The sequence below is a fragment of the Prionailurus bengalensis genome, chromosome D2 (assembly GCF_016509475.1).
Source record: "Prionailurus bengalensis isolate Pbe53 chromosome D2, Fcat_Pben_1.1_paternal_pri, whole genome shotgun sequence".
NCBI classification, from domain to species: Eukaryota; Metazoa; Chordata; class Mammalia; order Carnivora; family Felidae; genus Prionailurus; species Prionailurus bengalensis.
In genome coordinates, this window is record NC_057351.1 from 76,589,709 (window position 1) to 76,733,887 (window position 144,179).

A 144,179-nucleotide genomic window follows, 5' to 3' on the forward strand; every position below is an offset into this window, starting at 1 on the left:
CTGAGTTGTTAATGTGAGCCATTCTGACAGGTGTGAAGTGATATCTCCTTGTGGTTCTGATTTGTTTTTCCCTGATGAGTGATGTTGAGCATCTTTTCATTGTGTCTATTAGCCATCTGGATGTGGCTCTTTTCTTTGGAAAAGTGTCTATTCATGTCTTCTGCCCATTTCTTCACTGCATTATTTGTTTTTTGGGTGTTGAGTTTGGTAAGATCTTTATAGATTTTGGATACTAACCTTTTATCCAATATATCATTTGCAAATACCTTCTCCCATTCCATCGGTTGCCTTTTAGTTTTGTTGATTGTTTCCTTCAGTGTGCAGAAGCTTTTTATCTGAATGAGATCCCAATAATTCATTTTTACTTTTAATTCCCTTGCTTTTGGGGATATGTCAAGTAAGAAATTGCTGTGGCTGAGGTCAGAGAGGTTTTTTCCTGCTTTCTCCTCTAGGGTTTTGATGGTTTCCTGTCTCACATTCAGGTCCTTTATCCATTTTGAGTTTGTTTTGTGAATGGTATAAGAAAGTGGTCCAGTTTCATTCTTCTGCATGTCACAGTCCAGTTCTCCCACCATTTCCTAAAGAGACTGTCTTTTTTCCATTGGATACTCTTTCTTGCTTTGATGAGGATCAGTTAGCCATACATTGGTGGGTCCATTTTTGGGTTCTCTATCCTATTCCATTGATCTATGTGTCTGTTTTTGTGCCAATAACATACTGTCTTGATGATTACAGCTTTGTAATACAGCTCAGAGTCCCGAATTGTGATGCCTCCAACTTTGGTTTTCTTTTTCAACATTACTTTGGCTTTTGGGGGTCTTTCATTGTGCCATACAAATTTTAGGATTGTTTGTTCTAGCTCTGTGAAGAATTCTGGTGTTATTTTGATAGGGACTGCATTGAATGTGTAGATTTCTTTGAGTAGTATTGATGTTTTAACAATTTTTATTCTTCCAACCCATAGCACAGAATGGTTTTCCATTCCTTTGTGTCTTCTTCCATTTCTTTCATAAGCTTTCTATCGTGTTCAGCATATAGATCTTGTACCTCTTTGCTTATGTTTATTCCTAGGTATCTTATGGTTTTTGGTGCAAGTGTAAAAGGGATCAATTCCTTGATTTCTCTTTCTGCTGCTTCATTATTGCTATATAGAAATGTAACTGATTTCTATACATTGATTTTATATCCTGTGACTTTGCTGAATTCATGTATCGGCTCTAAAAGTTTTTGGTGTAGTCTTTCAGGTTTTCCATGTAGAGTATCATGTCATCTGCAAAGAGTGAAAGTTGGACTTCTTCCTTGCTGGTTTGGATGCCTTTTCTTTTTCTTGCTGCTTGCTGAGACTAGCACACACAAGATTTCATTTTTTTAAGTAATCTCTGTACCCAACGTGGGGCTCTAACTCACAACCCCGAGATCAAGAGTCTCATGCTCTACTGACCGAGGCAGTCAGGTTTTCACCTTACAATAAAGTTTTTGTTCAATTTTGTTTTTCCTACAAATGCCTATTATGAATATGAATAAGTTTCAGGGTTTTTTTAAATTACATTTTCTACTTAATTGTCCCTGGGACTTAAGAATGCTATGGATTTTTTTCAGAGCAGTTTTCTGTCCAACAACAATATAGAGTTGTCTTTTTTGTTCTAGTTGCTTTTCTGTACATCCACTTAAAATGTGATGTCAACAGAAATTTCATCTGTGAATAATGGCAACTTTGCTTCTGCCTTTGTAGTCCTTATACATTTTATTTCTTTTCCTTTCCTTTTCCGGTTTTCCTTACGGCACTGACCTAAAACCTTTTATGCAATGTTGAGTAGAAGCAGTGCTTGAAGCAACACAGGTGTTATTCTTACTTCAAAGGGAATATGTGAAATGCCTCACACTTTAGGTATATTGATGCCTATATTAGGCAGACTCTTTATCAGGTAATAACGTTCTCTCCTATTCCTAGATTTCTACTTTAAAAAAATGAATGTTGAACTTTTAATTTTATTCTCTCTCTTTTATTTGACATTTGAGAATTAGTGCAGTAGCTTACTTGGGTGATTGGATTCGAGTCAGCTCCTGGAACATAATGAAAGTTGGATGACCCATTCTTTTGAAGGTTGTCCTCAAATTTGTTGGTGTCAGCATCGTTTTGCACTCATAAAAAAGACTGAAGACTGCAAGGAGTGTTTGTTTTTGTGGGTTGTATATCAATATTTATCATGTTAGAAGTGAAAACTAAGAAATTTTTAAAAATGATTGATTCATTTTAAAACAACCATAAGCCCAATCCACGTTAAGATAAGTGATATAATTTTGTATGAAAAATACCATATTCTGGGGCACCTGGGTGGCTCTGTCGGTTAAGCGTCTGACTTCGGCTCAGGTCATGATCTCACGGTCTGTGAGTTCAAGCCTCACATCGGGCTCTGTGCTGACAGCTCAGAGCCTGGAGCCTGCTTTGGATTCTGTGTCTCCCTCTCTCTCTGCCCCTCTCCCGCTCATACTCTGTCTCTCTCTCAAAAATAAATAAAGAAAGGGGCGCCTGGGTGGCGCAGTCGGTTAAGCGTCCGACTTCAGCCAGGTCACGATCTCGCGGTCCATGAGTTCGAGCCCCACGTCGGGCTCTGGGCTGATGGCTCAGAGCCTGGAGCCTGTTTCCGATTCTGTGTCTCCCTCTCTCTCTGCCCCTCCCCTGTTCATGCTCTGTCTCTGTCCCAAAAATAAATAAACGTTGAAAAAAAAAATTAAAAGAAAAATAAATAAAGATTAAAAATAATTTTTTTAATGCAAAGAAAAATACCATATTCTCCAAAACAAAATTAAGTGAAGTCTGTGTATCTACTCTACTTCCTAAACTCATCCCAGAGTATTTTCAAGTATTATTAGACTATTCACCTATTCTATAGAAATTTACATACAGCACCTCCTAGCCTCTAAGGCTGAGATCAGAGACAACTTTTCTTCTTCCAGTTCTCTAATCATACTTCTACAAGGCATTGAGTACCCCAGTCGTTCCATCTATAAAATAGGTTTGTTGATCACCACAGACCAATCTAGATGATGTTTTCATTAAACCAGGGAGGCTGTCTTTTAGGACTGGGCTGTTAGTAATATGGACAGTGGCATAAGTTTCTGGGTAATGGAGGAAAAATCCACTCTGGGCAAAGTATCTGGAACCTCTAAAAATCTTATTCTGTACCTAATAGTTGCTTGAGAATAGTGTTATCGATAGACTGTAAACAAGAAAATATGCTGCTTTAATCAACTGTGGCTCACCTAAACTATGATTTATCTCTGGTCTTATGAAAGGAGAATGTTTATTTAACAAGAGCAGTTGCCATAGTTTGTCAAAATCACCTCTTTTTTTTCTTTCCTGAAATTATTTCTGTGCTCACAACATTTTTGCATCCCCCCGGTAGCGGTGTTTATGAAACGAGTTTATTTTTATTTCTCTGTTAGCTGGGTCAGTAATCAGAAAACTTGCTTTGAGGGATTATTTCAAGATCTTGTCAAAGAACACAAGGATCCTTTGGGAGGCATTTGCATAAGCTTCCTGAAACCTAACTTGTAAACAGCAGCAACAGCTGATCACGGCAGAGGCAGGGGGACCTTTCTCGTTACAGCCACTCGAATGGGTTGTCTACGGGAAGTTCAGTTCTCCCTGCTTTCACTAAGACGTGTCCTGGTGGAGACTTGTACCCAGCCACTCTGCAAAACACATGTGTCCTAAGCATGATTTAAACATGACCTTCTAGGGGCACCTGGGTGGCTCAGTCAGTTAAGCGTCCAACTTTGGCTCAGGTCATGATCTCGTGGTTCATAAGTTCAAGCCCCGCATTGGGCTCTGTGCTGACAGCTCAGAGCCTGGAGCCTGCTTCGTATTCTGTGTCTCCCTCTCTCTCTGCCCCTCCCCTGCTCACGCTGTCTCTCTCTCTCTCTCTCTCTCTCTCTCTCAAAAATAAATTAACATTAAAAAATGTTTAAAAATAAAATAAATATAACCTTCTAAACACACTATAGTCATTATCTTCAATTTGTGAGAGAATTAAAGTTGTTCCCACTCTTCGGAAGTGAGAGCAACCTGAAACCATGGCAGCCATTAGAACAGCTGGACGCTGAGCTTCCTGGGCATGATGGCTCTCTCTCAACAGCTGAGGATTTCCCGCCCTTAGAGAAGCGGGGCCTTAAGTGTACGCAACCCAGCATCTCAGCTGCCTCACCTTAGCCCTCCCTTCAGACCCTTCCTTTCCAAGAATGACTCCTCTCACCTGACTCTAGCCTCCATCTCCTGCTTTGCGGCCCACCCTGGTCCCGAAGCCCACCCCTCTGGGCTCATCACCTTTCCATTTCCATCAACACTTGGTGAAGGCTTTGTGTCGAGTTATGTGACATTCATCCAATGAACCTAGGAGCACCCAAATTTGTCTGCCACTTAGCCAACCTTTCCTTGTGGTGTCCTGAGAAATACAGGCAGCAGAAAATATGTACTGGACACTTTTTCAGCATCGTCCGCAACTAGGGTGACCAATTGTCACCAGGTTTGTCCCGGACTGAAGACGCTTCTGGGACAAGGAACTTTCAGCTTTGAAACCAGGAGAGTCTCCGACAAATTGAGGCAAATTGGCGACTGTTATCGATTCAGTTGCACCCCGCCCCCCAAAAAAATGTTGGAGCCCTAACTCTCAGTACCTGAGAAAGTGACTTTATTTGGAAACAGGGCCATTGCAACTGTAATTAATTAATAATTAGATGACATCATTCTGGAGTATGTTGAGCCCCGGATCCAATGTGACTGATGTCCTTATAAAAGGGGGAAATTTGGAGACAGGAATGCACACCAGAAGAGTACCATGTAAAGATGAAAGCAGAGACCAGGGTGATTACAGCAGAAGCCAAGGACCTAAACATCACCAGCAATCCACCAGAAGCGAGAAGAGAGTCCTGGAAGATTCTCCCTCACAGACCTCAGAAGGAACCGACACTGCCAGCATGTTGCTCGTTTACAAAAGTCTGGGCTCACAGAGAAATCATGCTAGACGGTTGCAGGCAAGGGAAGGGGTGGGTGAAATTGAAGCAGTTGGGGGACGGTGAAGCCACAGAGGGAATGAAGTCACTTAGAGCTTCACCGGGCTCATGAGGAGCTGGGGGCTTTTGAGGATTGCATGGGTAAGAGCAACCCAAGTCCTGTTCCCAGCTGGAGCACTGGGATTGGGGTTTTGGGTGGGGCTTTGGCAGAACTTCCCATGGGATTGAGTCAGGAATGAGCCTCCCCATCCCAGCAAATGTCTACATGCGATGCCTGCCGAGGAAGCTACCAATTTCAAGGGCATCCCATTGTACTCTTTGAATAAGGAATATGAGCCAAAGACCAGAGGAGCATTTGCTGAATGTTCTGGACTCTGCCATATCTTCAAGGTACAACTCAAGGTTGAACTTCAAGGTTCCTGGGTACAACTCAGAGGAAGGGAAAAGGGGCTCCTATTCCATAACCAAGACTGAATTTCCTGCCACTTTGGCTGGGGGGAACTCAGAGCCGATTAAAGTTGATTTAGAAAAATAAAAACACTGTGACATTTCTTATGTGCACAGATGTAGAGGAATATTCATATCCAACGCACATTCATGGTGCTTGTGATAGGATGTGCTTTCAATTTCTGCAAGCTGAGACCCGACTGGCTGATGTCCCAGGGCCCGTTCCTTCTCTCAGCTTCCTTGCCTCAGCTGAGTAGCGGGTCCTGTGGAGACAGACACTTCTCTCCATAAACCCCAAACAGAAGTCAGTTTAGAGGGACTCCTGCAGTGCTACAGCTGCGCTCTGAACTTGAAGGAGAGGGTAGCCTGCGATGAGGGAGAGGGGCGGTGGGTAAAAAGGAGACAAGAGTCGCCTGGGGAATGGGAGGCTAGAGGAAGAAGACTGATTTGCAAGCCCGCCCTCCAGAATCCTCTGGGGCCTCTCTAGCGCCCCTAGAGGCCACCTCAACTCCAAGGTTCTCATTTCCGCCCCAGCTATTTCTGGCCTCCACTCACAGACCAGGGTGCCCATCAGATTGGATTACAGCCCACAGCTCACTGCACTGTCACATCTGCCATCTGCAAACAGAAGGGAGTGTATTTCATTGGCGGGGGCGGGGGGGGGGAGGGAAGGAAGGACTTAGGGGCAAGGAAAAATGGAACGCGGTGAAGGAGAAAACTCTGTTACAAACTCTCCAAGGAGCCAGGATCATCCACCTTCCTCTCCTGGTTGTCTTTAATCTTTTATTTTTGGGGGAGAGCTCACGTCTTTTCATAAGACCTTACCCCCAAGTTGTAGCCTGTGCATGTTTCACTAGTATGTTCCGTCTGCCAGGCCACCCTTCTGTCGTTAGTCTCCGCACGGCCAGACGCCTTAGACCTCTCTACTGTCCGAGTATCTCCTAAAACCCATGAGCTTTAGCCAGGGATTTGATTTTGAGTTCGGAAGAGAAATCAAGAAAAACCATCCTAAGATCAAAACTAGTGATGGTGTTTTGGTGTCTCTGTTCATTTCCCCAGAGACGGGGAACTGTGGACGGGAGCCCCTCTCTCAGGCAGGGTGCCCAGCACACGAGTGAGTCGTGGTGGATTGTGAGATGGCTCACAGGCTACTACCACTACTAACTAACGTCTCTGGATGCACATCTTTCTAAGAGAATAGGGCATATCCAAGGTTATTCGTATAATGAAATTACTTTCACTCACTCACACTCTGATAAAGTCTCGTGAGTGCAAGAAAGGAGGGTAAAGTGCAGACGGCACACCCAGAAGATTTTGACCACCTTGGATTCTTCCACGGCTCAGGATGCACCTTTATTGATATCCCGTTAACAATTATGGTGGCTTGACAGGGGTGAAGTCTGGTTATACCCATGGGGGTATATTAAGAATGTGACATCACATGACTCCTGTCTTATGACAGAAACAGTCCCTGGGCTTGAATGCCTTAGAAACACAGACCCTAGATCTACCAACCTGCTTTGCTCCCCAGAGGCATCAGCTTCTCCATGTCTCGGTTGACACTTCTTAACAATGAGGGGCGACCGGGTGGCTCAGTTGGTTAAGTGTCCGACGTCTGCTCAGGTCACGATTTTACAGTTCTTGAGTTTGAGCCCCACATCGGGCTCTGTGCTGACAGCTCGGAGCCTGGAGCCTGCTTCAGATTCTGCGTCTCCCTCTCTCTCTGCCCCTCCCCCGCTTGCACCCTGTGTGTGTCTCTCTCTCAATAAATAAATAAATAAATAAATATTAAAAATTAAAAAAAAAGTAAAGAGAAAAACTGACCATGACACATGACCTCCCTCACGGGTTGCTTGCCAAGGTAAAATGAACTACAGGAGATCCTCAACTTGCCAAAGTTCCAATGATGAGCTCTTAGAAATAGCACGAAAACTAGCTGTCGAGAAAGTCTTTTCAGCTCTGCCTGATACCAACAGATGGAGCTAGCTAGGTATCATTCGCGTGGAGAACAGAGGAACCCAGGAACAGCCTTTGGGAATCTAAGGTGTCCATATGGCTCTCGCAAGAAAAACGTGCCTTGAAGTTGGAAGGGTTTGAAGTCATTGCCAAGATTTACATGGCAGGCTTTTATCTTTACCACTGCACTAGCCTCTGCCATGAGCATGTGTTTGCCAGTGAACTCAACAGCAGCGGGGTTGTTCATCCAGGTTTAGGCTTGTTCTCGTGGAATCATGTCTCCGTTTGCAGTCAGCGTCTGGTTTGTATGATAAAATATCTGGTCTCCCTACCCAGTGGGACCCTTGAGAAGCCATTCATTTCAGAGTTGGCATCCAGGGGCTGGTATTAAGACTGTACTTTGCATCCCTGGCAAATAACACACTGCATCAAGAGGGAGAAAATGGTATAATTTTTTCCCGTTTTGACTTAGAATCCAATGTTAGCTTATGTAGCACTGGGGTTCTCAGCCTCGGCACTGTTGATATTTGGGGCTGGATAATTCTTTGTTGTGGGGCTGTCCTGTGTGCCGTGAGATGTTTAGCAGCATACCTGGCCTCTACCTGATAGATGTGATAGATGCTGGTAGACCTCCTCCTCTTCCCCGCCCCCGTTTGTGACAGCCAGACATATCTCTGGACATTGTTGGATATCTTCTGGAAGGTAAAACCGACCCTCTTTGAGGAGCACCAAGGTAGTACGTCTTACAGTAAAATTTGATGTACAAATCTGAGTGGGTTCAGCCTCAGACAGTCATGGTACCTGAAATAGCACCCGAAGTCAGGAAATTTGAAACCTTTCCCTTTGGGTCTGGAAGAATATACTGGTGGTCATGAGCTCCAGATTTAGAGTCAGACTGATTTGAATGTGGCTTTGCCACATACTAACTATGTAGCCTTATAAGTTATTCAACCTTTCTGAGCTTGTGTTCTCATGTGTATGTGGGTAAAAAATATCCCTCTCTCCCAAGGCAGTTACAAAGACTAGAAGGGACATGACATGTAAAGCATTTAATGCATTTGAGGCATGCAATAAACAGCAGTAATAGGGCATCAGTGATGATGAGCGATGCTATTGTTACTAGGCCTTGGACAGAGGCATGTGATGGTTGAATAGGCGGCTGTATTTGGAAGGCACTGAAGGCAAGTCAGGTTTCTTGGGAATGGACCCTTTAAAAGAAAAATACATAGACTTTGCCTATAAATATTTGGAGGTGCCGCGTAGTTCTACTGGAAGCTTGCCTCTTTGGTACCTGATTTGATAATCAAAAAGGTACATGTTGATCATATTAAAAGATTCTTGAAACTCATGACATAGGGAGTTTCCAAATTAACACATAGCTTGACCTCTCTGGCACAACCCCATCTCTCCCCAAATCTAACCTAAGCCCCAACCGGGGACATGGGTACTGCATAGCCCATGAGCCCAGGACTAGAATGTGTGAACCCTTGGTCAGACGTGGTAGCCCATGCTCCAGCTGATGGTCCCTCTGTGTCAAAATCTTCTCCAGTGATATGCTAAGAGAACATGAGCCATTCCTGGTCCTGGAATGTTCCCTGAAACTCAGTCCTGGGCTTTGCCTCTACCCCTGACTGTGCTTATAAATCTTTACTTCGCTCTTTCTGAACGTCAACATCCTCACCTGTAAGATAGAAACAAAAATAATGCCTACTTCTTATTGACTACAAATATTGAATAAACTAATTAGTGTGCTCAGCATAGTTCCAGGACACTGTAAAAGGCCCTACACATATTTATGTCTGACCACCTTTCAGACACTCATGCAAATTAAATGAAGCCATGCTTGGTGGCTTGCCCACCACGTCCCAATAAGCTCACATACCCCCTTCCGCGCCTTCCCACTTCTGCCGTAATTTGGTCCTTCTTCCTCCGATAACCTCAGCGAGGACTTTGCTGGGGAGTGCAGGGTGCCTGCACTGAGCTTTCTAATGGTTTCCTCCATCAGCACAGGGGAGCCAGACCCTGTACTGTCTCCTTGCTGGGAACAGAAGAGGCACAGCAGACGGAGACTCACCATGGCCCCAGCCTGCATGTATGCGGGCACTGAGCACCAAGAAGTCACTTTGTGAGGGAGGTCTCAGTATTGGGAGCCCCTCTTCACTGATGGGAGATCCGACCTCACTCGGACACGAAGCAGGATGAAAAGAACATATTGTTTTAACAGCAGGGTCAACTTAGGCAGCAGGAACCACAGGACTGGCACCCAGGGCCCAGGATACTTTTTAGGGACCCATGAACAAGTTTTATTTCTCTTCAGATCAGATTTTTTTTTAATTAATAGAACCCAGCTGGAATTATATTTTTATTATACCAATGCGGTCATAAATAAAACCTTTTATATATTTCTATTTCTATATTTCTATTTCTATTTCTATTTCTATTTCTATTTCTATTTCTATTTCTATTTCTATTTCTATTTCTATTTCTATTTATGGAGGAAGTGGCCCAGGAAGATAAAGTGCACGGGGCCCACCAAAGTCATGATGTGACCCTGCCCGACAGCTATGCGGTGTGTGGGGCTTTGGAAGGGAACTGCTGTTGGGGCAAACAGGAAGATGCTCTTCGGGGAAGAACATGGGGCCCTGAGGTCAGGTGCCTGAGGAACAAAATGGGAGGTAAGCTTTTCTTCAAGAGCAGCTGAATTAGTCTCTTTGGGCTCTGTGGGGGAGGGGGAGGGGATGCCGAGGAAGAGAAGGTGGAGAGAGAGACAGGGAGAGGAGTGTGCGTAGGGAGAGTAGTCAGTGGGTGGCATGGGGCTGCCCCAAGTGAAAGGAAAACCTGAGGAGTCTCTGAGAATGGTGTCTGTGGTGAGAGCAGGGAAGGTTGTTGTTCATTTTGGAGCTGTGTGTATCTTCCCTCCCTTATCTCCCCCAACTCAGCTTCTCAGTCAAGTCGATTCTACTAGTAAATTTTGTGCAAATGGAGCTTAAGCAGAAACAAAAGTCAAAGAGGAGGCAAGTTCTATGTCGATGCAAACAGTATGCAATCTGCACACCCAGAAGCAGGAGCCTCGTCACAGGGGTGGCAACCTGGGGACCCTGAGCCCATCAGTGATTTCCCTTTTTGTGGGAAAGGCTTTGAATGGGGGGGATTCAATGACAATCTTGCATAGACCACAGGGGGTGGCAACGTCCCAGTCAGCGGGGGAGCCCACAGGTCACAGCCACTCCGTCGCCTTCCACCTCTTGGAAGGTGTCACTTCTGTTTTAAACCTGGGGCAGTCAGGGCCCCAATGCCGGCTGCAGAGTCTGGTGGGCACAGAGCATGGGGAGTGACGGCTAGTGAGTTTCTTTTCGGGACGGCAAACACTTTCTGGAATTGGTGGCAATGGTTATGCAACCTTGCAATGATCTTTGAAAACAAAAGTGAAGTAAAAAACAAAAACAAGAGTGAGAAGAATCCAGCACAGGCCTTGGGAGTGGCTGGATGCAGGGCCTCACAGATCATCTGGCCCATCTCTCTCCACCTGCAGTTCTGCTTGGCTTTGGGTGGCCCCAGCCTCCGGTCGCCTCCTGCGGCTCCCCGCTTACCTCCTCCCGGCTTTGGGGAGTGCAGAGGGAAGTTCTCCTTTCTTAACATTGCATGGAAGTTTCCAGTTGGACTGTCCGTGGTCATCCCTGAACCGTTCATTGTGGTCAGGGGCGTGGAATGTGCTGATTGGCCTAGGCCCGAGTCCCCTTGGTGGGGGGATGGGGCACAGGGAGTTAGCAAACCTTGAGCAAATCGTGGGCTCGAGAGTGGGGGGACGGGGAGGTGGCTCCCTAAGGATAAATGGAGTCCTGTGGCCAGAAGCAGGTGTGGGTATTGACTGGGCAAAAATAACAGAGGTTGAGTAACTGACTCTGTTTTTATTTTTTTTTTTAAGTCTCTGTGTCTTAGTTTCCTCATCTGTAAAAATGAGAATGATGGTAATACCTGTCTACCCAGGTGGTTGTAAGGATTAAATGAGTTAATCATTTCTATCATTTCAACTTCTACAATCAGGTTGTGTACTTCCTCAATAGACCGGGTCTTTCTTTAGTTATCAGCGATTTTTGAATGTGCTTTAGCAATACTCAGTCTGCTCTTGTTTTTCTGCATAAAATAACTATAAACAGTTGGCAAATTTCTACAGTAATTTCTGCAGTAATAATAATAACAGCCCCAGAAATCGCAGTAAGATTAGTAGGGGAGAGCTCTAATCCTGGCCAGCCTTTCTCCTAAATCTCCATTCCAGACATTCTTCGTTTTCAAGCGGCCCTACAATCAGAATCCAGAACCACACCGAAGAGAATGTTCTAGATCAGGAATCTAAGCGCCTCGACAAAGAGAATGCACAGCCTGGCCATTGCTGCAGTTCCCTGGAGAGTCACGCAGTCTGTCTGAGAAAAGTGGCCCTTCGTGATTCTCAGTGATACCAGAGCCTCTCTCCCCCACTGGGTGCTCATGCCAGAGGGACGAGGCAGAGCTCCAGGGCTGTACGTGTCACATCGCATTAGTGCTTATTTCTGGAGACAAACGGCTCCCTTAAAGACTAGGAAAGCCTTCTTATACTTGGACAACCAGCTGAAAACATAGAAATTGAATTCCACACTCACAGCACACATCCATCTTTATAATACAGTCCCAGAAAGTACTTCAAATGACTTTGTGCGAAGAGTTTCTGAGATATGATTATAAGATATGATTGCTTTGGGGGAGGGGGAAAGAGGGAGGATAATTTCATTAGCTTTGTCAGCTTTGGCACAGGGTGACGTTATGAAGGGAATTAGCAACCCTGGAGACTATTAAGGGAATAAATAAATATTTTAATATAATTTGTGAGCCACTGCAATAAGGCCCAGCATGGACAAGCCACTACTGTCATTGTGATGTGCTTATGGTTGAAAGTCAAATATCTAAAAAAATAATAATAGTCCCAGGGCGCCTGGGTGGCTCAGTCGGTTAAGCATCCGACTTTGGCTCAAGTCATGATCTCAACAGTCTGTAAGTTCGAGCCCCGCGTGGGGCTCTGTGCTGCCAGCTCAGAGCCTGGAGCCTGCTTCAGATTCTGTGTCTCCCTCTCTGTCTCTGCCCCTCCCCTGGGCATGCTCTGTCTCTGTCTCTCTCTGTGTGTCTCTCTCTGTCTGTCTCTCTGAAAAAATATGTCCTGGTTATTATCAAAGAGAAAAAAAAAATGCATATAACTTTCCAAACTATGGTTTGTGTAGGTGCTGCTGACCTCAAGGCCCAGGCAATGTGGTGGGCTTGGTTAGAGTCGTCTCAGGCCGATTCTGTGGTCTAGGGCTGATGGTAGCTTCCAGATTCCTGGGCAAGGGATGAGGAAATCTGAGTTTTTATCTCCTGGACAAGTCTGCTGTCTTTTCTGGTGGGGCAGGTAGGAAAGACAGGGGGCAATTACTCCTAATCTGTAAATATCCCCCAGAGACAAAGTAGGAATCTATCCCAGGGGTGCCAGAAAGGAGTCTGTTTTCGCCACATCGGGGCTGAGAAGATTCTCAGCCAGCTCCATCCGTTCCCACACTTTACACACAGCGGGGCCCACAGAGAGGGTCTCTAACCTGGTGTCTGCCAGCAAGCGCTATCCTTTCCCCACTGGGAGGCCTTAGGCAAGTTACCTTGTTTTACCGATCCTCACTTCCCCCATCTGTGAAATGGGGAGGCCGAGGCATGGTGTGTGTGCTCTGAAGATCCAATGACACGAGGTACCTGAAGCACGGAGAACAGTGCATGCCTCCTGACCGTTGTCCCCCGGCCCTCTCCTGCCTTCTAACATAGACGAAGGAGGGAATTCTCAATTCCTTTTCAAACAGCACCAACAATCTACCGCACACTGTTGCGGGTTTATGAGAAGCTGACAAGTATGATTCTTTTGAAGAGAACCACACTCAATGCTTCTTGCCTCTGGTTTTCTCTGTGACTTTTGAGAAGGCTCCTGGTTGGTCTGACCCCTGGTTACCCGGACAACTTCGTCCTCACAGTGACTTCCAGCTCTGTTGTTGGAAGATTCCGATCCTCTTAGGTGGCTGGGGCCCTGTAGAGTGGTGGACCTTTCAGGGATTTTTGACGGAATGCCTTCTATTTCCAGAAATGTGTCCCAGGGGTGCCTGGGCGGCTCAGTAGGTTGAATGTCCAACTCTCGGTTCCGGCTCAAGTCATGATCTCGCGGTCGCGGGATCGAGCCCCGTGTTGGGCTCGGCACTGAGCATGGAGCCCGCTTGATTCTCACTCTCCCTCGCCCTCTCCCTCTGCCCTTTCCCTGCTTGCTCTCTTTATTTCAAAATAAATAAACTTTTTTTAAAAAATGTGCCCTCCTCTACACAGCTATACAGCATTTTTTGTTATTACGCGGCCTAGCTTCCCTGGGCCCGAAGTAGCTCTAACAGGCACCTGACCAAAGTGGGTGAATCAGTGTTCTTCTCCATGAGTTGTTCTGGAATTGGGGAAGAGCAATGAGAAGCAATGAAATACAGCTCAAAATCTGTTGACAGCCATCTCGTCAGCCATTTGGCGGGAAACAGGCCACAATGAGAGAAAAAAAGCCAACACACAGAGAGAAGCAGAGAACAAAGACCCAGGGAGAGTCCAGTCTAGTCAGTACCTGACTTTCTTATTCCAATGTCGTAGATGCCCCCTGCACCCCTCTCCTTCCTACCATTTGGATATTTCCTTCCTTGGATTCTTTCAGCCAAAGAATTCTCTTGTTGTCACTTACAACTAAAAACCCTCACTTGGAGCATTTTTTTTTATTTGATCCAAATACTCTTCATGCTTATTTGGGATGGCATGGTCGTCTTTATTTTGTTTAATTATTGTAAGAACATCTAACATGAGATCTACCTTGTTAGAAAATCTTCGCGCATGCAGTACAGTATTGTTAACTACGGGCACAGTGTTGTACAGAAGACCTTTTGAACTATTCATCTTGTACAACTAAAATGTATGCCCATTGACCGGCAGCTCCCCATTTCCCCATACCGAGGCCCCAGCAACCACCATTTTATTCTTTGACTACCTTGGTTTGACTACTTTAGATACTTCGTATAAGTGGACTCATGAAGGATTTGTCCTCCTGTGGATTCCATAGTTGCAGGATACAAAAGCAACACATAAAAATTACTTCTGTTTGTCTATAGTAACAATGAACCACCTGGAAAGGAAATTAGGAAAATATTTCTGTTTAAAATAGCACCAAAAAGAATACAATACTCAGGAATAAATTTAACTGAAGACATGAAAGGTGTGTATACTGCAGACTACAAAACATTTGCTGAAAGAAATTAAAGGCACAAACAAATGGAAAGGCATCCTCTGTTCGTGGATGGGGAGAATTAATATCGTTGAAATGTCCATACCACTCAAAGTGATTTATAGACTCAGTGCAATCCATTTTAAAATCCCTATGGCTTTTTTTTTTTCAGAAATAGAAATTCTAAAATCCATATGAAATCACAAAAGACCCCAAAAAGCCAAATCTGTCTCGAGAAAGAAGAACAAAGTTGGAGGTATCACCTTTCCTGATTTCAAAGTATATTACAAATCTACAGTAAGTAAAAACAGTGGAACAGAACAAAGAGCCCAGAAATCAATCCATGCATAAATGACCAACCGATCTTTGACGAGGGTGCTAAGCATACACAACGGGGAAAAGAGTCTCTTCAATAAATAGTTTCGGGAAAACTGGATATTCTCTTGCAAAGAATGAAGCTGGAATAGTTTCTCTCTGCCAGTGGAACAGAACAAAGAGCCCAGAAATCAATCCATGCATAAATGACCAACCGATCTTTGACGAGGGTGCTAAGCATACACAACGGGGAAAAGAGTCTCTTCAATAAATAGTTTCGGGAAAACTGGATATTCTCTTGCAAAGAATGAAGCTGGACACTTATCCTACACCATACATAAAACTCAATTCAAAATTGGTTAAAGACTTGAGACAACAGGAAGGGGCTAAGATGGCAGAACAGCATGGAAGTTTTTTTGCGTCTCTCGTCCCTAAAATGCAGCCAGATCAACACCAAACCATCTTGCACACCAAAATTCATTAAAGACTTAAACATAAGGCCTGAAACCATAAAATTCCTAGAAAAAAACAGGGTATCATCTTCATGACACTGGTCTTGTCAACGATCTCACGGATATGACACCAAAGCAAAAATAGTCTCACTTGGGACTAATTGAACTAAAAAGCTTCTGCACAGCAAAGGAAACAACCAACAGAGTGGAAAGTCTACCAACAGGATGGTAGGAAATATTTGTAAACCAACTATCTGGTAAGTGTTTAGTTCCCAAAGTATGAGGAACTCCTACAACTCAGTAACAACAACAAAAAAACCCTAATAACTCAATTTTTAAAATGGGCTAAGGACTTGAACAGACATGTCTCCAAACAGGACTTGTAAATGGCCAGCAAGTACATGAAAAGATGCTCAATGTCACTAATCATCAGGGAATTGCAAATCAAAACCACAATGAGTTATCATTCTCCCACTTGTTACGATGGCTATTCTCAAAAGAAAAAAAAGACAGCAAATATTGGTGAAAATGTAGAGAATTAGAATCCTTGTACACTGTTGGGTGGCATGGTTTTTAGCATTTTATTAAACCTACTGTTATGTTACCCTTGGAATTCACTTTTGTTGCAATATGCGGTTACCCTCAGAAAAAAGTGGGAGTCCCTCAGGGGTACATACTCCTAACATCTCTGGGTGAAAAGACACCCTCTCTGTGCGGGCCTGAAAAAGAAGAATATTAGAGAGAAAGTCACCAACAGCCCAGCAGGCGGAGAGTCCCAACTGTCTGGAATTTCTCAGAATTTGCTGCTTTCAGTTATTGTCTGTAAGTGCAGAATTTATTACAAAGTGGACCTAACTTTGTAAGAAAAGAGTATGAATTTCTCCTTCAGCTAGTTTGAAAACATTTGGGCAGAGTTCAAAGTCAACAATGACTCTTGGCTCTGGAGTTCTGCATTCTAGCATGGGTGGGCAGGGTTTCCCTGGTTGCTCAGCTCTTAGATTAGATTAAGTTGAGTGTTTTGTGAAGCATCAAAGACCCAACGTTTCTCAAAAAAATGCCAAGAAGACTCTTGTTTCCCAGGCAACAGCTATTGCTGTCCTTTAGCTGGCTCCCCACAAATTAATCATGAATATAAATGAAAGTGTTTCTCAAGGTAAGTGACTACCACCCCGCTCTGCCTGTTGAGATAGCACTGGAAAAAGAAAAAAATAGAACAAGGTCTTAAAAAATATCAATGGTGCAACTCAAAGCTAAGTGTCCACAGTATAGCCGAGTGGCTATAACACTGGTCAGAAGAGGGTCTGCCAAACCCGAATACTATAGAAGCACACACTGCCTTCACAGGAGCCGGATGCTTCCAGGTAGGAGGCAGTGTGCTTTCTGCATTTCATGCCATTCTAGCAGAGAGTGTGGACTGCTCGTTGGCTCTTTTCAAAGAATGCTTTCAGGAGCTGCTTGTACCAGTATTTTATGCTATAGTTTAACTTTTGAAGTGTGTCTTCTTTCCAAGGTCAAAACATGTCAGTTTGAGTGCATTAGGCTGCAGTAACAGAAAATCAACTCAAACTGGATTAAACTAGAGATCTATTGTTTACGTGAGAGGAAATCCAAAGACGGGTGGGCTTTGGGTGGGTTGACGTAATCAGGCTCATAATATAATTGAGACCCAGGCTCTCTCTGTGATTCTGCTCTGTTGTTTATAGTCAACTGCGTCCTAAAGCTGGCTTTCCTCCTCATGATAAGGTGGCTTCTAGCAACAACCAGGCTATGTTCTCCCTGTTCATATCCACAGGACAAAGAGAGAGCAGCTTCTGGAAGCCTTTCAGAGGAGCTCCTTTCAGAGGAGCAAAGAAGAATGTTACCAGAAATTTCCAGCAAAAAAATTATATTTCATTAACCAGAAGCATATCACATGCTCCTTCCTAACTACCTCCTGGTGAGGAGGAAGGAACCCCACTTGGACCAATCAGGCACATGCCTAGACCCAAAGGTGGTAAAGGCAGTTTATCCTGACTTATTAGGATTATTTGGGAAGGGGTAGATAGCTGAATCAAGTCTGAGTGCTATTAGAAAAGAACACAGGAAAAATACATAGCTAGGCAGTCATATATTTAGCTAATGATAACCAGCCAGAAGTTCGAATAACTCATTTTCCTTTCTAGGTTGGCATTTCATTACAAATATCTTTCTTTTTCAATTCTTCAAGTCCCACCTCTCTGTCTGTTGTGGATGGAATGTTTGTGCTTCTCCAAAATTCTTATATTGAAATCTTAACCTCCAGTGTGATGGTATTAGGGGGCAGAACCTTTGGGAGGTGCTTAGGTCATGAGGGTGGAATGCTCTAGAAGACACATGGGAGAGTTTGCCCTTTCTCTCTATTACTTCTAAAGATTTTTTTTTCATACAGGTATCAGAAAGTATGCAGGATAATACAACAAGCACTCACATACCACCATTTAGAATTTTCTAAGTACTAGTTCAGATCTTTTCCTTTGATCAGAAAAATAAATGGTGATGATGGATAACACTGAGGCTTCCTTTCCCATTCCTTCTTCCCAGACCGAGTACGACTGTGAATTTGGTGAGTATAATTCCAGTCCATTGTTTGGGATCCATATACAGAGTTGGGTTTTGGTTTTTTTTAATCATTTTTTGAAGCCCACTTAAGTTTGTGTCTTGTTTCCTCAGCCAGGCTTTAAGGCCTTTGAGCAGTGGGAAAACAACATTTATTGAAAGCTTACAACATGCCCGACACCATCCTAAATACTTCACATACATCATCCCCTTTAATCTTCATGGTAGCCCTATTCTTTGGGCACTATCATTATTTCATATCTATAGATGAGGAATTAGAGGTGCAGATGGGCCCAAGGTCACGTACCTAATCAGTGACTGAGGAAGCCTATGCGCATGCTCACTGTGTGGACTGCCTCCCCTCCCTTTTACTTCCTGCCTGTTGACACAGCTGTAACAAAATACGAGAGACCAGGTGGCTTATAAACAATAGGATTTATTCCTCCAGTTCTGGGTGGGAACTCTGAGGTCAGGGTGCCAGCTTGGTGAGGTGAGTCGAAGGCCTCCTTCTGAGTTGTAGATTTCTTGCTGTGTGTTCAACATGGCAGGGAGGGGGGGGGGGGGAGCTAGCTCTCTGAGGTCTTTTTTATAAGGTACAATCCCATTGATGAAGCGTCCACCCTCATGACCAGATCACCTCCCAAGGGACCCACCTACTACTAATACCATCACATTGGGGGTTAAGTTTCCAACATATGAATGAGGGGGGCACATAAGCAAACAGACCATAGCACTGCCCCTCACCTTGAGCCCTTGCACCAGTATCCTGTCATGCTAACCTCAGGCTGTAATGTTATCCCGGCTCATCCTCTCGGCCTCAGAGGTCTTGACACACTAGGTTGATTCTTTTTTTCCTCAGATGGAGTGAACTAGAAAAGAAAATCTGAAGGGGATGCTTGTTACTTAGAGCGCCCTTTGTGGAATCTTCCTCATCAACAAGGACCACACAGTGGGGCTCCCATGCTAGGCTTTGAGGGTGAGGGGTCCTAGAGGCGCTATAGGTCCTCCTGACTCCTGGCTTCACACCAGGCTGGCCGTCATTGGGTGCTTCTATCTACGTGTCAAAATGCGCAAGGCAGAAAATGGATTAATTTTAGGTATATCCCGTGAGAGTAACATCAATTAACATGTCATTTTGATAATGTTGAAACCGTATTATAATTAATATATACAGTATGTATACTAAGTAGAACATCTAACACTTTTATGGAGCTTTCCATATGCCACATGTTCTAAGCAGGTATGAACCCATTCAGTCTTCACAACAATCTTAAGAGGAAGCTGATCCCTATTTACAGATAAGAGAACTGAAGTGCAGGGCAATTAAGAAATATATGTTTATAAAGGTACTCACGTAATGAGTTCAACAAATCATGGGTGCCCACTGGAGGCTGAAGATCGAAAGATGCATAAGGCTAGTTTCTGTCCTTACGATTTTATTCATTCATCCACCCGCAAAGAGTTATGCATTATGTCTGTCACTGATCTAGTCCTTGAATAAATTAAGAGATAGATTCCCTTACAACTGGGTGGGAAGGCACTCGATAAAGATAGGAACAATAAAAACGATGAACATGCGCTATGGTGTCAGTAGTGATGGGAGCTCTGGAGGGAACATGGCAGGTAGGGGAGTCAAACATGAAGGGCTCATCTTCTCGGTGCTGGGAGGGGCCTCTGAGGAGCAGAACTTTCTAGGTAGCTAGAGCAGACTGTCAAACCTAGGTCTTCCAGGCTCTAAAACCCACATCCTTAACTGCTCCACCATACTCCTGTTTACAGCAAAGTATAAAACATATTGCATTAAATCTTCCACATCTCATATTCTCTCCCGCCACCCCCCCCCCCCCTACACTACTGTGGAAGTGTTTAGTTATGCCCTATGCCCAGGCTTTGTTGGTCAGCGTTATGAGGGGCCATAGTGATTTACTAGGCACAGCCTTTACGTAAAAGATGCTCAGAAGTTATCTCTGAGGGACTGAGAGTTGGTGTCAGTGCAGGTAGAGGGGGGTTGAATTGTGTCGAATTTTCTGAAAGCTGACTTGAATTTTGTGGGCTGTGCTTACCATATGCTGCAAATGAGCACCATGAGGTCAGCAGTGTCCTCCAACCAGGCTGGTAGAAACAATTCTATTTTAGATTCAGAGTGTCTTAGATCATGCCGGGAAGACCTGGACCGAGAGCAAACTTGACAGGTGCCCTCCGCCTTATATTCCTAGTTGTTCTGAACTGTGCAAAGATTAGTCAAGAAATAACTGAGTGGTACACATTTGAACAACTTTGTGTGTCTGCCACTTGCCGGTTTGGGTTGAGGTTTTAGGGTAGAGATTATACACATCTCTTTGGGAAGGAAGGCTCTTTTCAAGAACTAGGGATCATGTTCATAAAACCCTAGTATAAGGGCCCCTGCCTGTGACTGCAGCTCAGCAGAAACCCCGTGTGCTTTCTCTTCTTCCTGAGCCCCAGGCTTTGCAACTTGCTACTCTGTTTTGCCCTGTGGAATCTCCGAAACCTGGGGACAGCCCACATCTCCTCCCTCTGGGAAAAAACTCTTTTCTTGGAGTCAGGCTACTTCTTAAACGTCTGTTCAGCCCTGGAAGGGATCTGAGATGTGGGGCAACCTATGGGCCTCGGACTAGGTCACTGTTGGGTCTCCAGCACAGCTCAACATCGGCCTCATCCTGCTTCTGCTCACCCCTTTACACAGGTGTTGATCTCTGATAAATATCTCGTTGGCCAAACTCTGTCACGGCGTCTGCTTTAGGAAGACCCGGTGTGCAGCAGACATCAATGAAGGCTTCCAGGAGAAGTGTCTCTTCTGGTTGAGTGCGGAAGGACTGATAGAACCAGGCAGAAGAATGAGGGAAGGAGGCAACAGCATGTGAGAGTTCATACAAGTTCAGTTCTGGTATCATCGAGGCCTCCTCTTGCTCTGTGTTGAAGGCTGTATTGCTAGCATATGGCAGAAAATGCAGTTGACTCAATCAGTTAATGAATATTGAGATGGCGTCACAGGAGTATTGGGGAGAGATATATGGGTAGACATCTACGACTGGACCCGGAATATGAGAGTATTTGTGCCTCATCAAAAGTTACCCTCTGTGACAGAGGCTCTTGGAGGTAGAGGGAGGTAATGGGGAAAGGGCCCTAAGGATGTCAGCTGACTTCCTTCCTCAGCCAGCCCAGAGCCTGCTCGTGAAGCAGAGGCTCTGTTTGGGCTCAAGAACGTGAACTTCCTCTCTCTGGTGTTGACCGTGACACCGCTGGTGCCGCCGGCACAATCTGATATCAGCAGTAACCAAACCTAAAAAGCCACTAGGGGATAACAAGCCGGCAGTAGGTTAACTGCGCCAGGTTCGTTCCATCATGGAAGAGCAGAGGTTTTCCCTCCCTGGAACAGGCCTCTTGCTGAACTTGGAGTTGCTCTCCTGGCCCAGCAGGCTTCTGCCAGGGCCAAACTCCATGTCTTACCAGATGCATTTTGGCAGCCCACGCGGCATAACTTGTGTTCAAGGAGCTCCCTTCTTGGTGAGAGAAGTGCCCTTGGGAGATACCAGTCTTAGGGGCCATTGTCCCATCTGCAACCCAGGGTTCTGCTAGTTTGGAGAAACGGGAGCTGAGTATAATGTCAGTGTGAACCACAAGAAAATGATCAGATGCGACCACTTGTTGATCAAGAAGAATGGCACTTTCATATGATTCAGTCCAGAAACTGGTGGGATTTGGATGAACCCTCCCTGTGGGTGGGCACTGTTCTACTTGGAGTTATGACAGGGAGTGGACCTACTTGCCAGGAGCCATTATTCGTAAGCATAAGTAGAGGAGGAAGTGTGCATGGGCACCCAGCATAACCGAGCAGGGTGCGTCAGTCAGAGAATGTTCTTCGTGGTGGTTGCTGTGGACCAGAGTCCACCGTGCGGAGGGAGTCTTGTGGCAGAGAGAGAGATGTCTACACCTGGTGGCACCAGCAGTGGCGTGGGGCCAGCTGGGGAGCAGTGCAGTCCTGGGCAGATTGCTGGCATGCTTTGGGGTAAGCTGCTCCTCCTTCACATTCCTAGTCAAACCTGGTTTTCCTGTTTTCTAGCGAGTGTACTAGTTTTCCGATACTCTTGGAACAGTCTCTTTTCTGGTAAGCCACGCGGTCGGTTTTGTTCCTTGCAAGTCAACATGTTAACAAATCTACGTCTTGGGCCATATGTTTTACAAATGGCTTCTAGATAATGGATTTTATCAATGTCTTGACAGTGTAAGAACTCACTTGTCGAGTAGCCCAGGTCAGCAGTGGGCTCTAAAGAAGAGGCCTCACTTCTTTGATTCATTTCTTCTTATTTATCTTTTCTGATCTAGAAAAGAAATTTACTATGGTATCAATGTGTGTTTTTCAGAACTATCCATTTAATTTAGCCTTTCAAGTTATATATACATATATATATGGTACTTAAAATTTTTTTAATATTTCCATACCTACAATTCAGTCCTATTCTTCTATTATTTGTATTTTTTCTTCACTGTTTTGTCTTCAAGATTTGCTAAAGAGTAATCCATATACTTTTTTTTCAAAAGAATATTGCTTTGATTTATTAATTATACTCTTTTTCTACTCTATTTCTCTTTTGTCTTTATTATATCCTTCTGTTTGGTGGAAAGAGTTTATGTTTCTTTCCTAATGCCCCAAATAGAATGCTTAATTTGCTCATTTCTCTCTCTCTCTCTCTCTCTCTCTCTCTCTCTGTAGCAATAAGAGGTGAATGAATCTGGATCCACTCAATAAGCATGTATTGAGAGCTGCTATGTGACGGGCAGAGAGCTAGGTAGAAAAAGGCATAATATGAATAAGACATGAATATGTGTCCCCAAGAGGTCAGGGGAAGGGAACAGGCATATTAAAAGAAACTTTTAAAATGATATGAATATTATCATTAGATGCGATTAATAGAAACTTTTGTCTCTTGTATACGTGTTTGTATTTACCAATATTTCAATGATACATTTTAAAAATTTACCAATATTTCACTCATGAACACATGCTACTTATATAATGAGAAGAACATAGGAAATACCCTTTTTTAAAAGAAAAAATACGACAGTGTGAAAATGGTGAATCTGGAGATTCCAGAAAGACCTCCCCGAGAGGAAGATACCAGATCTGATTTTTCAAGAGAGGAGGAAGAGCCAGTCAAAGAAAGACGACTCGGTGTCTCAGACAGAAGGAACAGGGTAAGCAAAGACCCAGCAGTGGGAGACAAGAGACATGACCTTGGTTGACAGTGAGGTCCACGAAGCACCTCACTGCTGTAGCCCCAGCAATGATGGACAAGTAAGATGGCCACCAGCTGGCCCCGTAGCACCAGCCCTGGCAAATGCTTTGCGAACACGTGTGACATTGAATGAGGATGCATGAGGGAGGGAAGGGGGAGAAGGGCAGTGGTCAAGGGAGAGCATTGCCCTGGAGGATAGACTTGATGGAGGTGAGCATCGGGATACAGTTTTCAGAGCATAAGGGAAATGTTTTACACTACCTGAAACACTGTTTTAGAAGAAAAGGTACTGTTCAGGGATGGAGAATTTCCCCTACAGTTTAAAATCTGATGTTGTGTTATTATCACTTCCTTGAATCATTAAATTTCATAGTAAAGCACCTACTACCTCCTGTTGTAGATTAATGAGCCCTAATGCAAATTCTACAATGGCAGTATAACCCCGACACGAACATATTACCATGTAAAGACTGTTCTTATGGGCTAACTAAAGCAGGGAAGCGATGGATTCCTCAATCATAGACACCATAAACGTCTTCGATAATGGTTGCTCTATTCACCCTCTCTGTTCGGGCTCTCAGCAGTAACTCACATCCCCCACTTCCAGAGCCCCCAGAGAGCGCTCAGCTAGGAAAGGCAAGACTTAAAATGAGAACATTTTAATATCACTGCCATTTACCACATGGCAAGTTATGGTCGGAGCTAAAACATTTTATATATATATTTTATATTTGTGATTTTATACATATACATATATATGTATAACATATCTAATCAGAAGCACGAATTTCCATTTACCAAACTGCTTCTCAATAAACCGCATTATTTAGCTCATCAAGCTTTATAGAATGCTCCTTTCTACAATTATCCAAGAATCCTAGTGGTTCTCCCTTTTAAAAATGTTTTAAGTGAAATTTCAGCCTGATCCTGCAGAGAATTGACTTTTATAACTGCTACATTCTGCCATGAGAAGATTAATGACCGTCTTCCTTCTCTACTGTCTGTTGAAACCCTTCATGCAAATGAGACAGATGTGACACATAGCGAAGTCAGATGTGACTTTCCTTGGCTGGAAACCCCTGAGCATTAACTTGGCCCTCAAGAGAGCATCCTTCAGAGGAAGGGGCCAAGTTGTCATTAATTGGCTTGTTTGGCAAGCACCCAGCTAGGTGCGTCTTGAGGCAGATGCGTGGGTCTGGTGGCCGTCCCTGGCTACCTGAACCAGTCTCCCAGCTGTGGGGCTGAATGACTGACATCTAGGTGAGGCTGTGAAGCCCAGGCTCCCTGCAGGGTCCATGTAGACAGTGAGTGCAGACTCTGGGATTCAGCTCCTACTATACCAAAGCCCTCTTGGGAACTTGAGCAGACCACTGAGAGAAGCAGGGTGAGAGGGGAGGAGGGCTGGCACCTCCCAGGGCTGGCACCTGGCTCATCACCTGAGGACTTCAAAAATGGCTCCTTTTCATTAGCTTCTGTGACTGACATCAGGCCTAGACGCAGCGATGCCGCCACCGATCTAGAACACCGTGTTGTCAAATGGAAATGAGGCAGTCAAGCAATGAAAGACATGCTTTTATCATATGAAAGGGGCATACAGTGGGCAGCGCGTTCTATTCCATTAAAAACTGTTAAATTTCTGTATTACAAAAAAAAAATCACAAAATAAAGGGCAGATTAAATTAGGAAAATATTTGCAAATGATCGTATCTGGTTACTGAGGGGAAAATATTTACAAATGATTGTATCTGGTTATTGAGTGGGAAAGAGAAGAGTAAAAATATCACCTATAGTATGATCTCAATTTTCTGAAAAATAAAACGTATGCATTTTAAAAGGAAGACATAGTCACTTACAAGAAGCCAACTACCAGTGACCATATACTTAATTTTTTTTGTCTTTATGCTTTTCTGAAACTTCCATGCTTTCTACAATAAGCATTTATTTGTTTTATGATTTAGAAATTTTTAGCAAAACAAAGATAGTTATACTCACTCCTGCGAATGATAGAATTAAAACCAACTATAAGCATAAAGATATTTACTGTAGTTTTTTATCTTCATTATTTAAAAAATTGGAAATAGGGGGCTCAGTCAGTTGAGCATCCGACTTCGGCTTAGGTCATGATCTCGCAGTTCGTGAGTTCGAGCCCCGCGTTGGGCTCTGTGCTGTCGGTGCAGAGCCTGCTTCAGATTCTCTGTCCCCCTCTCTCTCTGCCCCTCCCTCCTCTCAAAAATAAACATTTAAGAAAATGGAAATAACTTATGTATCAGGCAAGGAAGGGTAGACTAGCTAAATAAATCCACTCTACCAAATATTGTGAAATCATTCAAATGATAATGATGACTACATAAATATTATAAATATAATTTTGATAGAATGTTCAAAGGAAAAGATTGACAAGATGTATGTGTATTACACAACTATGTGAAATACATCTTCATTTGAACAACTGCGAGAAAATGTGTAAATAAAAATAAAAACATTAGCAAATGAAAGTTACAGATACATTTCTAAAAATTATATTGTTCTTCATATTTCAAAAGAGTAAAGCAAGATAGTTCTGAACAAACACTTTTGGTACAGGTCTCAGTGCTGTGAGCCCCCTTGGTTTTCTGCTGTCATCTCAGCCTCTTGATTCAGCCTGTCCACACTCAAGCTTCATTACAGGGTAGATTTGAATTATAAGTCGTTCATCTGCCCTGGGCAGAAACACAAGTATAACACTCAGAGATTCAAAGTTCACAGAAGAAAACTGGCATTTATTTTTAATTGCAACAATTAGTAGATTCTGTGAAAGACCAGACGACATCAAAAAGTCCTTAAACCTGTCAGAGCATCTCACACTCCACTTCCGCCAAAGTTCAAGCTCGTTAAGAGAAGAAATCAATAGAATCATTTTTCCCCCCAGAAATCATGGTCATATGCCAGATACAATCTTGTTAGGTTAATCTAGTTTATGAAATGCTGTTCTATGACCACATTGTTAAAGGCACTGTTTACTTGGACTAATAAAATTGATGAAGAAATCAAATAAGAAAGCCGTCTCTAGTTTATTCTTCCTTTCAAAAAACAGCCAATAACTGGATGAACACACACTGACAGAACCCAAGCGGCCTCGGAATGAGATATGCTGGCAGGTCAATTATGGAGACCAGCTGGAAAGAGATAAAGGGCCAGAATGGGCCACTGAGAGGCAAAGGGCGACATGGGTCCTCATCCTTAATAGCCAGGACAGCCATTATTACATTGGAGAATCTTATATGCAGTATTTTTATGCCCTAAAATCACCCACAGTCACAGGGCTCAGGGTGGCCGGGCCAGACCAGAGCTCTCGCCTGCCTGACTGTCTAACTGTAAAGCACTCCTGATCTGAGCATCCAACCACCCCTCCTGTGCTGACCGTGTAAGAGAAGCACATCCCTCACATGACCTACCTGGAAGAAATCCATTTCATCAGGACTGCGCTTCTCAGAAACATCCTTTAGTCAGGTAAACCTCAAATACACTGTCAGCGTGGAGCCCGGCGTGGGGCTTGAACTCAGGAACCATGAGATCATGACCTGAGCTGAAACCAAGAGTCAGAAGCTTAACCAACTGAGCCACCCAAGCTCCCCGTACGTGTAGTATGTATACATGAAAGGAGATCAGTAAGGACAGTAGCCAAATAATCAGATTGATGATCCTTCTCAACAAAGTAAGGGGTGGGCAGAAGGTGTTTAAGGAAAAATCCGAGGAAAGTTGAATAGATACTAAGTCTAGGCTATCAGCCCGGAATTCCCTCCCATTTGGCCAGTCACCCACTCCCCTTCTGACTTTGCCCACATCACTGGGTGCCTTTCTTTTCAAATGTTTTGACTGTGCTAAGTGTGCACTCCCAGGCCTCATTCCATCCCCTGGAGAATTTCACAACCATCCCTACATTTGATGTGGAGCAGCTCTGTATCCTGGAAGATGCTGGGGTTTGGAGTGAGAAGACCTGGTGGAGGTTCCCCTATGCCACTGGCCGGAAGTGTGATCTTGGGTAAGTCACTGATCCTGTTTGAGGCCAAGTTCCTTCATCTAGAACATGGGGTTGGTGATACCCACCACTAACAAAACAGGTTTAGTTTGGAATTCAAGTGCTTTTGTTTAAATAATAAAGAAATGATCAAGTTAGAATATCAATGTTCTAGGGGCACCTGGGTGGCTCTGTTGGTTAAGCATCCAACTTTGGTTCAGGTAATGATCTCATGGTTCATGAGTTTGAGCCCCACATCGAGCTTCGTGTTGACAGTGTGGAACCTGCTTGGAATTCTCTCTCTCTCTCTCTCTCGCTTTCTCTCTCGCTCTCTTGCTCTCTCTCGCTTTCTCTCTCGCTCTTGCTCTCTGCCCCTCCCCCAACTGTCTCTCAAAATAAATACACTTTGAAATACCAATGTTATAAGGAAAATAACAAGTGCAGTAAAAGTCTTGGCACATATTGGTGCCATAGTTGGTGGGGGGCTGAGCAACCAATGTCCAGAGAAGGTTTTGAGTGAGGACACAGCCTGAGAACGGCACTCAAGGGATCTAGGCCTGGAAGAGACACTAGGTAACATCATTCTGAAAGGCATTCAGGCTGTAGACCCCCCCTCATTTAGAAGCCAATCCCTGGTGGGGCGGGGGGCTGGGTGGTTCAGTGGGCTAAGTGTCTGACTCTTGATTTTGGCTCAGGTCATGATCTCACAGTTCATGGATCCAAGTCCTGCATCAGGCTCTGCACTGACAGCTCAGAGCCTGCTTGGGATTCTGTCTCCCTCTCTCTCTGCCCCTCCCCTGCTCGCTCTCTCTCTCTCTCTCTCTCTCAAAATAAGTAAATAGGTGTTAAGAAAAAATAAATAATAAAGCCAATACCTGTGACCACCAGAGGTGAGACCCAAGCAGCATTTGGTGCAGTAGGCAGGATGTGGTTTACAGGACTGCTGTCCCTACCTATGGCTCCTGGTGGGGAGCACAGGTCAGGGCTTACCTGACAGCTCAAACAGCCTATGTCTTTGGCTGTGTGACACCCTCACCTTTTAGAAAGTGTTGATTTGGCCCCTGTAGCCAACTTCAGCATGGTCTGTCCAGAGCTGTGATTTCCAAACACTGTCTGATGTATTCACTGTGGAGACCCGGTAAGGCTTTGTTTAAAGCTGGCCACTGTGGTTTTGGTGTCCTGATGACGGACAGCAAATTCAACTCCACTTTCATCCAAATTCTTATTGCTACTTCTCTTGCCAGGTGCACCTTAAAGAGGGAAGAGCTTTCTTCAAATGCAAGGTGTTACAGCTTCGATGGGCCAGTGCCGTCAATGAAAACAGGAGGCCTAGATTTATTCCCCAAACTCTGTGAGGTGCTTAGGAATCTAAGTGTTATGTTGGGCTTTTAAAATATGTTGTCTAAGGTAATGCTTTTAATCATCTAAGAACAGTTACTCCTCTCCCTGTAAATAATAAAAGAAAAGAAAAGGAAGTTTAATGAGGTCAAGCAATCTGTCCAGGGTCACAACAAAGGCCCTTATATTACTGATGATAACTGTCCATGACTCTCCCAGGAGAGGAGGGCCAGGAGAAGAAAATCCAGCATGAGAATTAAAGACTGGAAAAGGCTTAGCTAACATGGAAAGTCCTTAGCTCACTGTCTAACACGTGGTTCAAACCTCAACAAATGGGACCCGGTATTAGTAATAGAAAGGCATTAAAAAAGATCTGCGAAGGATTACATACAGGGCATGGTTTCCACAGACTTGTGCACACAGAAGTGCTAGAAGACATTTGGTCAAGTGTGAAGGTCAGGAATTGAGCAGGACTGCCAACAGTGTTCCTGAAGTTGTCCATTATCCTGCCATTTTGAGTGGAATAAGTAAAAACAAAAACACAAGTTAAAGCTGCACAAATGGTGAAATATAAAAGGAAAAAAAAAAGGAAATTAAAAACGATCCACAAATTTTCCCTTCAGTTAATTTCATTATTCCTGGAAGTGTATTGTGTTCTTATACACTTTGTTTTAGCACCGAAATTATGTTCCTTTCCCTTTCCACAATTACGCCAGAACCAGGCCACCACTATCTTTCTTAGTTTTGGAAATAAGATCTTGGCGACAGTCCTTAAACTTATTGGCAATATTTGCTCAACCAAGTGGCTCAGAGTCTATGTTGTCACCTACAGAACAGGAGAATTTTTTTCAAGTCTAATAAGAGACTGTGTCTAGTGTATATAAGAACTTTTATAACTCAGTAGTAAAAAGACAAATAACCAAATTTAAAACTGAGCAAAGGATGGGAATAGGCATTTCTCCAAAGACCATGCATAAACAGCCAATAAGCACATAAAAAGATGCTCAACAGCATTACCATTAGGGAAATACAAATCAAAACCACTTCACATCTACTAGAATGACTATAATAATTAAAAAAAAAGACAGAGATAACTAATGTTGGTAAAGATGATGAGAAATTGGAATTTTTATACTGCTGATGAGAATGTTTCCTCTTTGGGAAACAGTCATTCAGTTCCTCAAGAAGTTAAACATAGAGTTACGACATGAGTCAGCAACTCCACTCCTCAGTATACACACGGGAGAAATGAAGACACGTTCACACAAAAAAGCGTACAGGAATGTTCATAGCAGCTGGAAAGTGGAAACAACACAACTGGTCATCAACAGATGAATGGATAAATAAAAAGTGGTACATTGGAACTATGAAATGTTTTTCGACAATGCAAAGGACTAAAGTACTGACACGTGCTTCAACCTAAACAAATCCTGGAAACATGATGCCAAGAGGAAGAAGTCAGGCACAAATGGCCACGTGGTATATGATCCCATTTATATGAAATGTCCAGAAGAGACATGTTTATGGAGACATGTGGTGGCCTAGGGATGGGAAGGGGGGCAGGCAGGTTGGGGAAATATGGGGAGTGACTGTTAGTGGGTACAAGTTTCCTTTATGAGGCGATGAAAACATCCTGAAACTAATTGTGATGGTTGCAAAGCTCTGGGAACGTCGGCAAATTGTGCAAGTTAAAGAAATGAATTGTAGGGTATATGCATTCTATCTGTATAAATCTGTGTTGTTGTTGCTTAATCCGGTGCTTCCCAGGCAGCTAGAATTCGTTGCACCTGGGCTGTGGAGTGGGTTGTGGCATGGGGGGGGGGGGGGGAGCATGGTACCACCAGTAGTCAGAAGCATGAGTTTTGGAATCAGACTCACCTGGGTTCCAATGCTGGCTCTGCTTTCTGTTGGCCGTGTAACTTCAAATAACTCTGTGAGTCTTAATTTTGTCATCCATAGGACGCTGGTGATCATAATCTTGTGACTTTGAGATGATTAAGTGAGATGATACAGGTAAAAGGTAGATCATCGTATCTGACACGTTATGAGTGTCAGCAGTAAGGTATTGGCTTCAGCTTCATCGTCAACATCTCCATCCGTGCTCAGATCTATTTACCCAGTGCTCTTTTTCTTTTTCTTTTTTTCAAAAAAGTTACTTTAAAAGTTTATTTATTTATTTTGAAAGGGGGGCAGAGGGAGGAGAGAGAGCGAGAATCCCAAGCAGGCCCCTCACTGTTAGCGCGGAGCCCGATGCGGGGCTTGAACTTGCGAACCATGAGATCATGACCTGAGCCGAAGTCACAAGTTCGATGCTTACCTGACTGAGGCACCCAGGTGCCACCGCAGTGCTCTTTCTGATGTGACTTTGGAAAGTTTATGAGGTAAGTGTTCAGTTATCTATGATTTCCATCTTCATCACTTTTCTCTGCTTCCCCCGACCTGAGCGGAATAGCTATCAGAGATATCAGCAATATACACTTGACCCTTGAACAGTGAGGGGCTTGGGGGCCAACCCCCTATGCAGTTGAAAAGCTGCATATAAGTTTTGGATCCCCCAAACTTCACTGCTAATTGCCCACTGTTGACCAGAAGCCTTACCAACAACATAAACAGTTAATTAATACAAATGTGTGTATTTGTATGAATTCTATACTGTATTCTTACAATAAAGTAAGCCAGAGAAAAGAAAATAATTTTAAAAATAATAGTTTATTATTATTATTATTATTGTTATTATTTTGAGAGCAAGAGAGCATGAGCAGGGGAGAGGGGCAGAGGGAGAGAGAGACAATCTTTTTTTAAAATTTTTTTTTGACATTTCATGTATTTTTGAGAGAGAGAGAGACACAGAGCACAAGTGGGGGAGGGGCAGAAAAAGAGGGAGACACAGAATCCGAAGCAGGCTCCAGGCTCTGAGCGGTCAGCACAGAGCCCGATGCAGGGCTCGAACCCACGAACCATGAGATCATGACCTGAGCCGAAGTCAGTTGCTAAACCGACTGAGCCACTTAGGTGCCCTGAGAGAGGTAATCTTAAGCAGGCTCCATGCTCAGCCTGGAGCCTGACATGGGGCTCGATCCCAGGACCCTCGGATCATGACCTGAGCTGAAATCAAGAGTAGGACACTCAACCGACTGAACCACTCAGGTGCCCCAAGAAAAGAAAATATTAAGAAAATCATGAGGAAGAGAAAATACATTTATAGTACTCTATCTGCTGGAAAAAAAAATCTGCATCGAACTTGTGTTGTTCAAGGGTCATCTGTACTCTTATCTCCACCAGCTTTAAAAGAAAGAGAGAAAAATTGTTCTAGTTCAGGGATGCAAATGATATAGCAGTGGAAGGATGCTCTGGGCCCTGTTACCACGCTTTGGAGCTGATGTCTTCTGGCCTGGGCATGGGGTGAAATAAATAGTTTTTCAGGCATGGGAGAGGAGCACAGGTTCTGTCCTATTGAAGAGATCAATAGTCCAGTGCGTCCAATACTCTGTCGCCACACTGGCCAAGACAGATGCTTCAGAGAAGGCCATAGAAACCCATTAACATATTTAATTCACACTTTGTACCATGGGAGACGTATTGCTATCCCAGCCCCGGCTGGTCATCCACCCTTGCCCTGAATATTCAACATTCATGTCCTCAAGGTAGCTTACAGATTTAAACTAGTGAATCCCTCTTCCTCCAAGAGGGTCACTTGCTGCACCTCTCTGTCTGTGAGTGCCATCACTGACTCCTCATTGTCACCTGAAACCTGATTGGCCTTATGCTTATGGCCATTTCAAGCTCCTGCTCCCTTAGTCATTTATTGAGGACCAACTGCATGTCTGAGAAGTGTTTGGCATTGCAGAGAAAGAAAGATTGGAATTTGGTCCCTTTCTCAAAGGAGTTCTAAGTCTACGAGGACGAATTTATTCCCCTGTATTACAGTTGCCTAAAAACGTGTTACTTTCCCTGCTAGACAGAAATGTATGGATAACAATCACGTGGAGTATATATATTGAAATAACACAGAAGAGTGATTTCTCAGAGGTCACTACACAATACGTCGACTTACATCACATTGGCCAGAATTTAGCCTCATGGCTGGATCCAGTTGTCAGGGAAGCTGGGATATATATTCATTGAATGGAGTGAAAATGTGCTCAGATGCAAATTGTGGTTCTGTTTCTATGAAAGAACAGGAGAATGAATTTTGGGAGCCAAGTAGCAATCTCTGTCATAGGAAACATCAAAGATGTGCAATAAAGGGGTGATAAATGTAGACCTATGGGTATTGGCACCTCTGGATGCCCCCAAAAGCATCAGTAGGGAAGGATGTGGGGCGGGAAGGGAAGCAGCAACACTTGCCAGAGAGCGACTAGAAGGAAAAAGGAGTTCATTGGCTTTAACAGCTGAGATGGTATTGGAGGTGATCTTTGAGAACATTGTTTTCTAAGAGCGATAAGATGGACACAAAAATTACCAATGGTTTTGTACCTTGTGTTGAATGCATTGGGGAAAAAAGAGACATCTACAAAAATTATTCCTGGAAAGAAATCATGTCGAATCTTACAGTAAAGGGCATGGCAAAGACTCAAAATAAAGTCAGGGCTGTTAAGAGAGTCGCTCTGAACAGAGTGGAAAAGGTCATGGAATGGAAGTGGTAAGACCTGGGCATCTCTCCTGTTTGAATCTTCAGAATACCAGGAACTTTTGACTTTTGTCAGTCGCAACTTCACCACCTCCGGGAATACAGCCTTCTATTTTGAGCCAAAATAAAAAGAATGCAACACTTGTTAGCTACATAGCCGATCGTGTATCAGATGGTCAGCGTAAACTCTGCCAGCACCAAGTTTAATTCTTTCAAAACAAGCTATGGAACCTTGCTGTTTTCCCCTTTATAAGAGTGCACTCTGGCTCCCTGGCAATTTAGAGCATATTTTTGATCTGAGTGGATCCTATGTCCCATGGATTACAATCCCTAAAACCCCAAATAAATAAATGCTTTAGTTGCTTTACAAACCTCTTCTTGCTGATCAACAGTGCAGATGATGTGCTGAGCACAGAGGAGAGAGAGAGAGAGAGAGAGAGAGAGAGAAAGAGAGAGAGAGAGAGAGAGGTGGAGTTTGATTTAAAGGAGAGCCGCAGAGGAAAAACTGCACAATGAAAGCCACCCCAACAAGCCCGCAAATTGACAGGTGGCCTCAGGGGTAATGTATTGTTTGAAATATTTTCAAGACCAGATACGCAGTGTTCTCCATATTTAGAAATTGTGTATATTAGAGCCATTCATCTCATCCATGCTTTTTTAATTTTTATTAAAAAAATTTTTTTTAACGTTTATTCATTTTTGAGAGACAGAGGGAGACAGAGCATGACTAGGGAAGGGGCAGAGAGAGAAGGAGACACAGAATCCGAAGCAGGCTCCAGGCTCTGTCAGCACAGAGCCGGACGCAGGGCTCGAACTCACAAACCGCGAGATCATGACCTGAGCCGACTGAGCCACCTAGGCGCCCCTCATCTCATCCATTCTATCCATTTTATATTCCTATATCCCAGTCCTATTCCTATGTTTGTCCTATAAACTTCTTGAGAGCGGGGACAGTTTCTTCTTGGCTACACTGCAGATGCCTAGGACAGGGCTTGGCACTTGGTAGCTGTCCTAAATCAACAGATCAAAGTCAGAAAGGCTAAGTGGGGCTTTCAGCCCTTGCTTTTCACGATTTCCAGCAGGGCACAGAGGCCAATGCTGCCCCCACGGCAAAGCAAACAGACGTCATGGAAAGCAGCCCCGCCCCCACAGGGATAGGCAGCCCGGACCTGGGCGGCCGGACCCTGAAGGAGGCTGAACCTCGAAATCCAAGGTCGTGGGACCTTGCATCCGACGGAACCAAACGGCGGCGCTCAAGGAGCCACCCGGACTCTGCTTGGAACGGAAGCGCAGCGGCCGCCGCTTCCGGGTTGCCGGTGGGCGCCGAGGGCCGGGGTTTCACCGAGGCGATGTTGCCCTTCACGGTGAACTTCAAGGTGTCTGCGCGCACCCTCACCGGGGCCCTCAATGCTCACAACAAGGCGGCGGTGGACTGGTGAGGGCGCCGCGCTCCGAGGCGGCCGGGCTCGGCCAGGAGTGTGTAGGGGAAGGGGAAAGAACGAGAGATTTCACCCCCCTGGTTAATTTGGCCTCGCCAAGCCGGGGGGCTGCCTTCACGCTAGAGACTTTCTTTTCATGCTGGGTTTTTGTTGTTCCTATAAAAGGAGTAAATGCCCCACGGGCGAACCCTCCCTGTGCAAACAGAGTTGCCCCGTTTCTCCCAAATTCTTGCTTTTTGCTCTTTCGCCCCGCACCTTCGCCCCCATCCCCTTCTCGTTTCTTTCCCTCGCCGCTGACCTCCAGCTTGTCTCCCTCCGCCATCAATTCCCCTGCCCACTTTCTCTTCCCCAATTTGTGTCTTCCTTCTGTGTCTTATACCTGTTTCTTACCTGTAGCTATTCAACAGCTTTGCCAGACGAGGCGCCTGTTTCCTTACCTGTCATCTCACCTTTACCTTTTCACTGTAAACCAGCACCGCAACTCCGACCGTGAACCCTGAGGCATAAAGCAAAATTCTGTACGGCACGTTAGCCAGAGGACTGAAACCTCCTGTCTGTCCAGTGTTGCCTTATACATGCTTACGGCTGTATACGCATGTCTCTTAGAAACTTTTTTTTATCCAAGTGAAAAACAAATGTCAACATTTTCAAGTTAGCTAGACGTTTTATTTAAATGAGATAAGGTAAAATACTGACCTTTATGCTTAAATAATAATTTTGTTAATGGTAGTATATATTAGATTTGCGATTTATTTTAGCATGTCTCTTGGCAAGAGAGAACTTAAGTCTTTGTTTTGTACTTAAGTTTTCATGTCACTGTTTTGTTAGGGGCTGGCAAGGCTTAATTGCTTATGGATGTCACTCGCTTGTAGTAGTGATCGATTCCAATACTGCGCAAACTCTTCAAGTTTTAGAAAAACATAAAGCTGATGTGGTCAAGGTAAGTCAAATTCCGCTTTCACCCTATAACGTATTGTCTATTCAGAAGTTTTAAATGCCACTAGATTCTCATCAAGTCATACGTGTAAATGTTGAATAGCTTTTAAATATGATAATTTATCGGGGTATAAATGGCAATCCTAGATGAGCTTTTAGATACTAGCTCTTAGGTGATTTTGAAGCTAATAGTCAACACCAATTCTACCATTTACCAGAATACTTAGTATATGCCAAGATTTGAGCACTTAGCATATGCTAAGCATTTACAGATGAAAGCCCTCAAGCAATTCATTGTCTAATGAGGAACAATGAAAACACAAATACAGTTTGATAAGTGAACTCTGGAAAGACAAAGGAGCTACCTATCACCTAGTTTTGGGATCTGGGGAGAGTCACAGAAGTCTTTCCAGTTTAGGGACTGGTCAGCCGTGGTTAGCAAGTGAGGAATTGGGGAAGAGGCACCCCAGGAAAAAGGAAGGATAGGCACAAAGGTAAGTAGGTGTGTAAAGATGGCTAAAAGTGGGGATATGCTTAAAGGGGTGATCGAAGAGGAGGCAGCCAGAGAAATTCATCCTTCCTGCAAGTGTTTCAAGGTTCTCAAGGAATTAGGATTTTTAAGTAGGCAGTTGATAAGGTCCTGTTGGCATCTTCGGAAAACTTACTCTGGCAGCAGTGCAGGATTTCTTGGAGAAAAGGCAAGATGGGGCAGGGAGATCGTTTAGGAGAGTTTTGCCGTAATTTTAGCAGGAAATTCGAAGGGCCTAAAATTAAGCCAAGGCACGAAGGAGTCCTATTCAGGAGCTGTTTAAGAAGTAAACTTGATAGGGGTGCCTGGGTGGCTCAGTTGGTTTAAGTGTCTGACTCTTGATTTCAGCTCAGGTTATGATCTCAGGGTCGTGGGATTGAGCCCCGCGTGGGACTCTGCATGGACGTGGAGCCTGCTTGGGATTTTCTTTCTCAAAAAAAAAAAAAACAAAACCAAAAAAACTTGATAGCCTTTATAGTAGTCAGTTTAAGGAGAGTCGAAGCTATAGAATGATTCCAAGTTCTCTTTGAATAAGTGAATGATGTTGCTATGACAAGGTGAGTAGGTATGAAATCAGTGAGTTAAATTTTCAACATGCAAAGTCTCAGATGCCTGGTGCATTTGACTTTTGAATTCTAGTGACCTGAAATTTTGGGGGAGAGGATTAGAGCTAGAGGTTTGGAAGTTTTGGTTTGTTTGTTTTTGGTAATAGCTTTATTGAGATACTCCTACCATAAAATTCAGCCACTTATGGTGTACAATATCCATGGTCTTTAATATGTTCATAGAATTGTGTAGCCATCGCTGCAGTTTCATCACTGAATAGAAGCCCAGTACCTATCAGTAGCTGCCTCTAATCTTCCGTTTCCTCATCCCTAGGCATCCAGTAAAATAGTTTCCGTAGATTTGCCTATTCTAGACATCTCATATAAATGAAGTAATAACAATAGGTGGACTTTTGTGCCTAGCTTCTTTCACCTCGCACTCAAGGTTCATCCATGTTTTAGCACGTTTCAGTACTCCGTTCCTTTTTATTGCTAAAGAATATTCCACTCTGAGTATACCACATGTATTGATGGACATATGGGTGTTTCCCACTTTTTAGGTATTAGGAATAATGCTGCTGTGAACATGTACGTACAAGTTTTCATGCAAACATGCGTTTTCATTTCTCTTGGGTGCATACTGGGGAGTGGAATTGCTGACTCATGGTAGCTCTGTGTTTAACTTCTTTAGGAACTTCCAGACTATTTCCAAAGAGGCTGCACCATTTTACATTCCTATTAGCAGTATATGAGGATTCCAGTTTCTCTACATCCTCAGCGATGTTGGTTTTTCTCTGTCCTTTTGATTGTAGCCATCCTCCTGGGTATGAAGTGGTTCTCCTTGTGGTTTTGGCGTGCATTTCCCTAGTGACTAATGATGTTGGACATCTTTTCATCTTTTCGTGTGTTAATTGGCCATTTGTATATCTTCTTTGAGAAGTGTCTATTTTAGTCCTTTGCCCATTTTAAAATTGTGTTATCTTCTTATGGAGTTATTAGAATTCTTTATATATTCTACAGGTGTGTTCATCAACTGTTGTCTCTTAGGAGACATATGGTTAGTAAATATTTTCTCTCGTTCTGTAAGTTGTCTTTCACTCTCTTGATGGTGTCCCATAAAACATGAAAGTTTTATTATTATTATTATTATTATTTTAACGTTTATTCATTTTTGAGAGACAGAGAATGAGCAGGGAAGGGGCAGAGAGAGGGAGACACAGAATCTGAAGCAGGCTCCAGGCTCTAAGCTGTCAGCACAGAGCCCAGTGCAGGGCTTGAACTCACGAACAAACTGGATCATGACCTGAACCGAAGTTGGACACTCAACCGATTGAGCCACCCAGGCGCCCCAAACATGAAAGTTTTTAATTTTGATGTCCAATATGTCCATTTTTTCTTGTTTTTTCTGTTGTTAAAATTTACACCTTTGTTTTCCTCTAAGAAATTCTAAAGTTTTAGCTCTTAGATTTAGATTCATAATCCATTTTGAATTAATTTTTATATATAATGTGAAGTAGGGAAAATTCAGATGCCTTGTATCCTGCGATCTTGTTATTAAACTCATTAGACCTAGTAGCTCTGGGGACACTTTTTACATAGTCATGTTATCTGCAGATAACAGTTTAGTTTTTTCATTGATAATCTATTATGTCTTCTATTTTTTTTCTCGTCATATTCATATTGCATTGGCTAGGACCTCTACTATAATGAATAGGAATGGTGAGAAAATACTTTTGTTCCTGAGCCCAGGGGGAGGGCATTCAGTCTTTCACTGTTAAGTCTGAGGTTAGGTACAGGGTTTTATTTTGAGAAAAATAGGTTCTCTCTCTCACCTACTCCCCAATCTTTTTGGCATTTCTGGAGTTTTCACTTCTTTGTGTGGATCCATGTTTCAGTCTGGTATTATACTCCCTTTGCTTGAAGAAATTCCTTCAAGTTCTTGAGGTATATGTCTAATCTAGGATGATTCTCTTGGCTTTTATTTGTCTATAAAGGTATTTCATCAGTTTTTTTCTCTTATAATGCTTTAAAGATATTCCACTGTATGTGCAAACTCAAACACACAGCATTGCATAACTTCTGAGAGAAATTCTTATCTTTATTTCTCTACATGCAATGTATGTTTTCTCATTTGGCTGCCTTCAGGATTTTCTCCTTATCCTTAGTTTTAGCAGTTAGATTAGGATATATATAGGTGATTTTAAACACACACACACACACACACACTGCTTGGCATTTACATAAATGGAATTCAAGCACTTACATACATGCATACGGTCAATTCTTATCTATGATAGTTTTATTCTGTAAAGTTGATGCAAACGCTGAAATTGGTGAATACTGAAATGTTGATTACTTCTAGAGGAAATACAGGTTAGGTTCCTGTGAGCCTCCTGTCATAACATTTTCATCAACTGATCAGTATATAACCTTGTTTCATATGTGTTTTTGTTGATTCATTAACATTGAGCTCACAGCCAGCAGCACTAAAGCTCATGCCTGAACAGAGCTTATCTCGTGTTTTTTCCAGAAGGCACATCACAGCTTCTTAGGCTTGGGACCACTAGATAGCACTTGGGCACTGTGCTTGGGGACCATTTTGAATTTGAACAATGAAATCCTCAAGAAAAAGCACAAAACGTAAAAGACTCTTAACTGTAGAGAACAAACAGAGGGTTGAAGGAGGGGTGGTGGGTGGGAGGGGGGATGGGCTAAATGGGTAAGGGGCATTAGGGAAGACACTTGTTGGGATGAGCACTGGGTGTTATACAGAGGGGATGAATCCCTGGAATCTACTCCTGAAATCATTATATCACATATGCTAACTAACTTGGATGTAAATTAAAAAGTAAATAAATTAAAAAAAAAAAAAAACCGCTTGTTTGCGTTATGAGAGCTGAAACAAGCACATTTTGTTTTATGTGGGAATTTTCACCCCGTGCATGTGTCTGTGAATGACAGTGAAAGCCCTGCAAATACTGATTTTTTTAAATAAAAGCATCAATTTCAGTGAGGAGGCAAACTCACACAGCATCTGCAAATAATGAGTCCTGACTGTATACACACAAAAATATACACATAAATGCACATTCAAACATGTATGCTCGTACACATTTATACACATATGTTTTATTAAAAAAAATTCTGGCCTGAGGAAAAGATGTATTACAATAGAATTTTAAGCCTTCTCAACACTAAAGTTCAGGAAATGTTTTGTTGCTATCTTTTTCGTGAATGCTGTAGGAATTGGTTTCATACTTCCCTGCCTTAGCATTAGGCATAAACGTGTGTTTACGTATATATACGCACAAGTATCTATATGCATATGTTTATGTATGTATATATTGGAAGATTCTGTGGCATTTGGGTTCATTATTAAACACATACTTGCTGAGCACTAGCTTTGGCACTGTGTTAAGGTCTGGGGATAGCAATATGACTGAGCCCTGTGTGATCCTGCCCCGTGGAGCTTACAATTCATGGGTTGGTGATATAGGTCAGAACAGGGTAAATAAAGCAACTACCAATTGTTGTTTGGAAAATCCTTTGAAGAAAACAAGCTGGATGCTGAGCTAGGACAGTGGAGAGATCGTGGCCTTGGAAGGCCATGGCTTCGGGCAAAATGAAGACCATATGTTTTATTCCTGTCTCTAACCATCGGTATTTAATGCTCAGGATTAACCTGATTTGTGCCAGAATTCTTGTGTGTTTTTTTTTTTTTTTTTAATTCCTCTCAAGATGTTGCTTGAGGTATGAAGCATTCCTTTTTTTTTTTTTTCCAGAGAGGAAAAATTAACATTTTTTTCCCCCAATTTTAGGAAAAGGACAGTTAGAGGATTTTTGCTTGCTTTTATTTTTTCCTATTTTTTCCTCTGCAAGGCTTTGGTCTTTCTAAGTTTTCTCCTTTTAATTAGGAGAGGAGAATATGGAAAACCATTCTGCTTAGCAGTTTAGGATTTTACATGTCTTGTCATGATTAGATCTTATGATTGCAATGCAACTTAAAAAACATCACAAATAATAAGTCTGATTTTTGAGACAGAAACCAGTTTCCTGTTTATTCTTTCTAAATATTTTTGTAACATAAGTGCAGACTGTATTTGGGGTTCTGGTTGATGTTCTATGAAAATTGTGTTTAGTTTCATCCAGTACAAGTATTTACTTGATTTGATTTCTTCTTGATACTAGGTTAAATGGGCCAGGGAAAACTATCACCATAACATTGGCTCACCATATTCCTTGCGCTTAGCTTCTGCTGATATCAATGGAAAGATCATCGTTTGGGATGTAGCAGCGGGAGTAGCTCAGTGTGAGATCCAAGAGCATGCCAAACCTATTCAGGGTGAGGAAAGTCTGTGCTCTGCTAAGTGTTTGTGTTAATACACTTACTCTTAGAATGGTTTTTCCCCCTTTAATTTCATCACTTCCCAGTTAACGCTTGATTGTGTTTAGCCTGTTCTGTTGACCTGAATCTAGCTTTCTTTTCCTTATCAGTGTATTTCTGTACGTTTCCTCAAATCTCAGCTGATCTGTGCTTCTGTAAATTGTGCTGATTTTAACATTGACTTCAGTCAAGCATGATGAGAAAAATGAAGCTGCTATAAACAATATTGTAATCTAAGCTATAACAGACGTAAACTTGGCTGAACTGCTATTTTGAATTAGCCCTCAGTGCTTACTTTCTGTTAATAGAGATGATCCACATTTTATTTTCATTTGCCTATAGATCATTTGTTTGTTTATGTTACTGACTTAAAACCAATGTAGTATTCTTTAGATTCCAGGCTTTGACTGAGTGGCTTTCCTGACTGAATGAATTTTTTAAAAATTCATTTAAAAATGTTTTGTCGAGTGTTTTGTACTAGGTGCTGAACTAGATGTTTATTGTTTATTATTGTGAGAATACACCTGAAACTCTGCAAAGTTCTATTAAGTAATTCCACGAAAATGTTAGGAGAATATGACCTTGATCATGGCCAGCACAGTCTAAGGCACAAAGTTTTAAGTAATGACTAGTGAAAACTGTCTTGTATTTTCTTTGAAGTAATTTGAAAATGTTGACCTTGAGGTTCTACTGTCCAGACAGCTCATTTTTACATAAAATTGTACTTTTTCTGTTCATTCTTCACATAAATACCCATATATGCAACATAGGGAGAAGGGAAGTTGGGATTTTAAGGATTATGAAAAACAAAACAAAACAAAACAAAGTAAATGTCAAGAATACATTAGCCAAGAGTTCTGAAGTGATTTCTGAATTTTGCCTTTATCCGGTCTTTACAGATGTTCAGTGGTTGTGGAATCAAGATGCTTCCCGAGATTTACTACTTGCTATCCATCCACCAAATTATATTGTGCTTTGGAACGCAGATACCGGCACCAAACTGTGGAAGAAGAGCTATGCAGATAACATTCTTTCTTTTTCTTTTGACCCTTTTGATCCCTCACATTTAACTTGTGAGTAATAGTCTCTGGTGGAAAATGAGTTCTTCATAATATAGTTAATACTATATACATAAAATATGCACAACCCGCATCGTACATCTATAAAGTGAAAACAACTGAGCAAAGCGGAGAAGTCCATATATCTGCAGCTCCTAATACAGACACTAAATCATAATCCCGTATCATTTGCAAGTATTTTGATGGTTAGAAATTTAAATCAGCAAGCTGTACCTTCACTGTGTTGAATTCGTAAATAGAATTAGATTAGCCAGGGAGAGGGAGTTGCTGGGCTATGCTAATTCAGGCTTAATTAAATTTGTTTTTCTAGGGACATTTAAAGAACCTGAGTCAAGAGTTTCATTTAGTATGTGGCCAAATTCAGTTCCTCTTTTAAAAAAACCGTTTAAATTCATGCCATGTGTCTTGAGTGCCATAAACAGACGCATGTGAGGAACAGAATAAGCCCAAGGGGATTTTTTCTTGCAGAGGTTGTTTTTGCCAGTGCGCTTTTGATAATTCACTGAGCTGCTGATCTAAAAACTAGAGTTGTTGTCAGACATGTATTTTTGTAACTAAATGATTTAGGAGAGGTTCCTTTTTCAGTATCTGACAGGTATTTCTTGAGCTATCACTACATGCCAGGCATAAAGGAAATGAAGGGGTAGGGGGGGTGGGATGGGCAGGTTGTCAGATTAGACAAAGTGGTCAGAATAGACTTCATTTTGATTTTTGATCAAAAACTGGAGAGGTAAGGGAATTAGCTGCGGTAAAGAATGTTTTCCCTGAATTTGAATGACTCGGAGTTCTGACTTTTATCTACCGGAGTGTGTTCTTACTGAGTGTCTATTTGTGTGTCGGAGAAGGAAGAGAAGGGTGTACAAACAGAAACTAAAATGGGCAGTGTGGCCATGGAGCTCCAGCAGTGTGTGGTTAGGCTTTGCATGTTTCTATCTGTGTATACGATCATGTGCCTACACGAACTCTCTGCCTAGTTTGTGTGGTGCCGTGGGGACGCAGGGGAGGGCTGCGTTAGCTGGTCGACTCGGGGAGGGAGGGCATCATAAAAATGGGGAATGAATGAGACCTTGGAAAGTGAGTTCTGTCATCTGAAAAGGAGATAAGGCCTCAGGCTAACTTACTGCATCTCTGTAATTTGGTTGATAAAAGCACTGTATATTTCAAAGCTTCAGTTCACCCAACATCTTTGATTTACTCCTATTGAATGTGCTAAGGCTGTCATAACTCTTGAATACTTCTTTGCTCTCTGTGCTTAAGGCAGCCTCACTGTCTGCAGGAAGCCAGGGTAGACAAGATTTCTCTGTTCAGATATCCTTGTAACGGCACCAGTTTTGGAGGGAGATTATTTTTCAGTCATAAAAAGGCATAATTTGTGTTGGTAAATGTGGTGCTGCCTTCTTGAATACTTCTGTTTCCTGTACATTCATTTAGTAAGCCATTGTTGGCACTCTATTTTTACTCTAGATATAAGGAGAAAAAGAATACTCTTTCATATTTCCTGAGGTTCAGTCCAATGCTCCAGAAGAAAAAGGAAATAGATTGAGTAGCTCATGATAATCATAAAAAATTAATAACACATCAAATATTTGAACTTAGCTACGTGTGATATGTAGAGTCTCTTATATATGGGATTTTTTTTTCGTCTGTGAATTTTATATTCTGAAAAGTCTTTGGATTTTGAAGTTAACGGATATAATGAAGAAAGGTTTTTAATGAAAGTCCGTGCACTGAATTTATTTGGAAGAACAAACATTTGTTCTTTCTGCCGGCAACCGTCTGGTATCGTTTTAATATAAAACATTAATTTAAAACACTGAGCTTGGAGGCCTCCGATGAATTGTAATGGACCACCTGTTTGACTTCAACTTGGAGAACATTCCAGTTATGTTATGACTACATTACACTGCCAGTTCTATATTACTAAAATTATCATTACCTTGCTTTCAGGCTTGTATTGGAATAAAACTCTGCGCTAAACTTGATTAAACTTTAATCAGAGTTTTGCTTCTCTCAATATAGTACTCACCAGCGAGGGTATTGTATTCATCTCAGACTTCTCTCCAGCCAAGCCTCCCTCGGGCCCTGGGAAAAAAGTTTACATATCCAGCCCACACTCCAGTCCAGCTCATAACAAGCTGGCTGCAGCCACAGGGGCCAAGAAGGCTCTTAATAAAGTAAAAATCTTAATTACTCAAGAGAAACCTAGGTAAGTTACAAGTATAAAACTAATAACCTTCATCTATTCACCGTTTATCTGCCATCCATTCATGCAGCATCATTTTTGAAGATGTACTTATACTGGTTTTCTTCTTTACCTCCCCCTTTCTTATTTCTGGTTTTGTATGTACAGGAGGAGAATGTTCTGTCTCTTCCCCAAAGAGGAGATTCTGCATTAAACACAGTTCCTTCATTTCTATTCATTGTGCTAACCTCTCCCCCACTAATTTTTACAGATCACAGTTTTTGACTTCAGTTTTTTTTTTTTATCTCTGCAAGTATAAGATGAAGATTTTAAAGTTGGCTGTTGAGTACATTAAAAATTTGGGGGAAAAAGCTGGATTTTCATTTTAAATATATTTTCCTGACATAAATGCCGTGCAGTCTCATTAGCTGCTAAAATACGTGTGTTTCTCTTACACATGTGAAGATGTTTCCTATACTGGTAAAGGACCAGGATTCTAGGGAACAGTATAGCTGTGTGACTCAGAAAGTTCTTTAATGTTGCTCAGATTTCAGTCTCCCAATCTCTAAAACAGTGTTCTAAAGGATTTTAGATGGTCGTTGTAAGGATTAATAGATACAGTAACTTAAGTACTTAATGTAGTGGCTGATACTTAGCAAGCATTTATTTGGTAAATGCTACCTGTTGTTTATCTCAGAAATTGGAACGGAATAAAATTTTATTTTAAGTAGCTAATTTTATGCATTAGAAATAGATTTTAGTCCTTTTTTTCCCTAGAGAGCTATGATTGTTGTTATATTTTTATTGCTTTGGCAGTTTTTTGGCATTCATTTTAAAAAGGCTCTTATTTTTAATGTGCTAAAATTATTCTCTCTAGATTTTATGGTTAATTACCTGAAAAATATATGCTAAAATACAAATAGCTCTACAAATATATTCTGAATTTATATATAAGTATCATTTTTATGTATTCAGCCATAGGCTGATTACATTCACTAATTTATCCCCCACCCTGTGCCGAAATAATTTAAGATTGTTCCTTAAATGCCTTAAGAGAATTTTCTATTTTTTTTTTTTGTTTGATTCTGTGTTATAAATACATCTTTTGAAGTCTGAATTGTTTTATGTTATGATTTGGGGAAATGAATTCCTAGTCCCTTCAAATAGAACCATTCCAGGTGCATTCACATCCATCGTTACATACCCAACTGCAGTTCTGGGCAGCATTACGGTGCCTATTTTATAAGTGAGGAAATTGAGTTCCACATTGTTTGAAATATGTTCCTCAAGCTTGCCCAACTAGGAAATGGCAGAGCCAGGATTTTAATGCAAGCTGTGTCCCTCTTCTAGTCCTCTAGTCTAACTTTATTTTAATTTGAAACGTTTTAATCATTATAGAAAAGGAAAACAGCACATAATTTTATGTTTATTCCTATTTAAATATGTTTAATATGAAGAGTTGTGATTAAATATATGCAAGTCACAAACGACTAAAATGATTCTTGAGTCTCTTGAACAGTCTTCTGCAATCGTTATATAGTTTTATTAATTTTATTTACACAGAAGAAAATGCTGTGATAAGTGAATATGATGCCCTTCTTTGTTTCAAAAAAGATTTAAGACTACTTAAAAGTGAATGAAGGCAGAGGGGAAGTGACTTGCCCAAGGCCATACAGATAGTTCATTGACTCCTGATCCAGGGGCCCTAATTGGCCGAATTATTTTTGTTTTGATGCTGAGTCTTGATTTCAGCAGTCTGTCTGGTACCTTTTTTTTTTTTTTTTTTAAATATTTGAGAGAGAGCACACGAGCTGGGGAGAGAGGAGAGAATCCCAAGCGGGCTTCACTCTCAGCACGGGGCCCGATGTGGGGCCCTAGCCCACGGACCGTGAGATCATGACCTGAGCCAAAGTCAGTAGTCGGATGCTTAACTGACTGAGCCACCCAGGTGCCCCTGTTTGGTGCTTCTAATTGCAAAATAAAAATAAAACTACTGGGGCGGTTGGGTGGCTTAGTCGGTTGAGCATCTGACTCGGTTTCGGCTCAGGTTGTGATCCCAGAGTCGTGGGATCGAGCCCTGTGTTGTGCTCCACACTGAGCATGGAGCCTGCTTGGGATTCTCTTCCCCTTCTCTGCCCCTCTCCCCTCACTCATGCTCTCTTTCTCTCTAAAGTAAACAAAATTTAAAACTTTTAAATAAGTGAATAAAACTCTCTTATGAATGCCAGTACAGTTTTGTCACCTACCGTCTTACAGACTTCGTACTTTACATTTCTCAGAAATTTAGAAATGTCTCTAATCTATGCAATATTGTTGTCATAAATTTGGATTTGGGCACATAGTAGAGAAATAGTTTTAGATGCTAGTCCCTGTTGGTCATTTCAGGAAACAATTGTACATTCATATTGACAGTTCTGTGGAAAGGACAAAATTCAGTATTTTATTAGCTTTTTCTGATATGAATAAAGTCTTTGACTCATTTCTTGATGCCTAAAATACATTTACTTTTTTCAGTGCTGAATTTATAACTCTCAATGACTGCCTTCAGTTGGCATATCTGCCTTCCAAAAGAAATCACATGTTGTTACTCTATCCTCGGGAGATTTTAATCCTTGACCTTGAGGTGAATCAAACAGTGGGTGTGATTGCAATAGAACGAACGGGAGTTCCATTTCTGCAGGTATCTGTGATTTATAAATTGCATCCCCAAAAGTTGATTATGAATGTTATAGAAAGAAAAAACATAATCGTAGAAATGTCCTTAGTTCCACCTTCTCTTTTCTGTTTATTTAGAAATTAACAATGTTGTCATATATTCCGATTTTTCTACACTTTCAATTGGTTTGATTTACCCTAGAAATTCTTCTGACTGGTCTGGAGATAAGTATTGAACTATTTAAGTTACCTAGACAAAGACAAATTTTTTATGTATATAAGTGGAGTTTTTGAATGTTCATTTAGTTTAAAGCTTGGAGATTATGTGTGTATTTTTGTTTTCCTTTTATTTTTCTTTTGCCCATATTCTCTAAATATGAGTTCTGAGCTTCCCAGTATATACTCTTTAATCTATTGTGTTTTTAAAAATGATTATATTATCTTTTTAAAGGTAATACCCTGCTTTCAACGAGATGGTTTATTTTGCCTACATGAAAATGGTTGCATAACTTTACGTGTTCGAAGATCTTATAACAGCATTTTTACCACTTCAAATGAGGAGCCAGGTGAGTTTATATCTCAGAATAATATTAATGTATTTTTCTTTAGAATTTCATAAACCTTCATGTGGCAGATACCAGCCAAAGCATAGAGTTAATGGTAATCCTGGCCTTGAGAAGGTAGTATATGGTTGTGCCCTGGATCGGGCTCCACACTGACAACACAGAACCTGCTTGGGATTCTCTGTCTCTGTCTCTCTCTCTGTCTCTGTCTCTCTGTCTCTCTCTCTCTGTGCCCCTCTCCCATTCATGCTGTCTCTGTCTCTCTCGAAATAAATAAACTTAAAAAAAAAAAAGTAGAATATGGTCATAATAGGGGCATAAAAAAGCACAAGCCCAAGATTCATCTCTTGGTGTTACAATAGTGTTCGTCCTACACAGCAAAGAAAGTAATGATTTGTAATTCCTTCTCAGTTGTATCCATGAGCCAAGTAGGTATTATCTTTGTGAATTTTTCTTCAGCACAAGTAGACCCAGTAAAATACCTTTGTCATTACACTCCCTGACTTCACCTCTGCTTTAGGCATTTCCATTGTAAAATGACATGGGTTAATAAGTCACCAGGGTACTCAGTTGTCATTTTCAGTCTTCTCCTGGAGAATGAAAGCAGTGTTTTGTAAAGTGATGTATACATAAAGGCAAAGGTGACTTTCACATCTTTTGTAGAGAGCCATTATTTTCGGGCTCATTATATAGACCACTGTAAATTATGATGCTCTATAGTGTACTGTACGTTACTTAATCATATCACTGTTGATCCTTTTTCAAAGTTATTTCCTTTTTTAAAAATATTAAAAAACAAGCCATATTGATTATAGTTTTTATTTTGGAAATTAAACTTGGTGTAGACCGTCGTTAAATGAATTATATTTGTATTCTGAAATTAGTAGTAATTGTAAAGAGAGAAGGCATGTGTGACAGACTCTGCACTAGTGAAGGAATGATGTTCTTTTTAGTTGCGGTTTGATTTGAACTAAATAGTGATACTGCTGCGGTTGTTTTCTATTTAAAAGAAACAATAAAAGAAAATTTAAAAGAAAACATTTAAAAGAAATATTTAAAAGAAAACAATACTGTGTTAAGATCCAGATCCTGTCCAGGAACTTACCTATGATTTACGAAGCCAATGCGATGCCATCAGGGTGACAAAAACCGTGCGTCCCTTCAGTATGGTGTGTTGTCCTATCAATGAGAATGCAGCTGCCCTCGTTGTGAGTGACGGCAGGGTCATGATATGGGAGCTAAAGTCTGCTGTTTGTAACCGAAGCTCACGGAACAGGTAAATGAATCAACGGGATCATTTTCTGGTTTGTTTCCTCTTTTTAAAAGATTACCAGAGTCATATGAAAATAGCAGGGACTTTTATTCCTACAGAAAATATTTTTAAAGTGAGAATTCAGACTTTAGATTATCAGGGAATTGTGTATATCTGCCAGGGAAATTTGCCTATGGGTAAGATTAATAAGTACTGTAAAAGTGGGTAGAATGCCACGATTCGAAAATGGTAATTTGAGTTACTGAAATGTGACGTCGGTTTTAAATATGTGAAATCATGTAATTGTTATGTCTTTGCAGTAGTTCTGGTGTGTCACCTTTATATTCACCAGTGTCTTTCTGTGGAATTCCTGTAGGAGTGCTACAGAATAAACTCCCAGACCTCTCCTTAGACAACATGATTGGTAAGCTATTTTCTTTCCTCTAACGTTTAGGTTAGGTATTCTTCTTGAAGGGCAAAATTAATAGTCTCTGGTTTGCAATTATTATAAAGTCAAAGTTAATACTTGAGAAAACTAAAATGTGGAATCATTCTTCCCTCAATAAATCCGAGAGTATGAAATATTTAAGCATAAAAGCCTAGATGAGCATTACAGTTATTAGAATTAGAAAATGTTCATTCATGAGAGATTCTGATTCAAATGAAGGGGATGACATTAGGCCTCCGAATGCCAGATGTAGTCTGTGCTGAGTCCTGCCCTACCTCCCCAGGGCCTTCATGCTGGCTGGTCCCTTCACTCTGAACACATACTTTCTTTCTCTCCCTTTCTGCTACTCCTAATTCAAGATTCAGCTTGAGTGTTGCTTTCTTTAGTCTCCCTAGCCTGACCTAAATGGTCTTCATTTGTGGTCCCTAACAGTGGTCGGTTGATTGTAGTGATTTTGTTTCCTCCAGTAAATTATAAACCCTGTAAGTTTGGGTCAGTGTTTGATTCCACTTTGTATCCTGAGCACTCAGCAAAGAGCCTTGTACATTCAAGATGTGCAGTATACATTTGTTGAAGGAACAAAGTGAGCAGTTTTAGAAAAAGGTTATTTTAAACATTTTGATGTACATTTTAAAATTTTCATGTTGGGGATTCTTTCAACAAATATTTAATTACAGATAAAACATTGTTTCAGAGTTATTTAAGTATTATAGGGTCAGTATATACTAGAGGAAGAATGAGGATTTATGATTTCAAATATTGTACAACTAGAAATTATAACTATGCCAAGGAGTTTTGATGTCTAATTCTTTGAAAATTGTGGCTCTGGCTCATAAAGGATTTTCTGTACCGTTATTTGTAAAATTGATATTATTTAGTAGGTTTTTTTTAAATGCTGATGATGATTATACTAGAAAGAACATTACCATATTGATCTTTAAAAAAAATTTTTTTTAACATTTATTTATTTTTGAGAGAGAGAGAGAGAGAGAGAGAGAGGGACAGAGCACGAGCAGGGGAACCCACGGACCATCAGATCATGACCTGAGCTGGGTGTCAGATGCTTAACCAACTGAGCTACCCAGGCACTCCTCCCTTATTAATCTTTTTAATCAGAGATGACATTTAGGGCACCTGAGTGGCTCAGTTGGTTAAGCATCTGACACCCAGCTCAGGTCATGATCTCACGGTCTGTGGGTTCGAGGCCCACGTTGGGCTCTGTGCTGACAGCTGGGAGCCTGGAGCCTGCTTCGGATTTTGTGTCTCACTCTCTCTCTGCCCCTCCCCCACTTGTGCTCTGTCTCTCAAAAATGAATAAAAGTTTAAAAAAAAATTTTTTTTTTAAATCAGAGATGACATTTATTGGTGCTGTGCTAAATGCCCTGCATGTTACCTTAATAACCCTGCAAGGTGGGTAATACTATTCTTATTTCTATTTTATGTAAGTGGGAACTGAGACCCAGAGAGATTTAAAAAACTTGTCCCAAACCACACAGCCAGTAAGTGGAAGAGCCCCCATGTGAGCCCAGTCACCCGGTCTGGAATCTGCTCCTTGGCCATGACCTCCAGTCCTGGCTGCTCTACTGTGATCTTAGGCAAGACCTGACTTCTCCAGGCCTTGCTTTTCTCACGATTCTTCCCATTTGCAAAATCCTTTTGCTCAATGACACTAACTTGTATATTTAAAATTCTTTCTCCTCATCTTCCAAACATAATCCATATGAGGAAGTTTAGACACATACTTGTTTTGCAGAATTCATTTTGTCAGTAACACAGTTTGCTGAGTTAATTGACCTTGTCTTCACTTAATATAAAATATTAAAGTGAAAAGAATTATAAACACTCATGCATAGAACTAATCAGTAATATGAAGCCCACAGGAGGCTGAAATTTCATGCTGTTTAGGTATCTAAGTGATATAAATTACATTTTTTTAAGAGACAAAAGGATACGGATTGTATACAATTCCTGACAATGTAGTTGATTTAAAAGCATTAAATAAATAAAGCTTTGTTACTTGAAAACATTTTAATTAAAACTTTTAATTAAACTTTTAATTTGAAATTCACTATGTCCTTAGTGATAATTGAAAGCAATTCATTTAAATACAGAGGCCTGATTTATATTCATTGGGTAAAGCCTGCTGCTTTTTAAGACCTAATCTGCCCTACCTTGTGAATTGCCTCTATGGGAGAAGTTTGAAGAAAAATATGGCCATTCTCAGAAGTCAACTCCAAGCTACAGAGGGTTGGTAAACATGGTACCTATATGTTGAACTTCACATTCCTTTAGACTCTGTTTTTTGTTACCAAAGGCTGATATCAATTGTATCACTGATCTTAAGGGATCATTTTATTTGGATTAAATTGATGGCCATTTTTCCTGTACGTCTTATGAATTTTAAAGTGTCGCTTTATTAAAACGACTTTATAGCTTCAGAAAGTTATAGTCAACATTCAGAGTCCCATCATCCACTTACAGTAATTATTTACATTTTCCCCTTTCACAGTGTATGTGTGGTGTGTGCATACATATGTATATGTATGTGTCTACACACACCCACGTGGACTCATGTATCCTTTCTTATGTGTTCTTGACGACTATGTCCCAGTATTCAGTAGTGGTTTATAGGAAGAAAATTTGTATATTATACTCTTTTTAGTGAGTGGTCTTGATTTTGTTGTACTCTTCATATTCACGTTTTGTTAAAATGGTTTTACCGAATCTATTTAGTTTGAGACTTAATAACCTAAGTATAAATGCTATATCTGAAAATAATGCCCATCTAACTGTCAACCATGACAGTTTACACATTATTTATACCATATATTAACATATATTCTCATGTTTGTATGTAACGTATATAACTTATTTATATGTGTTATTTTATATGTTCATATATGAAGTATTTAATTATAAGGCTTAAATTTTATAATTACATTGACACACTAAGATTTCCCATTAGAAATCTAGATGGGTTCTTTGAACCTGCAGTTGGCGATTACTATTTTATGTATACTTGAGCAAGTGCATCAGTTTGAAAAGCAACCCTTTAAAAAGGCAGGAGGTAAGGTGGGAATGTACTGCAATATCCCACTCCGTAGAAGCTGCTCTCGAACCCAGGTCCCCTCATTGGCTTTGTTTGGTGTCCTCGTACCCGGAACTCAGGCTGAAATCATGCTTCTTAGATGACAGGTCCCTGAAGTCCGGACAGCAGTACTCCGGAGTGGTCTGTCCTCTGAGATGGTAGACGGTGCGGTTTAAGTCCCATAGCCAAGTACAGAACCACTGTTCAGCTGTAGCCCCTCGGGTGCTGCGTGATACCCTGTAGGTCTGAAGAGTATTTCCACTGAAAAGTTTCTTTACCTTTCAGCATACGTTATAATGAATATGTTTGTATTTTTGATTACCGATCAGGACAAAGCGCCATCGCCGGGGAGGAGCATCCTAAAAGCCCCGTGCTGCAGGAAGTGCACCTCAGGTTCCTGCTGACGGGACTGCTTTCAGGGCTGCCCTCACCTCAGTTCGCCATCCGCATGTGCCCACCGCTGACCACAAAAAACATCAAGGTGTATCAGCCACTGCTTGCTGTTGGTGCGTATTGGACCTGTTCTTTTTTTAGTCCTTCATGCCTCCTTTCGTTTATAAGACATTTAAGTTTGCTGGTTACTGGAAAATCCTTCCTTTGAGGATAAGGACGAAGAGGCCCAGTGAAATCACGTATATACACATCTTAAAGTATTTTGCTTCTTGGGGCGCCTGGGTGGCTCGGTCACTTAAGAGTCCAACTCTTGACTTCGACTCAGGTCATGATCTCTCACTGTGTGAGTCTGAGCCCCGCATCAGGCTCTGCTGACAGCGTGGGGTCTGCTTGGGATTCTGTCTCCCTCTCTCTGTGCCCCTTCCCTGCTTGCTCTCTATCTCTTCTCAAAATAAAAATAAACTTAACATTTTTTTTCTTTTTTCTGTCCTTTTAAGCCACCCTTTTTAGTCATTTAATTTAATTTAAAAATTTTTTAAGTTTATTTATTTTGAGAGAGAGAGTGTGAGCACAGGGTAGGGGCAGAGAGAGAGAATCCCGAGAAGGCCCTGCGCTGTTAGTGTGGAGCCCAGTGTAGGGCTAGAACTCATGAATTGTGAGATCATGACCTGAGCCCAAACCAAGAACCTACCAAGCCATCTAGGCACCCCTATTCATTCATTTTGATCGCAGTGTTCACTCCTCCACCTGACCCTGGGTGATAGAGCCCCTGACACAATGGGTATCTTTCTGAAATGTTAAGAGGATAATCCCTGTGTGATGCTGAATCCAGATTCCTTGTCTTCTTTTGGACTACCCAAGGCTTATTCTGTGCATGTCGTTTTGTTTTGGGTTTTTGTTAATGAATAACATAATCACAGCTAGTATTTTAATGATAGCAGTGCTCTTCATCTGGTATGAATTGTGTATGAAATGTTGTTTAAAGTGACTGTGGTCTCTCTAAAATAAGATTTGCCTTTTGGGTTGAAATTGCAAAGTTTTGTAGTATAGATAGAAAATTGGTCTGGGTTTCAACTTGCTGTCACATTAACTTATAGTAATGTGAGTAACCTAACTTCCTTTATAGAGGAAAGCAAATTTTAATTTGCTATTAAGTATATAAGGTTAAAGTCCATTTCTCTAATTTCAAAAAGTATATTCATTTGAAATTGTCAACATTTTTTCTTAAGAGGCTGTTGGTTGGCTTCTGGCTTTCACTCTGGGCCTGTAACACGATTTGTGATTTTTTTTTTTTTATCCTAAAATGAAAACCTGACCCACAGTTATTTTGTTGCTAGGATGTCTCAGCGTCTCAGCTAACAGTTGACTTGTGAGTACTGAAGGCTCACTGGAGTAATTCTATTTGTCAGTGTTCTGATTTTCCCATTTTTCCTATCACTGTCTTCCAAAAGTGGTTTGCGTTTTAAGGTTTGGTAGTCTGTGTGTACATGTGTCCACATTTATGTAAATCAAATATTTAGTTTTTGCTTCAGAAACTATTAAGCCTCTTATAGAAATTTTAATTGGAATTTGTCAGTGTACATTATATGGACGTGCATGTACAGTGTCAGTATACCTAATTTGTGAAATAGGATTTGGTCAATTTCTTGGAGAAAATTACTTCTTGGCACAGCTAAATAATAAGAGCTGAGTCGGGATCTGAGATTTCCCTCTTTTTTAAAATTTTTTTTTACAACTTCTTTTAAGTTTATTTTTATTTATTTTGGGAGAGCGAGTGAGCAAGGGGTGGGGGGGAGAGGGCGAGGGCAGAGAGAGAGGGAGACAGAATCTCAAGCACACGCTACACTGTCACCACAGAGCCTGATGTGGGGCTCAAACTCACAAACCCGTGAGATCATGACCTGGGCTGAAATCAAGATTTGGATGCTTAACCGACTGAGACACCCAGGCGCCCCAGGATCTGAGATTTCTGTTGTAGAAGAAGCTCTATTGTACTGGTGTGTCGTGACAGTCAAGTCATTTATTGAGTTTAATACAATCACAAAGTAAAAGGAAAAAACATAAAGAAGTGCCTAAGCTTTTGTAGAGTCACTAGGGGAAAAGAGGCAGAGTTCCACTGTGGAATTCTTCCTCCTATAGCACCCCTAGAAGATTAGATCATAGGTTCAACGTCATCAAAACTTGCAGAATATAGAAATCATTTGATTATTATGAAGATCTGTTAATTGAAAGATTTTCGTAATTTTTTAGATATTGTCTCAGTGCTAGAAGTTACTAATTATTTAGTAATTTTTTAGATATTGTCTCAGCGCTAGTGTCTCAGCGCTAGATCATAGGTTCAGCGTCATCAAAACTTGCAGAATATAGAAATCATTTGATTATTATGAAGATCTGTTCATTGAAAGATTTTCGTAATTTTTTAGATATTGTCTCAGCACTAGAAGTGACTAATTATTGTGGAATAGATGATAAATGCACCCAAGTATGATAGTGTATTTTCCTAAAATAGTTTTCTAAAATATTTAATGAAGCTTTATTCAGCAGGTGAGCTAAAATTGGAGCTTACCTAGCATTTTTACTTCTTTTATTATTATTATTCTGTTATTTCTACATTCGATTACTTTGCATGAATCCATTCATTTTTTAAAGTCATGTGCAGTGAGAAAGTGATTGGCCAACAAGTTATACTGTTGACTTTTCTGGCTTCATTTATAAAAGCATTTTAAGGACTGAAACTTTACTTTTTTAAGTATGGCCATGTCCCTTCAAATTAAATTTTAGACACACACACTACCTGAGACCATGAAAAGCATTAGGCATAATAATAACTATAAACCAAATTTACACTGATAACAGAAATAGTACTTAGTTTGTGCTAGGTACTATACTAAGTGTTTAAAATATGTCTTCTAATTTACTCTCCAGCACATAGATTTTCTATGGGAATAAGAACACAGATTAGTATAGGTAGGTGATTTGTAAGACTAAGACAGAGCCAGAGCTTGACCTCAGGCTTGTAATCCACAGTGAACCGCCATACTTGACCATCTCTATGATTTATGTAATGTAAAAGACAAAACAAAAAAATCTTTGTAAAGAAGAATGCAAAAGTCCTGCTTAATGAGTTCTGCTAGGTTGCCTTTTTGAGGACCAGCTATATAGTAAACACTCCAAATCTCAGAAAGTATGAGTTATCATGTATAAAAAAGCTCAGCAAAATGCTTCTTCAAATCCTGTGTGTATTGAGTTAGAGTTTTGAAGTCTTTCTGTAAAAACCTATCCCTGGATTTAGGTAGGATTCAGACCACGTAAGATTTTTTGAGAAGAGAGAAGACAAAGAAATTAACTCTTTCTTCACTCATCGCTTGGGTTCCTTTTAGAAAAGGTAAATTTATAAAATGATGAAAATCTTGAGAAAAGACTTGTTGGAAAGATCTGGAACTCCCATTAGATTAATACCCTTCTTTTACATCATTTCGATAGGTACAGGTAATGGTTCTGTCCTGGTGTACCATCTCACCAGTGGGCTGCTGCACAAAGAGTTAAGCGTCCACTCATGTGAAGTCAAGTGAGTATGTCGTTGTGACATTGACATCACAAATATAAGAATACTGGAAAAAAGTTCTGGTAGAATTTTCTACATTGAATCCTCTGCAGAGGTGATTATTTGCCTGGAAACTTTGAACAGCGATTATTCAGGTTTAGAGTAATGGTTATGTTAATCAAGGCTGAGCACTAATTGTTTGCTTTGTGAAAGGGTATTATGCAGTGGGAAATTTTCTTTCTACCTTTTATGGCTGCATCTTATTTCTACAGTCTAGGATATTTTCTCACTAGATATCACTGCATTTCCTTGTTCATATTTCTATTATTTGTTTTTCATGTCTATAGAGATCCATCAGTAAGACTATTCCTGAAAAATTTGAATCAAGTTGTTTTAACTATTAACAAATCTGATTTGTTTTTTGTTTCAACACCATGAGGAAAGGACCAAACTGTATGGCATTTCTTCTTTCATTTTGAGAGGTGATGTGTTTTATGAGTTCTGTGCATTCAGAGATGTCTGAGGGAAGAAGGTTGCTTCCTGTTTTAATGTGCGCGCATTATCTGCTCCGTAGCTTTTTTTTTTTTTTAATTTTTTTGGAAATGTTTATTTCTGAGACAGAGACAGACAGAGCATGAGTGGGGGAGGGGCAGAGAGACAGGAAGACACAGAATCTGAAGCAGGCTTCAGGCTCTGAGCTGTCAGCACAGACCCCGATGCAGGGCTCGAACTCACGAACCGTGAGATTGTCAACTCAACCGACTGAGCCACCCAGGCACCCAGATAGCTTCTTTTGTTGATGGCATGACTGCTTTTCTTTGCCCCAGCAAAGATGGATTGTGAAGTTATGCATGTATAATATAAATTTATCACATTTCTACCATTTTTGATCTTTTAACAAACATAAGAAAGGCTATTTTCTGTCCTTTGTACTTTATGTAATTATAGGTCTCACGCATATGTTAAAATTCGTATGATCCCTTAGTGAACACGTTATTCTGACTAATTGTGTTTTCCGAATGGGGAAGGGTTAACCCTTTAAGTATCACCACTTCTGATTGTGATGGAAGTTCCAGGAAAGCTTACATTGCCTTCAAGTGTTGTTTGTGGTGCAGCCCAAATGACTGTCGGTTGCCACCTTATGCTGTGCCCTCCAGCAGCCCCTTAAATACCTTTCCGTGGAGTCGTAATGTCTTTAGAAATCACTAGGGTGTCGGGTGCAGTGACACAGGTCTGAGTTTGGCCCATTTCAGGCTCTTGTTCGTCTTTTCTTCCGGTAGACCTTTCTGCCACTGCTTATACCTGCTCTCTCCCTTTCTTGCCTGCATTTCTTCTCTTGACATTCCCTTTCACCCTTGCCTTTGTGTAGTGTTTCCTTCTGTGGGTGACACCAGCCAGTCAGACTCTCCATTTAATCACAACGTGTTCTGAGGATTGTGTTAAGTGCTAATATTTTGCATGACCATTTCATTGTATCCCCACTACAACTTTATGTGGTAGGCACTATTTTTATTCCCATTTTACAGAAAAAACTCAGTATTGTAATGTGTGAAACAGTAGATGGAATTTAACCTGGGCGTTTCAGGCTTCAGAACTGACCTTTATTTATAGTACATGGGCTACGTCTCCAGCTAAAAAAATGCATGTAGCACACATTTTGGCAACAAGATAAAAATGTTGACTGATCTGGGATTCATATACCTGCTTCTGGAAAATCAGGTCATTTTCATTTTTTTCTGAACACTGAAATCTTTAATAAAGACTCAATAGCTAGTTTATCAGCAAGCTATTAGTTTGTTTTTTTTTTTATAAAGCCATGGCAAACTAATTTTATCTCATTTTATTTATTTATTTATTTATTTATTTATTTATTTATTTTAATGTTTATTTATTTATTTTTTTTAATATGAAATTTATTGTCAAATTGGTTTACATACAACACCCAGTGCTCATCCGAACAGGTGCCCTCCTCAATACCCATCACCCACCCCCCCCTCCCTCCCAACCCCCATCAACCCTCAGTTCATTCTCAGTTTTTAAGAGTCTCTTATGGTTTGGCTCCCTCCCTCTCTAACATTATTTTCCCTTCCCCGCCCCCATGGTCTTCTGTTAAGTTTCTCAGGATCCACATAAGAGTGAAAGCATATGGTATCTGTCTTTCTCTGTATGACTTATTTCACTGAGCATAACACTCTCCAGTTCCATCCGTGTTGCTACAAAAGGCCATATTTCATTCTTTCTCATTGCCACGTAGTATTCCATTGTGTATATAAACCACAATTTCTTTATCCATTCATCAGTTGATGGGCATTTAGGCTCTTTCCATAATTTGGCTATTGTTGAGAGTGCTGCTATAAACATTGGGGTACAAGTGCCCCTATGCATCAGCACTCCTGTATCCCTTGGGGAAATTCCTAGCAGTGCTACTGCTGGGTCATAGAGCAGGTCTATTTTTAATTTTTTGAGGAACCTCCACACTGTTTTCCAGAGTGGCTACGCCAGTTTGCATTCCCATCAACAGTGCAAGAGGGTTCCTGTTTCTCCACATCCTTCCAGCATCTGTAGTCTCCTGATTTGTTCATTTTAGCCACTCTGACTGGCATGAGGTGGTATTGCAGTGTGGTTTTGATTTGTATTTCCCTGATGAGGAGCGATGTTGAGCATCTTTTCATGTGCCTGTTGGTCATCCAGATGTCTTCTTTAGAGAAGTGTCTATTCATGTTTTCTGCCCATTTCTTCACTGGATTATTTGTTTTTCAGGTGTGGAGTTTGGTGGGCTCTTTGTAGATTTTGGATACTAGCCCTTTGTCCAATAACTCATTTGCAAATATCTTTTCCCATTCCACTGGCTGCCTTTTAGTTTTGTTGATTGTTTCCTTTGCTGTGCAGAAGCTTTTTATCTTCATGAGGTCCCAATAGTTCATTTTTGCTTTTAATTCCCTTGCTTTTGGGGATGTGTCAAGTAAGAAATTGCTGTGGCTGAGGTCAGAGAGGTTTTTTCCTGCTTTCTCCTCTAGGGTTTTGATGGTTTCCTGTCTCACATTCAGGTCCTTTATCCATTTTGAGTTTGTTTTGTGAATGGTGTAAGAAAGTGGTCTCGTTTCATCCTTCTGCATGTTGCTGTCCATTTCTCCCAGCACGATTTGTTAAAGAGACTATCTTTTTTCCATTGGATATTCTTTCCTGCTTTATCAAAGATTAGTTGGCCATACTTTTGTGGGTCTAGTTCTGGGGTTTCTATTCTATTCCATTGGTCTATGTGTCTGTTTTTTGTGCTAATACCATGCTGTCTTGATGATTACAGCTTTGTAGTAGAGGCTAAAGTCTGGGATTGTGATGCCTCCTGCTTTGGTCTTCTTCAAAATTACTTTGGCTATTTGGGGCCTTTTGTGGTTCCATACAAATTTTAGGATTGCTTGTTCTAGCTTGGAGAAAAATGCTGGTGCAAGTTTGATTGGGATTGCATTGAATGTGTAGATAGCTTTGGGTAGTATTGACATTTTAGCAATATTTATTCTTCCAATCCATGAGCACAGAATGTTTTTCCATTTCTTTATATCTTGTTCAATTTCCTTCATGAGCTTTCTATAGTTTTCAGCATACAGATCTTTTACATCTTTGGTTAGGTTTATTCCTAGGTATTTTATGCTTCTTGGTGCAGTTGTGAATGGGATCCGTTTCTTTATTTGTCTTTCTGTTGCTTCATTATTAGTGTATGAGAATGCAACTGATTTCTTTACACTGATTTTGTATCCTGCGACTTTGCTGAATTCATGTATCAGTTCTAGCAGACTTTTGGTGGAGTCTGTCGGATTTTCCATGTATAATATCATGTCATCTGCAAAAAGTGACAGCTTAACTTCATCTTTGCCAATCTTGATGCCTTTGATTTCCTTTTGTTGTCTGATTGCTGATGTTAGAACTTCCAACACTATGTTAAACAACAGCAGTGAGAGTGGACATCCCTGTCGTGTTCCTGATCTCAGGGAGAAAGCTCTCAGTTTTTCCCTATTGAGGATGATATTAGCTGTGGGCTTTTCTTAAATGACTTTTATGATGTTTAAGTATGTTCCTTCTACCCTGACTTTCTCGAGGGTTTTTATTAAGAAAGGATGCTGAATTTTGTCAAATGCTTTTGCTGCATCGATTGACAGGATCATATGGTTCTTATCTTTTATTTTATTAATGTGATGTATCGCACTGATTGATTTGTGAATGTTGAACCAGCCCTGCAGCGCAGGAATGAATCCCACTTGATCATGGTGAATAATTCTTTCTATATGCTGTTGAATTTGATTTGCTAGTATCTTGAGAATTTTTGCATCTGTATTCATCAGGGATATTGGTCTGTAGTTCTCTTTTTTTGTTGGGTCTCTGTCTGGTTTAGGAATTAGAGTAATACTGGCTTCATAGAATGAGTCTGGAAGTTTTCCTTCCCTTTCTATTTTTTGGAACAGCTTGAGAAGGATAGATATTATCTCTGCTTTAAATGTCTGGTAGAATTCCCCTGGGAAGCCATCTGGTCCTGGACTCTTACTTGTTGGGAGATTTTTGATAACTGATTCAATTTCTTCGCTGGTTATGGGTCTGTTTAAGCTTTCTATTTCTTCCTGTGTGAGTTTTGGAAGTGTGTGGGTGTTTAGGAATTTGTCCATTTCTTCCAGGTTGTCTAGTTTGTTGGCATATAGTTTTTCATAGTATTCCCAGATAATTGCTTGTATTTCTGAGGGATTGGTTGTAATAATTCCATTTTCATTCATGATTTTATCTTTTTGGGTCATCTCCCTTTTCTTTTTGAGAAGCCTGGCTAGAGGTTTATCAATTTTATTTATTTTTTCAAAAAACCAACTCTTGGTTTCATTGATCTGTTCTACAGTTTTTTTAGATTCTATATTGTTTATTTCTGTTCTGATCTTTATTATTTCTCTTCTTTTGCTGGGTTTGGGGTGTCTCTGCTGTTCTGCTTCTATTTCCTTTAGGTGTGCTGTTAGATTTTGTATTTGGGATTTTTCTTGTTTCTTGAGATAGGCCTGGATTGCAATGTATTTTCCTCTCAGGACTGCCTTTGCTGCCTCCCAAAGCGTTTGGATTGTTGTATTTTCATTTTCATTTGTTTCCATATATATTTTTAATTTCTTCTCTAATTGCCTGGTTGACCCATTCATTCTTTAGTAGGGTGTTCTTTAACCTCCATGCTTTTGGAGGTTTTCCAGACTTTTTCCTGTGGTTGATTTCAAGCTTCATAGCATTGTGGTCTGAAAGTATGCATGGTATGATCTCAATTCTTGTATACTTATGAAGGGCTGTTTTGTGACCCAGTATGTGATGTATCTTGGAGAATGTTCCATGTGCACTCGAGAAGAAATTATATTCTGTTGCTTTGGGATGCAGAGGTCTAAATAACCTGTCAAGTCCATCTGATCCAATGTATCATTCAGGGCCCTTGTTTCTTTATTGATCCTGTGTCTAGATGATCTATTCATTGTTGTAAGTGGAGTATTAAAGTCCCCTGCAATTACCACATTCTTTATTTAAAAAAAATTTTTTTTTTAACGTTTATTTATTTTTGGGACAGAGAGAGACAGAGCATGAACGGGGGAGGGGCAGAGAGAGAGGGAGACACAGAATCGGAAACAGGCTCCAGGCTCCGAGCCATCAGCCCAGAGCCCGACGCGGGGCTCAAACTCACGGACCGCGAGATCGTGACCTGGCTGAAGTCGGACGCTTAACCAACTGCGCCACCCAGGCGCCCCTACCACATTCTTATCAATAAGGTTGCGTATGTTTGTGATTAACTGTTTTATATATTTGGGGGCTCCCGTATTCGGCGCATAGACGTTTGTAATTGTTAGCTCTTCCTGATGGATAGACCCTGTAATTATTATATAATGCCCTTCTTCATCTCTTGTTACAGCCTTTAATTGAAAGTCTAGTTTGGCTGATATAAGTATCTGATATAAGCTATTCCAGCTTTCTTTTGACTTCCAGTAGCATGATAGTTCTCCATCCCCTCACTTTCAATCTTAAGGTGCCCTCAGGTCTAAAATGAGTCTCTTGTAGACAGCAAATAGATGGGTCTTGTTTTTTTATTCATTCTGATACCCTATGTCTTTTGGTTGGAGCATTTAGTCCGTTTACATTCAGTGTCATTATAGAAAGATACGGATTTAGAGTCATTGTGATGTCTGTAGGTTTCATGCTTGTAGTGATGTCTCTGGTACTTTGTCTCACAGGATCCTCCTTAGGATCTCTTATAGGGCTGGTTTAGTGGTGATGAATTCCTTCAGTTTTTGTTTGTTTGGGAAGACCTTTATCTCTCCTTCTATTCTAAATGACAGACTTGCTGGATAAAGGATTCTTGGCTGCATATTTTTTCTGTTCATCACATTGAAGATTTCTTGCCATTCCTTTCTGGCATGCCAAGTTTCAGTAGATAGATCCATCACTAGTCTCATTGGTCTCCCTTTATATGTTAGAGCATGTTTATCCCTAGCTGCTTTCAGAATTTTCTCTTTATCCTTGTATTTTGCCATTTTCACTATGATATGTCGTGCAGAAGATCGATTCAAGTCACGTCTGAAGGGAGTTCTCTGTGCCTCTTGAATTTCAGTGCCTTTTTCCTTCCCAGATTAAGGAAGTTCTCAGCTATGATTTCTTCAAGTACACCTTCAGCACCTTTCTCTCTCTCTTCCTCCTCTGGAATCCCAATTATGCATATATTATTGCATTTTATCACATCATTTAGTTCTCTAATTCTCCCCTCATACTCCTGGATTTTTTTATCTCTCTTTTTCTCACCTTCCTCTTTTTCCATAATTTTATCTTCTAATTCACCTATTCTCTCCTCTGCCTCTTCAATCCGAGCTGTGGTCTCCTCCATTTTATTTTGCAGCTCATTTATAGCATTTTTAGCTCCTCCTTTCTGTTTCTTAGTCCCTTGATCTCTGTAGCAATAGATTCTCTGCTGTCCTCTATACTTTTTTCAAGCCCAGCGATTAATTTTATGACTATTATTTTAAATTCATTTTCTGTTACATTGCTTAAATCGTTTTTGATCAGTTCGTTAGCTGTCGCTACTTCCTGGAGTTTCTTTTGAGGAGAATTCTTCTGTTTCGTCATTTTGGATAGTCCCTGGAGTGGCGCGGAACTGCAGGGCTCTTCCTCTATGCTGTCTGGAGTTACTTGCGTTGGTGGGCGGGGCCGCAATCAGACCTGATGTCTGTCCCCAGCCCACTGCTGGGGCCACAGTCCGACTGGTGTGTACCTTAGCTTCCCCTCTCCCAGAGACAGGACTCACTGTGGAGTGGTGTGGCCCCTGTCTGGGCTACTTGCACACTGCCAGGCTTGTGGTGCTGCTTGGATGGGATCTGGCGTATTAGCCGGGGTGGATCTGCAAGGTGCACAGGGGCAGGAGGGGCAGGCTCAGCTCGCTTTGCCTTTGGTGGTCCGCTGCGGGAGGGGCCCTGCGGCAACAGGAGGGAGGCAGACCCGTCGGAGGGATCAAGCTATTAGTTTTAAACGAGATTTGTTATCCTGGATTAGTCATGTGGTATATGTCACCAAGTACATGACTTACACATGCTGTGATAATGTTTGTTATTGAGTGATGCTGAATTATAAAGTGTTACTTGGAATACCAAATAATGGATGTGCTACTCAGGCTGATTTGTGAATGATCACACAAATGTGCTCCATTTTTTTTAAGTTTATTTATTTTGAGAGAGAGAGCTCGAGCATGGGAGGGGCAGAGAGAGAGGGAGAGAGAAAATCCCGAGTAGGCTCCATGCTGTCAGTGCAGAGCCCCCATGTGGGGCTCAGTCCCACAAACCGTAAGATCATAATCTCAGCCGAAATCAAGAGTCGGTCGCTTAACTGACTGAGCCACCCAGATACCCCTCCATTTTTTAATATGAATTTTCCTTTTTAATTGCCATTTTGAAAATAACTCACATTTTATATCCGGAGATCACGTGCAGGAGGATGCTAAAATCCTTCCATCTTTGTGTTTCTATTAATGCAATTATAGTATTACAGTTAAAAACCATTATGAAAATTTCACACATGTGTTATAAAAATTGCTGAACTTATTAGCAATAAACCTAATAATTCTAGATATTCATATGCACATTTAGGCCAACTTTTAGAAAGTTGGTTTTACTTTGTACTAAATGTGTTTTAAAAACCACTTGCTCTTACAAAACTTGAATCTTATGCACACACACGGGCAGAGAGGGACTGCCTAACTGCAGGTAGTTGTTTGTGTGTTGTTTTAAAGCCATGATGTTTGGGACGCCTGGGTGGCTCAGTCGGTTAAGCATCCGACTTCAGCTCAGGTCATGATCTCACGGTTCGTGAGTTCAAACCCCGCATTAGGCTCTGTGTTGACAGCTTGAAGCCTGGAGCCTGCTTCAGATTCTGTGTCCCCCTCTCTCTCTGCCCCACCCCTGCTTGTGTTCTCTCTCTGTCTTTCAAAAATGAATAAACATAAAAAGAAATTAAAGCCATGATGTTTTAGCCAGTTATGCTTTACTGATAGGTACTGAGCATCTTCTGTATTCCTGTAAACAAAACCTTGATGCTTATGTCCAGGGGAGGAAACCTAGGAGTAAATAAGTAGTACATGCAGGTTTTTTTAGATTACTGGTTTGTGCCTTTGTCCAGTAGGCTACATTTATAATAATAAAGCACAATACCATTTTCAGTGTCAAAACTTATTACAACAGCGGTTTATATGACTTGCAGAACGTTGACTGACTATTACTTTGAGCAAATTGAGTGATTTTTGGAAAGTAAAATAATAATCTCTGTTTTGTCTGTAATTTTGCACAAGTTAGTTTCTTGGCATTGTAGAAGTTCAAGGCCTCCCCGAGGTGGGTGTCCCCCACCCCCATGACTGCCAGTCACCTAACTGTCAACAAGTAGCCTCTGCAGCAGGCCCGGGAGAACCCCAGACACCTAGTGACAGAGTCTACGGTTACAGTTGTTCACTGGTTAATCCCAGCAGAACCATCCTAGATTGAGTCAGAAAGTGAACTGCTCTTCTTAGGAGTTTTTAATAGAGCTCAGTGTACAATTAAACCCAGACAGCAACTTTCTAATCCTGAGAGCAGTGTGGTGCTCGCTATTGTTTGACAAGAGTTTTCATTCTTTTCTGTTGAGGAATAATCCCGCCCTTATCTAGTTTTCTTTGAAGTCCAACTTGATTTTTATTTTCTTCGGTTGATCAGTAGGAATCAGATAGAAAAGCTGCTGCTGGACTCTGCTCAAAGGCAACAAGCTCACAGTGCTTGATTACGAGTAAGCAGCCACTCCGTGTTCTCTTCTACGCTCAGCACTGGGATGTCTTGTAAACAGTGGGGAAAACAGGCCGAATGCGTGTGGTACAGTCGCATAAGGAGGAACGCTGGCTTTCCTCGGATATCCTTCATTTAATCCGACAGAACGGACCGAGTGCCTGTCACATGGAGGGGCATGGTGTGGTGCCTCCCTTCAAAGAGTACAATCCGGGGCAGTGTCTCTCAGCCAGTGGCACTATTTCCTCAAGTTGTTTAGACTTTCAGGCAGCACCCTGTTTGCCCTCTGGGTCTCGGCAGGCCCCAGAGACCAGATTCTGTGTGATTCTTACAAGCTTCTGTGGAACTCCGTCCCACTGTCTTTTGTAATAAGGAATCGAGAACACACTTATGTAATGTCTTTTTTTCCGCTAGATCATAAGCTCCACAAGGCCCGACTCATGTCACAGCGGTACTCTCAGCACCTAGCACAGTCACGGGTACACACTGGGTACTTCACAGGTACCTCTGTAAAAATAATGAATCAAGAAGGGGGACCGGGATTCTTGGTATCCAGAGGTCGTGGCATCACTGCTGGAGCATAGGTGTTCAGATAGCCAGCAACGAGCCTTGGAGAGTGTGTCTTAGGTTTGTCGGTGAACAGATCTGCTCAAAGCTGCCAGACTTACAAAGCACCGTAAGTCCAAGATGATTTCTCACTTCTTTTGTTCACTCTAAGTAGAAACTTAATGAGTACTGTGACATGTTAGAGAAGGGAAGAGAAGCATGAGACAATGAGGCTTTTCAGTGAATGATTAACCAAATTTATATTGTGTTCAGTGTAGGTGTGGTTTGAGTTTAGTAAATGAGGAGGATTCACGAAGAAAATAGGGCTTGACTTAGATCTGGAAATAAGAATAGTAATGATAATAATGGTAATTGCTAATACATGCAGCGCTTACTGTGTGCCAGGCATTCTTTATGTACACAGTGTTATTATTCCTGCAGTAATAACAGGTAAGGTGTAGAGAGAGCACAGAGCTGGAAGTGCTGAAGCCAGGATTTGAACTCAAGTGGTATTTGAAGAGGGAAGGAGAGAGGTCTTTCAGGCCAAGCATGGACATTTTTTTAATTTTAATTTTAATTTTTTTTAATATTTACTTATTTTTGAGAGACAGAAATAAGAGAGAGACAGCATGAATGGGGGAGGGTCAGAGAGAGGAAGACACAGAATCCAAAGCAGGCTCCAGTCTCCGAGCTGTCAGCACAGAGCCCGATGTAGGGCTCGAATTCACGAACTGTGAGATCATGACCTGAGCCGAAATCGGACGCTTAACCAACTGAGCCACCCAGGTGCCCCCTTTTTTTTTTTTTTAATGTTTATTTTTGACAGAGAGGGAGAAGCGTGTGCATGAGAGGGGGAGGAGCAGAGAGAGAAGGGGACAGAGGATCCAAAGCAGACTTTGTGCTGACAGCCTGACTGGGGCTCGAACTCAGAAATCAGTGAAATCATGACCTGAGCCGAAGTTGGGCTTTTAACCGACTGAGCCACCCAGGCGCCCTCAAGGCACGGAAATTCTTAAGGGCACTCAGTTTTAAGCGCCTGATTTGAGTGTTTCAGCACAATTGTACACTTAAAGAGTTATAATCTTTGATAACTATGGCAGTTCCTTGGTTTAACAAATATTATTTTCAGCTCCTTTGGGACCATCTTTGCCCCTCTGAGGAGGGCAAATCGGTGGATACACAGGGGTCAATGAGGAAAGTTACTGTAGTTAAAGTAGCAGACAAGATTCAGAGGATTGAGAGATAAATTTGGTAGGATGAGCAAATGGCTGGATGGCCTCGGAAGTTACATAGGAGTTTGGATATGATGCAGGAAGCCATCATATCTTCATGCGCAAATGAGAGACCTGTTCGAAACAGCATGTAATGCTAAATCTAACAATAGCTTTCGAATTGGAGTAGATATGGATAAACTTGATCGGGGTTAGCATGCATTTTTTCTAAAGGACCAGATAGTAAATATTTTAGGCTTTGCAGGCCATAAAATTTCTATCACAGCTAGTCAATTCTGTCATATCAGGAAAGCAGTCATAGATGATATGTTGTTAAACAACAATTGTCCCATAAATGCTGATGAGCAGTTGCATATAGGACAAAGGTTAGACGTCCCTCCCAGCCAGCCTCTATGACCTTGTAACCAAGGTAGGGCAGTAGTGCAAAATTTCTCCTTCTCCTTCTTATGATTCTGACCGTGCACTTGTCCTGTGGCTCCCCACCTGCCCCCGCCTCCATTCTCTATAAGCCATGGTGGTAGCACTCTGCAGATGATGTCAGTGGGAGAAACTGTGGATTCACCTCCTGTCAATCCCCATAAAGGAGACTTCCAGGCCTCTGGTTGGCAGGTTGCTGTCTTCTCGTTTCTTTGAGATTTTTCTTTTGTGCTTTTCTCTAATTAATAAACCATTTGGAACTGCAAGCCGCTTCCAAATCTAACAGCTAAGTTCAAATTGTTTGCTTCAGGAATTTCTGCCTCCTAGCCAACTAGGAGATTTGATGAAATTCTTCAGTGTACCCAACTTTAAAAGCAGTCTGGCTCAGAATATTTGTTTTTTTTACAATTTTTTACAACTTTTTAAAATTTAAATCCAAGTTAGTTGACATACAGTGTAGTAATGATTTTAGGAATAGAATTTAGTGATTCATCACTTACATATAACACCCAGTGCTTGTCCCAACAAGTATCCTCCTTAATGCCCCCTGCCCATTTAGCCCATCCCCCCACCCATCACCCCGCCAGCAACCTTCAGTTTGTTCTCTGTATTTAAGAGTCTCTTATGGTCTGTCTCCCTCTCTGTTTTTATATTATTTTTGCTTCCCTTTCCTTATGTTCATCTGTTTTGTATCTTAAACTCCACATATGAGTGAAATCATAACGATCTTTTTATTTCTTATTTTATTTTATTTTATTTTATTTTATTTTATTTTATTTAGCATAATACACGCTGTTCCATCCACATAGTTGCAAATGGCAAGGTTTCATTCTCTTTGATCGCCGAGTAATATTCCATTGTGTATATATACCACATCTTCTTTATCCATTCATCAGTTGATGGACATTTGGGCTCTTTCCATACTTTGGCTATTGTCGATAGTGCTGCTATAAACATGGGGGTGCATGTGCCCCTTTGAATCAGCACACCTGTATCCTTTGGATAAATACCTAGCAGTGCAATTGCTGGGTCGTAGGGTAGTTCTATTTTTAATTTTTTGAGGAACCTCCATACTGTTTTCCAGAGTGGCTGCACCAGTTTGCATTCCCACCAGTAGTGCAAAAGGGTTCCTTTTTCTCTGCATCCTTGCCAACACCTGTTTTTTCCTGAATTGTTCATTTTAGCCATTCTGACGGGTGTGAGGTGGTATCTCATTGTGGTTTTGATTTGTATTTCCCTGATGGTGAGTGATGTTGAGCATTTTTTCATGTGTCTGTTAGCCATCTGGATGTCTTCTTTGGAAAACTGTCTATTCATGTGTTTTGTCCATTTCTTCACTGGATTATTTGTTTTTTAGGTATTGAGTTTGATAAGTTCTTTATAGATTTTTAGATACTAACCCATTTGCAAATATATTCTCCCCTTCTGTCAATTGCCTCTTAGCTTCACTGATTGTTTCCTTTGCTGTGCAGAAGCTTTTTATCTTGGGGTCCCAGTAGTTCATTTTTGCTTTTATTTCTCTTACCTCTGGAGACATGCCAAGTAAGAAATTGCTGCAGCCGAGGTCAGAGAGGTTGTTGCCTGTTTTCTCCTCTAGGATGTTGATGGCTTCCTGTCTTATGTTTAGGTCTTTCATCCATTTTGAGTTTATTTTTGTGTATGGTGTAAAAAAGTGGTCCAGTTTCATTCTTCTGCATGTCGCTGTCCAGTTTTCGCAACACCATTTACGGAAGACGCTGTCCTTTTTTCCATTGGATATTCTTCCCTGCTTTGTCAGAGATTAGTTGGCCATATGTTTGTGGATCCATTTCTGGGTTCTCTGTTCTGTTCCATTGATCTATGTGTCTGTTTTTGTACCAGTACCATGCTGTCTTGATGATTACAGTGTTGTAATACAGCTTGAAGTCCAAAGTTGTGATGCCTTAGGCTTTGGTTTTCTTTTTCAGGATTGCTTTGGCTATTTGGGGTCTTTCTGATTCCATACAAATTTTAGGATTGTTTGTTCTAGCCCTGTGAAAGAATGCTGGTGTTAACTTTGATAGAGATTGCTCAGAATATTTCTGTACCACTCTTTCTTAAGCAGTGGAATTCTTGCAAATTACTGTGATAAGTGACTCTCTCCTTTGCCACATTTTAATAGTCATTTTAATGCTGCTATGAATCCTGGTAACTGAACTATCTTATCATTTCATTTGGAGATAAAGTTTTAATTGGAAATAATTTCACATATATTGGAAATATATGGTAATTAGGCTCAAATGAAAGGTCATGTTAATATTATTCCTTTTTATTTTTTAACGTTTATTTATTTTTGAGAGAGAGAGCGAAAGCAGGGCAGGGGGCTGGGGGAACAGGCAGAGAGAGAGGGAGACACAGAATCCGAAGCAGGCTCCAGGCTCTGAGCTGTTAGCACAGACAGAGCCTGACCTGGGGCTCAGGCTCACGAACCGTGAGGTGAACCAACTGACCTGAGATGAACCAAGTGACCCACCCAGGCGCCCCTAATATTTCTATTTTTTAATTAACTTGAAAATTTAGGTCTTAGGAACAAAAAAGGTTATTTCACTAAACTTTATTTAATTTTTCACGTTAGGGGTATCGAATGGACAAGTTTGACTGGTTTTCTTTCCTTTGCTACGTCAACACCGAACAATATGGGATTAGTGAGAAATGAACTTCAGCTGGTTGATCTTCCAACAGGTTTGTGTATTTAGTCTATTAAAAGATTGAAAATGGTTTTTCATACTGATCAAAGATGTTGCTATTTATAAAACATGTTCCAAAAAAGTTTCTTTCAACTTGGAGTTTTTTTCTTGTATTCTGTATTTGTATATTCATTTTGTTGTTGTTTTGTCTGTAGTAATTGCCCTAGAAAGACTTGTTTGTATGCAAATTATGTTAACATAAATGCATGGTAAATGGCATACCATTAGCCTGAACAGACAAATTCATAATTAAATACGGTATCAGTTATACTTTTAAGTACATTGTTATAGATAACCAGAAATACAGTTTTATTTTTTTTAATTTTTTTAATGTTTTATTTATTTTTGAAGGAGAGAGAGACAGAGTATGAGTGGGGGAGGGGCAGAGAGAGAGACAGAGAGACAGAGACAGAGATAGACAGACAGACAGAATCTGAAGCAGGCTCCAGGCTCTGAGCTGTCAGCACAGAGCCCGACGTGGGGCTTGAACTCACAGACTGCAAGATCGTGACCTGAGCCAAAGTCGGACGCTCAACCGACTGAGCCACCCACGTGCCCCCAGAAGTACAGTTTTAAAATAAATCTTTGTATTAGGCTTTATTAGATTCTCTTTTATAACTTTTGGCCTTTGTAGGAAAACCTTTATAAATTTGTAGGTAAGGATTGTTGTTAAGTGCTCATATTTAAAACTTTTGGTAGTCTCTGGCTGACTGAATGGGGAAATTTGGGAGTTTAAAGACTACAATAGGAAACATTCCAGTAAAGTAACTTGTTCAGAATTGTTTAAAAACCTACAACCCAGTGAATCTCAAAATGAAGAACTTAAAGAAAGAATAAGGTGAGAGTTTCAAATTATGTTATGGCACATGCATGATTTCAAATAGACTTCTTAACAAAATAGTCCTGAGTTTCTTTAAAATGGTGTGGCAATGAGAATATATATGTAGATGGTTTAACCCTAAGATACGTATGTGTGTACATGTGTGTGCGGTAAATCAAGTATATGGTTGTTTCCTTGTATTCTCCGTATGTATCTCCAGGGTATGGTTGTTCTTACTTATCAGAGTATGTTACTAAACCTCAGGGAATTAGCCCCACTGGAATCAGTTCAGTGTTCTGGTCTGATTGGAAGTGGCCTGCCTAGTAAACCCTGCCCCCAGATTGGGGTTTCTCTAATTACATGGTAGCCTGGGGGTGAAATGCTGTTTTCTCGTGTCATTCATTTTTTTCCCATTTTTTCCCCCCGGTCAGCTCAAGTTCAAGACTGTTAGTTAACTTAAAAATCTTTCTTTCACATATTTATTTTTCACGAACAAATTTCTAAGTCATAGTTACTGACTTGCTTAAGTGGGATATTTGACTTCATAGATGATTGACTTTTTTAGTCTTGTCTTCTAAAGGAGGGCAGCAGACCAGCAGAGTCAGGAAAGGATGTGGGGTGTTTGGCAAATAAGAAGAGGGAGATCTCATTTGATGGCACTGGGGAGGAGGGAGGCATGCAGGCGTTCACTTGTCTTTGATTACTTTCTCTCTTTTGTTTAATGTAAATACAAATGTGAGAAAGTTATTAAAATATATTTGTTCCAACATAAAGTAGAATTTGCATTTTTTAATTACGGAAAACCACTTAGCTTCTTTGGCAGTTAACTAATTCTTATCATTCCCCAATTTCAGTGCGTAGAGAGCTTTTGACAGGAACATGTCAAAGTCTTTCAGTTGAGCTTTGTTCATGGGACAAGGAGTCTTAAGTACCAATTTAGAGAGTGTTTTCCCCACTAGTTAGTTTTGTGAGCACGAAAATATTTATATTACTTTAAATATACCAGTAGTTTTTATAGTAGACAATTCCTTTACCATAAATGCGTTGAAACTTTAGAAATTGATTTCTTAATTTCTAAAATATAACTGTAAGAAACCACCGAAGGTATTCAAAAAACTCTACAACAAAGGAAAATATATTTGTATAAAATAGATATTTGAATACAAGTAATATATTAATTTGTCTTTAACTTGTAATACTTCTAAGAATATGTTTTAAATTTAGAGTAATTGAAACAACTTAGAAGCAAGTGGAAGAATGAATGGGAGAGTAGAGGCAGCCCAGATCAGATTCCATTGGTGTGGATAAGTTCTTGTGTCTTACATGTTTTATCTGGTTTTTTACATTTTCTTTAATATTTGCAATAAAGGTAGGAGCATTGCTTTTCGCGGTGAACGAGGCAATGATGAGTCACCCATCGAAATGATTAAAGTATCTCATTTGAAGTAAGTATGAACCAAAAAAAATCTAGTGTTATCACAATGGAATCTTAAAAATTTCTTTTAATCTTGAAGAAAGTGTACGTATAGAATTTCTTAATGATAATAAATGGTGCTATGCAGCTCTATCCAAGAAAATATTTTGATCACAAAATTAAATTGCTATTTCTTTTAATTTCTTTTTTTTTTTTTTTTAATGTTTACTTATTTATTTTGAGAGACTGATAGAGAATCCTAAGCAGGCTCTGTGCTGTCAATGTAGAGCCTGACGTGTGTCTCTATCCCATGAACTGTGAGATCATGACCTGTGCTGAAATCAAGAGTTGGACACTCAACCAACTGAGCCACTCAGGCACCCCTATTGCTTTTAATTTCTACTTAAAAAGATGAGATAACATTTCATTAGATTGGTAAAACCAGTAATCTGTTTTTTCTGCTATAGCTCTATTGTAAATACCTATCACCCACTAAGAAAATGTTATTTGTTACCTAATGAAATTCTTATGCATTTCTATCTCAGCATGGGTTTGTTGAGTGAAAGAACTGATTTTCTTTCCTTATAATTTTAATTTTAGTAAGTTTTGAGTTTTTCATTCCAAGAGAAAATACATGTTAAGCAAGATTATTAAACGTAGAGACTGAATGAAAACCAATCAGAAGAACAAAAAAAAGAAAGAGTAAGCTGTCCACAATAGTTTTCAAAATTGCTTTAGCTTGGGGCGCCTGGGTGGCTCAGTTGGTTGGGCGTCCGACTTCAGCTCAGGTCACGATCTCGCGGTCCATGAGTTCGAGCCCTGCGTCGGGCTCTGGGCTGACCACTCAGAGCCTGGAGCCTGCTTCCGATTCTGTGTCTCCCTCTCTCTCTGCCCCTCCCCCGTTCATGCTCTGTCTCTCTCTGTCTCAAAAATAAATAAACATTAAAAAAAAATTAAAAAACAAAAAAAACAAATTGCTTTAGCTTTATGAGGATCTTTGCATTTCCATATAAATTTTAGAATTAGCTTATCAATTTTACCCAAAAAAGCTTCCTGGGATTTTGATTGGGATTGCATTGAATCCATAGATCAATGTGGGGAAGAATTGACATCTTAACAGGTTTTGGGATTCATGAACATGGTGTCTCTCTCCACTTATTTACAGCTTTAATATCTTTCAGTAATATTTATAGTAGCATTTTTGTTGATTCCGTACTATTTTCTATATAGACATACTTCACTGTCGTTTGCCAGTAAGGACACTTCTATATCTCTATTTTCTGGAGTATGGGCCTTTTCCCCCCCCTTGCTTTGCTGTACTGAGTAGGACCTCCAGTACAATGTTGAATAGAAATGATGAGAACTGACATCTTTGTTCTGTTTCTGGAATTTACAGAGAAAGTGTTCAGTCTTTCAACATTAAGTAAAATGTTAGTTGTGGATGTTTTGTAGGTGCCCTTTATTAGATTGAGGAAGTTTTCTATTCCCAGTCTGCTGAAACTTTGTATTGAGTAGGTGATGGATTTTGTCAGATGCTTTTTCTGCATTTATGGACATCACCATGATGGTGGTTTTTGTTTTAGGTCGGCTAATATGGTGAATTACATGGACCTCTATTTCATGTTAAACCAACTTTACATCCCTAGGATAAATTTTTCTTGGTCATGATATATTATTGCATTTGATTTGCTAATATTCTGGTATATTCCTGGGTTTGATTTGCTAATGTTTTATTAAAGATTTTTTGCATCTGTGCTCATGAAAGATACTGACCTAGTTTTCATGTAGTATCCTTGTCTGGTTTTAGTATCAGGGTGATGTTGACCTTGTAAAACAAGTTGTGAAATATTTCTTCCTCTTCTTTTTTTCTGGATGAATTTGTGTAGAATTGGTATTATTCCTTACTTAAATAGGAAGATTTCACCAGGGAACCCACCTGGGCCTAGAACTTTCTTTGTGGAAAAGCTTTTAAATACATATTCAGTTCTTTCATCAATATATAACTATTTAGGGTTTGTTTTTTTTGTTTTTCCCCAATGAACTCTGGTAGTGGCCTTCAAGAAATCTGTCCATTTCAATGAAATTGTTGAATTTATTGATTAAAACTTGTTCATGATATTCCTTTAATGTCTGTTTCACCTGAATGATGGCTCTTTCATTTCTGATATTAGTGAATTACAGTGATCAGTTTTGTTGATATTTTCAAAAAAAACTCGTTTAGTTTCTTTAATTTTTCTCTATGGTTTTCTAGTTTTTGTTTCATCGAATGCCATAGGTATCTTTTTTTTGCCTGCTTACTTTGGGCTTAATATGTTCTTTCTCTAGTTTCTTAAGATAGAACTGTATACTCTGGTTTCTCTTCAGATCGTATAAATCTTTCGCCCTTTTAAGATAGAACTGTAGATGATTGAATTAAGGTTTTTCTTTAAAATTTAATATAAGCATTTAATGTTACATAAGCACTACTTTTTCTGTACCTTACACTTTTTGATGTGATGAGTTTTCTTTTAATTCACTGTGTAATAATTTTTTTAATGTCTATTTTTGAGAGACAGATTGAGTGGGGGGAGGGGCAGAGAGAGAAGGAGACACGGAATCTGAAGCAGGCCCTGAGCTGTCATGTCAGCACAGAGCCCGATGCAGGGCTGCAACTCACAAACTGCGAGATCATGATCTGAGCCGAAGTTGGACGCTTAACCGACTGAGCCACCCAGGCGCTCTTATACTTTAACATTTCTGTGGGTATTTAGAGATACATTGTTTAATTTCAACATATTTAGGGGTTTGCCAGATATCTTTCTGTTAATTTCTGATTTTGATTAGAGTCAGCATATTTTATATTATTTTAGTCCTTATAAATTTAATGTGATTATTATGTGGCCCAGAATGTGGTCTGTCTTAGTGAATGTTCCATATGCACTTGAAAAGATTGGTTTGTAGTTATTCAAGTCTCACATTCATACAGATTTTCTGCCAGCTTTTCTCTCTATTACTGAGAGATGAGTGTTGAAATGAACTTTGTTCTGGATGTATTCTTCTTTTGAAGAACTTGAGTTCTTGCTTTAGATATTTTAAAGCTCTGCTCTTGGGTACATGCATATTTGGTATTGCTATTATGTCCTTTTGATTAATTGACTTCTTTATCATTATGAAATATCCTCTTTATTTTGGTCCTATTCTTTATTCAGAATCGGATTTGTCTGATTAGTATAGCCACTCCTGCTTTCTTTTGACTAAAGTTTGCATGGTGTATCTTTTTCTTCCCTTTACTTGTGTCTTACCTATGTCTTTACATTTAAAGTTGATTTCTTCTAGAAAGCATGTAGTCCGGGCTTGTTTTTCTATTTGGTAATTTGTGTTTCAAATGACAGTGTTTAAATTATTCCTATTTAATGTAATCATCAATGTGACTTATGTTGAAATCTACCACCTTGCTATTTTCTATTTTTTTACTTTAAAATGAGTTAATAAGGATAGTTTTTAATTTCTTAGATTTCATTTCTAATATGCAAAATGTCAATTGTTATAAACCACATAGAAGTTCTTTGTGGGAGGTCCTCAGTAACTTTTAAAAATGTAAAGGAGTCCTGAGACTGAAAGTTTTCAGAATTGTTCAGTTAAACTATTTAGACTCCAGTCTCTCCTGTTTCCAGCCAGTCTTGACTCTATATACACCTGCTAAGTTAATACACCTAAAACAACTGATCACTTTATCCCTCCTATCCTAAAGCCTTCAGTGATCAACTATTCTCTGCAAGATAAATCTCTTTATAACCTAGTCTGACATATTCAAGTGTTTTAAGTCTTTTGTAATGTGATCCAAAATTCACACTTTAGTCTTTCTCCCATGATTGCTGTCACACGTTCTGCATCTCAGGTAGCATGTTCCCCCGCTCTGTGTCCTTTCTTGTCTTGGCCATTTGTCACATTTGTCACTCTGCCTGGAATGCCATTTCCTGATTGTCAAAGTAAATCTCTTCTTTCGTAGTGAATCTTTATAGCATTCACCAGATTTTGTCTTATATTAGTTATTTACATACAAGCCATTAGATGCCTTTATGTTAGACGTTGTAAAAAGTGTAACATATTTCATTTGTATAGTCCATCATGGTTTATAAAATTAATTCGTGTGCGCTCTCCCCTCCCCTCCCCCTTTTTATTCTTAGAGCATTCAGTGAGGGAGGTAAGACAGGTGTTATTAACACCATTACAAAGATAAGTAGACTAAAACTCCAAAAGATTACATGGTTTGTCTGAGGCCACATAATTATCAAGTGGCAAACTTTGTCCTGAGCAAGAGAACATAAGTCTTTGGCTGCACTGAATGTCGGGGTCTTTCTATTCTCACATTTCCTCAGTGTCAGCATGATAGAAACTTTATGAAAACTTTTACTTTTTCATTTAATTTTTACCATAATCCTCATACCAATTCATTGGGTTGGGTAGGGGTATTCTCATGTCACGTGCCAGAAAATTAAATCTTGGGAGGGTTACCATATTACTATAAACTGTTTCACCAGGATATGAACTTGTGCCTTTTTTTATTCTGTCTTCTGAGCTGGGCTCCTTACGTAAGTTTGGCTGTATGGCTCTCAAAGGTCATCTTAGGGTTTTACCTTCTTATGACTATTAACCATGAGAACTAAATGTTAATTTATATTGTCTGTATTTAGAATGTGTCATGTGAGTTTTCTGATTTACTCAACTTTTTATATGTATTATGGTGAAAATCTTGCAATAAGGGGCTTATTTAGTAATTTTGTTTATTTTAGGCAGTATTTGGCAGTTGTATTCAAAGATAAACCCCTGGAGTTATGGGATGTTAGGACTTGTACCATTCTGAGAGAGATGTCGAAAAACTTCCCTGCAGTGACTGCTTTGGTAAGTTCCAGCTGAAGAACTAAATGTTCTTCATGCGTGAAGGACATAGGCATGTGTGTGTGTGGTGGGTATTTTTCTTTAGCTCGAATTGAAGTCATTACTGCCATGTATTTTCTTGTTAAAAATGTGTGTTCAAGAGAAGATGATCTAAATACCTGGAGATAACTCTTATTCTCTTGGTTCGGTTAAGATAATATTACGTTGGTTGGAATTCCAATTACAATTTTACTTAAATGTTTTGAGGAACATGATAAACATACTCCAAAAGATTTATGAAAGGATAAAAATCATAACAGCTAACTCAGCCTTGAAAAAAGTGGAGGACAGTATTGGGAAAGTGGTCTCACTTTATGGAGAAAAATACTGGATCTCTACCTAATACTCTATTCAGAAGTGGGCTCTCCAGGATTAAAGACCTAAATGTAAAAATGTAAAGCTGTAAGATTAATATAGTCAAACAAAGAAGAATATTTTTGTGTCCTGGAAGCAGGAAAGGACAATAGAAGCTCAAACCAAAAGGCAAAAACAGAAAAATTCATGCATTTAATTATGTCAAGGTTGATGCTTTCTATTCAATGAAGGACACTAATGTCAAAGTTAAATATAGAAGACCAGTTGGAAAAAGAAATTTACCGGTGTCTGCAACCAACAAAGGACCAACTAATCCCTGTAGGGGGTTGGGATCGTGGGAAGTCCTGCACTTATACAGTGACAGGACAGGAACCCCCGTGGAAAGATGGCCGCAGGACGGGAGCGGTTGGTGGAGAAACCTGAAAGGCCAAGAAGCATATGAAGAAAGATTCGAACTCATCTGTTTTTAAAGATGGGCAAAATAAAATAACCATGGTATAACTCTTAGACTAGCAAAAACTGGGAAACCAGATGCGGGTGTGGTATGGGACACAGGAATCCTTATGCAACTATTGGTGGGAAAGCAGATCAGTGAGGCGCTCTGCGGAGCAGACCGACTGCGCGTGGGCAGACAGACATCCCCTGGGTGCCGGCTCTTCAGCCCCTGATCACAAAGGAGCTTCTGTGAGGGTACTGACTGCAGTGTTATTTGTCGTGAGAGTTTGGAGGCAGTCTGGGTATCCTTTGCTGAGAGAACAGAGAGACTAAAAATCGGCGGATGCACTCGTGGAGTATTGGATAGCATGCAGAAGACACAGAGGTGGGACTTAGATTGTGCTAAATGAGAAGAGTTAGGAACAGGGCAGGATAGGACGCGGTCCTGTTTATCTAAGGTACAAATACATGCATGGAAAATGACTACCATGAAGAATCTGCGCACATGAGAGGATATTAGATTGAATGCATTAGAATAGGTGGGAATGCAAAAGAATAAGTAAATAAAATCAGAGATTTGAGGTGGCTCTGTGGATGACAGGGGGCCATGATTGGAGGAACACGAATCTCGCCCTGTGCACCTGCAGGGGAGAGGTAGAGTAGGGAAGAGGAAATCCCATAATTATATTTATTATTTTCATTTTGTAAGAAAAAGAAAGCACCAGAAAGTTAGACCTTTCGGAAGTTTGCCATTAAACTCTTCAACCTTAAGCTCTCATTAAAGATTAGAGGTAGAAGGAGGTAAGAGGTAGACTATTAAAATCTGCCTTAAGCACTAATTAAAATGCATTCATTCAACCTTTGTGTAAACAGATAAAACCTCAGAACAAGTTGTGAATTCATGTGCAGTAATAAGAAGTGATGCCAGGCAGTGGCGAGCATGCCCAGCTGTTCTGGAAGGATTCTTTGACTGAAGTAAACTGAGCATTTCTAGGTGTGCCTGTCTTTGCTTCCCAGGAGTGGTCACCATCTCACAACTTGAAGAGCCTGAGAAAGAAACAGTTGGCCACCCGAGAGGCCATGGCCCGCCAGACTGTGGTCTCAGATACAGAGCTGAGTGTCGTCGAATCATCCGTGATCAGGTGCGGTGTGCTCTTTCCTGCCTTGGTCATTCGGGATACCAGTGTCATGCTCGGGAACTTGACAAGTGTCACCCAAAGGCATCTCTAGCAGCAAGGTGCAGTCTGCTTTTGAACATACTTTGTTGTGCTTCAGTGCATACCCGGAAGACTGAGTGAATTCTATTATTTCATTTCTTAGTGCGGTCAGTAACGTAGCCAGTAATATCCACGTGTCAGCATCCATTAGCGAATGTGTTCCATAAACTTCAGCTGCTGAAATTCAAATGAGTGTAGCATGAACATCTAGATACCTCATATTTTCATTTTATGTACACCAAAGAAAATACAGAGAGAATTCTAGATTTATGGACTGTCCCCATCCCCATTCCCATCAATTTTACAAATAAAAAACTTCAGAAAGAATGATGGGTCGAGGTAAGGCCTCTCTTCTGCTGAGGAGTGTTCTGCAGCAGAAATGGTGAAGAAGTTCCTTGTGTGAGGTCTGGATGACCGCATGCCTCTGGGGAGAGGGGAGGGGGGGTAAGTGTTCTCTCATAGTGTGACCAGTTGGGAGTCATTTGTGTTTTGTTGTTGTTCTGGGTTTCTTTTTTTTTTTAAGAGAGAGTAAGCCTGTGAGTGTGGGGGAGGGGCAGAGGGAGAGGGAGAGAGAATCTTAAGCAGAGATCCCAAAGCAGGGCTCAGTCCCACAACCCTGGGATCATGACCTGAGCTGAAATCAGGAGCTACCCAGGCGCCCCTAATTTGTGTTTTCTATATTATTAGCTGGGCAAAGATCCGTTTCAGCCTTTTGTTTTGTTTTTTTGTTTCTTGTGGTTTGTTGGTTTGTTTGTTTCTTTGAAATCATTTTGGACCTCTTGTTAATGCATCTATATTTTGGGCAAGTTAATTAACTGTCACTCTAGGGAAAAGAAATACCTTTATCTTACTTCTCTCTATTCCAAAGCTTGTTGCAGGAGGCAGAAAGTAAATCTGAACTCAGCCAGAACATCTCTGCCCGAGAACATTTTGTGTTTACTGATAATGACGGCCAAGTTTATCATCTCACGGTTGAAGGAAACTCCGTGAAAGATAGTGCTCGGATTCCACCGGATGTGAGTCCAACTCCTGGTTAAATCTTCATTGAGAGTTCTGATCAAAGATTCTGTTGATTCCATATCCAGGGAAGCCACAGTTAAGTTGTGAAACTATTTCAGAAAAGTTTAATGTAAATAATAAACTTCACTATTTAAGGAGATAGTATCATTGATAATAAACTTGTCCCATACTGCTAGAGAATAACATTGTAACTACTTAGCATAAATACTTACTACGTGTTACTTACTTTTTATCCCTTTAATAATCCATGAGGAATTATTTCCATTTTATCTGTGACAAAACTGAGGGAGAATAAGTAACTTTCCCAACATTACCCAGTTTAGCGACATGGCAGTTCTAAACTCAGGTCTGTCGTCTGACTCCGGTATCTCTCCTCTTTCCATTTCAGGCATTACCCTGAAGGATTTGACTTACAGTCTAGCGTTATTTTGGGGTAATAGTAATCAGGTTGTAAGTGCAATAGTATTATTAATATTTGCTAATTTATGTATATCCTTCTATGACCTTGTGAGACCCTCAGAGCTTCTGTAGTTCACAGTTTGTGTCCGCATGCATCTCATAGGTTGTTCTTAATGAATAGATTAAGAGAATGTTTTTGTTAACTAATACTATTATAATGGTTAAGTGGAGGGATGAGATGATGGCATAAAATACATCTATTCATTTAAAGTTGTTGTCTAAAAATGTAATGTTTTAGTTGAATGCCAACCCTCATATTTTGCAGGTGACTCAGAGTCTCATGGGTTGTAGTCAGGATGGCGGCCAGGGTGGAAGGTCCATTTCCAGATGGCTAACTCACAGGGCCATTGCAAAATAATGCAGGCTGTTGACGAGTAGCCTCTGTTCTTCCTCACGTGGACCTCTCCATAGGGTTGAGTGCCTTCCTCCAGAGCGAGTGATCCAAGAGAGAACACAGAGAAAGCTGCAGTATTTAGGACCTTGGGCGATCACACTCCATCATTTCCTCAGTGTGCTGTTGGTTCACGGGTCAGTCCTGTTCATCATGGGAGGTGACTGCCAAGGGACATGAGTCCTCAAGGCAGGGTTAGTGGGACCTCTTAGAGACTGCTGCCACATCTTCCTTGTAAACAACAGAAGAGTTGAGGCCAAACAACCTTCTCTCCTAGAAATGGAAACTAACATGTGAAAGTACTTTTCAAACCAGTTTCATTTTTACTGCTGTATAGAACAGGTCATACCTGAGACTTAGTAATGCCTATTTTGAAATTTTTCCAATTGTCACTAGTTTGAAAGGATGGAGGTGGTAATGAGAGTGTGAAAGATCGATATCTGGTAGTCATAACAGAAAGGTAACTTACTTTAAGCGTATAGAATGAAAGACCACTAAGGAGTGCAGACGGAAGACTTGCAGTGTCATGTAGCTGTCCTGTGGAGTCTGTTTGCTGTCTTAGAAAATAGAAGGTTCCTCCTCCAGAAGCTCAGAGAAGGCCCCATCTCAGCGCTGCTAGTGCCACTCGCGGGCAGTTCCGTCTGCTGCTAATCTGCTCCACGCTTGCGATGAGGATATAGAAACGATCCGGTAATTGAGATGCCAGTTCCTCCTTACCCCAGAAAAAGTTTAAAACTTTTGGACATTAGACCCAAGTTTCCCTCTTAAAAGTATTCCTTTCAGGATGATAATTGTGCCTCAGGACTTGTAAGATTCTGTCTCCTTTTGTGGAGGTCTAAAGTAAGGGTATAGCCAGTCTCCATCTGCCTGCCAGAGCCTTCTATTCCATGGCTAGAAGCCACTTTCTCATGGAATGACCGGCCTCCGGTGAAATGCGTATGTAGTTTAGAGCAGTTTAGAGCAGTTAGGGAAAGGGATTTGAGCATCTTCTCAATAATACACGAGGAATTGGCTCATCATTTTTATTCTCTGGAATTTAAATATTTTCTAGGGACTAATATAGAATTTAGGCAGGGTTTTGTTTGCTTGTCTTAATCCAATATTTATTACCTTCCTCCTAAATGTGAAGTATTAAACATTTGCTTTCAGTTGGCCCCAGAACTATAGTGTATATACAGACGGTAAAAAGAAAAGGAAAGTTTGGCATATTTTAAATTCTGGAGTGTCTGTAGTTGATTGCCTTTATTCACAAAACTGGAACAGTGGGAGAGAATGAGTGTCCCTGCTTTGTGGCCAGCCTTACTTCTGATCTTTGGAACATTGCATTTTATATACAGGAACATAACAGTGTCAGCTAATAATAGTCTATTGAGTTTTAATCTTACATTTAGTTCTCTCAGGATTATTTGGAGCCACAAAGCAGCTTTATGCCACATCCTCTGAAAGCACCTTGGTATTCCATATGGCTCGTATCCCACCAACAAACTCTTAGGTAGAAAGATCTGGATTGTTTAATTATATGGTTGTATTAATATCTTCACTTATAATTCAATTTGATTTCTGAGCTTAAATTTTAAACTTTTATGTTTTAATTTTTAGAGTTTAGGAAGTAAAGTTATAAAATGTGAAAGTTTTTAAAACTAAATAGTAAAGGCAAATTCTTTTTTTTTTTTTAAAGTTCTTTGTTTTTGAGAGACAGCATGGGGGAGAGGCAGAGAGAGAGAGAGAGAGAGAGACAGAGAATCCCAAGCAGGCTCTACACTACTAGCATGGAGCCGGATGTGGTGTTCAAATTCATGAACCGTGAGATCACGACCTCAGCTGAAATCAGGAGTTAGACACTTAATCAACTAAGACACCCAGGTGCCCCTAAAGGCAAATTCTTAATTAAAAATTGTTTAATAAGACCTTGCAGTGTTGCTTCATACTATATAGAATTCTGTTTATTTAACATAACTTTCTAAGTTTTTTATTATTGAATTCTTTGAAATACTTTTTTGTTTTTTTTTAAAGTACGCTCCATGCCCAGTATGGAGCCTAATGCAGGGCTTGAACTCACAACCCTGAGATCAAGACCTGAGCTGAGATCAAGAGCTGGATGCCTAACCGACTGATTCACCCAGGCGCCCCTAAAATAATTCATTTTTAATCCAGTCTTTTTCTTTTATTTCTTGACTACCACTAGGATTTATGCAGTATTTGACGTGTGGGCCAGTCTATTAATAGTCAATTTGGCAAACCTTGAGCTTTCTACTTCCTACTATGGATAGCATGAGAACTAAGCATGTGGATTTTTATTTTTATTTTGTTTTATAGCTGTAAAAGCAGATTTAATAAGTGGAGAAATAAATAAGCAATAATATGGTTTAATAGTAGCATGTATTGACTGCTGTGTAGCAGGCATTGTTTTGAGCCCTTTCCTGTAGAAATTCATTAATAGTAACAGGAACTCCTCAAGTTTCATGAGCTTAACCTACTTGATCCGTAATAAATTCAAGAGGCAGGAAGATTAAGTGAATGCGCCCCAAAGCACACAACAGATATGAGTGATAAAGCTCAGATCCAAGCCCAGGCAGCTGACTCCAGAGCCCGGACTCCTAGGGTCTCTGTCACACTGCCTCTGTGCGTCTGTTAGAGCAGTAGGCTCCTTTCTCCCCCGCCTGGGAGTTACTACAATAGTGTTACCTTCTTATATTTGAGTTTCCATGTGTACCTTCTTTGCAAAGCTTTCTGTGAATTCAGATTGTGCAGACGCCTTTAATCTACAGTATCTTTTTACCTTCATTATTCCTGAAGGTATCCGTGAAGCTCTGGGTCCCCTTTCCAGTAGAAAAACTTCACAATCCGTTATGAAACAGCTTTGAGTAGTTTCCTCTGGAATAGATTGGTTTATCCTTTTGCAGTGAATGATAAGTTGGAGACAAGAGGTCTCTAGAAAAGGTTTTCTTCTTTCTCTTTATTTCTTTTAATTTGCTTTCTATGAGGAATTTCTTCCTTAAAAGATATCTTTTCTCTATAAATTTAGTTCGGATAACTTAATGTCTGTCAAATTGAAATCTCCTGTTTCTTCATAGTTGAAATTGATGAACTAGGTGGGTGGCACTTTTAGTGTCCGAAGTCTGTTAGTATTTGATGGCATTCATACTAAAGCAAAACCGTTTATAGTGAAGTTTTAATTAAAATACCTGTATTATTTTATCACATTAGGTAAAAACATTTCTCTGTTTTGATGGCTCTTAAGTAGTGAAAACCATGTGTATTTGTTGCTGTTGTTTTCTAGGGAAGTATGGGTAGTATTACCTGCATCGCTTGGAAAGGTGACACATTAGTTCTTGGAGATATGGATGGAAATTTAAATTTTTGGGACTTGAAAGGCAGAGTATCCAGGTATGATTCAAGAATGCAATATTATTTGATTAAAAAAAAAAGTAGCTTCTTGTTACATTTCCTTTGGAGGCTTGTGACGTGGTAAGTAGGATCATTAAACATGACCCAGTGTCGCTTGCACCCTTGGGTCTCTTGTCACTGAACTTGGGAGGAAGGGCCTTGAGCCAAGCTCTGGGTCATTCATTGGAGACATTCAGTATGCAGGCAGAAGTGCTTGCTGAGACATTATTCGAGTTGTTGTGAAAAGGCAGACCCTTTCCGTCGGATGGGACCCCTGCCCCAGAAAGCACAGTGGTTCTCGTGTCACCAGACCTTGTCAAAAACAGACCTAGAAAGAGTCATTGGACATAGTTTCTGGTGACGAGATCTTACCCTGCTTCATACTGGCATTTTGTTTTTGTGTGTCCTCAGAGGAATACCTACACACCGCAGCTGGGTGAGGAAGATTCGTTTTGCCCCTGGTAAAGGAAACCAAAAACTAATAGCAATGTACAGCGACGGTGCGGAAGTGTGGGACACGAAAGAGGTGGGCTCAGCCCCGGGAGGGGCCCTCCAACCAAGCTGCTGGCCACAGGAGCTGTATTCTTCTCCCTCCTTCTGATGTAGAAATGAAGCCTGTGTAATGGGTTTAGCAAGCTTCTCAAAACCATTTTCTCGCTTTTAATGGTATCACTGTCTTTGGAATCTTTAAAATGCAACCTGCATGTGGAAAGGAGATTGCCAAAGACTGTTCGTTTTTTGTTTTTTTTTTTTTTTTCAACGTTTATTTATTTTTGGGACAGAGAGAGACAGAGCATGAACGGGGGAGGGGCAGAGAGAGAGGGAGACACAGAATCGGAAACAGGCTCCAGGCTCTGAGCCATCAGCCCAGAGCCTGACGCGGGGCTCGAACTCACGGACCGTGAGATCGTGACCTGGCTGAAGTCGGTCGCTCAACCGACTGCGCCACCCAGGCGCCCCGACTGTTCGGTTTTAACTCTCGCTGGTCTTTGCCACAGGCACCGTCTGTGATAAACATCTTCCTTTTCTTTCTGAAAATGACAACCAAATTCACTCTTGTAGGTTCAGATGGTGAGCAGTTTAAGAAGCGGAAGAAACGTGACCTTTCGGATATTGGATGTGGACTGGTGTACTTCAGATAAAGTGATCTTGGCATCAGATGATGGGTGTATCCGAGTCCTGGAGATGTCTATGAAGTCCACATGTTTCAGAATGGATGAACAAGAGCTAACCGGTATGGAACGCCTTTATTTCGTCCAGGCTGCTCTCTTCCAAAGACAGAGCTGCCTGTGTTTCTTTTCGGTCTTGCTTTCTAACCATCTGAGTTTAAGGAAATATATTAACTTCAAGCTTGAGTAAGCGCTGGACTCTGTAACTGCAGATGCCAGTCATTCTCCGCCTCTGGTTTGACAAGTGCCCCTTCTTTGACCCTTTGCAGAGTGCTTTGTCAAAAGATCAAAGATGTTTACATAAAAATGATACACTTAGAATTCAGGAGAACTCATCAGAGGAAGTGAATCTAGTGGTAAGGTGCTGCTGGCTTTTTCCTAATGAGCTTGATATCTTTTGCAAGCATATATCACTGGGGGTGCCTGGCTGGCTTAGTAGGTAGAACATGTGACTCTTAATCTCACAAGTTGGAGCCCATGTTGGGCAGAGAGATGGAGGGAGGGAGGGAGGGGGGGAGGGAGAGAGAGAGAGAGAGAGAGAGAGAAAGAAAGAAAGAAAGAGAAAGAAAAAAAGAAAGGAAGGAGGGAAGGGAGAAAGAAGGAAGGAAGAAAGGAAGGGAGAAAACAAACCATGTTAGAAAAGAAAGGGGCGAGCATGTATCATAGAAAAGGTACTTTGGTAAGGACAGACAGTGTTCTGTCATGAATTTTGATACCTATCTTAAGATAGGTTAAATGGCCAGTCAAAATAAAATTAGATGATTGCTCTATCATACCTATTTTTAGATTGTTTTTATCAGAATGAAGAATATTTTAGTAACTATAACCTCTGTGACTTTGAAAAAAGAATGGGATTGTCGGTTTGAAAGGCAGCTTGTGTCCAATGAAGTACAGCGTTCATCCTTGGAATGTGCTTTTGGAGGGAGACAGACCTTCTGATCCTAATTGGAGCGAAGCAGGAAACTTCCTGCATTAAGTATTCTCCAGGCATCCCTGCGGTGTGCACTCCAGGCTGCTGATCTGTAGAGCATTTCCTAAGAGACTTGTTTGGTCACTTGCTGAGTTTCAGCCTAGAACTGGCAGCTCTGGGAACTGTCTGTACCTCTGGAAGGTCGGTCTTTGGCACATTCAGAGACAGTGTTTTGAAACCTGCCCTTGGACCTTGCGTTCCTGCTTGAGGTGCTCCCAGCGTGCTGCGGATGCTGGCCGGGCTCCCTCGAAGTTCTGTTAGGTGTGCTTTGTTTTTGTCGCTTCCCCACCCCTGCCGGTGGATTCGGTACCGCCGCTTCCTCCTGTGTGACTGTGATGGCCACCTGCTGAAGCCAGGGGTTGAGGACTGCATGCCCGCATCTGTCCTTGAGACGTTTGCCAGCTCCGCAGAGGGGCGACCATCCCCTCCTTCCTTCCGTAACACACCTCAAGTTCTTGCGGAAATCGAGGGAACTTCGAGATGGTTTTCTTTCTAATTGAGTTACTAGTTGTAGGTTAAAGAGGTGCACCAGTATAATCCAAATGTTTGAAAACTTTTCAGTCACAATTAATTTAAAATTCGAGTCTACCAAAGCCAAGGTAGCTCTTTCTTAAATTAAAGTGACTACAGAATCGGAGCCCATCGTTAAATCATTCCTATCCAATCTCTAGTGATGTACCCTCAGCCAGAAAGGGAAAGTCTTTAAAATAGTAATGGGGAAAGGTCAATATTGACCTTTAAACAACATTCGATACACATTAGAGAATCAAAACTGGTGGCAGTGTAAATACGGAGTTAGCAAGAAGAGGTCTCTGTGTTTACCTCCAGATACATGCTGATATGGTCTGGGAAAATTATGTTTAATATATTCTTATTCTGGGGAATTAGAAAGACAGTTTGGGCTTCTTAATATGGGATGAAAAATCATTTTAGGTCATATGCAGTGATATACTTAATAAATTGTCTTTAATTCTCCTTAATAACAAGTGGAGAATATCCTACTGGTTCAGGTTTGTCGGTTTTCTTAGAACAGCTTAGAAAGTCCTCTCCCCTGTCCCCCCGTTTACATTTGTCTCAGCCCTCCCCACCTCAATAAGCGAGAAGGTCTGACAAACACAGAAGACGGGGGGCCCTGTTTTTGAGTTGGAGAATCTTTGCTGCCTTATTCATCAGGGTCATAAAATGGCATTAAAAAAAAAATCGTAAGACTTTTTTTTAGCGGCGTCAAGAAGGAATCCAAGAGTGTGGGACTTGTTTAATGACATTCCAGTTGGATGCAGTTTCCACACACCCTGAAAGGCGTCGGTGTGGTGTTAGAGACCGCAGTCCGGTTCCTCCCGGCTGCTCGGGCCACTGCTGGACGACACGCTTTTCCCCGAGGGAGCACACATAGAAGGAGGCTTTCTGCAGTCAGATTTATGCCCAAACCCTGCCTCTTCGTCTGCCTCTGCTTTCCAGTCATTTCCAGTGGTTTTCTTTTGGGGTATTTGGAAATGTGTCATGACTTGCGGGGGCAGGGGGGAGGTCTGGGGTTACCGAACAGCATGCAGTGCATGGAACAGTCTGGACGATGAAGAATGGTCCCGCCCAGAATGTCAGTAGTGTTTTTTGTGTCCCTTCTTCCCCCCCTCATTGCGTCATAGTGAAAAAGTCACCAGGGCAGGGTCCTCTCCTTCCCAGACCGCCTGCGCGCCTTGCCATTTGCCACCTCCGCTTGGCGGGGGAGCGATCTTCCTCCTGCTTTTCTTCTCAGCTCTTCAGTGTTTTCTGCACCGCTGTCACACAGGCAGCCAAGAGTCTGGGCGTGCTTCTGTTTGACACCCCGATAGCTGTAGCCCAGACCAAGCAGAACGTGTGAGGGCGGAGCCGCCTTTTCATTCTACGCTGTCATTTCTAGACGTGAACGAGCTCTTGTAGCTGACTTTCTCCAGCTGCGAGATGGTCACCTGTTGTGTTCTCATGGCTGATCTTTGCCCTTGAGAAGAAAGGTAGGAGGGAGTGGAGTTCACTTACAATTTGTTCACCCCCATTGGGATGCCATCAGCAATGTTTCGTTTCGGAGAAATGACACACTTGTTTTTAAAAACCAGATGTTTCCCTCCGTTTGCCCTGGCTTGGTAAAGGTTGTCTTGCTCACGTTACGTAAAAACTGTGGAGTGCTGCTTTTTAAGAATATTCTCTTGTGTCTTTTCATTGTCCATTGATTAAGAAACTACCACTATCGCTTCTCGGCCTTTTGGCTAAGATCAAGTGAAGAAACTACCACTTAACCTGGAAACTTCCTCTGTTTCCAAGCTTCATTTGTACCGTTAAGTCTTTGTGTCCTCACATGGACTATTTCCAAACATTTTGTAACCTAATGCCAGCAGCCACTACCATCTGAAAGTGACAGGGGCCGACTTGAGAGCTGGAGGATTACGTGGGTGTCTAGTAAGGATGAGTAGAGACAGTGTGCTAATAAGTAAACCCACGCTCGTCTCTTCCGGTGCTGGTTTTAATGGTTCTGTAGGTATGTAGGTGAGTCTCACTCTTACCAGGTACATTCCTCCCTTAATAACCTGGGTGTACAAGATAAATTTTACCGAATGGAAAAATTTTAAAAACTTCATAGCAACAGAAACTATCAGCAAAGCAAAATGCAAATTACAACCTGGGAGAAGGTATTTCTAGAAGTTATTTCCAAGTCCTTAATAGACTATCCACAGAGAAGAAAAAATATATATACCAATGGCCCTTAAATATATGAAAAGATGCTCAACTTTATTCCTAATAAGAAACATACAAATTAAAATTACACTAAGAATCTGCTTCTCAACTGTCAGATCAATAAAAATTGAGAGCTTGAAAACATGCTCTTGCAGATCTGAGGAAACCAGGAACTCGTGCAGTATTCACGGAGCACTCCCTGGAGGAGGGGATTGGGCAGTAGTTCACAAAAGTGCACGTATATTTACCTTTTTACTCAGCAGTTCCACTACTAATGATTTACCTGGACGTGTCCATCCATACCTGTGACCATAGCAAAATTCTGGAGAGAATAAATTTGGGAATATGTGCACAATGGGATAGTCTAGCAGTAAACTAGAATGAGGGCTGTCTCTGTGAACGGATGTGGAGTGATAGGGGATGGGTAGGTGAACAATGCCAGGGTAAAGGTGTGTGCGGTCTGCTTCTGCACTTGCTTATTTTACAGAAACAACAGCAACGCAGAATGATCCAAGATCTAAAGAACATGATTAGTAAAAGCAGTAATAGGAGGTAGATGGAAAGATGGAGAGAATCAGGATGGGTGAGACTTCAGTGAATATACTAATATTATATAGTTTCAATTTCGGAATCACGTAAATGTTGTGCGTACTCAGAAAATACAAGTGACCCTTGAACAGCATGGGGCTTAGGGCTGTCGGCCCCTCATGCAGTTGAAAATCCAAGTATAATTTTTCACTCCCCAGAAACTTTCCTGATAGCCTGCTGTTGCCAGAATCCTTACCAATGACCTAAATAGTCGATTAACACATGCTTTGTATGTTATATGTATTATATGTGTATTCTTATAATAAAGTAAGCTAAAGAAAGGAAATTAATGTTATTAAGAAAATCATAGGAGATTTTCGTGAAATCATAATTTTGTCAACTCATGAGAGGAAATACATTTGCAGTATGGTGCTGTATTTATTGAAAAAAATTCACCTGTAAGTGGACCCGTGTGGTTCAAACCCATGCTGTTCAGAGGTCAACCACAAAATGAAAACAAGGGTGAAAGAAAAAGCAAACTCTAGAATTGAACACAAACCATTCAACCAAACCATATGACAAATTGGTAAGAATAGTTCAAATAACTGAAAGCCAGAACTCTCCCGGTGCACCTTAGTGGTTCATACTGGGGACAAAGAGCCGCAAAGGAATTTGCCCTGGGTGGTGGCACCAGTCCACTCGTTGACAGTGGCACTAGTCATTCTGAAACTGTTTTGTGCATATTATCAGCTGGAACAGGCCAGTAAATGCAATTTAGGGGAACCAGGGTTCCTATTGAGGGAAAAGGGAGATACACGGAATGGGGGGTGCGGAGGAAGAACCCTCCAGGAGTGGATCTGCATTGGAGATACCAGTATAAATTCGTGACTTTTTTCTTTTTTTAATGTGATTTCCTTAATTTTAATGTTATTTCCTTATTTCCTCATATCCTGGTTCTGTATACTGATCTCACACCTAGAAGCAATGACATTTAGATGGCAGTGAGCGTTCCTGGCACCCAGATTTGGTTTATAAATTCCATTTCCCAACTAAAAAGAACCAGGGCTCCTTGGACAGTTTATTCCAGGACAGAGGCAAGAAAGTTACAAGATGAGTCTGGGACATTGTGTGTTGCCAGAAACTAAGGAAGGAATTGAAAGACTAATGAGAACCTGTCATAAAGATATAAAAACTAGCATTTAGGGGCTTCCACTACCAAATGTGGGGCTGTCTGAACATTGCAAAGAATAACAGCTGTATTGTTTTGTTTTTTTTTAATCCGTTATTTCCTAGTAATATTCAAAGAGAAAGAGGAACGGGTGTGGGCAAGAAGAGAAGGCTTCTATTTGTAGAAGAATGCTGGTTGGTAAATGTAAACAGAATGATGGAACTAGAAAGTCACCAATTCCCCTTCCTAATGTATAGTTGGTTCAAGCCAGGGTCATCAGTGGGTGTCAGACCACTGGGTGGAAGAGAATGGGAAATTCGGTCTCACAGTATCTCCCCATGCTGCACCCCACCCGCCATGTTACCTACTAATTGTAAAGAGGAAACCGTGCCTTGACTACGACAGAGCCCATGAGTTCCCCTTAACTAGATGATCAGATTCATTGTTAACAGGAGGCCAGCCAACATGCTCCCTCCAATGGAATGTGGTGGGAAGTATACAACATCCCTTGTATCCCGTTCTTGCCGAAAATGTTTGACCAGAGTTTGAGGCTCAGAAAACACACAAATCACAATGGAGACCAGTTCCTAAGACAATGAATGGGCCAGGACTTTTCCAAAATGAAAACATTGTGTAAGACCAAAAACAAAAAGGTGAGAAGACTGTTCTAGATTAGGGGAGACTCAGGAGACATGAGAAGCCAGTGCAGGCAGGAGCCTTGGATGGATGCTGGGCTTCTGACAAGGAATATACCTGTCAGGATAAGGAAGTAACAGAGGTCCTCTGAATATGGACTGCAGTTTAAGTGATTTTAATGAGTCAATATTAAAACTCTTGGGTTTGAAAAAAAGTAGTATTACAAATATTTCTGACCAGAGGCTCCTGGGTGGCTCAGTTGGTTAAGTGTCCGACTCTTGACTTCGGCTCAGGTCGTGATCTCACAGTTGTGAATCTGAGCCCCGCGTGGGGCTCTACGCAAACAGCATTGGAGCCTGCTTGGGATTCTGTCTCCCTCTCCCGTTTGCTCTTTATCTCTCTCTCAAAATAAATAAAAATAAACTTAAAAAAATTTTTATAAAGAAATATTTCTGACCATGTTCTGACTTTGAAAAGTCCACACAAGGTATTTTATCTCTGATTTAATTCTTAGCTAACAACATAGAATGAAGTTTTCTAAAGCAGTACTAGTAGAAATGTAATGTGAGCCACATATGTTAGTTTACATTTTCTGGTACCCACTTTAACGAAAGTAAAAAGAAACAGATAAAATTAATTTTAATAAAAATTTTATTTAACCTAGCATATCCAAAATTTTTTCAGCATATAGTCAGTATTAAAAATTACTGATGAGGGGCGCCTGGGTGGCTCGGTCAGTTAAGCGTCCGACCTCGGCTCAAGTCATGATCTCACGGTCCGTGAGTTCTAGCCCCGTGTCGGGCTCTGTGCTGACCGCTCAGAGCCTGGAACCTGCTTCCGATTCTGTGTCTCCCTCTCTCTCTGCCCCTCCCCTGTTCATGCTCTGTCTCTCTCTGTCTCAAAAATAAATAAATGTTAAAAAAAAAAATTTAAAAATTACCGATGAGATATTTCACATTTTTGAGTGCTCAGTTTTCAAAATCCAGTATGTATTTTACATTAGAACTTATCTTAATTCAGAGGACAAATTTTCAGCAGAAATACTTAAGCTGTTTTTAGATTCTATAAAATTTACAACTGAAAAAGTGGCCACGAAGCTATTCATCTTCTTCCTAATAGATTTAAAAGTTATCCGATGACCAAATCAAGTATTAGTTTTTAAATTTAAGTTAGTTGAAATTAATTAAGGTTAATTCATTAAAGTTGAAATGAAGTCCCGAAGAACTGTATTCGCTCGAGTGTCCGACCCAGCAGGCTGTGTAAGTTAGCTGCCGCACAGCTGCGTAGACACCGGGCCCTGGGGCTTCTGCTTCTTTAGGCTAGAACGTGCTGAACAACAGGCAAATCTCTGTTGTGTCCTAAGTAAGCCAGCTGTTGCCCGTAGGGGATGCTAGGGCCCGTGGTCTAGGAAGATAATCCTTCTGTTCAAGGGCTGCCCTTAGAAGTCAGACCTGAAAATGCCTTTGATCAGAGGTGGCTTTTAGTGACAGGCTCAAGGTTGATGGGCCATGTTGTCTAATAGTCTCAGAAGAGCAAAGATGGCAAATGGTATCAGATGACACAGGTAAGTACTGTTTTTAGTATTTCAAAATAATGAGGTTTCTTAATGTCGGTTGAGTTTTGTTACATTGAATCTTTTATTCACTTAAGATCAGTGTTTTCATACCATACAAGGACAGTTACATTTTAAAAAGGGGAAAAAGAGATATTAATCATTTGAATGAAGAGAATCTCCCCACTCCTAGCCTGCTTGTCTTTAAGCAGTGATTACACTGAGTACCCTCTCTCAGCTGCCACCACATTTCTACTTTGTTCTCTGTTGACTTCTCTGTAAACTGCTGTAGCTGAAGCTTTGTAGCAGAACTACAAAATTTTGAAAGAAATTTTATTATTTTATTTATTATTATTTATTTTTAATTTTTTTTTCTTTTTTTTTTTTTTTTTTTTTTTTTTTTTTTTTTTTTTTTTTTTTTTTTTTGTCTAGAGCCTGTGTGGTGCCCCTATCTCCTTATTCCAAGGGCCTCTCTTGCCTTGAAAGCTTTCTTATTACACCAGCCGTGGAACGGACAATATTCTCTGGACATTTCTCATGTGTAAGTTTTTACCACTTGCTGTTTTCCTTTCTTAATTTCCTTGGGGTTGAAGGGCACCCTGAAAATCAGTACAGCGGGAGCCTGTAAAGACAAGCTGAGGCAGACACATTGGAACAATCCCTGATGTGCCTCTCGTCCCCACCCTCCGGGAGCGTGGGGGGGGTGGGGGGGGGGCTGGGTACACGAGCAGCTCTCTGGTTGTGGTCCAAATGTGGAGTGTGGGATGTATGATGAGTGTGAAGATGGCCAATTAGGCCAAGAGGAATTTGAAGCCAGGCTTCAAATCCACTTTAAAAGCAGCAAGAATGGGCTTACTGCAGAGGTATTGTATGTTTTATGAATGTCCCCGCCTGCCTCACTCCAAAAACATACGGTAACTAGTAGTATGGTTATTAGTTAAATCTGCGAGTGTTATTGGACTTCTGTCATGTCAAGTGCACAGGTAGGCAGGGGTTAGGGGAATAAAAAAAAAAAAAAAATAATGTGATGGGTATCTATTCTCCAAGAAGTATCTCCTTGCAGAAGTGAATGTCCATTTTGCAGAGCAGAAAGAACAAATTCCTTTAGTCATTGCTAGGTTCCTTATTAACATGAATCTAAAATGATTGTTTTTAGAGCCAACTGATAAATTTTCTGGTTTCTTGAAAGCCAATGAGACTTTCTTTACTCATTTTTGTTTGTTTGTTCTGTTTTAACTAAAACTAAAAGCAGTCACGAAAGGTGGCTGATAGGTTCTTGAGTAGTTGCTGTTTGGTCTGAAACCAGCTTTTTAAATCATCTACTGCAAAGGGTATTTATTGGCACAACTTTTTTTCTGGTGAAGAAATACATGGTTGTATTACATGTGTAACAGCATGAGCTGACTCACAATCTTTTCTGTACAGTGATTATCCAGAAAATGAAGAAATAAAGAATCTCCTTCAAGAACAGCTGAATTCATTGTCAAAGTAAGCACTCCGGCTACGTTTTATGAAAAGATAAGACTAGGAGAAGGAAAATAGTATAATTTAGGCTTTTTGAAGTTAAAGTAAGTTGTGTTTAGAAAATAGTAGCCCCAAGGCGAGACCATTCTGTTCACAGAGGTTTATCTCCCTTGAGGATCTTTGTTTTGCAGAAACATAGTTAGTCAATAGTTACAGGGACAACATCTACCTTCGCCAAGTCTATAAGCATCAGGTTGCTGTGGTCTCAGGTCAGGGCAGGGTGGAGGCTGCGGCTTGAGCACCTCTGTGGCTCCGCCCACCTCCACCTGCAGTGCCCTGCGAAGCCTCGTGCTAGAGGCCACGCACAGGGTGGTTCTTGTGTGGCAGCTGCCTTTTCTAAAATAAGTTCTCTGTGTCCAGTGCTGCGCGTGTACAACTCTGAGAAACTAATGTGCTCCCTGGAGGGAGGGCATTTAGAAGTACCCTCTAATTGGCATTGGGAATAACATTGCAAAAGAAGTGGAAAAGTATGGGTCCGCCAGGAGTTCTTGGTAAAACATGATACATTTTTGCAATCTTAGAATCTATCACATGTAATAAATTTACCATGTTTTATTGACGCCAGATTCAAAGTAATTACTGTTTTCTGCATCCAAAAGTTAACATTTGTGTTTCAGTGGAAAAGAAAAGATTTAAAGAACCTCTTTTCCTCCCCTGATTTATGAATATTCTATATATGGCTATTTTAGAAAAACCAACTTACAAAAACCTGGCTTTTTTTCCTTATGTATTTTTTGGGAACAGTTTCTGAATGTATCTTTCCTAAAGTGTATACTGTTTCTGATGATTAGCAAACCATTTTATCAACAGTGACCTCGTTCCTATTGTTAGACATCTGTTCTTGTTTTCAAAACCATGAGTTGACCTGTTGCCAGGGTGTAAGCCAGAGTCAGAGATCACGCCCTTGTGGTTGACAGGTTCTAGTTCTCTAAGCCCAGACACACTCTGTGCCTTCTAAAGCATCTGTAACTTCAGTGTCCTGGCAAAGCAACTTCCTTCTAGGCATACTACCTAGTTCAAAAAGAACAAAAAATTTAAGGAATAACAAAACTTTAAGTAGATTAACAGTACTGAGTGTATTTCCCCTTTCAATAGTATAGTGATTTATCTCCTTTATTGTTTGATTCAAAAATTTTACCTTGCCTTTGTCTGGATTTTTGTTTGCAGTGACATAAAGAAACTCTTGCTCGATCCGGAATTCACTCTATTGCAGAGATGCCTGCTTGTTTCAAGGTAACACTGAAACGCTCTGTGTAAGAGACAAGAGTATTTCAGATGAACTCATTTCTCTTATTAAGGGTTTTTGTTTCAGACCAAACCTTTTCAGACTATAAAACGGCATATCAGTTCATCCTTTAGATTTGATTTACAATTAACTTTGAAACAAGTAATACAAATAGGAAAAACAATTACATTTTTAACATGAGATCTAGGCCTTCTCTACTGAAAAGATCGCCTCCTATGGACAGCTTTTTAAAATACATGTTTTAGGGGTGCCTGGGTGGCTCGCTCGGTTAAGCGTCCGGCTTTGGCTCAGGTCATGATCTTGTGGTTCACGAGTTCGAGCCCTGTGTCCGGCTCTGTGCTGACAGCTCGGAGCCTGGAGCCTGCTTCGGATTCTGTGTCTCCCTCTCTCTCTGCCCCTCCCCTGTTCGCGTGCTGTCTCTCTTTCTCAAAAATAAATAAAAAACATGAAAAAATTTTTTAAAAATACATGTTTTAAAGTATCAGGCACAAAGGGTATGTCCTCAAATACGCTGATAAATTGTATTTAGAAGCAGTAACCTGTAACTTCCTTACTGTACCAGAGTTGTCACTTGCACAAAAATACCCTTCCGTCCATTCCCCAGAGAATAAATTGCAACTATTTCCATACCTTATTTAGCCAGTTTTCCCAGAGGAATTTCTTTAATTTCTTTAATGTGAAGCTCTGGTCCAGATTAAAACGTGTGCTAATGGCAAACTGGGTGAACCATTGCCCAGGCTTCGGAACCATGGCGCCGATCTTCCCGCGGCACAGCGGGAGGTTGGGGCACGGAGGGGCCGTGTGCGCAGGCACCTTCATTGTGGGAGGCCCAGTGACGGGGCTGGACACGGCGCCGCTCCCTCTTTCTCCCCGCCCGGCCCAGGCCGGTGTCCCAGATGGTTTTCCACCTGACGGCGCCAGGCTCCTGGCTCCTCAGGCTACTGGGGGAGCCCCTGGCCACACCCACGTCTGCCATGTGGGCTCAGCGCGGCTTCGGTGTCCCCCTTCTCAGGCTGTATGGCGACGAGTCGGAGCTGCACTTCTGGACCGTCGCCGCACACTACCTGCACAGCTCGTCCCTGCGCAGCCCAGCCGTTGGAGAGGCCTCCCCTCGGGACAAAGTGAACAACCCGCTGGATATATGTTATGACATACTCTGTGAAAATGCCTATTTCCAGGTATTCTGTTTCGTGTGTTAAACTGTGACGCTCTCATCTTGATCACTTAGGTCTTTGCGAGTATCTTGAACTCGAGAAACGTGCCAGCTAAGTTGAAATCGTGTAACAGAAATGCGTCCGTTGGCACCCCTGCCTAAAAAAGGCCTGACTCCGGCTTGGAAAAGCTCATAAATGCTTACTGAGTCTTTAAATACGCATTAGAATTTTATTATTAAGCCTTTGTTTTCTTAAAATTGTTCACTTAGAAGACTCTTTTTAATTTCTCTCATTTTATTTTCTATAAATAACAAATATTTCTTTCGCTTGACTTGAATTTGCCGTGTTGTGTATAAAAAGGTGGTTTCATGCTTTCACTGCAGTAGAGTACTTTGGTACTCAGTACTTCAGTACTCAGTACTTCAGAGGGCTTTCACCCAGCTCCACCCGACGCCCGGTTTCTGTAAATGGGCAAACTTGCACACAAATGAGAATTCATGTCAACAATTTTCCTAATCAAATTCTTATTAAATGGTTGGATTTCTATGAAGTTGATTATCTAATAACGTCAGAAGTCAAAATAGGGTTTATAAAATGATTTTTTTAAGTATGGTAAAATTTAATTCAAGTCTTATAATCCAGGCTCAATTTTCTTTCTTTTTTTTTTCTACTCTAGAAATTTCAGCTGGAAAGGGTTAATCTCCAGGAAGTAAAGCGGTCAACTTATGATCATACAAGGAAATGTACAGACCAGCTACTTCTCTTGGGTCAGGTACGTCAACTTTTATAACTCGTTCGTGTTTCAAGGAGCTGCTCTTTGATTAGTATTTCAGAGTATTACGTTAGATCACACGCACACACACAAATGGGTAGATAGATCAGAGTATTTCTCTGAAAGTATACATGTAAATTTAGGCTGTCTTTCAAAATAAGACCAACAAAACCTGTGAGAAAGCAAAAATCTGTAGTTGACCAGCTTGGAATGTTGACTTCTATAAATGTCCGATGAGACCTAACTGTTTGGGTGTGGTCTGGTTTTGTGTCTCAGAATTGACAGATGCAAAGCTAAAGTAAGCAGTTTCTTGAGCGTTTGCATCAGCCAGACTGTGATTTTGCCTTTATTTCAAAGAAGCAGTGGGAGACTTTGTTGTTTTTGTGCATAAACACAGCATTGACCAGCCAGTTTTGAAAATAAAAGTCTTCTTTAAGCTGTAAACTTTAGTGTTCCAGATTATAAATTCGGTAAGATGATGTTGGAAGAAAACAGTCTCATAGTTACAAGAACGGTTTCTCTCATTAGACAGACAGAGCTGTGCAGTTGCTATTGGAGACAAGTGCGGATAACCAGCACTATTACTGTGACTCACTGAAAGCCTGTTTGGTCACAACTGTCACCTCGTCAGGCCCCTCCCAGAGCACCATTAAGCTGGTGGCGACCAACATGATTGCCAACGGCAAGTTGGCAGGTAAGGCACACCGTGGGGGTGTGGTGCTCAGTTCCCGAAAATCCAGCCTGTTCCCAGTAGAGCATTGGATTCTGAAGGCAGTTCTTGCTTTTTGATATATGCTGGAGAAAAATAGGCAGTGATTGCTAGCTCTTTATACGATGACCGTGTCTCATAATCATCTGAACCGGAACTCGTCTTAGGTGGGAAAGGGGCACCGCTAACGCTTCCCGGGACAGCGGTCCGGCCGCCACAGGGGAGGCGAGGGCAGGAGCCCCGCGCTCTCCCCGTTTGCTTCCTGCACTGTGTTGGCGCTGGCCGCCCCCCCATCCTCGCGTGGTAACGTTGTAAAACTCTCCGTTAGCATTTTGCATTGAAATGTGAGTGAAGAACGTCTGCAGTGGTATAAAATGCGTGAGACCAGATGAGGTCCAGTGGTGGCTTGTCGGGGACGGGCCACCGGCTCACCGGGGCGGCTGCCGTTCTGTCTTCCAGAGGGTGTGCAGCTGCTCTGCCTGATCGACAAGGCCGCGGACGCCTGCCGCTACCTGCAGACATACGGCGAGTGGAACCGGGCCGCCTGGCTTGCAAAAGTAGGTCACCCCAGGAGGTGCATTGAGCGTTTGGGATAGAAAGTTCGGCCTTGTCATTTAGAAGCGGTTTTTGGCTGCAGAGCTGCTGTGCGAATGTTTTCTTGCAACTCCCGTGCTCCTATTTAGGAGTATGAATTCCGTGGCTTCTTAATGAAAAATGGATCGCTGTGGTAGCAGTTAAGTGAAAGCAGCTGGCCCCTTTCCCCGCCGGGGTGCGAGCCCAGCCCCGGCCCCGGGGCCTTGCCGGGCCCTCCGCTCCTCAGGCTGGGCTTCCCACCGCTGTCGATGGTGAGCGGCAGCGTGCTGGCAGAGCCGGGCCTCGAGTTTGCTTCCTAGGAACAGATCCCCTTTTGATCACGTGACAGTTTTCTCTACGTAGCGCAGGATGTCTTTGTTTTTCACGTGGGCCTCTTTCTCAGGTCCGTTTAAATTCCGAAGAGTGTGCCGATGTTTTAAAGAGGTGGGTGGACCACCTTTGCTCTCCACGAGTCAACCAGAAGTCAAAGGCCCTCCTGGTCCTCCTCTCCCTGGGCTGCTTCTACAGCGTGGCCGAGACCCTTCACAGGTACACCCAGAGTGCTTTGTGGCAAGTCGGGGTGACTGATAGCTTCGTGCTCTTTTGAGGCTCTGCGGTGTGGGTGGAGCACTCGCCGTGCGGGGTGAAAGGAGAAGCTTACGGGTTAGGTTTATGAACCCCTGCAGGAATGGAACAGTCCATGCTTACCCGTCTTCACTGGGCCTGGGAGCTCTGGGCTCCCGCCAGCATAGTAGCCAGACCTAACAGGTACCATGTATTTAAAAACAATATAAAAGGGGCGCCTGGGTGGCTCAGTCCGTTAAGCGTCCAACTCCTGATTTCAGCTCAGGTCATGATCTCACGATTCGTGGGTTCGAGTCCCAAGTCGGGCTTTGTGCTGACAGAGCGGAGCCTTCTTGGGATTCAGTCTCTCCTTTCTCTCTGCCGCCACCCACTCATGCATGCGCTTTCTCTCTCAAAATAAATAAATAAACAGAAAAAAAAAAAGTAAAACAATATAAAAGAAGTCTTCAGAGAATTCAGCTTTGAATAGTGTAACTAAAATGAAGGCCAGAGAGCAGCAGGAAGGGTGTCAGCGTTGTGGGTGGGAGATGTCCCAAAATAATATCCGAAAATAATATGTATCCCTTCCAGGACATTTAAAATTAAGGGAGGCTGAGGCAAATATGGCCAAAAATTCCTTGTTAAATCTGGTCAGTGGATATGTGGATGCTTGTCTTATCTCTGTAGATTCGTGTGTATTTCAACTATTTCACAGTTTTTGTAAATGTTAATTAAAAAGAGCCTGGGGGTGGGGACACGAGTATTGTCCCCTGCTTTCCTCTATGAGCCAGAGATTGGAAGGTGCTAGTATAACCTACTGGCACTTAGGTTTCCAGGGAGAACGGGCACAACAAGTCTTTGTACGGAAATACACCCTTGGGTAGGTCTGCCCCCAACTGCCGTAAATCCCAAAGCTTGAACTCACTTTGTTCTCTTGAGCAGCATGAGATACTTCGATAGAGCTGCCCTGTTTGTGGAAGCCTGTCTCAAGTATGGTGTGATCCAAGTCACCGAGGACACGGATATCCTTCACTGGGTGGATTATGCTGAGGGGAGGCAAGTGGCTGAGTGGGCTTCTCGAAGGTCCGTACTCAGATCCACCGAAGTCAGGAAGGAGGGAGGATGGGAGGGAAGGGTCAGGAAGAAGGTGGTTGCGTCGCTGGCATCAGCTGTCAGATGGACGGGGAGGCAGGAAGGACTGGAAAGGGACAGGACTCCACATTCTGTGAAGGCTTGTTTGAACTTAAAGGAAATACTTGAGGACAGGTCCAGGAGCCGTGGTGCTACTTTAAAGTAGTGCTGTTGAAAAGAGTGCACTCCGTGGAATAAAACGTGTATATTTACCTGGGAATATATATTCTGGAATAGGTAAAAAAGATATTGTTACCCAAAGCGACAGTCTAATGGGAAACCATGATGGCACTTCAGAGATGTGCGTCATGCAGGCAAGTCACGGTGGCCCACGTATTAGCAGGAACTTTTACTTCTGACCTCACATGAGTCACTTGTTTTTCTTTGAAGAGATTGGGCTTGAGCTCGTGTTGGCTGAGCCCTGCTTGCTCTCATCACACCTCCTCTTGAGTTACTACATTGTGGCCTCATTTCTGCCAGATACTTGGTCTTCTGTGTATATATATGTATATGTTTTTTTTTTTTACAGACAATGAAACTGAACTTGAACTTATTCACTATCCTATCTCCAGGCACTGGTGAACTTGGCTCTAGTTGGAAGGGGCCATTTGGAATGTCAGAGCGCAATGAAACAGGGCTGTCTGAACGCCCCCCCTCCTCCCGCCCACCCCCCGCCCCAGGTAGCCAGAGCTCCTGCCTCAGGGCGGGCTTTATCATCAGAACCTCTCTCCTAAGCTGGATCTGCCCCCAAACCACCCACCTCTGGGCCTTTCGGATGCCACAGGGTGTACACTTACATCTTACCTTTCTTCTTCTAGTCTTTGGCTGCGTTAGGCTTTGAGGGAGTCTAGGAGGATTTAGTTGGATCTTCCTTAGAAGGATCTTCCTTAGAAGCTTTGTACTCAGACTTTGCCTCCCCCAAGCAGGTGTCTGCACTTGCGCCCTCCTGAGGGCACCCTCGTCCCTTCTGAGCAGCCCCCCACGGAGCTGGTCTTTCTTTCCTGCCCATGGGAGCTTGGTGGAATATAATCACAGCCTTTTCTGCCCTTCTTTTCCTTAACTGTGGTTTACAGAAACTCATCTCTGCTATATATGCAGATTATGCCCGAAGTTTGAAGAACCTCGGTTTCAAACAGGGAGCGGTTCTTTTTGCTTCAAAAGCTGGAGCAGCTGGCAGCGATTTACTGAAGGAGCTGGAATCCCCCAAGCTAGAACGGACTGAAGAGTGACAAGTCCATCTGTGCTGGGGAACCTGACCTCGTAAGCAGGGCGGGGCAGGAGGTTGGTCTGGCCGTGCTCACGGTCACGATCCAGACTGCGGAGGACCCCGTCCCTGCCAGGGTCCCCGGGAGCTGCTCACGTGCACAGCAGCAAATGAGCATGTGTGTTGTTAGGGGCCACTTCCACGTCCCGTGTTGATCTCAGAAAAAGATGCGAACGCTTCAGATTTTGAAAGGGTATATAACATTTTATACTTTTGGAGACAGCCTTAAGAGTCCCTGGAAATACTTTTAATTTTTTTTTAAACTTAAAATTCAAGTGACTGAATTGCTTTTCTCATTGACTAAATGTAAAGATGTTTGGAAAATCTAATAGAGAAGTTTGTGAGACTTAATTCTCAGATATGTGCTGTGCCTGTGTTTATACACAGTCATTCAAGGGACAGAGCGGAAATATTTAAACAGTAAAGATGACTTTACCAAAGCATTCCTTGTTTCTTACCTTGAGAACATAGAACGGTTGATTCTCTGCTTTAGGCAGTTGCTAAACTTTGTAATTTTAGGCTAATAGGCTCACAGGGAAATTTTAAGCTTTATGTTTTATTCTAGGATGTGGAATCTTGGGTATTTTGAATTTTAACTCCTTCTCTGATGCATGACGCTAACCTCCTTTTTGAAGTATCTGTGCTTGAATTTTCTGTCTTTGTGTTTGTCCAATAACTGACATACGTGAGATGTGACAATTATAAATTATTGCTGTCTGTGACTTACAGAAATGATAAATAAAAAAGAGATTGCAGCCAGGCGTTTGTGTTGCCCGAGCTGCGGTGCACGAGGCCAGGGGCTGTGCTGGGTTCTCAGGAGTCAGTCCAGGTGCTTACCCTGCAGAGTCCAGGCTGCGGCCGAGTCCAGAGAAACTGGAGTAGGAAATCTGGGAGTGTGGTGCAGGGTTGGACCAAGCCCTTGCCCCCTGGGCAGATCTGCTCTGATTTCCAGAGGGAGCAGGGCTCGGCGTGCAGCTCTCGGTGAGGTGAGGAGAGGGGGTGGCATTCCTGTCATCCCTCCTGGATGTCCACATATGGTTTTTAGATAGAATCATGGCCTCTGCCCTTAGAGGTCAATCTGAGCCCCTCCGACAAGGAACTGGAATCCATGGGGAGGACGGGCCTGTCAAAAGGAATGCTTGTTCCGAGACTGGCAGTTTGGCTGAAGGTTCTAGAGGAAATACAGGATCCATCCATTTGTCCTGTAGGCAGGTTACATCTGAATACCTAAAGGCCATGGGCAAACACCACTCTCTGTATATTATTAGTTAAATGATTGCCCCCATATATTGTGTTTATTCGGCCATCAGCTAGCTAAAGGGAAAAAGAATGCTGGCCTTACTAAGCCAAGAGGAAAAATAAGAAATCATACTCCAGAGTGGGGCATTTTGAAAATTAAATATGCTTTGGATTCGAGGCCAGTGACTAAGTAATGGGGCGCTGCCGGCCTGTGGGGATGGAGGAGAGGACGGCCAGGCACAGCAGCGCGGGGAGAACCCGTTAATCAGGGACGGCCGAGGGCCCGAGGTCTGTCACAGTCCAGCTGGGTACAATGGCAGTCGTTACTCCTCACAAGACGGAGACCAGGTCTGTCAAGATCCACCTGAAAGCCCCATTCCAGACAGAACCGGGGCTCCCCTTTCCCTGGTGACCCTGTGGGCTGGAAGCTGGCCCTTAGCTACACTCACCTCTGCTGCGCGTTCAGGGTCAAGAGCTGATGAGGAGGAATCACCTCCATCGTCAGCCTGCACTTCCACTTATCTTTTCACGAAGGATCTGCAGGAGCATGGTGTTACCGGGGCCTTACGAGGGAGGCTTCCCAGGAGGAAACCCGCAGCCGGAATTGGGACGAGAGTGACAGTGGCTTCGGGGCTGCAGGCGCCTCCCTTTCCCATGCCCACAGGAGCACCGTCTGGGCCTTGGCCCTCCCCTCGGCCGCCAGGCCGGCGGAGGCGGGAGGAAGGCCCCTGGGTGACCCCTGCCTCCCGGCCGGCCCCTGCAGGGCCCTTGCCTGCCGCTCACCCTTCCCTTCTTCCTGCTCCGTGGCTGATGTTCTGCCGACCGTGGCATGCTGTAGGCCTCCCCGCCGCCTTGCTGCAGGTACGTCCATTGCTTTGCAAGTGGTAGCAGGACAGTTCGCTCTTCTGAAATCGACACCAGAGTGGCATCTGTACGAGCCTCCCGTCCCTCACTGCCGTTCCTGGTCAGAAATCCACAGAATAGACGCTGGTATGAAACCAGTTCCCCTCCCGGCTGGTTACTGCCCGGAAACGCCACCTCTCGTGAGGACAGTGTCCTGTTTCGGGGACTCCTGGGCTCTGTGGTCATCCATGATAGCTCGTTCTTCTCAGTGGCGCTACGTGACCCACGTCAGGCTGAGGCGCAAACTTGTCACCGTGCAGCAGAAGGGGTCCTGCAGGGCAGAGGCACGGCCGGGAGAGGCCTCCAGCCAGCAGGGCTCTGGGTCACATTCTTGTAACTGATTTGATGGACTCCAGACTGTTTGTGAGTGAAAGAACTCTCCAGTAAAATGAAACGGCACTTGAGATTGAGGACCCTTGAAGGTGTTACTATTTGTTTGTTTTAATGTTTACTTTTGAGAGAGAGACAGAGACAGAACGTGAGCGGAGGAGAGGCAGAGAGAGAGAGAGGGGGAGACACAGAATCCGAACAAAGCAGGCTCCAGGCTCTGACCTGTCAACACAGAGCCTGACGCGGGGCTCGAACTCACGAGCCGTGAGATCATGACCTGAGCTGAAGTCGGCCACTTAACCGACTGAGCCACCCGGACACCCCGAGGTGTTGCTGTTTTAAAAGAAGGGGAGCGAAGAAGCTGAGTCTTGGGAACGCGCTTCTGAGAGCTGCTGGCAGCTAAGTAGCCAGGCAGGTCTGGAGGACACGTTGGGGAGCAGATTGTCCGCTGTCTTTCCTGTCCTTAGAGGGTCCTTCGGTTTGTTTGCTTTTCAGCCATGCAGGACCCACTGAAAATAACCCCATGAAAGCTTCACTTTTGTCTCACTCAGGATTTCCAGTGGTTCTGAAGCTCTCACGGGAGTCCCTTCTGGCACTTTGAAGCATTTACCTTCAGCATTTGGCTCTCTCGCCTGAAAAGGCCAAATAAACACCATCGCAGCCCCCTTCTTTTTTTTAAGGGATATTGAGAAATAAAGACCTAGTCAGACAGGTAAGATAACGGTTCTAAATGTCAGGGAAGGAAAGACATTCTGCATTTTTCAGGTAATTTGGGTTGATTTTTAGCTTTCCCGGCTTCCATATTTATATTTAGCACAGCCAAGTGCAGTTAGGGAAGAGGGCTCTTCAAAACCCTGTGATGTACTGCTTCAGAAAGACGGGCTTCAACTGCTAGTGGAGAATTAAGATCGGACAAAAAGACCTTCCTCAGTCACTACCTTCAAAATGTAGCTCAGGTCAGTTTTCCCTTTGCAGTTAACGGTATTCTTAACACTGCAGGAAAGTGGGCTGATGGTGGAGGCTGGGGGAGGAGGCAGGGTCATCCGGAAGGGGCCTCTCCCTGGAACCGTTCCTCTAGGTTAGGGGTCTGCAGACCAGCCTGCTCACTGCCTGCTTTGTAAATAAAGTTTTATCGGAACACAGTCCTGCCCATCTGTTGTCTGTGGCTGTTTTCATTCAGTGGAGTTGAGTAGATGCTACAGAGACCATATGGCCTGAAAAGCCTAAAATATTTAAATATCTGGCACTTCATGGGCAAAAGTTTGCCCATGCCTACTCAAGGACCCAAGCGCTTCCTTGTGATGAAATTTCAGGTGTCCCACTGCCTTGTTGGTCACGGATCAGTATGAAGCCCTTTGCGATTTTTCTGTGACCGGGTGCACGAGAACCAACCTCTTTACAGAAAGCTGTTTGGGCTCCCTCCCATCTGGCTCCTCTACGGGCCCAGATCTCCATGGTGGTGGATCTGGGAAACTACATACGACATGTACCACCTGGGGTGACCTTAGTTTTACTCCTGACAATTCTGAGACTAAAGGCGTCCGTAGATATAAAAGTTTAAATCCAAGAGCCGTTTCCTATCAGCATTTTATTTATTTTTATTTTTTTAATTTTTTTTAACGTCTATTTATTTTTGAGACAGAGACAGAGCATGAATGGGGGAGGGTCAGAGAGAAGGAGACACAGAATCTGAAACAGGCTCCAGGCTCCGAGCTATCAGCACAGAGCCCAATGCAGGGCTCGAACTCACGGACGGCGAGATCATGACCTGAGCCGAAGTAGGCCGCTTAACTGAGTGAGCCACCCAGGCGCGCTGACCTATCAGCATTTCAAAGCAAATCGCAGTTTTACTCCAGATACCTCCCAACGTGTCCTTCCCTAGGAAGACCCTCACTTCACTCTAGTCTTTTGACATTCACCATCATTTTTTAGCCAGAATACTTGAGGCAGGGTAGAAGATGAAAAATACTTATGTCCTAAGCCAGTGGTAGGTACTGCTGTTGCTGATGTGAATTCATAGGGTGCACACATTTATGAAGATCGTCCTGGGGAGAGAGTCCTGGGTCAGAGGAGTCGCAGTGACTGATGGCTAGGGCTTGCCATCCACGTGGATGAACCGGGAAGTGGGACAGTAACCAGAAGTGGAAAATGGATGAGTCTGCAATATAATCAAGTGGAAAGCTCAGGAGGGAATCGGCTAATCGGAATTTGCACAGACACGTTATGGAAGGGAGGGACGCCCAAGAAATGAGATTTCTCAGGCTGATTTGTGGGGAATGACGGAGGGTTTTCTTGGTAACTACCTGTCCAACAACAACGTTCAGTTCTACAGACCGTTTGCTTCCTAGCGGTCTTCCAGCGTGCATGTCAGTGGGGAATTTAATCGAACAACAGGCCCTTTCTCATCTTAAGTGGCCAGTCTTTGCCAAGAGCAGGCCAAGGACAATGGACTGTGTCCTGTCAAGCAGCTAGGAAGCCGTCCCAGAGGGTAATGTTCTAGCAAGACTCCAAAGTAGGTTAGTTCAGGTGATGGTAAGAATCTAAGTTTGTGCTTTGAGAAGTGCCGACACGTTTCAGAGGGCCTGCTGGAGCCACACTCTGGCCGGCAGAGGAACTCTGCCGAACCTCTTTACCTCTGAACCCACTCGGTGATCGTGCCCAGCACCTAAATGTGGGGGCAAAGGGGACAGTGGAGCTTGGGACAGCGTGCTCTGCCGTGTAGCTGCCTGACCTCGCTGAGGATGGATGGCGTGGCTCGCTCTCCCTCACCGTCCGGAGCCCCGCTACCTGGGCGGGAGCTGGGATTCAGACGGAAAGAAGGAAGGCTGGATTCCTGACTTAGCTCTGCCTTTACCCACTCTGGCGTTGTGGAAAACTCGTGGAAAGAACTTCGTGTGGTGCCCGCTGGGTTGCCTTCTGTCTCTTGAGGCACCTCTAGAAACCTCTGCCAGCTTCTAGCAGTCGTGAAAATCCACACGCAACAGGTCTGCCTGAGACTCCAAAGCCTCTTCCTACGTCCCCATCCTCTGTTGCTGCCCCTGCCCTGTCTCTCCCCGTGGGAACCACCACCCTCTGAGTACTGGCACAGCCACCACCGGATACTTCTGGAAAACTAGGTAGGCTGGGCTGGAGGGGGCAGAGAGGTGAAGGGCAGCACTGGGCAGCAGGGCAAGTTCACCCTCACCAGGGAGGGGCTGGACAGAATCCATGGGGAGTGACCATGAAAGGGCACGATGCCGCAACGGAAGACAGAGCAGGGGCGGTGCGCTGCGGGTGCAGAGGGCCCAGGGGTGACGGGGAGCAGGCCGACTCCCTGGAAGCTCCCATGAGGTGGTATCAGCACGGCCCTGAACGGTGGGCAGAATTAGGACCAGCAAACACGAGCCGGGAGTGCCCAGGCACATAGAACAGCACAGGAAAAGGTGTGGTCATGAAAATGGCCCTGGAACCAGCACAAGTGGCTGGTTCCATTTCTCAGGAGTGCTGGAATGGGTCCTCCAGGTTGGGTGGGCGGAGTTGGGGCCCAGGGAGCGTTGCGGGCATCACTAGCCAGGGACAGAGGGAAAGACGGGCCAGGAGGAAGAGGCAGGACCTCCTGAACCTGCTGGGGTCCTCAGACCACGGTAGTGGGACCCAGCCAACTGCACGTGAGAAGGAAGTTCAGGTGTGGAGGCGGGGGACTCAACAGCCTTGACGGCTCCCTGCTTCACCGGTAGCCCCGCTTTCTGTTCGCAAAGCAGCTAGTGACCCTCTGGACACGTATTCTCAGCGTATGCGGCCCTGGCCACATCTCTCCAGGGGCTTCCGCTACCCTTGGGGTGAAATCCAAAGTCCTTACCAGGGCCTGACTCTAAAAGGCGCTGCCTGATCTAGCCCCTGGCTTCCTACCTCTCTGTCCACATCTCTGACCTTGACCGTGCCAATCGGGAATCATGGCCCCGCCTCATCACTTTTGTGCCTTTGTGGTTGCTGTGCCCTTGGCCCAGAGCTGTCTTCCCCAGGCATTTGCATGGCTCTCTGTCTCCTCCTTCCTCTCTCTACTCAAATCACCTCATTATGAGAAAGGCCGACCCTGAGCCAGGTCCTGTAACTAGCACCCCATCTCTCTCTATTCCCTGACCCGCTTCATTTATCTCCAGAAACCCCAGCGTTGTGTGCGTTTGACCCGGCTTGCTCACTGGATTGCAGGCTCAATGAGGGCAAGACTGGGTTACTCTTGTTCTTTCCTGAGTCCTCAGATCCCAGAAGAGGGTCTAGCACACAGAGAACCATCGATAAATAAATGTTGAATGAATGGATGCATAATACAGAGGGCCTGGCAGGGAGGTAGAGGAAAAGGAGGTGCTCCTTCGTCCTAGCAGGAGCTGACAGCGCGTGTCTTCTCCTCCCTGTCTAAGGTGCTCTTTGGGTGCCTGCCCTGTGTCCCCTACTCAGGATCCTGTGCTTAGTGGCACCGCATGCCAGGGTCGTAGGGCCTCAGACCAGGGGGGGCCATGTGAGGTCCGCGATCTGCCTCCGCCCATCTGAGTGGGAGCCCTGCCCCCCTTCCTGGGTACGAGGCACTCAGGACCGGGACTGGCCTGCCCTGTCCTGCTCCAGATGAAACCAGGCAGAGGAGCAGGGCCCAGGAGTGGGGGACTGCCACCCCTTGTCAGGATTCTGCCCCTTCTCCAAGCACTCACTCCGACACTCTTTCTCAGGTGAGTGAGCCTTTAATGAGCATGACAGTATGCTGGGGCCCCACGTCCGTCATCCCAGAGAGGACAGATGCAGAGGCTTCCTGGCCCAAGTGCCCAGCGAGCCCGCAAGGGGGACAGGAAGTTCCGAACGCCTGAGGGGATGAGCCCAGGAGCTGCTCTTCCATCACGGCAGCAACAGGGAGTTGGTCTGAAGGGCTCATTTCCAGCAGTCCCTGCCTCGGGGCAGGGCCAAGCCCTGGGCTGCTGACAGATGTCACTCCATATCACTCTCACGTGCTGCTGGGCACCGCAGGCCCACTCACCCTGCCTTTGTCTAGTGACCGCAGGCCCACGTCACCCTGCCTCCGATGTCATCCAGCTGCCCTGGGAGAAGACACATGAAACAGAGATTTTTCTCAGAAATGCCACAGCCTGTGCAATCGGCCCTGACCCCATGACCTCACGAATCTAAAATTAGGAAATCCACTGTATGCTCCATGTGATTGGCTTTTTGGGAAAAGCCAGAGAGGGGACTGCATTGAAGTCCAAGCTGGTGCCAGGTGGAGACAGCCCATGTGATGGGGGGACAGACACACACTTAGGTCCCCAAGGAAGGTTCTGGCCCAGGGAGGACGAAGCCCTACCCGGCTATGGAGCTCAGGGCAGCCTTCCAGAGCCTCCCCACCTGACCGTGTCCTCGGGCAGCCCCCTAGACTCTGCAGAGTGTTCTAGAAGGGTTACCGGCAGGTGTGGAGTAATCACATTCCGGAACTTTCCATGTTTCCCGGCACATGCAGCAGGGCTCCTTTTTCTCGTCACATTTCATGTCCTTTAGCAAATGCACATGGTGTTTTAATTAAATGCAATTCCCTGAAAACTGACTAACTGGAGTGTTTAGTCTGACGACATCCTCTGGTCAATGAATACAAAACAGAAGCGCTTTCGAGAAAGGAAAATGATGTGTCATTGTTTTGTATTTTCTGAAATCTGTAGGTACCAAGAGGCCACCTCTGTCCTGAAAAGCCAATATTTCAGTTTCTACGGGAATGGGGGGACGGCCTGAACTCTGTCACCCGCCACCTGGGTCTGCCCTGCCCCCTCTCGGCAGCACCCGCCCCACTCACCCCCAAGCCCACCCCAGCTCTGAATCCCAGCTCTGCCATCAGCCAGTCGTGTGACCCCTAAACACGTTAATCTAGCCTTCCCGTGCCTCAGTTTCATCATCAGCGCAGTGAGCACCGTGACAGCACTTCCCTTGTTGGCACAGAGCTCAGCACGGCGAATGTTGGGTCTCGTTACTGGGTCACGTGGGTCGGGGATGGTAAATGTCTGGGCAGCCCTGGTGGGTCTGCTTTGGAGAATGAGTGCCTTCCCGGGAGCCCCTGACTCTCAGCTTCCGGAAGCCAAGTTCCCACCTGCACGCGCGAGCCAAGCCGTGCTCCGATTCTACAGCTTCACGGTAGACAGTCTCGTCCCATTTCACAGAAGGGCAAACTACGAGTCAGAGATGTTGAGGACAACTGGGGTGGCCCTCTGTCTTGGATTGTTCCCCAGTGGGGAATTTTCTGAGACACTGGATTTTGGATGCTAAAGCCAGCATGGTGCAGAATGGGACAGTTTGGTGACCCGACTAGTGAGCGACAGAGCTGGGATGTAAGACACAGGCCTGTCTGCTGCCTCAGGCTGCACTGCGTGCACTGGGCCAGCCGAGTGAATGAGGGGATCTTAGAGGGTTCCATCCACAGCTGAGCTGGAATCCTGTACGCTCTCCTCATCCGGGGTCAGGCTGGGTTCAGTTAGCAAACCCGGCAGAGACAGTGCGAGCCAGGGAGGGGCAGAGAAAGAGAGGGAGAAGAGAGAATCCCAAGCAGTCCCCTCACCGTTAGCACAGAGCCCCACACGGGACTCGATCACACGATCTGTAAGATACGACCTGAGCCGAAACCAAGAGTCAGACGCTTAACCGACTGAGCCCCCCAGGCACCCCTGTGCTAACTCGATTGTAATAGAGTGGTCGGGATAGAGGGAAATGGAGGGGCCACGTTTGGGAGGTGAGCGGCCCGTGGCTCTTTGCAAAGTAATTGCCATGCCTGGAGCATGGGCAGCCGGCCCCTGGACTCCCGGACCTTCAGACCGTGATTGAACCCAGTGGATCCCAGCAGAGAGAGAGCCTGCGGCCATCCTCCCGCGCCCGAGCCACACACACAGCCTGCTGGTGGGACCGCCAGCTCTCCTGCAGAGGCTCAATGGTGTCTCCCAAAATTCATGCCTACCTGGAACCTCAGAATGTATCCTTTTTTGGGAACAGGGTCTTTGTAGTCCTTGGTGATTAGATCATCACTCCATGACTGGTGTCTCTGGGAGGGGAGGGGAAAGGAGGGGAGGAGAGGACACAGAAACACAGAGACAGAGACGATGGCCCTGGGAAGAGACTGGACAGACGCAGCTGCCAGTGGAGGGACACCAAGGAGTGCCGGAAGCCACCAGGAGCCAGGGAGCCTCCAGAACTGTGAGAAAACACAATTCTGCTTTCAGCCACCAAGCATGTGGTGACTTGTTACGGTGGCCCTAGGACATGACTACCCTGCCTTCGACCAAGACTGAGGACCCAGAATTCCTCAGGGACTTCACGTCACAGGGCCGGCACACCCTCCTCCCTAGAAAAGTAGGAATTCTGACTCGAGTCTCCTGGCGGAGGGCCTGGAGCTTGCGTGTTTCTCTCGGCGTCTGCTTTCTAAAAAGAAAAGCAATGGCTGTCAGTTGCACCTCTGGACCTAGAAATTTGGTTTTCAGCCAGATCTGCACGGCCAGGCTCTCTGCCTTCTGCGTCCGCCCCCTTGTTTGCAGCAGCTCCCGCCACATGTTGCTGGCTTTTTCTGCTGCCCGCTGCTGATCACAAGGATTCGGGCACCAGCGATTCCAAAACCCACAGCCCGGGAAAGTCTGCTTGGCAGTCAAAGCCATCCAGACCCACGATTGTGGCTTGGGGAAGATTCCAGAGGTAGGAATCTCTGTGGGTTTAGCTTTCCAGGCTTCTGGAGTCAAGATTTTTTTTTTTTTTTTTTTTTTTTTGGTCAATGTATCACAGTCTGTGTTTTTTTGGAACTGTAATGTCCTGCAAAATATTAATAAACATTTTTAAAAGCATCAGAATGAAGTAAGTTTGGGAAATGCCAAAATGAATATGGTTAAATAAGTTCTTTTTATTGCAGACCTTCTCAGGATCTTCAATATGCCAGCTACAAGTTGTGCTCGTCTAGGCGAAGGATCTGGACTTTGGGATTCCGAATCCTATTTGATCACAGGTTCTTTCCATGTTCTGCCTGCTGCTCGCTGATTGTGCTCTCCTGCATTTCAGCAGTGAGGACGTCCCTCCCTTCCTTCTTTCCTGCCAGGGCTTTCTCTTCCAAGTTTAAAAAAAACAACACTCTGCCCCTCTCGTCTTCCCCGTAAATCAGTGTTCTATGCTGATTTCCAGCCCAGAACCCTTCACCAGGTCTCTCTCCACAGATTGGTCACTTTCAGATGACACGAAAGGTCCTCCCTAACCCAGGGCCAGGCCACCTCTCCTCTCCAGGGCAGGGCCACTCGGCACCTGCCACCTGCACCCGATGACACATTCAACCAGCCTGACGTACTGGTGGCTTCTGACCGTGCGACACCATCATGGCGTCACTCTTGCTGTCTCACACACCTTTCCTGCCTCGCCCGTCTACCTGTCCTGACAGCCGAGGGCCCCCCGCCCCATCTCACACCTCTGAGCTCACCACGAGACCTGCCACTCTCCCCCGTAACACCCCATCCCTCAGTCTGTCTCCTCCACTGGGCCGTAGGCCCTGCTCCAGCATCTCCGGCATTTTCTTCAGCGCCAGGCATGTCCAGGTTTCCATACGCCTGCTTCTTCATGATGAGTCAGGGTCTGGGACAGGCACAAACCACGTTTCACTAGAGGGTGAGGTTACCGCCATGACAGGCTGTCGGGTGCATAGCCACTGGGTCTTTGCTCACCGCTTCTTGCCTCACAGTCCTCCGGGCTTGCTGTTGGCACATCTACGTTGTTTTTCCTTCCCTGGGCCTGTACTGTTTGATGTTTAGCCTTCTGTGCCTCTACATACACCAGGCATCCCTTCTAAGTACCATGGGGTTGGGATTTGTTTTCTTTTTTTTAAATGTTTATTTATTCTTGAGAGAGAGAATGAGAGAGAGAGAGCGTGCGTGTGCACATGAGTGGAGGAGGGGCAGAGAGAGAGAGAGGGAGACACAGAATCCGAAGCAGGCTCCGGTCTCTGAGCTGTCAGCACAGAGCCCGACGCGGGGCTTGAACTCACGGACCGAGAGATCATGACCTGAGCCGAAGTCAATGCTTAACTAACGGAGCCACCCAGGCGCCCTGGGCTTTGGTTTTTATTTACTCCTTCAGTTGGAGTGTTAGACCACTTACATATCACCCGTTCCTTAATGCAATGCAGTTTAAATCTGTTATCTTGACTCTTTGTTTTGTCCTTTCCCCTACTTGTTTTATACCCTTTCCCCCTCCTCCCTGCTCTTTCGGATTAGTGTTTTTTTAATATTCCATTTCCCCACTTGTTACTTATATATTCTCTTCTTCTCATTTCATTATTATCCGGGGGATTACAGCATTCATCGTGACTCATTATTAAAGTCTAACATAAATGAATGCTTTTACCACCTTCCGGACAGTGAAGAGGACCTTAGAACATTCTAATGCCGTTTATCCCTCTTCCGGCTCGTGAGCTATTGTTATCATGTAGTTTAATTCTATGTATATTTCAAACCTCCTCACGACATAATTATTATTTTATGTGGTCAATATCCATTCAGACTTGCCCACATCGTTATTGCTCCTTCTGAATTGCCAGCTGCCATCTGGGATCCTTTTCGCTCCGCCTGAAGAACACTTTCCACTCTTTTCTTTAGTATGTGTCTAATGGTAAGGCAGTCTCTCAGCTTTTGTTTACCTTCATTGTCTTTCATTTTGCTTCCATGTCTTTTCTGGAGAATGTCAAGCCTCCAGAAGTAGAGAAAACAATGAAATAAACCTCTGTGTACCCATAACCCAGCTTAAACAATCATTGCTCAGCTCCATCGTTTTAAGGATATTTTTGCCGCGGAGTCTAGCCTGGCGATGATTTTCTGTCAACACTTTGAACATACTCCATCGTCTTCCGGCATCCACTATTTCTACAGAGGAACCAGTCGTCAGTCTTACCGATGCTCCTTTGAATATGCCTGATCATTTTTGGATAGTTTTTTTTTTTAAGTTTATTTACTTATTTTGAGAGAGAGAGAGAGCAGGGGAGGGTCAGAGAGACAGAGAGAGAGAGAGAGAGAGAGAGAGAGAATCCCAACCAGTCTCTGCGATGACAGCGCAGAGCGTGACGCGGGGCTCAAACTCACGAACCGTGAGATCATGACGTGAGCCAAAATCAAGAGTTGGACGCTTAACCCACTGAGCCATCCAGGCGCCCCTGCCTGATAATTTTTGATTGTCGGACATTGTATATAAAAAAACTTTGGTATAACTTGGAGCTGTGGATGGGGCTGTCTTCCTCTGGGGGTTGGTTACTTTTTGCTTTTTGCAGGCAGTCAGGTGAGATGCGCCAGCCAGATTACCTGAACTTAATCCAGTTGGGAAATGAGGTGACCCCAAACTGGGCTTTGAGTCTACTTCTGGTTGACTCTTATTTTTAGAGTGTAGTGAGCCTTTCAGGACCCCCAGGCTGTCCACTGAAACCTCCACTTGGGTTCACAGCCTCTCTGTCGCCCCTTTTAAACACAGAAAAAAATCCATTTTGGCCACTTCTTGGAAAAGATGGTAAGACTCCAGTGGCCCTGGTGCCTCCACGGACTGGGCTGCAGGCCACCACGAGCTTGGGCGTAACTGCCAGATAAGGTGCCTTCCTCCTCATTCAGCAAAGAAGCCACGTCCTGGTCAGATCTCCCCTCCGTTCTGTCAATGCTCACCTTCCGCTCCTGAGCAAAGGGACAGGTACGGTGTCTAACGGGGCGCTCGGAAATGACCAATAGTGTTGCGATCCACAACTTTTTCCCTAGAGTTGCTTGTGGTTATCGTATTTGCAAGATGAAAACGTATAGCGTCGCTGACTCAGGGGCTAGAATCAGATGCACAAAGAGCCCCTGAACAACTTGATTCATGTTGCTTGATTTTAATACGGAGGAAGTCCAGAGGCACCAAAACATTTTTATGTTTTGGGACCCACAGGCTCTAGAACAAGTCAGAAAGTCAAACGCTGCCCAGGCGAGCAGTCATGAGTGTGAGGGAGACAGACAGGGTGCAGCGCTCGAGCCCACCCTGTGTGCGGGGGGTGCCGGGGCCGCAGGCTCCGGAAAGCAAATCAGTAGCAGCCACTGAGTGCCAGCTGACTGTTGGTGCAGAAGAACCCCAGCCCTGAGCGTCAGATCTGATCTTTCAGAAGAAGCTGAAAGGCCAAACACTTCATAGAATATCCAGATTTTTAAGTGTTGGCTTGATTAAAAAAAAAAAAAAAATCCAAGCCAGACAAAATACGACCCCGGGCCAAAATCAACTCCTGTGCCGACAGTTTTTGACTTTTGTAATCATAAAACCGAGAAAGAACCAGCACCGTGCTTTATTTTGTAGTTTCGCTATGTTCGTAAGCAAAGACGCTCAACTCTTAGGACCACCTTGGTCTCACTGCACGACCTGTGGCCCCACCTGGGCACACGTGGGCCGCCGGCATGCGCCCCAGGTGTTTCTGCCTCATTCCTGGTCTCCTGAAGTGTATGAGCAAATTGAAAACTAGGCACGAACACACAGCGTCGTGCAGCTGGAGGACCGAGGGGGCGCCTGAACACGTGAGCTGTGCCCAGAGCCCCCAGCCATTTCCCTGTGCGGTCGGGATCGAGCTTACTTTCCTTATCCGTCTCCTATCCCTCCGTTGGAGTGACGGTGGCTGAAAGCCGATTCGCCTGTGACGGCCCCTCCGTACCTCAGCGGTCCTGATGGCCGAGAATGGGCCATCTTGCCACCGTAGGGGTGCATCCGTCCCTCCATGGCCTTCTCGGCCCGTTCTCCAGACCCATCCCAGGGACAGGGCAAGAGCATGAGATGTGGCATCAGGCGCCCCGAGCGGTGTCCTTCTTGTCCCGTGTTGCCCGGATCCTGCAATTTGCCCCGAGATCTGCATCTCCCCGCGTTCACCAGGCCGGGGAGGCTGCTGCTGGCGACATGCGAATTTCCACAAGCAGCTGGTAGGCCGCGGAGTGAGGTGCACACCCCCAGGCGGGCTTTCTGAGTTTCCTCCTGCCCCCAGGCCTTTCTGTATGTCCTTGCTCTGGCTCCCCAGCAAATGTTCCCGCGCAGCTTCCAACAGGCCCTTCCTCACTCCTGCCCTGCTGTCACCAGAGCCTAGGGGGGAGGCCGTGTCTGGGCCAGGGCGCAGGGCTGGCACGTGGCTTCACTGATGACGGGCACAGCCTGCAGAAAGGAGGTTTTGGTCCTTATTACCAATGACGCCTTAAATGCCCCTCACGGAGGCGACTGGGCCTTGAACGCCAAAACCACCTCTCGGCTCCCCTCCCAGGCTCCAGGCAGCTCTGGTTCCCAGTGTGACCCCGTCTCCCTGTCCCTCCTAGGTCCCAAGTCTGCGCTCTCCTGGCCCTCGGGGCATCGTTATCTCTGAAAGTTACCTCTGAAAGTTAAGGATCACGTTCACACAAAAGCCCCAGAACAGGGCCACCTTCTTCTTAAAGTGACTTTTCAGTAAGACAAGCCCCTTCAGTTCAGGGTATGCTTGGGAGCCGTGGGAGGACGACCTGACAGGTGTCACAGTGAAATGAGCCTTGGAGGCACCTTGCCTGGCCACGTGCTACAGCGTGGTAGTCACAGGTGGACGGAGGGCAGAAAGGAAGAACACCAGGCCACACTGGCCATTTGAAAAGCGAATTACTGGGGCGCCTGGGTGGCTCAGCTGGTTACGCGTCTGACTTCGGCCCAGGTCATGATCTCACGGTTCGTGGGGTTCGAGCCCCGAGTTGGGCTCTGAGCTAACAGTGCGGAGCCTGCTTGGGGTTTTCTCTCTCTCCCTCTCTCTCTTTGCCCCTCCCCTCTCACACTTTCCTCCTCCCTCAAAAAATTAAAAAAAAAAAAAGTGAAGTACCAAACAATATATAGCATGATGGCTAGTATAATTGATATAATGCAATGTAATATCACATATGTTTACATAAAGTCAAGCTGGGGCACATGGGTGGCTCAGTGGGTTAAGCATCCGACTCCATCTTGGCTCAGGTCACGATTCCAGTTTGTGGGATCGAGCCCCGCAATGGGCTCTGCACTGACAGTGTGGAGCCTGCTTAGGATTCTCTTGTCTTTCTGGCCCTCCTCCACTGGCTCTCTCTCTCTCTCTCTCTCACTCTCTCTCTCTCTCAAAAGAAATAAACTTAAAAGCCTCTACAACAAACTCTTATCAGTGGTTATGTCTGCATGATGGGATCATTGGTGGTTTAAAATGTTCACCTTCTCAGGGAGCCTGGTGGCTCAGTCCGTTGAGCGACCGACTTCGACTCAGGTCATGATCTCGCGGTCCGTGAGTTCGAGCCCCGCGTCGGGCTTTGTGCTGACAGCTCGGAGCCTGGAGCCTGCTTCGGATTCTGTGTCTCCCCCTCTCTGACCCTCCCCCGTTCATGCTCTGTCTCTCTCTGTCTCAAAAATAAACATTGAAAAATAAATAAATAAAATGTTCGCCTTCTCTGTATGATCCACATTTTCTAAAGTTTTTAAACAATACAAATTGTCCCATAATGACTAATAATTAATTCTGATGGGGTAGAAAGATTCAGGCCACCAACCCCCAGCCTCTGCGACGTCTTTTCTCGGGGCACCCCCTGCAGCCCACAGAGGGAAAGGCAGAGGCTGAGGTGTCCTAGGTTCCCTCACAGCGCTGGGGCCACCTCCCTCTGAAAATCCCACTGCCTTATAATTCTCCCTGTCACTAGGCGGCGCCCTCGGACTGTCTCCATCACAGTGCTTCGTATAACTGTGACCAATTAATTTCAGCGACTTCATTCTGTGCTAGTTCTGGTCTTCCCCATGGGACTACGTCAACAAGGGCAGGAATCAATGCCACACGGCTGGCTCGGTCTTTAGAATCCATGGTTAGTGCTCAATAAACAGTCACTAGGGGCGCCTGGGTGGCGCAGTCGGTTAAGCGTCCGACTTCAGCCAGGTCACGATCTCGCGGTCCGTGAGTTCGAGCCCCGCGTCAGGCTCTGGGCTGATGGCTCAGAGCCTGGAGGCTGTTTCCGATTCTGTGTCTCCCTCTCTCTCTGCCCCTCCCCCATTCATGCTCTGTCTCTCTCTGTCCCCAAAATAAATAAACATTGAAAAAAAATTAAAAAAAAAATAAACAGTCACTAAACGAGGGAATGAATGCATTCAAATCAAGACTGTCTCTGAAAGTCCATATCCCTGTCGCTGATGATGTCGGCCATCAGATGGGTCTTGCTGAGACCCAGAAATCCTGCTGGACAGCAGAGGCTCTCTGTCACTCACTGCAGTGGCACATGCATCACCCAGATTAGAGAAAACTTCCTACATGCTTGTCCCCCAGGAGTCTCATTCTCTGCAAAAGCTCAGACTGAGCCCGCCTGTGTGATGTGGGGATCCTAATGTTCTCACAGCACTGACCTACCCAAATACGAAATAAAAACAAACTAGTCAAACTACATTTTCATGTCTCATTTTAATTTTGAAGATGCACGATATGAGTACAAAATACATGTAAATATAAATAAATTCATATATACATATACACCCATTCTCCTTTGGGCTTCTGTTTCCAAAGAGAAGCGAAGCTTCTCCTTTAGCGTGTGCATCAGAATCACCTGGAGGAATTTACCAGAATGCTGAGTCCCGTCCACAGTTTCTGATACACAGGGTCTCGGGGGACACCTGAAAAGCATTTCTAGCCAGTTCCCAGGTGGTGCTGCAGCCACCGCTGGTCCCGGCACCACCTGCGAAGCCTCCGTGAGCCAGAGGACTCTGCCCGGCTGATGGGGAGGCAGCAGCCCTGGAGGACACCGCTGTCCCTTCCAAGAACCCCTTGGAATGTGGCTCCGGGCTGCCTTGTCAGCGTGTCCTCGCCAGCACTGGACAGCAGAGGGCGGCAGAGATCCGGAAATGGCGTTATTTGGGCGGCTCAACCCCTCCACGGAATTCTGAAGTGCCTTCTGTTTGATCAGATCTGTCTGGCCCCTCAGCCCTCCAAAAGCCATTGGCCAAAGAAACCAAAAATGTCCCAATCTATGTGTGCTCTCTTTCGTGACTAGGACCGGTAAATTGATGCCTTACATGGCAGTTTATTTATTCAAGTCAGATGATATCAAACTGCCTTTATAGTCCTGCACGCAGGGAAACTGAGGCCTGGAGAGGGAGAAAGGGCCACACATTGTGGCAGGCTCAGGATAACGCACAGGCCTATCACTCCATCCCATTGTGAGTTTTACATTCCCTCCTAGAAAAGAACCAGGCCAGGTGGCCTGAGGGCCGGCTTCCTGTCACGGGTCTCTGGGGGGTCCCCAAACATCTATTCGAGACAGCAGATGATCCCAGTCTGGGATCAGACCCCTCCAGCTGGTCTTCAGAGAGCCCCATGCTCCTTTTCCAAGTGTGCATCTGCCGGTGTGGGCCCATGAGGGGCGGTGGCTCTCCCATCCCCAGAGACTTTGAGTCACCAGACCCCATTCATTCATCAGGTCTGGGCGTGGGGGTGGGGGGCGGGGGGTAGGTGGCCCTGGAATCTGCATGTTAAACAGGCCCCCACAAGACTCGGGCTGGTCTTCCCCAGCCACACCGGGAGACTCGCTGCGGTGAAACCAGGGTGCAGAGAAGAAAAGAGGCCTGACCAACACTGGCAGTTTCCTGTCTCTGTTCTCAGAATCGCCCAGCCTCCATGAGGAGCATTCCTTGGTTCTGGCAACTTCCTCCAACTGTCTCTGAGCTCCCTGACGTTTGAGATGCCCAGGACAAGAGCAAAAGTGGAGGCCCCGTGCCCTGTGCCGATTATTGACAGGGTATTTAAAATAAGCTGTTAGGTAAGACATGTGTTATTCTTCTACCTTGATAAATGAATCTTCCTCCTCATCTGGAAGGCCAGGTTTGACTTTAGGAATCTAAAGGCCCCCCAGGTGGCTCAGTCGGTTAAGCTTCCAACTTCGGCTCAGGTCATGGTCTCGTGGTTCGTGAGTTCGAGCCCCACGTCGGGCTCTGTGCTGACAGCTGGGAGCCTGGAGCCTGCTGCGGATTCTCCCTCTCTCTGCCCCTCCCCCGCTCATGCTCTGTGTCTCTCTGTCAAAAATAAATAAATGTGGAAAAAAATTTTTTAAAAGAATAAACATTAAAAAATAAAAAAAAAAAAAAAAGAAATCTCAAGAGTTGCCTATCAGAACATGCAGGGCAGAGAGCTGGGCTTCAGCCCAGCCCCAGCTCTTTGTCTCGTGTGTGAGATGCACGTCCCACATGTCCAAGCCCTGTCCGTGCCCGCATCCCCACCACCCACACATCCTGGCTCTGTTACCCACGGGAGAATGAACCCAGGGAGAGAGGGCCACACAGACCGAGGGTTGGCTCAGGGTGCCAGGTACCCAAGATGAACTCTGGAAGGTCAGGACGAAGGTCCCATCTTGGCCCTGGGGCTCCTTGTCCAGTAGACAGGGGCCTGGCTCCAGAGCAGGTCCCAGCCGCACCCCCCCCCCCCGGGGCCTCAGGCCAAGACAGCCTCAGGGGTGGCAATGCGGGCTCCTCCTCCCTGGACGACCCAGTGCTTGGCGCTGATCACCACGCCCCACTCCTCAAAGGCCCGGCCTCTCTCCTGCACTCCCAGGGGCCCCTCAGCGTGGCGTGTCCTCATCAGGCCCTGGGCTCCCGTCTGCTACCGAAGCTCATTCCCATAGGTGGGATCCTCAGCTCTTTCTGAGAAAAAAATGGATATGGGGCCCAGGAGGCTCTGGGGACCCTCTGGGGGCTTTAGGGCGTCTCTAGGAGGGGTGACAGTTGGGCAGGACAATTGAGTAGCAATCCAGCTCTGCCCCCCACCCTAGGAGGCTTTCAGAGGCCCCTTAAAGAGGCCAGATCTGCTATGAGCCTTGGGTGTGCTCAGGGGTCTTGGCCTCGCTAACAGTGGGACATGGGCCTCACCCCGGGCCGGGCCTGGGTGCTGTGGGCAGGGTGGGAGTTGAAAGCCCTGGGTTATCAAAAGCTCCCGGGACAGGCCTGCTGAAGCTACACTGGTTGGTTTGGGGCACCCACAGCCGTGCAAGGGCTTTCTCGAATCTCAGGGAGCCTGACGGGACAGAGATGGCAGCAATCCAGGGCTGAGCAGGGGAGGGGGCCGAGGAGGGACTGCAGCTCAGGCCGAAGGCGTGGGCTGTGCCATGGCCACCGGCTGGGCGGGGAGCAGAGCCTCTCGGCAGGCCGGGACCTGCGGCAGCCCGCATCCATCACCCCGGCCGGGGTGCACAGGAGGGGAGGGCCGTTGAGGTGCAGCTTCCTGGCCCCACACCACCGTTTCTGAATCGGTGGGGCTGGAAATCTGAATTTTAACAAGTCTTCCAGAAGATTCCAATGTTCGCTAACAGTGTGAGAAGCACAACTTGGAAATATTTTTTCATTCATCCAACCGTCAGGTATTGACAAAGCATAAATAGGAGACTCTTGTCTCCTGTGGCTGAAAAACAACCAGCTCTCCCCAGGCAGATTCCCTCCCTCCTGGAGCCTCCACTGCAATTTCACCTCCTCAGGGGCGCCCTTCCCAAAATGGCTGCCGCCTCCAAGCCCTCTCCACCTCATCCCATCATTTAGCTCCTTCTTGGCCTTTACCACAGGCAGTAACTAGCTCACTTGTGTATTTTACTCATTGCTGTATCTCCCTCTCAGGAATATAAGGCCCCCACCCCCAAGGCGAGGAGGGCCTGCTGTATCAAGATCACCCCTCTCTCCCCAGCGATGCTGGCATTTAACGGGTTCGATGAATATTTGTGGAATGATGAATGAGGCCACCACGACTCGGTGATTCATTGTCGCTTCCCGTAATGAGACAATGGGACGGGTGCCCGCCGGAGAAAGACGGCATTCGAAACGAGGAGAGGTGGAGACGGCAGAAGCCTCGCGTCCTCAAGACCCAGCATGGCTGGCTGCCAGAGCCGCTCTCCGGGGACGCGCGGTCATGAAAGGCAGAGAGGAAGAGAGACCGAGAGAGCTCACAGACAGGGCGTCCCCCCTCGTGAGGAAGGATTCAGGGCTCAACACGCTTCCTGGGGTCGGGTCTGTACAGGTAGGAGGAAGAAGCCCCAGTCGGCTCCCAGGCTGGGCCAGCCCAAGGCCTGGCGGGAACCTTCCCTTCAGAGCCTGCCTGTATGTACTTGCTCCTGTGGCACGCCTTGAATTATTTTTTGGCTGCCTTGTTAGAAGATTAAGCTTTCTTTTAAAAAGACGGAAAACAAGAGAGAGAGAGAGAGAAGAAAAACCCTCCAGCAAAGGCTTGACTAGAGCTGACCCCTGAGGAGGGGGCGGCAGTAACTGATGGGCGCTACATTTGTCTAATTAATCTTCTTGTCAACAAAGTTGTTCTTTGCTGGTGCCAGCCCCTGACATCACCCCGCAAGCCTGCCACACTGGTTCGCAACCAACTACAAAGGCCGCCTCTGACCCGGCCCCAAGCTCACCAACCACTCCCCAAGACACCGTCTGGCCTGGACCCCGAGGATGAGAACAGAGGTTCCGTACCCGCGAGCTGAGGGGGTTTAGGAATCACAAACCCGGAAGGCTCGGGGGACCTCCAGGCCTTAAAGGAGCCTGGTTCCCAAATACAACTCAGATCCTGAGCTTTTTCTTCAAGGTTCAGTTCTGAGGGGTTCAATTCCACAGGGCAGATCACTGTTGTCTCACGGCTGGGTTGCCCCGGGGGGCAAAGTTGCAAAATCAAGTGCCTTCAGGGCCCAGGCAGGGGTGCGAGTATGACCAGGCTTTAGGAACTGGGGGGGCGGGGGTGCAGTGCACTGTGGGCAAAGGTTGGAGACCAGTCCTGCAGGCAAGAGTCAAGTTTGCGGAATGCGCGGGTTATGGGTTAAAGTGCGCCCCCTGGTGGCCATCTCCTGCCTCTATAAGAGCCTCTTCACGGATGTCTTCGCCCGGCCTTCCGGGACCATTGCATGTGACATGCACCCACTCCCCCCACCTCAGTTTTGTCGCCAGAATCCCCCTCTTGATTTCCTGCGAAGCATTCAGCACCATCCACACTCACCCTGTTTACCTATTATCTGCTCACTCACCAGCTTCTTAACCAAGCCGCACATGGGTAAAATCCAGGGGCTCCGGGAACTCGGATGAGGAAGCATTTACATCTTTGTTTTCAACTTAACATTTCTTCAATTATGAATACAGGCAATATGTCCCAGCGTATCAGCAGTGCTGGTGACTTTGTCACTAACGGGAATCACAGCTCTTTTCCCATCACGTTACAGTTGGTGCAATTGACTTGAAATGTCACTTGTGCTCCTCACTATATGAAATGACGGCCGTTAGCACTCTGGTCTGTAGACCTTGTTACATCATATATTAACAAAGAACACGACTATTTCACAATTTAAAAAAATGCTTTGGTGACTGTGTTTTAGGATAATTGGTTGCTTTGTGATTCTGTGTATCTTTCCTTATGTGTTCTCAAATGGTTTGAGAAGGAGCCCAGGGGCCTCCGCTGACCGGTAAAGGGCCCGCCACATTCTAAGCCAACCCTGGGGTTCTCTTTTGTACCCTCGGCATGCATCTTGGGTCCTGGCACATGAGAAGTGCTCACTACATTTTTGCTGGCTGACTTAATGAACCGTAAAACGAATGAATGAATAGTGGTGTGGGCCTTAATACGACCTTGCCCGTTTCGAAGAGCCACATATCCTTGAAAGAGCAGAAGGTTCTCGGGAGCCGTGGCTATCCATGCTCCTTTTTTCAGGAGGAAGAAATCCATTGCCCCACTAGGAGAGGTGGGGGTGACTTGCTCTCCCCACTGAAGGCTTTGGGACCGACCACAGCATCTCTGCTGAGCAAGACCGCACGGGGCCGTTCCCCCTGCTGTTACAGCCACACAAGCCGCCAGAGCCCACAGCTGCAGACTAGGGGAGGTTCCCAAAAGGATGAAGTGGTCCTTCCCCATCCTGAATCGCCCGACTAACTCATCCTGGTCCTGGAGGTTTGAGCGGGAGGTTCTAGCTGCGCTACCCACTCTGGCCACGCGATGGCGCTGTGCGCCCGGCCGCGGAACATCCGTGCTTCAAGGTCCCGGAGCGTGCTGGCTGCGGACTCCGGACCAAGGATTCCAGGGTAGGGCTTCACGGTTAGGTGTCCGCCTCCGAGCAGCCAAGCCCGTAGACCTCCGGGTCTGGAAAGGGTGCTCGCGAAACCCGTGCTGAGGTTAATCAGCAGCCGGTCAGTTATGCATCAGTTACCCATCAGTTGCTCATCAGATCAGTTACCATCAGTTCCGTGGGGCTGGAGGTCATCCCCAGGGTAGGAGGCGTGGGAACTCAGGGCAGCACGCACTGGCCTGGCAGGAGGGGCGAGAGGGGCCTGGTTCTCACTGCCCTTGGGGGTGAAGCCCCAGGAGCTGGGCTTAGAGAGCCTCTAAGTTGCTGTGCACACCCCGGGTCCTCAGAGAGGACTGTCTCGTAGAGGCCTTGGCCCGGTCGTGGGAGCCGGGTGGACTTGAGTTCCAGTTCAGTCCCCCCTCCCCTTTGTCTCCCCTTTCTCTTTTGCAAAGTGAGGGTGATAAGGTCCCCACCAGTTGGCAGGATGTGGGAGGCGATGCTAGGAAAGGCTTACTGGGCAGAGTACAAGGGGGACTGGTACCATCATCCCTTTGTGGCCTCGGTGTCATCATTCCAAAGAGGTAGAGCCTCCCTGGGTTGTCGAACTGAATGAAATGCGTGCGGAGAGCTCGCACAGTGGTAATAGGACAGTTAACCCTTACGTTGTTCAAGGAAGAGTACCATGCGCGGATACGGGGACGTCAAGGCGGCCAAGATGTCCCCTCTGATGAGACAGTCCCCAGGGGCCTAGAAGTCTATGCCAGGGGGATGGGTCCCAGACCGCACCAGGCTCTCCGACTTCTAGTGAGTGCTAGGGCAGTGAGAAAGGAAAACTCAAGAGGGTGGTGACTGTTCATTCCCCAGATCTTTATCAACAGGGAGATTTGTTCTTGGAAAACTGGTTTCTAACGAGAGGCTCAGCGCAAACCTGGCCGAGGTGTTTCAGGAAAGTAGTGAGACAGCCTTGCCCCTGCGGCCAGGACCGGTCCTGAGGCCCGTTTCCCTGGGCCGTGTCCCCGGCACACAAGTCCTCTGGGTCTGTCCCTGTGTGTGTAGTCACTGGGGCGTGCAGGCTTGAGCCCGGCCCTCTCTGAGTCAGCCGGGGCCCAGGGTGTCCATAATTAAGAGACACACGTCAAGAATGTAAATTCCTGTGGTTCCCAGCCTCAAAAGGGTTCATTTGGTGCCTCAGGACAATTACAGGCTGAGAGGGTCTGAAAGAGCCAGTGTTACTGTTTAAAGTGTTATCAGTTTAATGAACTGCTTATGAAGTGTTAATGCACGCAAGCGTAAACACAGCATCTGGGCTTGTATTTTATTTGTAGACTTCAAACCTGGTGCTTGGTGTTTTGAAAATGCCAATTAATGGTGTAGAATCGGAATTTCTAACAGGGAGGAAGGAGATTCTTTTGTGGTATCTCCCGAAACCATCTCAAAATCTATGTCACACACAACACACACTCAGCCACTCACACCCAAGCAGTACGGACCCAAAGAACAAAAAGGTTCCTTTTTTTTGTGTAACTAAAGAAGCGGGCATTTGCCACTCTGTCGCACGTTGTCGCAGGATTTGGTGCAGTCTTGCTGGAGGAAAGAGCGAAGCATTTTAAAATCAGAAGCACCAGCGGGGCGCCTGGGTGGCTTAGGCGGTGAAGCGTCGACTTCGGCTCAGGTCACGATCTCACGGTCTGTGAGTTCGAGCCCTGCGTTAGGCTCTGTGCCGACAGCTCGGAGCCTGTTTCGGGTTCTGTGTCTCCCTCCCTCTCTGGCCCTCCCCCGTTCTCGTCTGTCTCTCTCTTGTCTCAAAAAAAATAAATAAACGTTAAAAAAAGTTTTTTAAATCAGAAGTACCATCAACACAAATTTCCCAGAAGTTGTTCTAGGAAATCTGTCATATCTACTCCTTTCTTCCGGGCCAGAAAATAGGACAGTCTGCAGTAATATTTACTGCACTTTCATGAGAAGAATTTCCAAACTACCCCTTGAAGCAATGAAGCTGGATTCGGAGCAAATGGAAACATTTTGAAATTGCTTATTTTCTTCCAAAATTTGTATTTTGCTTCCTTATTTCCTGTGAAATCAGTGCCACTCATTAGCCACCATATTTTTACATTCTGCACCGAGCAGAATTTTCTCTCCATGACTGTATTCCAAATTAAACTTGTACGTTTCCAGGAAAAGTGTAACAAATGTTTGAGTCGGTCAGAAGTTACCCTAATGAGAGCGAGAGGGAGAAAACATACGCGCAACTTTCCTCTTCTCCGGCATAGCTGTTGCTTTTTATCTGCTTCCTGCTTTGGGGGCGCTTTTACTCCTTGGGTCTTGAAAGGGCCTGTTCACAAAGTCAGAAGGCTCAGGAAAAATGTGAAGATGTCCGAACTCAGAGCTTGCGGAACGTTCTGACGGAGGCGGGCTTCAGGGAAACAAAGGCGGCGAGGTTTGGATGCAGTCGCCTCCCACTGGCTGTACCGCGTTAGAGCTGGAAGGGAGTCCAGTTTGGAACCCTCGTGTTACAGATGGTGTGGCCGAATTCCAGAGCGTGGCAGCGGCGTGCCCAAGATAATTTAGTGACAAAGACGCAGGTGGAACTCGTGCTTCAAAGTATTATATTGTTGAGGGGAAAGAAGAGAACCAAAGATATTCTAAAGCTTCAATGGCCAAATCAAACCATCGGCAGATGGATGGGGATAACAGAGCGTCTCACACACAGACCCGAATAGAGACACTTGCACATAGAAAATCAGCACATGGTTAAGATCCGTGGGGAAAGGGAGGTTTGCCACAAATGATGTTCGGACCAACCATGCGGAAAAAATGAGAGATGATCCTTAGCTCTCCCCATATTTCATTAAAGTAATCTTTTTCATGTTTGTTTTTGAGAGAGAGAGAGAGAGAGAGAGACAGCATGAGCAGGGGAGGGGCAGAGAAGGAGACACAGAATGCGAAGCAGGCTCCGGGCTCCCAGTTTTCAGCACGGAGCCCGATGCAGGGCTCGAACCCACGAACCGTGAGATCATGACCTGAGCCGAAGTCGGACGCCCAACCGACTGAGCCACTCAGGCGCCCCTCTCCCTATATTTCAAAATAAAGTCCACATGCATTCAAGAGTTATATGCAAGGACAGCGTAAGCCTGGAAGGCGTAGGTACACTTTGGATCTTGAGGGAGGGACTTTGGAGATACAAAAGCTGAGATGGAAGTTCAAAAGTAGGAGACGATTGTGTTTGACCACAGAAACACGAACTCATGTGGCTCTCAGTAACCCAGTGCAGAGGTGTGTGCTAAATATCACACCGGATTGTACTTTTACGTGAAAGGCTATTGCAAAACATGACCCAAGCATTAAGAGGAAAAAGAACACCCGTAAACAGCAAAAATACACACGGTCGACAATCATGCCAAGTGTCTCCAAGCGGTCATCAAAAATGGAAATGAAGCCAATAATGCAAATTCATGCAAACAATGCCACGTGTTCAGCGGGGAGAGTGGGGGACCGGGCACCATGTTAATGTTCTCCTTTCATGTGTTTTTTTCCCCCAAAATACAAGAGATTAATTTAAGATCGAAAACAAGTTGAAAATAGCAAGACCTAAGGCCCTGTCTGACCCCCTCACGCAGACTCTGGTGTTGGCCCGGGGGGGTGGGTATTTTCCCAGGTAGGGGTGGGGGGCCGTGTTCTCACAAAGCAGGCCCAGCCCCCTCACAGCTTGCTCCTCACTAGCCACATCCTTCAGGGTGGATTTTCCCAGCCCCCTTAGGGGGGCAGGACCTTCAAAACCCCAAACAGCAGGTGACCTAACCCCCCACAGCTATCTGCATATCTACCCTGGGATCTGATCGGCACCACATTCTTCTGTCTCAGGGGAAAGATACTGTCACATTAGGGGTCCATTTGGGCTGCTCAGAGGTTTCCGTTCTGTTTGTCCACCGTGAACCCAGAGACTCTCATTCTCTATCTTGGCCAGAGGCAAGCGCAGACAAAGCTCCACAAATGTCAGTCTTCCTGGTTCTGGCTCCCATCCCATAAACAGGAAGGAACTTTAAACACCTTTGGGGCGTCTGCGTGGCTCAGTCCGTTAAGCGTCTGACTCTTGATTTCCGCTCAGGTCGTGATCTCATGGTGTGTGGGTTTGAGTCCTGCGTCCGGCTCTGTGCTGAAAACATGGAGCCTGCTTGGGATTCTCTCTCTCTCTCTCTCTCTCACTCTCTCTCTCTCTCTCTCTCCCTTTCTCTCTGCCCCTCTCTCACTTGCACTCTCTCTCGAAATAAATACACTTTGAAAAAATTTTAAAAATCAATAAAAATGAAACCCATTCAGCAGCACGTGTTGGCCCTGCAGAGCTGACCTGATTCAGGGTCTGCTCCAGCTCTATGGTCAGCACGCCCGCGGTGGGCATCTCTTTTCAACTCTGTATTCACCACTTTGGTAGCTTAAGTTTGGCCATTCTGGGACTATTGACACCACAGAAATGGTCGAGTGCTTACATGGCGATTCCGGGCTCCCGCGAGGGTGTTCGACTCAACGTGGCAGAGCCGAAGTGCCTTCTATGGCCTCACGCTGACGTCAGAGAGTATCACGTGTCTGCATTCTGTTGGTTACGAGTCAAAAACTCATCTGGTTTTTAGGGGGACAGAGAGTAGACTCCACCTCCTGGTGGGTGAGTAAATCTCTTGAAAGGTATACAGAATGAGAAATGGGATGAGAGATATTGCTTTTGGGAAAATGTAACTCGCCATAGAGTTTTAAAACATTAATTTTTTAATGTTTATTTATTTTTGAGAGAGAGGGAGAGAGAGAGCACGCAAGCATGAGCAGGGGAGGGGCAGAGAGAGAGAGGGAGACACAGAATCCAAAGCAGGCTCCGGGCTCTGAGCCGTCGGCACAGAGCCCGACGTGGGACTTGAACTCATGAACTGTGAGATTGTGACCTGAGCCGAAGTCATATGCTTAACTGACTGAGCCACCCAGGCGCCCCTGCCATGGAGGTTTTTTTTTTTTTTTTTGGGACAGAGACAGAGCATGTATGGGGGAGGGGCAGAGAGAGAGGGAGACACAGAATCAGAAACAGGCTCCCAGGCTCCGAGCCATCAGCCCAGAGCCTGACGCGGGGCTCGAACTCACGTGCGGCGAGATCGTGACCTGGCTGAAATCGGACGCTTAACCGACTGCGCCACCCAGGCGCCCCGTGCCATGGAGTTTTAAAATGTGACTAGGGATTTGCCTGCAGAGGCTACAGCACATTTTTCTAGATATTCTATTGGCACGGTTACCCTTCCTCTGTTGAGCCACGTATTTGATTTCTGAGGATACACAAAAGGTATTGAAAGCCGACTCTAGTAAACTACCTAGTAGATAACTCTGCTGGATAACAATAGTACCAGAAAAGGAGACGTTACAGTGGTAATGGGGTCAGCTTTCATATGCATCCTTCCCCGGGGCCTGAAGACAGTTCCGAAAGAGGACACCGTGACCTGCTCTCAGTCGTAGGCGTGCAAACGTCTAAAAGGACTCGTGTGAAGGGCGAGTTCTTCTGGGCTATTTGTACACATTACAAAAGTGGCATGTTTTACTACAAAACCCCTCTTACTGCCTTGTAGCACACTCTACTTTCCTTTTGCAACCATCAAAATATTAGTAGGCATTGTACCAGACCCATGGTAGGGTCAGAGTAAATGTCTGCTTGATTCGTGATCCAGAGCCAAAACAAGCCCGCCCCTGGTTCAGCTAGGGCCTCAGGTACCAGCTGTAGTGAGCCAACCATAAAAAAGAGAAGCTGACCATTCCTCTTCAGACCTCTAAATATCATTTAATGTGTTTGGGGCGCCTAGGTGGCTCAGTCAGTGAAGCATCTGACTTTGGCTCATGTCATGACCTCCTGATTCATGGGTTCGAGCCCCGCGTCGGGTTCTGTGCTGAAAGCTCAGAGCCTGGAACCTGCTTTGGATTCTGTGTCTCCCTCTCTGCCCCTCCCCTGCTTGTGCTCTGTGTCTCTCTCTCTCTCTCTCAAAAATAAATAAAACTTAAAAAAAAAATCTAATGTGTTTAGTCCTGGAGAACTCAGGATATAAATAATATCGCACGTTTCTCTTGCTCCATTTTCTTGATTTATCTCTTTCCGCAGGCCATAAATCTGTGTCTGTATTTCTTCCCATCCTTACTGGAGGACCATAGTGGGTAGAAGAGTGGGTGAGCACCACAGGTAGTGCTCCAGGTTTCCTCACGGCCTGTAAGACAGAGCCAGATGGACCAATTGACTTATCTCTCCTCGGGCCACGAAGTATCCTGTTTTAATTCTCAGGCGCCACTTGTCAATTGCTCTTTAGCCATCAGATATTAAAATCCTAACGTATTCTGTCACTAGGGCAGAGAAGCCCATGGAAGTCCTTACGCATCTGCGCTTTCTCATTATTTGGAGCTTAGCATGTTTCACCTGTGCCCACCAAAGACTAAGGAAAGAACTCAGAATATGTTTTTAGTAGGACTCAGGATTGTAGACATGTTGATGCTTACATGGGATGGCAGAGACCTTTCCAGCGCCTCATGTATCTATCGTGTTCCCTCCTCCAGCCCCGTTGGACAGAGGTCAGGTCACGTGACTAGTTCTGCCCAATGGGTTGTGAGAGGAAGTGGCCTGTTACTTCTGGGTTGGAGCATGAAACCGAGGGGGCCGGATTTCCAAGTGGTCTCTTCCCCTTCCATGGTAATCGTGGAGGTCAGATGTTCCAGAGAGTATAGCTGTAGGATGCAGGGGGCCACCATTAGCCTGGGTCTTTACATGACTATGTGGAGCACTACCACCCTTGAATATTCCCTGGTCTCTCGCCACCCCACACTGGGAACAGACTAAACCTTTGTTACGTTAAGGCGCTCAACTTTTAGGGTCAATTAATTGTCGTAGTATAGCCTAACCTAACGAATAGGACTGGGAGCTAGCCACGTTCTCATGAAAGGTTAGCTGAGTGGTCCTTTCTAAGCAGAGGACCACATGGCGTGGGGACAGGGGTACAAGACTGCTCTGCTGGTGGGAAGAATGCCACCTAACTTTTGATTTAGGGAAAATCAGCATGGGACTGCCAGTGGCCTCTAAAGGATGTTTCCTTTGGACACAATAGAAGTACAGCAAATATAGTTTATACTCGACCAGGATATATTTCTGGGCTCAGGATCATGATAAGTGTGTAGAGAGTCTAAAAGCCAATGTCTGATGAGCTAGGTGGACACCTGGCTTTTCGCCCTGCAATGGGTATGTATCCTCAGTAGTGCTTGCATGTGCACGTGTGTGTGTGTGTGTGTGTGTGCACGTGTGCCTATACACCTGTAAGTTCACAGGAAAGTTGAGAATATAATCGTTAGAGGTATCATTTCTTCATGTTGTAGCTGGCAACCCAGCGGCTCTACTCCAGAAGCTAGTATCAAACAGTAACAGATATTTGTAAACAGTAAATGAAGGAAGTTGGAAAACCAACCCCAAAAGGAAGAAGGCCAGTCATTGATTGAACTATTGGGGAGCCAAGTAGAGTTGCTAAAGCACCAGATTTGAACTCTGACTGCCTGGGCTCGGATTTTCATTTCCTCCCTCATCCAGCATATGGCCTGGGGTTAGTTATATAATCTCTATCTGCCTCAATTGGAAAATGGTGATGTCGTACTGTTGTCATAAGGATTACAAGTAATGGCTCCTAGATGTCTGTATTAGGATTGTGTTGAACTGTAACAGAAAATGGTGGCTTAAAACAAAGGAAAGATCGTTATTTCCTTCCATAGGGGCTGGCACAGGGGGCGGCATGGGCGCCCTGGGAAGCGAGGCAGACCAGGCTGGTATATCGCCCAGTGTCAGGGACACAGGTCCTTCTAACTTGTCGCTCTACCTTCTTCAAAAAGTGGCTTCCACTCCACAACCCGAGATGGTCCACTGGTGCTTCAGAGCCTCACTGAAGCTAGCAGGAAGGAGGAAGAGAGGCAAAGGGCACACTCTGTGCATCTCATGAACCAAAACTTAGTCCTGTGGCCACCCCCGGATGCAAGGGAGGCTTGCAGATGTTGTCTCTAAACTGGGAAGCCTTGTGCCTCACTTAAAACCATGGCTTCTAGAATTAAAGGAGAGGGGAAGAGCAGTGTCAAGATGTACAGCCTGCGGTCTCGAGTGTCTCCAGGGCTCCAACCAGTTCCATGGTGCTTCGTGAGCGGACGGGAAATGCAGACTAATACTCTTACCAGAGTGCCGCCATATTGGAAGAAGCTGGTCATGCTTCAAGCACGTGATAGATCGCACCTTCGTGCTCGGAACCCTTTTGTGCTCAGGTTCAGTATAGGGACTATTCTGTTTTCACAGAGGAGTGACAACAGTTTAAAAGGGAGAAAAGCAAAAGCAAGCACGGGAAAAGACCGAATCTCGTGTTCCTCGTGAGAGGAAATAGCTGCACCCAAAGGGTGTCAGAGGCGCTGGCACAGTGGGTGGTGTGGGTGCCCTGGGAAGTGATTTGAGGTGCAGGCTCCAGGGAAGTGACTCCTCCAGCTAACGGAAGGGTCTCAGACAGACACGTCTGTGGGAGATGCAAATGAGAACTGCCCCGGTCCTTCCCAATGCCACCCAGGGTGACACTGCACCTCACTTCTCTTCCCACAGCTCCTGGAGAGGGTAGAGGAAGGAGAGGGAATGGGAAGGAAGACGGAGGAGGCTCGTGGAAGGCGGGGGCCACGGGAGGAGGAACTGCCATCTCTGAAGCCACCCCTCCTTCTCCCATGGCTTTGGCTGCTGGACTGCAAGTAAGCGGCTGGTCGTCTCCCAGCTTTGCAGGATGGAAAGAGGACGGGTTGTCCTAACCTTTTCCGTGTCTGAGACTCTGGTTATCTTTCTGGAAGCGGGGGCAAAGGGGTCCTCTTTGCTCCAGGTCAGTCAGTCCTCTCCTAGAGGCTTCAGCCTGTGACTATTATCATATATATGCCCTTGTGTTTCTAAACCAGCAGTTCTCAAAGTGTGGCCTGGGAACCCCTGGGGTTCCCCAAGAAACATTCCGAGGATCCACCATGTTAAAACTATTTTCATAGTAATGCTAAGATGTTATTTGTCTTTTTTCGCCCTCATGGTGGAGTTTTCCAGAGGCTATGTGTAATAATGCAGTGGAGTGAATACAGAAGCAATGCTGAGACTCTGCCTGTCTTCTCTTAACCCAGATTTTAAAGAGATTTGCCAATACGTAAAAACTCTGCCACTCTTCTCAGCAGACATTTTTGTTTTGAAAAACATAGTTGTTTGCTCATAAAAATGTTAGGCATGTTAATATGTAATGGGCTTATGGTGTTACTGTGAGTTAATGAATTTTTTTAATGTTTCATAGGTTTACTTTCAAATATGGCAAATATTAACACATACAACCCACATTCATCCAAACTTCTTTTAGGTCCTCAGTGATTTTCAAGATTAAAAAGGGCTCTGAGGCCAAGGAATTGGAGAGCAAATCAACCAAAGAGTTTTTGCACCACTGGTGACTGGGTGCACACACATATAGACTTCAAAGTACGTTGTGACCAAATATCCTTTTCTACCTGCAGGCCAGAAGTTGGGAAACTTTCCTGTAAGGGCCAGAGAGCAAATATTTTAGGCTTTGTGAGCTGCCCCTTCTCTGTAGCAACTACTCCACTCCACCGTAATATACCAGAATCTGCCATAGATGATGGGTAACGATTGGGCGTGGCTATGTTCCAATAAAATTATTTATGGACACTGAAATTTGAACTCTGTATAATCTTCATGTGTCACAAAATATTATTCTTCTGCAAATGTTTTTCTTCTTCCACATAAATAGATTTATAAATCAGAAAACATCCTTGTTTCCCACTCTTTCGTTGGGAAAATATGATTATCCGTGCTACATCACCACTTTTTTCAAGGCCATTGGTGGCCTTCAAATTTAATGAGTGGTGAAAGATCAGGGGTGAGATCTGGAGTTTGCTTTTCTGTGAGGGATGCTTGTGCCTCAGAGAAGTGCCTGTTAAGAACCAGCTAAAGGCAGGACAGGGAGAGATACTGGTTAAAAAAAGAAGAAATAGAAAATACAGTGTCCTGGGGCACCTGGGTGACTCAGTCACTTAAGCGTCCAACTTTGGCTTCGGTCATGATCTCACAGTTTGTGAGTTCGAGCCCTACGTCAAGCTCTGTGCTGACAGCTCAGAGCCCTAGAGCCTGCTTCAGACTCTGTGTCTCCCTCTCTCTGCCCCCACCCTACTCACACTCTGTCCCTCTATCTCTCAAAAATAAATACATGTTAAAAGAGAAGAAAGAAGAAAGAAAAGAAAGAAAAGAAAGAAAGAAAGAAAGAAAGAAAGAGAAAGAAAACACAGTATCCTGACCTGGGGTCCAAATTGTATAACAACCTCTGACTTTTTTCCCACTCATTCAACACGCACTGTCTTTAGAGAGTGCTTGCAACATACGAGGGGTATTGCAAGTTAAACAATTGAATTGTATTTTCTGTAGAGACTTTCTGGAACAATTCTTGTGAAGTCGCAAACATGGAATCCATGAATAGTGCGGATGGACGCGTGTCGATGTATTGGTGACGCCTGAAAAGATGTTAGGAAGGAAACTGGTGTCTCATTCTGGAGGGGAGGCCCACGTGTCCCTAAAATCTTTAACTCTGAGAGTTCATCTTCTGGGAATTATCTAGAGAAAATCATCAGGCAGGTGGGGGAAGGATGCAAGGATGCTTATCGGAGAGCTGTTATGGTGTAACAGAATAACCTGCAGATGTGAAGAATAATGAATTAGGCGACTACTGTTACTATGAAAAGAAGTTCATGAAATGCCGTAAAGTGAAAACACAGTCAAACAACACATAGGCCACGGCCCCACTTGTGTGAATAGATATATCCCATTTATGATGTGTGAGATCGACATAACCAGTTTATATTATAGACATACTGAGTTTATGGGTAGAAAAAATTCTGGAAGGATATAGATATATATCCACCAGGTGCCATGTCTGAGAGTTTGGGTTATAGATGCATTTAATTATGTTCTTTGTTCTTCTCGGCGTTTTACAAATTTGTTTATTTGCTAATTCAGAGCTACCCTTATAACCAGAAAGGTATTATTTTTATAATGACTATTTTGGGGGTGCTTACTCTAGGCCAGGCACCGGGCTGAGTTCCTCAACTCTTAAATTTTTATTAAAATTTTATGAAGAAAGCAGTTGTTTGTATTTTATGATTTGTAATAAAAATAGAAAAAAAGCCTCAAGATTCCCTAGCTTCGTTCCACACGTTTGGAAGGCTCTGGAGGCCCGGCTCCCGCTGATATGCCTTGCTGCCACTCTGGGAACCAGAATCACGGGAGGAGACTCTGGGCCAAGTCCCCACCGCTCGGAAAAGTGCTGAGGCCTGAGTCTTCCCGGCCAGGGCAGAATTCCTGGGGCTTGGCCGCAGGGGCAGGGTGAACGGATTCAAGCAGGCATTTTGCCTGTCTCCCTCTTTGTTTTTAAAAGAAATGGCCACGGCCTAAACTGGGTTGAGCCCAGTATTATCTGGTTTTCTTCAAAGGCTGAGCACGGACGAGCTGCTGCTAGTTAGTTATGTGGGACTGTCTGGGGAACGGGGTTTCTGGGAGAGGGTGTGCTCAGCCCAGACCCAAGTCCATTGTCAGCCGGGCCCATCGACCCACGGGGATGTGCTTAACAGATGCAAGCTCGTGGGCGTGAGCGTTTCTGCTTGTAATTTATCCTTTGGAGCGAGGCTACGTCCCCAACCTGGATTTTTCTAACAGTCAACAAATCAAGAAATGACCAAAGGTGATAATGCGAACCGAGTTCGGGCTCCAGTTTTGTGCGTGGCACCCCTGCTCAGTACCGGCCTCTGGAATAGGACGCTTGACGAGTCCTCAGCTTTTTTTTTCTTTATCCTCCATTTCTTATGAACTGCAGCGTCTGTTAGATCCGAAGCCAGACGTGGATGCAAGTCCTACTCTGCCACATTCTGCCTATGCGACATACAGTGAAGTCCCCGGTTCTTTCTGGCCCTCAGTTTGCCCACTTGAAAAATTAGATCTAAATATTAGGTCATGTTTTGGTCTGTTGACTGTTTTAAAAAAGTATAGGTTGGGGATATAGCGATGAGGTCCCATCTTCCCTTCCTACTGAGGTACAGCCTCCAATAAGGCAAGCACAATGTTTGGATTTTTTTTTTTTTTTTTTTTTTTTTTTTTTTTGCCATGTTGAAAGCACCAGAATTAAAGAGCTACGCGATTTTCAGCACCAGTGCATTTAGCTGGGGTATTTCCGCAGGCAGGAGCAAGGGAGGGGGGCTTCCGAAATCATATGACACAGGGGTCCCCCGACCTACATAAAACAAGTCAGTACCCCCTGGGGCCAGCCGATTGGAGCTCCTCAGATCACGTGGCAGAATTAGGCACGGTTTATGGTTCTTTTCAGGGAGCAGATTCTCCAAGAACGGTGTAAATGTCAGTTTCGTGAAAATCCATTCTAAAAGCCCTGATGAACTTCTCAATCATCTGCTCTCCGTCCCCCCCGCCTCCCCCAGCTCTCCCAGAGCGCCCGAGGCGCTTCTGAGATCAGAGAGCATAATTACAAATGCACTGGGGCTCTGGGGATGGTTTACAGCTTAATTAGCTCCCGTCCCTGCACCGTCTCTGATTCTCGGCCTCACGCTTGGTGCAGGAGTCCCGACTGCCAAAGAATTCAGAGCAGGAGCCTCCTGGCTGGTTAACACACTCTCCCCGGTCCCTCCTGACGCTCACATCCAGGTTGCAATTAGGCCCAGCCTAGAGGAGAGGGAGAGGCCTCTGTCTGGGCATCCGGAGCTGGGGGTGGGGGGAGCGGCTTGTCTGAGCCAGCCCGGAGGTGAGGCACCGTGGAATGTGGAGCGGCGCAGGCTGCAGGAACATGCACCTGCCCGGCCCAGCCCAGGTCAGGAGGCTGCAGGCTGCAGGTGTGTTTCCTGGGGCGCCTGGCAGGGGCCGCGCATTGAAGACACCTGGGGTTAGAGGGGCTCCTACCCTTGGGGCGAGGTGGGGGAGGGGCGGCCCCTGAGCGTGAGCACCCTGGACAGCACAGGCCTCTGGAAAGGGCTTCGGGCTCTGCGACACCAAGAAGCCTCTGTACCATCACCTCCGGAGAGCCCCTCTCAAAGCAAAGTGCACACCGTAAGTTGAATTTCTTGGTCCTCGTGGCTTCCCGGTGGCCGTCACCGAATTCCTGGCTTCAACTACATTACTCTACCTTAAAGAGACCTTCTCTTCCCTCCCGGAGAGGAGGGAGCTTGGAGGAAGAATCCAGCTTGGAGGCAGAAAAGACATTAGCTGGGCCCTGATGCTTGTCCAAGACGACAGAAGAAAATAGTGTTGCCTCCCTGCCCACCGCCCCCCCACCCCCGGGCCCCTCAGCCGGGCGTGTCTGCAGAGGCTCTCTTGGCATGGGGCTTACTTAGGACCCAGACCCTCTGCAAGGGTTTAAGCCACACCCCCCCTTCAAAGAGAGGGAGTGAAATACAAAACTGAAATGAATACATCTTGAATTTAATGCCTACGAAGCATCCTGTCACGTCTAGAATTCACCATCCCTCTACTTCGGTATTTATGTACATACATGTTCGAGTATCGGCAGAGATGTGTTTAACCTGTTTGATATTACAGGTGAGGGTCTGACCTCGCCTCTGGGGATACACCTCATGGTCAAGGGATCCTCTGAGCTCACAGGTGTCCACACACCTGGCAGGTATGCCGGGCCTGGGCCGCAGACTTGGGACTTTCTCTTTCAGGAAAAGGGGACTTAGGGGGAGTGTTGGGGTGACCGAAAGAGCTCTATACCCATTTCCTCTCCTCTCAGGGCAGTGAATTCTCCGCCCTGCTTGCTCCCCTGGACTGAGAATGCCCTTTGTGTGTCCTCCAGCGCTGAGCCGGGCTGCACTTCCCTATCAGGTGAGGGAAAGAGGTCTCCGCACAGCCGGAAGCCAGAGTGACTAGATGCTCGCACTATTTACAAACAGGCATTGACTGCCTGCCGGCCATAGGCCTGGCGGGTGCTACTTCTGAGGTGCTCAGAGGCTGGCAGGGGAGACAGCTGCAGCACCCCAAGGAAAGCTCCAGAGCGGGCGGGTGTACGAAGTGTCCCAGAGCCTGGAGAACGATTCCAGCCGAAAGTGGGGAGACCACACAGGGGAGGTGACTGCCGCTGGGGCTCGAGGATGACGGCGTGTCCCTGGGCTCGGGCCTGAGAGAGAGTGGACTGCGGGCCAGGGGCTGAGGCCGGAGAGGTGGACTGTGACCTCAGGGCGGCGGTGGGGGGGGGGCCTGCATGTCGCTCCAGCAACTGGAAGGGGATCGTCTGTGCACAGGAGCTACAGACGGAGCCAACAAGGGAACGGTGTTTGGTGACCAGGCTGCAGAGTGGAGGCTGGAAGGGGGGGGGGAGGGTGAAGGGAGGGTCACCTCCGCTGACCACTTGGCAGCAACATCATGGCGACCTGTCGGCCACAGCTATGAGTGGTCACACCGCTGTGCATCCTTCCACCGAGCCCTTGGGCTCCCTTTCTTTGTACCTTTCTGCCTATAAAATAGAGATCTTCCCACAGAAGCTCTAGCTGGGTTTGGACCTAGACCCAGAGCCAGCTGGAACCCAGCCCCCCCTGAACTTGCTACCCAAGGCGTGGTCCAGGAGTCAGCAGTATCAGTATCCCCAGAGAGCTTGTTAGAAACGCAGAACCTCGGGCCTGCCCCACACCCACCGCATCGGATTTCTCTGGCTCACCGGAGCCACGTGACTTCCCGAGGGGTTTCTGGGCCAACAGTGGCCACTGCCTGGGGGCAATGTGACCTCGAGGACGGACCCTCCCACTCCCAAGCTCAGGCCACGCAGGGCAGGGCAGGGGCCAAACCCCGCATTCTCTCCAGGTGCTAAGCAAGGCTGCAGCTTAGGTTTTCCAATACTCCAGGCAGGAGGCCAGCCGGAAAAAGGGGGCTCGGTCACTCCCAGGCACACGGCGTCAGGCGCCCAGTCAAGACACACAACACCCTGGGAATGCAGGTGAGCTCATGCCGCCGTAGAGCAGCAGGACTTCGTGCTGTAACAAGTTGTGTGCGTTTCACCGGGGAGGCGGCCTGTACAGGTGGAGTCATGCGCCCGTACCTGTCAGCGCTCACATTATCCACGATTATCTGGATTTTCTTTCCATTTGGCCCCAGAGGAGGAGCCGCCACACAACGAGTTTAGCAGAGTGAAGTCACTGACTTCGCACTGGATAGAATAGTATCCGCGGATGCAAAGAATAAGCAGTCGAGTGTGTATGTGCACGGGGGCTTGTGCGTGTGTGCAAGGGGGCGGGGCTGCCGACACAGGACGCACCTTGTTGCAGAGGAACGCTGCTTTTCTGCAGGTCACAGCACGAGAGAAGCTTCTCACCACTTTTAGGGCCTTGGGCACTTGAAAATAAGAAAAAGGAAAAGTTTTGAATTAAAATTTATGGTTGAGCCTGCCCGTCTGGGAGGAGCAGGCTGCAGAGGCTGGGAGAAATTGGAGCCCAGAGTCCCTGTGAATGAGAGAGACGACTCTCCCGCAGACCGTGAGGTGGCCCCTCTTGGCCAGCCGCTCCCAGCTCTAGCTGCAGATTGGACGCTCCTGGGGGAGTGTTTCAAAAATGCTGATGGCCGGGCCACACCACAGACCAAGCTCTGAGTTACAGCTTCGCCAGGCGATTTTCATGTGGCAACAGGGTTGAGAACCACTGGCTGAGGCCAAGGTTCCCAGAGCGGGAGGAGAGGGGACAGGCTCCTTGTTTTTGACCCGTGACCTTCCCCTCTGCCAGGGGCGATGGCACATGCCTCCGTGGGAACAGGAGGGGAGATTTTGAACACCTAGGTCTTTGAGAGTTTTATCCACCCATAGAGGGACCCAAATAGGTCGGGTGGGTGGGTCTGACAGATTCCCCTGCAGGGATGTGATATCAAGTCGGTCGCCGTCCACACCCCTCCTGACCTCTGAGCACTTCTGATTTCCATCTAGAGAGCATTTTCCAAAGGACTCGGACATCCATGATCTTTTAACCCGTGTATTAGTTTTCTATTCATGGTGCAGCAAATCACCACAAATGTCGTGGCCTGACCCAGCACCAACCCATCTTACAGTTCTGTGGGTGAGAAGTCCAACACGGCCATCTCGGGCTAAACTCAAGGTGTTGCAGGGTGGCGCTCCTCCTGGAAGCTCCAGGGGAGAATGCTTGGAGGCCTCAGTTCTTCCTTCCGCCCGCCACACCCCTGAAAAGGAGAGGGCTGTTTTGTTATGAATGGAGCCCTCACCCAGGGCTCAGAAAATTCTACCTTCCCGTCACTTCCCAGGAGAGCATAGGTCCCTCCCTCCGTCTTCATCCGTAGGTCCGAAGATGCCCAATTCAATCGTTAGGCTATCCTAGCAAAACGAAAACAAGCAATTACTCTCTTTCCTGCTTTTGCTCGTGTATTTTTGGATTTTAAGATCAAATAATAGCGTGCCAAGCCAAATCTTTGGATGTGTGTTGGAATGGTCTGAGCCCCGTTGGCTGCAACTACGGGCCAACTGGAGCCAACGGACAGGAAGAAGCCCACACATGGAGGGGTTCCGGCTCTTCCGGAGGCCGTCACCACCATCACTGGTGTTGGGGGGAGGTTTTCTGGCTGGTCTCTGTTTACCTCTGAGGCGGTGGGTAGGGGTAGGATCGCCATCATCTGCAGAGAGTTTGAAATACAGGAACAAGACTTGCTTCTTTCCTCAGAACCTTGGAAGTTTATTTACAAAACCCTCCAGTTCCTGGGTCAAAGGCACTCACCGCAAGACCTAAGGTGTCCTCAAAACGATCCAGGCCCCAGTCAACATTTATAACCCGGAGCTTTGGCGCAAGTGGCTTCACGAGTCTGCTTGAGCTCCACTTAACTTCTGGACGTTGATCATCCGCAGGAGACCTTTTGCCCGCTGGCCCCTCTCTCTTTATTATACTGCGCAATGGGGAATACACTTGACTTTCAAAGGCTCAACTTGTGCCATTCAAAGGAAAAATGCCCACCTCATTTTTAAGCCCTATCTTGTTCCTCGTCAGTCTGAATAAACATTACTCAACAGCCCAAGTTACTTAAGCATCAATCATTTCCACTTCAAGGAGAAGCTAAAGGGAACAAAGATGTGACAGCACAAAAAAGATTGAAATTTAACCACCGCTGGGTGCTTTCCAAGCTTGTTCAGATTAGTTCTTCAAAAAGAAGGCCCAGAGAACGGGCTACCTCAAGTTCACTGAAATTCTCTTTCAAGGTTTACGCGTGGGTTCACATCCCGGAAGCCCCAGGCAGGTGGCAAACTCGACCAGGGTGTATTTGTGCTCTCTCTCCTCCGGAGAAATTGCCACACGCCTTTGACATCCCTTTGCCCTTTGCCGTGCCCTCCCTTGGATGCATCTCTGACGTGCCTTCCACGGCCTCTCCCTCCAACACGTGACCCAGTCCATGAGCTTCTATGTCTGTTTCTCCTTCCCCTCTACCCATCCACTCGCTCAGACGTCGTTGACTAATGCCCACGTTTAGCTCCGGGACGCAGAAGTCCGACCAGTAGTGCCCAATGGTAGCAGGATTGCTGACGTCACAACCTTTGCACAATCCAGGAAGTGGGCCCGGGAGTCCATATGCTTTAACAAGCTCTCCATGTGATCCTTCCACCCGATGAAGCTGGGGATCCTCTTTGACTGAGGGGGAGTGTGGCTGTGAAGTCAGAAAAACCCTGGCTGGCTTCTGTGCTCTGCCCTTGACCGGTGGCATGATTTCTTTTTTAACAGCTCTCTTGAGATATAATATGCATATCATGCAATTAATTTGCCCGTATACTTTGTACCTACAATTCATTGGATTTCAGTATATTCACAGAGTTGTGCAGTCACCATAACAATCAATCTGAGAACATTTTTCTTACCCCAAGTAAAAAAAAAAAAACAAACCTGTGTCCATTAGCAGTCATTCTCCATTTCCTGACCCTTAACCCCCGACCCCTAACAGCCGCTAATCTGCCTTCTGTCTCTATGGATTTGTCTGTGCTAGGTATTTCCTATCAGAGGGCCATTCGTGTCTGGGTTCTTTCACTTAGCATAACATTTTCAAGGTTTATCTGTGCTGTAGTGTGTCAGGACCTCATTTTTTTTCATGGCCGAGTAATATTCCATCGTGTGGACATACTATCTTTTATTTATCCATTTATTTGTTGATGGGCATTTGGGTGGTTTCCATTTTTTTGGCTGTTATGAATAAGGGTGCTGAAGACATTTGCGCACCACGTTTTTGCATGGACGCGTGCTTACGTATCTCTTGGCTACGCACCTGGGAGTAGACTCGCTGGGTCGTGTGGTAACTCTCCACATACACCATTCAGAGAAACTGCCAGATTGTGGCAGCCTCCCATTCACATTCCCAGCAATCGTGCAGTTTCTCTACATCTCTCCCGGTACACGTTTTGTCCATCTTTTTTTTTTAATTGTTGTTAAAACCATCCTACTGGGTGTGAAGAGTCCTCTCACTGGCTTCGATTCGCCTGTCTCTAAAGGACAATGACACTGAGCATCTTCTCAGGCACTTGTTGGCCATTTGTGTCTTCTTTGCAATAGCTGCGTGATCTGGAAAGGTAGGTAATCCCGAGGTTTGGTTTCCTTGCCGGCAAAACAGACACAGTCACAAGGTGACTAAATGAGGTCATGGAGATGGGGTACATGACATACATATTAACCTAGCTAGGCTGACCCGTGCTTCCCAGAATTCCCTTCCCTGTACAGCCCTAGGTTCAGACTGACCGCAGGAGACCTCTGTGGGAAATCTGGAAGGCATAAGCAGTGCGTGGCCATTTTATCCTCTTCAAGGTCGGTAGGGAGCACTTTGTTGGCCTGGGACAGCTTCTTCAGTGCCCCCTGGATCTCCTCCTTCACTGTCTCCGTGTCCTGGCCTAGGTGCCTGTGACTTCTGTGGCTCAGGGCACAGTTCCTGTGGTAGGTCACTCATGCTGTCAAAGTTGCATGGGGGACAGGTTTGGGGACCCCTGCTGTCCCGCACTTCACATCAGCTTTCCTTCCTCACTGCCGGCCTGGCGTTCTAATCAGCGTCAGACTCAACACTAGAGGCAAC

At 44.3% G+C, this 144,179-nt stretch overlaps 1 protein-coding gene across 2 annotated transcripts; it reads left to right on the plus strand.

Moving 5' to 3' along the window:
• Positions 1-34,551: 34,551 nt before the first annotated feature.
• Positions 34,552-103,291, plus strand: WDR11 (WD repeat domain 11). 2 transcript variants are annotated; one of them, XM_043597716.1, is made up of 29 exons: positions 34,552-34,700; positions 35,533-35,644; positions 40,903-41,056; positions 41,998-42,171; positions 44,197-44,383; positions 46,874-47,039; positions 47,466-47,580; positions 48,658-48,853; positions 49,150-49,253; positions 52,695-52,871; positions 56,242-56,326; positions 70,384-70,490; positions 72,685-72,760; positions 77,502-77,610; positions 79,414-79,538; positions 80,482-80,629; positions 84,764-84,870; positions 85,282-85,396; positions 85,933-86,104; positions 94,032-94,140; positions 95,025-95,087; positions 96,291-96,356; positions 97,382-97,547; positions 98,200-98,295; positions 98,824-98,989; positions 99,464-99,561; positions 99,981-100,126; positions 101,084-101,163; positions 102,344-103,291. In XM_043597716.1, exons 1-29 carry the CDS (start codon positions 34,615-34,617, stop codon positions 102,499-102,501), a joined length of 3,663 nt encoding a protein of 1,220 aa, XP_043453651.1. In that variant the 5' UTR covers positions 34,552-34,614; the 3' UTR covers positions 102,502-103,291. The 2 variants fall into 2 exon arrangements, with proteins under 2 accessions (XP_043453651.1, XP_043453652.1); XM_043597717.1 differs by lacking the exons at positions 99,464-99,561; positions 99,981-100,126; positions 101,084-101,163; positions 102,344-103,291 and having other exon boundaries at positions 98,828-98,957.
• The last annotated feature ends 40,888 nt before the right edge of the window (positions 103,292-144,179 follow it).

Coding starts and splice junctions, on each gene's coding strand:
- WDR11 (XM_043597716.1), top strand. CDS start 34,615: ATGTTGCCCTTCACGGTGAACTTCAAGGTGTCTGCGCGCACCCTCACC. Junction 72,761..77,501: donor ATTAAAGTATCTCATTTGAA/GTAAGTATGAAC, acceptor TGTTTATTTTAG/GCAGTATTTGGCAGTTGTAT. Junction 101,164..102,343: donor CCAAGTCACCGAGGACACGG/ATATCCTTCACT, acceptor ACTGTGGTTTAC/AGAAACTCATCTCTGCTATA.